Source organism: Cnephaeus nilssonii (genome assembly GCF_951640355.1).
Source record: "Cnephaeus nilssonii genome assembly, chromosome: 3".
NCBI lineage: Eukaryota > Metazoa > Chordata > Mammalia > Chiroptera > Vespertilionidae > Cnephaeus > Cnephaeus nilssonii.
In genome coordinates this window covers 28,713,922-28,858,100 of record NC_137074.1, presented here as the reverse complement: position 1 = coordinate 28,858,100, position 144,179 = coordinate 28,713,922, and the positions used below count along the sequence as shown (strand labels likewise).

Sequence of the window (144,179 nt, the reverse complement as noted above, 5' to 3'; positions counted from 1 at the left end):
TAAAATGCAGGGATTGAAATCCATAATAAAAGGAAACTCTGACCAGAGTATACAAATTGACACTCAGTACAGCATACATATCAGTACAAAAAACCACAATTTCCCTTTCATAATAAAATGCAAGGTTCAGTTCCTGACACAAAGATACCAGCTCTTTGGCAAGCCAATTGCTCTGTTGTTGTTGTTCCATCTATTTATGCATTTGTTGATTTATTCTTGCATGTGCCCTGTTACCATTGTAATTACTAGTAGCTAGTTTATTAATATTAATGATAGAAAGAAAGCAAAAGGGAGGCCAGACATTGTAAGCATGGTCACCTGGGACGCTTCCCCAGGAAGTTACAGCTTCACACAGCATTGTTCCTCCAAGGGGGTAAACACCCCTCCTTCCCCCACCTGGTACTGGATTGTTGGGGGGAAGAAGGGGTCGTTGGGTGTATGCCCAGTGAAGTTGGGAAGGTGTTTGCCTTTCAGTCTATCCTGGGAAACAATGGATTCGCTAGGGGGTGGACCCCATCAGAAGCACATGAAATCTTGGAGAGTTAATTGGTTAGTTTGAAAACACTCCTGTTTAAAATCCCCAAAGAGTTCCTTCTATTTCATTTGCTCTTGTTCTCTGTTGCTGCATGACCCACACTTGCCCCATGCACTCACCTGTTCTCTCTCCATAGCCATGTGGCCTTAAGCAGTCACATGGCCCATGACTCCACATGCAGGATGCTGGACTGGACTGGACTTTAATATGGAGCAGAAGTTCTGGGCAGTGGCCTTAATTCTGACCCTGCTGAAGACAAGATAGACAGAAATAGTACCTTGAAGGGCAATCCCCTTAATTTTACATCAACAATAAAGCTTTCCGCCGAAACCGGTTTGGCTCAGTGGATGGAGCGTCGGCCTGTGGACTGGAAGGTCCCGGGTTCGATTCTGGTCAGGGGCATATACCTTGGTTGCGGGCACATCCCCAGTGGGGGGTTTGCGGGAGGCAGCTGGTCGATGTTTCTCTCTCGTCGACGTTTCTAGCTCTCTATCCCTCTCCCTTCCTCCCTGTAAAAATCAATAAAATACATTTTTTTAAAAAAACAAAAAACAATAAAGCTTTCCACAAAACCCCATTCTCCTGTGCAGGCCTCAGGAAATTATTTTCTTCGTGGTCCCCCAAAAATTCCACTACCACCGATAACACCCTGACTGGGGATCAAACCCATGACTCTGATGTACGGGACTATGCTCTAACCCAGTGGTCAGCAAACTCATTAGTCAACAGAGCCAAATATCAACAGTACAATGATTGAGATTTCTTTTGAGAGCCAAATTTTTTAAACTTAAACTTCTTCTAACGCCACTTCTTCAAAATAGACTCACCCAGGCCATGGTATTTTGTGAAAGAGCCACACTCAAGGGGCCAAAGAGCCGCATGTGGCTCTCATTTTGCTGACCACGGCTCTAACCAATTGAGCAACCCAAGCAGGGCAAGCCAATTGCTTTTTAATGAGAAATATCAAACTCTTAGGAAGTTGTCAAAATGCAAGAAGGATTGTTCCAACCTAAAATAACTAAATAGCAAGCACAAGACTCAGTCACAGACAAGGAGGAAAAGATTGGAATCCTATCTAATAAAAGAGTAATATGCAAATCAACCATACCTCCACTATGCCCATAAGCCACGCCCACCAGCCAATCAGGAGCGAGTATGAAAATTAACCCAACCAAGATGGCTGTGGCCACAGAGCGAGCAGGAGGCTTGGGTTTCCCCGCAATGGAGGAAGCCAAGTTTTCCGCCTGCCCTGGCCTGCCCTGGCCTATGCTCAAGGCTACAAAGTTTCAATTATAGAAGATAAATAAATCCCAACAAAAATGGCTGCGGCCACAGAGCGAGCAGGAGGCTTGGGTTTCCCTGGCAATGGAGGAAGCCAAACTTCCTGCCCTGGCCTGCCCTGCACTCAAGGCTACAAAGTTTCAATTATAGAAGATAAATAAATCCCAGATACCAGGGCCTCCACTTGAGTCACCAGGGGGCGTGGCCTGCCTGCAAAAAACCACAGGCCCCTCGCCCAGGCCACCCCACACCCCAAGGAAACCCCCACCCTGATCCGGGACACCTTTCAGGGCAAACCAGCCAGTCCCTACCCGTGCATCAGGCCTCTATCTTATCTAATCCTATCTAATAAAAGAGTAATATGCAAATTGGCTGTCACTCCAACACACAAGATGGCTGCCCCCATGTGGTCAAAGATGGCTGCCCCCATGTGGACACAAGATGGCCAGCAGGGGAAGGTAGTTGGGAGGAATCAGGCCTGCAAGGGAGGGCAGTTGTGGGCAATCAGGCCAGCAGGGGAGGACAGTTGGGGGTGACCAGGCCTGCAGGGGAGGGCAGTTGGGAGGGACAAGGCCTGCAAAGGAGGGCAGTTGGGGGCAATCAAGCCCGCAGGGGAGGGCAGTTAGGGGTGACCAGGCTGGCAGAGGAGGGAAGTTTGGGGCGACCAGGCCTGCAGGGAAGGGCAGTTGGGGGGGACCCAGGCCTGCAGGGGAGGGCAGTTGGGGGTGACCAGGTTGGCAGGGGAGCGCAGTTAGGGGCAATCAGGCTGGCAGGGGAGCAGTTAGGCATCAATCAGGCTGGCAGGGGAGTTGTTAGGGGGTGATCAGGCTGGCAGGCAGAAGCAGTTAGGGGTAATCAGGAAGGCAGGCAGGTGAGCAGTTGGGAGCCAGCAGTCCTGGATTGTGAGAGTGATGTCTGACTGCCCGTTTAGGCCTGATCCTACCGGGATAGGGCCTAAATGGGCAGTTGGACATCCCTCGAGGGGTCCCAGATTGGAGAAGGTTCAGGCTGGGCTGAGGGACACACACCCCCGTGCACGAATTTCATGCACTGGGCCTCTAGTCAAAGAATAAAAAATAAACAAAGACAGAAAAATCTAAAATTATTAGGAGCCTTGTATTACCTTAAGAAGGAAAAGAAGAAAAGAAATAAAAAAGGCTCAGTACAATCACTGAGTCCTTACTATGTGCCGAGTGCTTTAAGTATATCCGAGTTTTAATCATCCAGTAACACTCTCTGGCGACAGCATTATGAACCTCATTTTATAGATGAGGAACCTGAGAGTAGGAGGGTTGGTCTACTTGCCAGACCTAGGTTAGACAGAGCTGGGATTGGAATCTACTATTAAAGACTTGATGACTCTATTCAATACCATCCTATATAATAAAAGCGTAATATGCAAATTGACCAAACAGCAGAATGACCAGTTGGCAGGGAGTGGAGCCGGTAAGCAGTAGGCACCAAGCCAGCCAAGGCATGTGCCAGCAGGATGGCGATGGGGTGGGGTGGTGGCAACCAGTGGCGGTGGAGGAGCAATGGGGGTTGGGGCTGGCCGCTCCCTGCCGGTGCCATCCCTGATCAGCCTGCTGGTCACCTCCCACAGAGGGAGTCCAGATTTCAGCTCAGTCCCACTCCCTGGGGGGAGCAGGCCTAAGCCATCAGTCGGACATCCCCTGAGGGCTCCTGGACTGTGAGAGGGTGCAGTCCGGACTGAGGGACCCTGCCCCTCCTCGGTGCATGAATTTTCATGCACCAGGCCTCTAGTCTCCTATAACAAACTTTGAAAGAACTTCCAGATCTGAGCTTTCTCAAATTTAAATCAGCTTTAGGGTCATATAACAAATAACAAGCCAGGAAAAAAATAAAGTAGAAATGAATACATAAAACAGCTGAAATTGTGCCAAAGTCACATTCCAACTTTTAATAGTTTTCATTGAAAGAGTAAATTCTGAGACTCAAACAAGTTAGTCGAGCTTGTTACCAGTCCTATATGGCTTACAATTTCCCCTGGATTCCTGCCAGGTGCAACATGGTGTGTACTGGCTGGCCCTTATTTTTTGCTGTAAGGTATATTTTAAGAAGGTCTGGCCTGCTGGGTGGTGCAAAGTGCAAAACACTCTCCAGTTGCTTGAATGCTGCCTCTGGCTTCTTGTATTGAAACTGAGGCTGCTTGAGTTGCCAGCCCTGCTTTGATTAGTGTAAATTCCATTGGGCCTCTTAGCCCTTGTTAAGGGTAGGACACTAACCTCACAGGGAAAAATGAATCCAGGGGCTTGAAAGATGGTTGGTTTAACACCCAGAATTTAGTTTATTCAAAGGTTGACCTGTTTACTTACTCATTTCTAAGCATGACACATAGCCAGCCTGGCCTATTGATTTAATCTATATCTCATGATGCTGCAAGATTCTTTTCAGGAGGAGACCCCGTGCAGTGATGCCAACGCCCCGGCGGAGAGGCTGAGATCATCATTGGATTGGAAATATTTAAAGTGGATATAAAACTGTTTCAGCAATGCAGACAAGTAAGTGCGTTGTTGTGGGCGATGGTGCTGTTGGTAAAACATCTCTTCTGATATCCTACACAACAAACAAATTTCTATCTGAGTATGTACCGGCTGTTTTTGACAACACGGCAGTCACAGTTATGATTGGTGGAGAGCCATATACTCTTGGACTTTTTGACACTGCAGGGCAAAAGGCTTATGACAGATTACGACTGCTGAGTTATCCACCAACAGATGTACTTCTAGTCTGTTTTTCAGTGGTCTCTCCATCCTCATTTGAAAATGTGAAAGAAAAGTGGGTGCCTGAGATAACTCACCACTGTCCAAAGACTCCTTTCTTGCTTTTTGAGACCCAAATTGATCTCAGAGATGACCCCTCTCCGATTGAGAAACTTGCCAAGAACAAACAGAAACCTATCACTCCAGAGACTGCTGGAAAGCTGGCCCGTGACCTGAAGGCTGTCAAGCATGTGGAGTGTTCTGCACTCACACAGCAAGGCCTAAAGAATGTATTTGACGAAGTGATATTGGCTGCCCTGGAGCCTCCAGAACTGAAGAAGAGCCGCAGGTGTGTGCTGCTATGAACATCTCTCCAGAGCCCTTTCTGCACAGCTGGTTTCGGCATCATACCAAAAGCAATGTATAAATCAAACTAAAGACTAAAAATTAAAATTCGTTTTTGCAATAATGACAAATGCCCTGCACCTACCCATATGCACTCGTGTGAAACAAGGCCCATAGATATGGTCCCTTTCCCCCTCTCAATACTAGTTAATTTTGAGTAATAGTGTATTGTCAGAAAAGTGATCAGTACTAGTTTTTTTTGGTTTTTGTTTTGTTTAAAAGCAAGGCATGCTTGTGATAACTCTGTAACAGACTAATTCGGGTTGTTAAAGCTGTTCCCGGGTTCCACTCTGGAGAGTGATCTGAGACATCTAGTTTGTTGTGTGTGTGTGTGTGTGTGTGTGTGTGTGTGTGTGTGTGTGTGTGTATGGTGGGAGGGGAGGGGTGTGTATGTGGAGTTTGTTTTTATTTAGTCATTTTTTAAAAATTCGTTAACCATTGGACAGCCCTTTAGGTGAGGAGGATGGAGTGATTCCACATTCCACTTCCTAGATCTAGTTTAGAAAACATGTTCCCCGATGGTGCTCTTAGGAAGGAGTACAGTAAATGCCTCATTTAATAACATACTCCTTTTTGAAAGTTGCCTTTTCTCTCCACCCTTGAGTAGGTTCAGTATTTGATGAAAGCGGATGGAACCTCTCTTGCCCCTCCTCTTTCTAGGATGCACTATATATGTGACTGACTTTCAAGGAAATTTGTTAGCCGTTTGCTGATTTTTTTTAAGTTCATGTCTAACTTCTTTCACTGAAAAATGAAGAAAAGTATTGCACCTTTTGAAATATACCAAATGGATTAAGTACATAATTAAAAACACACATTTTTTTCCTTGTCAGTCATTGTCTTATATGCTTAGCATAGATGTGCAGCTTAATAGTGTATGATATGGTGTTCCTAGAACACAGCTGAAGACCTGGTATATATGAGGGGTGCTAGAAGACAGATGTCTGTGGAATGATTCACATCCTCTTCAAGTTATGAGGATGGAGACCTGCTTCATTAAGAAGCTAGGGGTAGGGTGGGGGTGGGGAGAACATTTAACCTGGGGACCAGTCAGGGGAATCCCCTTATTTCTGTTTTGCATGAGTAACCCTAGAGCAGCCAGTTGAGGCTCTCTAGTTTAATAGAAATCATGGAGAGAGTCTTATGAAGACTCTTCATAAGTGTTAATAGGGATTTTATCAGCTTATTTTGGTTGGTTTCCAACATTTTTAAAAATGTTTAGGTAATATTGTTCACCTTCCCCAAATCCTAATTCTTGTGGTTTCATTAGTGTTGAACCAATGCTTTCTCATGTCTCAATTCTTCGTATATGCATTCTTTTCAGATGTATTAAACAAACAAAAAAACCCTTAAAAAAGATTATTTTAATATCTTGACTCATATACATCCACTGATTACATTACCTACTTTTAATGTTGAATCTAATATGTTTCACTTGGTTTGACTACAATGAAAAACAGCAACATCTTATACCTATTTAAATATTGATGTTTCTCTCTTCCTTCCTCTCTCTCTCTCAAATCAATTAAAATAATTTTCAGAGTGTCTATTTTTCACACTTTGAGAAGTCCAATTATTTCTTATCCTATATAATAAAAGCTTAATATGCTAAGTGTCCAGTCATCTGGTCATCTGTTCAACCAATCATATAGAGTAATATGATATGCTAATGATATGCTAAGGCCACTCAACCACTCACTATGACATGCACTGATCACCAGGAGGCAGATAGTTGACCAATCAACCAGTCGCTATGATGTGCATTGACCACCAGGAGGCATACGCTCCGACCGGTAGGTTAGCTTGCTGCTGGGGTCTGGCCAATCAGGAGTGAGCAAGATGGGCCGAACATGACCTGGAGCCCCCCCGCGGTCCCTCCCCAGTTGGCCAACCTCCCGTGTCCCTCCCCAGCCCTGATCATGCACCTGCGGGGTCCCTCGGCCTGGCCTACACCCTCTCGAAATCTGGGCTGAGGGACTGCCCCTCCGCCTGAATGCATGAATTTCGTGCACCAGGCCTCTAATTCAGTATAAGATCCCATGTTAGAGAAAAATCACTAACAATGAAACTATTAAAGGGATCAAATAACTTGGCAATGTTTCTTCATTTTGGTTGTTCTTAAACAGAAAACTATCTAAATCTTTTTTTATTTTTATTTTGTTTGCGACAGGATATATGAATAAAAGTAAAATCTATAATAATGTCAGAAATTTTCAACTTGCTGTAAAGAAGTACTTGAAGTGGAAAATTACCACAAATTTTAGGTTTTTAAACATAGCCTCTCAATATTAGAGGATTATTGTCTATATTGTATATTGATTAAATATTTTCAAAAACTTAGAATTTTTTAACAATGAAGTGACTTGGAAAATATAGTTTAATAGTTTTTGATAAATCGGAAGTTATTTAAAGTCTTATATATCCTCAAAGTCATCATCATAAACCGCAATTAACACAATTTAACTTGTTACTGCCAAAACATAAATGTCCTCAGTGTGTGTGTGTTTGTGTGTGCTCCAATAAAACTTTTTTACAAAAACAGGTAGTAGGCCACATTTGGCCCATGGACTATACTTTGCACAAATGTCATTATTAAGAGAAATGCTAGTTTAATAGAGTGGCCAATAAAGTCTATTTCATGGTAACAAATAATATTAGGTATCTTTGTATTTTCATTTAAAGCATATTATTAAAAAATAACTATGTTAGTGCTCATGAACCTCACACCCTATAGCTAATCAAAATGCAATTGCATGTGACTTCTTGCCCCCTGCATGCTGTCATTACAAAAGTGGGATTTGGCATGACAAACATATTCCTCACTGAAATCCTCTGTGGCATTAAGTGCTAAACAAGTTATAAGCCACATTTCAAATACACAAAAGCAAATCTAAGAGTTTCAATGTTTTCTCATAATTTTCAATGTTTTTAAGCAGAGGAAACCTCCCATTCAACTTTTAATTTTTAAGGAATTAACCAACATTTCTATATAAACTGGAAACAAAAATACAGAGTTTTAAGACTGTTTGAAGTCATTATGAGTCTTGAGAGAAATGTACTTTTGCTATATAAAAGGAACCTTAACTTTCTAATTTGAGAAAATTTGGAGGATTTATCTGGTAAGTAATATTGATATATTGACTACACAGCACAGGTATTTTGTAATGGATAGCACTCATGCAATCGGAGGCAATCATTGGATGCATTAAACACTCACCAAACTTTAAAATAGAAATATTGACTAGACCATGTGCATCCATTATGTTCACAAAAAAGCAGACATATTCTTAACATTTGAGTCATAGAGAGATTTCTAAATGTTAAATTCCTTTGTAATAAACAGTAACTGGATGGGAAGCTGATTTGGAGAATAATATGGACATTCTGCATATCAAATGGGTCAAAGGAAAAATTCTGAGAAACTAGAGCTTCTTAATAATAGAACAATGATGACAAAAATCAGAATTGGCACAGAATCATGAAAGAACTTCCTGAAACCAGTTATCTGAGAAGTAGTTCTATAACTGTGCTGTCAGCAAGGTCTTATATGTACGCTAATTATGATTCATCACCCCGTTGTCATATAAGCACATTATTTTTATCTTGGTTTTCTGAAGCCCACCTTTAAAATGCATCATTTATAAAGCATGTTTATAATTTCAAAAATCATCTTCTAAGAGTATAATGATGTTTATCAATTTGAAAAGATACATTAGTTAATCAAAAGTTAAAAATAAAATATATTAATATTACCATTTTCCTTATTTCCTGCTCATATTTTATTTTTGAACTAGAGGCCTGGCACACAGATCCATGCACTGGAGGAGTCTCTCGGCCTGGCCTGTGGGGATTGGGCCGAAACCAGCTCTCTGACATCCCCCAAGGGGCCCTGGATTGTGAGAGGGTGCAGGCCAGGCTGGGAGACCCCACCGGTGCATGATCGGGGCCGGGGAGGGATCTCAGGAGGGCTCCAGGGCATGTCTGGCCTGTCTCGCCCAGTCCTGATCGGCCGGACCCCAGCGGCAAGCTAACCTGCAGGTCGGAGCATCTGCCCACCTGGTGGTCAGTGCACGTCATAGCGACTGGTCCAACGGTCAAACTAACAGTTGGACATTTAGCATATTAGGCTTTTATTGTATAGGATAGGTAATTCATTCACTTAGTACAAAATTCGGAAGCTAATAATAATTTTAAAAACTTCTATATATGTTATTGAGAGACATGATTATGCCCCAAGAAAGTCCTAAAAATAGTAAACACTTATTAACCTTTTGCACTCGGATGTCGAGATTAAAATTACTCTTTGAATGTATCAATAATTTGAAATATATAAAAAAATCCAAATAAATAAGTTTGTATGAAAAGAAACTCCAGTTTTTTATTCTACTGCCGCGCTTTGTAAAATCTGGGGTATTTAAAAAATTAAATCCTGAGTAGAATAAAGGAATCGAGAAAAAAGCAAGCGAGTGCAAAGGGTTAATGTCATGTCTAGCTTCTCTTCCATGTCCTGTTACAAGATATTAGCCCTCTCATTTTAACTCTGTATATGCATCTTCATTATTATGAGGCATTGCTTTACAACATACAGAATTTCACTATGACATGCTTTATAAACTGTGTAGCACTTACATTTATACTTATTGTCTTATGCCATCTCTATATTCTAATGTGTTACCCTTCTAGGCACCAAAATGACTATTAAAATAAGTTACTTCTGCAACTCATATAAGGAATGTGAATAAGGAATGCAATAAAAATAGTGTAGTAGGGTTCATTAAAAAAGGTGTGATAATATTAAGAAACATGCCCAGATATAAAATTCTTATAACAAAAAGTTTGCCTTTAAAATTTTATAAGCAAAAAATTCATACTCTGAAGAAACAAATTAAAAACAAATTTACAAAGTACTAAATCCAGCATGTAGTCCAAACCCACCCTGTGATAAATGAGTGTATTTAGGCCCAGAGAAATTAAGCAGGTTGTTTAAGTTAATGTAGCTAATTAATTACAAATCTGAGATTAAAACCAAATCTCTGAACCCCCAATCCTGCTCTCATTTTTCTGTCAAACTTATTCCCTTTAATGCACATTGCCTTTGAATGTCCTTCAAAGGTGGTATATATTCAAGTTATGAATAGGGGGTTCTTTCAGATCTTTGTGGGGAAAAGTAAGCAAATAGGATTATGAAAGAACTAGAGGCCCAGTGCATGATTAAATCATGCACGTGTAGGGTCCCCTACACGCTTTCGCTTTCGATCACGGGGGAGCTGGGTGCCTGTCCGCTGGTGCCGGAGCAGACAGGCACCCAGCTCCCCCGCTTTTGATGGTCCATGGTGGGATGTGAGCTTGCTGCCCCAGAGGCCCCTTCTGTGCCTTAGCACAGCCATGGTGCAGACGCTGAGCTTGCGCCGCCGCTGGCAACGCGAGCTCAGCCTCCCGCCGGCCCAATCGGCCACCTCGGCCACCCTGAGTCCCGCCCCCCCCGTGCCTCCTGGCCAATTGTGGGCATAGCGAAGGTACGGTCAATTTGCATATTTGTCTATTATTAGGTAGGATTGGATAAATTCATGGATGATATACTTACAGTAACTTAAGGAAGGCAATTAGGTATCTTTGCAGAATATCTTCAAAATTTCCCCCTAGATATGGCTGCTCCATGTTGTTGAAAATGAACTCTTGAGTGATGGCCATGCCTTAGCGTTCACCTCAGACTGTCATTCGAAGCTCTAGGCCCTACCTTCTGCAACACTACCTTGTCTTAACCATCTTTGTGATTCCCTTTCTAGCCTCACTCTCTCTCTGTTTCTGTCATTATTGCCCTTCCTTAAGGCCCTCTGCTACTCACTTGAACTTCTCTTTCACTGTTATCCATTAATTTTTACTATATTTTTCTCTGTAGATGCTTTCCAGATCTCTTTCTCCAGTTCTGTTGACCTTCATCCTGGGGCATATTTCCAACTGCCCATGGAAAAATCTCCATTTGAATGTCCTGCTTGTACCTCAAATTCAAGGGAAAAGCCAGTGCCAGAGGGTTTGAGTAGAACAATAGGTACTCAGTCCTGGGGCACAAACAGTCTGATGGAAAACAAGCCACCTGCACAGAGGTTATGATAATACATTGTGTAAGGGTTAAAATAGAAATGAAAGCACAATACTGGGGTGGCTCCAACAGCTCTCTAACCCTCTCCTCAAACTTGTCCTCAGGTTTAGTATACATCTCTCCCACTTGCCCCATTAAGTTGTGCCCAAGGAAGAAAATGAGGTACTAGCCAAATAACTTAAACATTATTAAAAATGATAAATAGGAAAAGCAAAGGAGAAGAGTATTAAGGTGCTCATAACTAGAAAAAAAGCTCATCTAGAATGCCAATTAAATTTTAAGTGAGACCTGAAGGGAATGTAGGACAAAAGGAAACAGGGGAGAGAAGAAAGATCTAGACACAAAATAAAGAGCCTGTGCAAGGCCCTCAGGCAGGAAGCCATCAAGAAAAGGTCCTAATCTGAGAAACCAAGATGGCGGCATAGGTTAAACACCTAACCTGCAGCCGGGCACAACAATATCAAAAACACAACTAAAAGTCAAAACGGACATCATCCAGAACCACAGGAAAGCTGGCTGACTGAAATGCGCACAATTAGAAGGAAAAAGAAAACCACAAGGAAAATCAGAGAAGCCGTAAAAGCTTGAGGTATGGAGACACGGGCGGAGACACGAGCCCGCGCGCGTGCGGGGAAGCCGGAGCCGGAGAGGAAGGGGCGGCTGGCCGCCTGGCTGGCGTTCTCTGGCGGGATGGAGATAAAAGCGCCAGATTGTGCTGAACCCCAGCTCCGACTGCACTGAACCCCAGTGCCCGGCGAAACCCTGGGAAGCCGGGCTCATGCTGGGGGAGTCTGGGCTGTGGGACGGAGACACAGAGGAGCTGCGCCGGAGCCGCGCACGGGAATGTGCGCAGAGGAGAGTCTGTTGCCTGTGCCGCTGGATTGCCCTAGCGGGAAGGAGACAAAAGCTCCGGACTGTGCTGAACCCCCAGTTCCAACTGCACTGAACCCCAGTTCCGGGAAAGACCCGGGGAAGCCATGCTCATACTGGGGAAAGCTGGACTGTAAGGCAGAGATGCAGAGAGGCGGCGAAGAGCAGAGCACCGGAGGCGCACACAGGATTGTGCGCGGAGGATGGGCTGTTGACTGTGCCGCTGAGTCGCCCTGGAGGGAAGGAGACAAAAGCGCCAGACTGAGGTGAGCCCCAATTCTGACTACACGGAAACCCAGTTCCGGGAGAGAATCTGGGAATCCAGATTCATTGGGGGAGAAACTAGACTGTTTGGCAGCGCGCGAAACTCCAGGGCGCTTTTCTCTCAGAGGTGTTTGCTGGGAGTACAGAGGGACACTGAGACACAGGAACCTCATAGGGCGGGGCTGACGGGAAGCCAAGGCGGTAGGCTCCGCCCTGTAACTCCGCCCCATCCAAGCTGAACACAGAGGCTTTTACAATTTTGCAAGTCTAGTTGAATGGGGCTGTCTCCCGGCATAGACACAGCTGATCCACACAGCCAATTGGACTGGAGGTCACATCCTCCCAGTGTACCAACAGCAATCAAGGCTTAACAACACCAAGACTTTGCACTCAGCCCACAAAGGCGGGTATCAAGAGCGACCACCTAGGGAGATTGGGGAAGCTGAGCGATAGGGAGGCAGCCAAAAGGGGAAGACACCGAAACAGGTCACGAATATAAGGGATGCTGTAATTCCTGCTGAGGGGCCACAGGCAATAGCTGACCTACACTCCATTGGAGACCCAGAAACGAAGGCATCTAGTGGTCGGTGTGAGATGACATCAGATTTCGACCACTCCCATAAGGGACACATTCAAGAGGCAGACGCAGTGAGCGCCGAAGCCTTGCTGCACCAAGACCCGGCACATAGGCGTGTCTCCCGCACAGCAACTCTTCCTTTATAGACACAGAGGGTCCGCACGGCCAATAGGCCTGGAGGACAATTCCTCCCAGTGACACCAACAACAATCAAGACTTAACTATACAAACAAGGACCAAGATGGAGGCATAGGGCAGAAGCCTGATTGCTGCCTACCACAACGGTTTCGAGACTACAACGGGAGAGCGGAGCGGACACCATCCAGAACCACCGGAGGGCTAACTGAGCGGATGCTATACAACTAGAATAAAAGAGAGGGGTACGCGGGATGAAGCTGATGCCGGTGACCCAAAGACCACACTTTAAAAACTACGGCTCAGGCGACACAATGGCGGCCTGGAACGTGCTCGGCGCAGTTCCCCCAGCGGTCTCCGGCTGAGGGGAAGGCTTCACTCGCTGCCGAGCACGGACAGACGAGCCCCTGGGAGACATGGGGTGGGAGACTACGCGCTTGCTGACCTCCGAGTCCTTCAAGAATCTCAACGCCCCGGAAGCGGCCAGGTGCGCACGCTCGGCGACCGGCCACCGCTGCAGACCCAAGGGCCGACGCAGCCACCCCGGACCAGCCCGCCGCCGCGCACCGGGCACACCGGAGCTTCGCCGAGCCCGCCGCCCAACGAGTTCTGCGGTGGCTGCCCTGGAACTCTGAGAAAATGGCCGAAGGAATTGCTGAGAGGGAATTGACCAACAGGAATTGGGATCAAGAAGACGAAACCCCGCTGGGTCCCGGATCCGGGTGAAGCCGCGTGCCCCTGGGTCTGGGTGAGGCTGGGAACTGGGTCAGGGTGAGGCTGGGCCCCGGGTCCAGGTGAGGCCACGTGCCCCTGGGTCCGGGCGAGGCCATGCGCCCCTGGGTCCGGGTGAGGCTGAATCCTGGGTCCGGGCGAGGCCGTGCGCACCTGGGTCCGGGTGAGCCCTGGGCCCCGGGTCCGGGCGAGGCCGCCGGCCCCTGGAGCCGGGTGAGCCCTGGGCCCCGGGTCCGGGCGAGGCCGCCGGCCCCTGGAGCCGGGTGAGCCCTGGGCCCCGGGTCCGGGCGAGGCCGCCGGCCCCTGGAGCCGGGTGAGCCCTGGGCCCCGGGTCCGGGCGAGGCCGCCGGCCCCTGGAGCCGGGTGAGCCCTGGGCCCCGGGTCCGGGCGAGGCCGCCGGCCCCTGGAGCCGGGTGAGCCCTGGGCCCCGGGTCCGGGCGAGGCCGCGGGCCCCTGGAGCCGGGTGAGCCCTGGGCCCCGGGTCCGGGGGAGGCCGCGGGCCCCTGGAGCCGGGTGAGCCCTGGGCCCCGGGTCCGGGCGAGGCCGCGGGCCCCTGGAGCCGGGTGAGCCCTGGGCCCCGGGTCCGGGCGAGGCCGCGGGCCCCTGGAGCCGGGTGAGCCCTGGGCCCCGGGTCCGGGGGAGGCCGCGGGCCCCTGGAGCCGGGTGAGCCCTGGGCCCCGGGTCCGGGCGAGGCCGCGGGCCCCTGGAGCCGGGTGAGCCCTGGGCCCCGGGTCCGGGCGAGGCCGCGGGCCCCTGGAGCCGGGTGAGCCCTGGGCCCCGGGTCCGGGCGAGGCCGCGGGCCCCTGGAGCCGGGTGGGCCTGGGCCCCGGGTCCGGGCGAGGCCGCGGGCCCCTGGATCCGGGTGAGGCCGCGGGCCCCTGGATCCGGGTGAGCCTGGGTCCCGGGTCCGGGTGAGGCCGCGGGCCCCTGGATCCGGGTGAGCCTGGGTCCCGGGTCCGGGTGAGGCCGCGGGCCCCTGGATCCGGGTGAGCCTGGGTCCCGGGTCCGGGCGAGGCCGCGGGCCCCTGGAGCCGGGTGAGCCTGGGTCCCGGGTCCGGGCGAGGCCGCGGGCCCCTGGAGCCGGGTGAGCCTGGGTCCCGGGTCCGGGCGAGGCCGCGGGCCCCTGGAGCCGGGTGAGCCCTGGGCCCCGGGTCCGGGCGAGGCCGCGGGCCCCTGGAGCCGGGTGAGCCCTGGGCCCCGGGTCCGGGCGAGGCCGCGGGCCCCTGGAGCCGGGTGAGCCCTGGGCCCCGGGTCCGGGCGAGGCCGCGGGCCCCTGGAGCCGGGTGAGCCCTGGGCCCCGGGTCCGGGCGAGGCCGCGGGCCCCTGGAGCCGGGTGAGCCTGGGCCCCGGGTCCGGGTGAGGCCGCGGGCCCCTGGATCCGGGTGAGGCCGCGGGCCCCTGGATCCGGGTGAGCCTGGGTCCCGGGTCCGGGTGAGGCCGCGGGCCCCTGGAGCCGGGTGAGCCTGGCCCCGGGTCCGGGCGAGGCCGCGGGCCCCTGGAGCCGGGTGAGCCTGGGTCCCGGGTCCGGGCGAGGCCGCGGGCCCCTGGAGCCGGGTGAGCCTGGGTCCCGGGTCCGGGCGAGGCCGCGGGCCCCTGGAGCCGGGTGAGCCCTGGGCCCCGGGTCCGGGCGAGGCCGCGGGCCCCTGGAGCCGGGTGAGCCCTGGGCCCCGGGTCCGGGCGAGGCCGCGGGCCCCTGGAGCCGGGTGAGCCCTGGGCCCCGGGTCCGGGCGAGGCCGCGGGCCCCTGGAGCCGGGTGAGCCTGGGCCCCGGGTCCGGGCGAGGCCGCGGGCCCCTGGAGCCGGGTGAGCCTGGGCCCCGGGTCCGGGCGAGGCCGCGGGCCCCTGGAGCCGGGTGAGCCTGGGCCCCGGGTCCGGGCGAGGCCGCGGGCCCCTGGAGCCGGGTGAGCCTGGGCCCCGGGTCCGGGCGAGGCCGCGGGCCCCTGGAGCCGGGTGAGCCTGGGTCCCGGGTCCGGGTGAGGCCGCGGGCCCCTGGATCCGGGTGAGGCCGCGGGCCCCTGGATCCGGGTGAGCCTGGGTCCCGGGTCCGGGTGAGGCCGCGGGCCCCTGGATCCGGGTGAGCCTGGGTCCCGGGTCCGGGTGAGGCCGCGGGCCCCTGGATCCGGGTGAGCCTGGGTCCTGGATCCGGGTGAGCCTGGGTCCCGGGTCCGGGTGAGGCCGCGGGCCCCTGGATCCGGGTGAGCCTGGGTCCCGGGTCCGGGTGAGGCCGTGGGCCCCTGGATCCGGGTGAATCAGTGCCCCTGGGTCCGGCCGAGACCAAACCAGAGGGAGTCGGACCTGCATTACCACCATTTGTCCACCATCCAGAGCTGAGGGGTCAGTGCCGACATGTACTCATAGGGAACTGGTGGACATTGATATTGGGTCTCAAAAGAACTGTTGGTCCAGAAAGAAACTCACTACAGACTGATTCATTTGCCTGTCAGCATAACTATTATTGCTCGTCGCACATTCAATTCTTATAAGTATATCTCTAGTGACACATGATTTCGCTCATCTAGGGGAAATGATGAACAACATAGACTGATGAACAAGAACAGAACCAGAAACAAGGAGGCATCGATCGGACTATCGGGCCTCAGAGGGAGGATAGGGGAGGGTGGGGGGAGAAGGGAGAGATCAACCAAAGGTCTTGTGTGCATGCATATGAGCCTAACCAATGCTTAAGTTCAACAGAGGGTTGGGGCATCCAAGGGGAGGGGTGTGGGATGGGAATGGGGGGATGAGGACAAATATGTGACACCTTAATCAATAAAGAAATTAAAAAAAAAAAAAAAAAAAAAAAAAAAAAAAAAAAGAAAAGGTCCTGAGAAGTTTCCCAGGAGCCTGAGGCTGAGGGTGTCCCCAGCCCAATGCACAGGGGGCTCCAGTTAGAACCCGAAGGAAGTAAAAGTGAACCTTGTGCCCATCGAGGAATTCCTATCAGGCCACAGAGTCAGGGACCGAGGTTTGACAAAACTTCTGTTCCGTCTTAATGTGTTTTCAGGAGTTTTTATATTCTTTCCAATACCATAATCTTCAGGAGATATGACAGAGCTAAAAACTTCTCATTCTCTCCCTAAAAATAGGGTTTTATGAGCTGACATCTGAGGGAAAGTGAGATCAATCCACTTGATTCATGCTTGAGAAGTCAGAGGTGCTACGGAATTGTGTTTAATCATGAGCAGTTTCTTGATTAATTGCCTTGATATTAAGATTAAACACAGACACACACACACACACACACACACACACACACACACACCAACAACAACAACACAAAACTGAAGGAGAGTTAGTCCTCTCTCTCAGATCCACCAGGAAACCTAAGAATAGAGTGAAAGACAAATCAATAAATTTTCCCAACTTCTCATTAATTAAATGTGACAGAAAAAGTCGTGGCAATGATGCCACAGTTATTTACTTTTTAATTTGTATCTCCTGCGCTCACAAAATCAATGGGAAAGTCTCTCACGGCTGCACTGCTGTGAGCACAGCAAAAAGCAGTTCCTATTTTTGAGTTCCTGCTTCCTATTATTCAGACACACTTTGGGATTTTTTCCTCCACAATGGAAATGTTGGTGCTGCCCTGTTACTTAGCCAACACTGCACGATTTTAATTGAGTGTGGCTGTATCTAGGAGGGAAAGGGCACCAACTTTGTAAAGCAAATATCATACGAGCCTGGCTCAAGCCTCGCTGTTTGTTTTTCTGGCTGAATTAAGATTTCTACAGATGTTGGAAACGGAATCATTATGGAATCAAAGTCTCCATTAAAATGCTCTATTTGTCATGCTGAATCAATAGGATGCAGTCAGTTAATGCTGGTTTCTCAATGCAATGAGTCAATGGAATATTTTAAAGTTATATATTTAATTCCTTACTCAGTTGTATTGTGGGTTTGTCCAACGATTGCATAACCACTCAATTAATCTACTATTCTGGGTCCAGAACTCCTGGGACACCCTCCAACACCATTTTCTTCCCCATCAAGATAGTTTATTACTAATAGATTATATAACCTAGTAGCTTGAGTAATAATGGAAACAAATTTCTTCTCCATGGAATTTAAAATCTAGCAGTATTTAAGTTTTAAAATACTAATTTTTCTCTAAAGACCGTAAAGCGATGCTAGGCATAACTCCAATACAGTGAACAGTAAAATAGTAACAAACAAACATATAGGTGTCCCAGGAAAATGTATACACACACTTTGAATAATTATAAAGGCAATGCTTATTAAAATACATTTCATGCTCAAAATTGAGCTATCAGCTGTTAAAGCATGAACACATTTTTGGGACACCCTGTATCCTGTGCACAATTCCAGACCCTGCTACTTAAAAGCCTTTCTTTCTCTTATTCTTCTTTGCCAACAGAAACCTTTTGTGGGCGGGGCTTGACAATGAGCCTAAAAGTACACACCTTGTCAGACTCTCTTGCATTTGGGGGAAACGGTGTGACCCAATTCTAGGCAGTTAAATACAGGCTGAAATTCTTGGGGTGATTTCTAGGAAAGCTATTGTTTTCCTGAGGGGGTGGGGAGAGAGAGAGAGAGAGAGAGAGAGAGAGAGAGAGAGAGAGAGAGAGAGAGATAAAGAACAGGAGAAGGGAGAAGGGAGGGAGGGAGGGAAAAAAGACTTTCCCTTTGTGCCTGGAGCTCAGAAGTGGTGCGGGCTTGGCTGTGAAGCAGCCATTCTGCAATGGCAAGATGAAAACCTCCTATTACAGAGGTAGAGCAGAAAACAAGGCCATCTGCATTCTTGACGATTCCTTTTGAGCAGCTGTGCATCCGTTCTGGACTGTTTACTCTCAGATTTTCTTACAATCTGAGAAACAAGAAACCCCTCTGTGTTCAAAAAAGAGTGCTCAGGAGGGAGACATGTGGCTGCAAGAGGTCCTAACTGATCAAAAACCCCCTCTATGCGTCCAGTGCAGTTGTGTTACACACATCGAGGGAGCATCAGTTACCTGAGTACTGCAAAACCATGAGACCTGGAGCGTTGCAATGCTAAGAGATTTCCGGGGGCTCAAAAATGAGTGAAATGCCCAGCTGGTGTGGCTCAATGGTTGAGCCTCGACCCATGAACCAAGAAGTCACTGTTCGATTCCCAGTCAGGGCACATGCCCAGGTTGTGGGCTCAATCCCCGGTAGAGGGCGTGCAGGAGGCAGCTGGTCAGTGATTCTGATCATTGTTGTTTTAGTCTCTCCACCCCTCTCCCTTCCTCTCTCTAAAATCAATAAAAACATTTTTAAAAGTTTTTTTTTAAATGAGTAAACTATGGATTCTGCCTTTTAGGAGCTTACAACCTAATGAGAAATTTGTAAACTAATAGTTACAATGTAATTTACATCTGTGAAGTTCAGGGTTTCACAACGTGTGTTCTCTGGGATAGCACTCAAGTTAAAACATTGTCTGCCATCATACGTTTGGGAAGCTTACTTATTACAACCTCACGATGCACTTTGGCACATTCAAGCCTCTGAGGAGTCCTGTAACAACAAAAAAAGGCTATTTAACTTTTAAAAAAGTATTTGTCTTTAAGAATGCTATTAATTTACTACTTTATTTTATATCCTAGCACTTCTGTACAGTCCACAATCCTCAGTGCTGTTGTTTGCATTCAAATACCAGTTAAAATCTGAACCTTTATCCTCTGTCCCTAGTTGGACATAGCAACTGGTATAAGATGTTATTGGGAAAAGGTACTTTTGTGATAATTTTAAATTCTCAATGAATTTTTAAAAACATGACTTACTTAACAGTTACCTGTTCAATGTTTAGAAACATTGGGCATTGGAGTAACAGGAGCCAGGCTACCACTATATTCAATAGAGATAGCTTAGGATTTATTCTGTAGAAGCTGTCTTATCCAGCTTTCTTTCTTTTCCTTAAGAGACAACTTGACATTAGAAATCATAAAAGGTGAGTTTTTAAAACTAGGAAATCCTATCTAATAAAAGAGTAATATGCAAATTGACCGTACCTCCGCTACACCCCCAAGCCATGCCAACAAGCTGGCCCACCAGCCAACCAGGAGCAAATAAACCCAACCAAGATGGCTGTGGCCACAGAGAGCAGGAGGGAGGCTTGGGTTTCCCCGGCAATGGAGGAAGCCAAGCTTTCCGCCTGCCCTTGTGGGCCTAGACCTCCACTAAATGCTACAAAGTTTCCTCAGTGCTGTTGTTTGCATTCAAATACCAGTTAAAATCTGAACCAGAAGGTAAATAAATAAATTATAGAAGGTAAATAAATAAAATTATAGAAGGTAAGTAAATCCCAACAGAAATGGCAGCAGCCACAGAGCTGGAAGAGCAGGAGGCCAGGGTTGCCCCTGGCAATGGAGGAAGCCAAGCTTCTGCAGCCCTGGCTGGCCTAGGCCTCCACTTAAGGCTACAAAGTTTCAATTATAGAAGATACATAAATCTCAACAGAAATGGCTGCCGCCACAGATCAAGCAGGAGGCTTGGCTCTGCTCCAGGCTACAAAGTTTCAATTGTAGAAGATACATAAATTCCAGATACCAGGGCCTCCACTTGGGTCGCTGGGGGGTGTGGCTGGCCTGAAAGCCACCACAGGACCCTTGCCCAGGCCGCCCCACACCCCAAGGGATCCCCCACCCTAATCCGGGACACCCTTCAGGGCAAACCAGCTGGCCTCCACCCATGCACCAGGCTTCTATCCTATTTAATAAAAGAGTAATATGCAGATTGACCATTATTCCAACACACAAGATGGCTGCCCTCAGGTGGTCAAAGATCCTGCCCCCATGTGGACACAAGATGGCCACCACAAGATGGCCAGCAGGGGAGGGCAGTTGGGAGGGACCAGGCCTGCAGGGGAGAGCAGTTGGGGGGGACCAGGCCTGCAGGGGAGGGCAGTTAGGGGTGACCAGGCCTGAAGGGGAGGGAAGTTAGGGGCAAACAGGCTGGCAGGGGAGCAGTTAGACATCAATCAGGCTGGCAGGAGAGTGGTTAGGGGGTGATCAGGCTGGCAGGCAGAAGTGTTTAGGGGCAATCAGGAAGGCAGGCAGGCGAGCAGTTGGGAGCCAGCAGTCCTGGATTGTGAGAGGGATGTCCGACTGCCCTCAATGGTCCCAGATTGGAGAGGGTGCAGGCTGGGCTGAGGAACACCCCCCTCACCCCTGTGCACGAATTTTGTGCACCGGGCCTCTAGTATAAATATAAAATCATTTATATTTATGTCTAATTTTTTTAACCTACTATTTCATAAAACTATACTAATAAAAGGGTAATATGCTAATTAATGTAGACCTCAAAAAAAGGTATTATTATCAACAGGATCAGATGGATTTATGGGAGCCAATGTCTCTGTTACCTCTGGTTAACCTGGTAATTATTAGGTTAAAAACAATTGTTGGTGGGGTTTCAGAAGACTAATAGGGTAAACTGTTGGAGGATCATTAGAGGGAATAGAAAGCTATGAGCGGTTTGTAAATTTATTCACAAGTATTCAACAACGTAAACTTGATCATGCCCCTCACAAAGGCCATGCATCATGTATTGTAATTGGCTAAACTATGTTTATAATGTTCTTTTCTCACTCCAAAAGGAGATAAAATGGATGTTTCTGTTGACTCATTAAATGATACATAAAGGAAATGTCAGAATATCAATAACAGGAAGGCAAAGTAGCTATTGGCGTTATATTGGCAAAATATGTACTAAAACAGAAGAGAATGAATTACCTTACATTAAATATCTCTCAAGTCATGCAGATGTCATAACTTGAAAGTTCAAGTCACTGGTACCTGCATGATGAAGGTGCAAAATAATCCTCCTCAATAAATCTGCCGGGGGGAGGGGGGGGGTCATCATCTGATTTCTATGGAAACCACGCAGCCTTTGGAAAGACCCTTTCCTCGGCATTCAGAAGACTTGACTTTTCCACTCCCATAAAGTAAGCATCCACGAATTTTTCGTGCAAGGACCAGTACTGTCCTATTAAAATTTTATGAAGTGACCTAGAGTCCTCTTCTTTCAGAGACCAGTCATGCAGCTACTCTACATTAAAATCCCAACACAGAGGTTCATCCTCTACCTAAAGACTGTACTGGATTTCAGAAAGAGTCAGAGAGAGGGAGATCTGGAGTCAATGAACAGTCGATCTACAGCCCAACTCTTCTACTTTCTGGTTTCATGAGTCCATAACTTTTCTCTCACTTTTTCCTCCCAAAGTAAAAAGCAATTGACACAAAAATAAATACTGAAGTAATGATAATGTGTGTTTGTGTAAATAAATACACAAAAGCATATATGTCTGCCTATTACAAAAATGTTTGGGGGCTACTTTTTAAAATATTGTTTATAATATAAAACAGACATTCTGCTATTACAGGGCTTATATCAAGTCCTATAATATATTGCATGTTTTATTAAGTATATTACATTTTTAATATCATACATTAAGGTTTTAATGTCAAAACTAATGTTTTTTCATGGTAGGAATTTATTTTTATAAAACCAACCCAGACTGGATTTCTTTCATCTATTCAAGATTCAAAGAATTATTGCCCCAGACTCTGCCAGCGGTAGTTCCAAATAAATTACCTAATAAGCAAGAGGAGATTTGCTTCATGGACTCCAAGGTAATTCTGACCAACAAGCCTCACATTTAATGAGCATAAAAAATTGTGAGGAAAATATAGTGGCATAAATAGTAGTTGATTTATAATTATATTTACCTAGAACCATCTCAATTATATTCATTAATTATAAAATCAACCACATTTTCAAAGCTTTCCTGCTATCGTATCCTGATCTTTAAATTCCTTTGATGCTCCATGGCAGTTCTCACAGGGTTGATTTGTCCAGCTAAAACTGGAGTGGGTCCATGTGGTTTGCATATGATTGAACAATAAGAGACAATTTGAGGGCTATAGTTTACTCAGAGATGGCAAATGTATATGGACATTGAGAGAAACCATAAAGAATCACAACAGGATCTAGGAGAAACCAGACACATATGCATATTCACATACACACACGTATGTCCATGCACTTAAGAAGAGATGTAAATATCACATCAAATTATTTGTTCCAAACACCTAACTTCAATTATAAAATGTTCGTGTTGAAAAAGGCATCAAAGGGCATCCATCTCATTTTTCTTATTCTATAGTCATCTTAGTAATTTCTGGCTGACTTGATAAACTACCAGAAATTGGGTAGTTGCCTAAACAACCCATGTTTCTCACAGTCATAGCAGCTGGAAGTCCAAGATCAAGGTGCCGGCAGATTTCAGTTCTGGTGAAAGTGTGTTCATCTATCTGGTTTGCAGTCTATATCCTCACTGTGTCCTCACGTGGCAGAGTGGGAAGGCTCTCGGGTCTCTATCTGTCCTTATAACGGCACCAGCATGATTGGATTAGGGCCTCACCCTTCTGAAATATTTCATCTCCACAAAGCACTATCTCCAGATATAGTTACAAGGAGGGTTAGGACTTCAACATATGAACTTATGGGGACACAAACATTCACTCCATAACAACAGGTATGAAACCAAAGGCAGGAAAGGAAAATTTGCTTATTCAAGGTCACAGCGTGTGCAGAGTCCGTTGGAGATGGGCAAGCCAGAACCTGAAGAGACCATGGTCAGGAGAGAATCCTGGACGTGGGTGAGCTTGCAGAGGAGGAACCTGGCCTGGGAAGATTATGCTCCTGGAGAAAACCCTCCCCCTTTTCTCTTCTTTCAGTGCTCTAGGTCCTCATCAGCCTGTACATCGCCAGTCACCTAGGGGCACCTCACAGTGCTCTCACTGACTGTCCAAGGGTTCACGTTTGCTTCTTTTCATTGGAAACCAGCAAATCAATGAACAGAAATTCCCAGCAATTCTTTACACATCGGTGTACCTCCCACAGTTGTGAAGACATGCTTATTTTACTTATTTGATTGCATGATGAGAATGCAGAGTTTTTTTTTCATTATTTTGATTACTTTTTTCTCTTGTGCCTTAAAATGCTGCATTCTTCAAGGGGAAATGTAATTGAAAATGTATATAAATAAACTAAAGTTTTAATTTAAATGCCACCATGAAGGATTTTTTCTATCCTCTACTCAGCACCATTTTCTGTGTTGTTGTTGTTGTTGTTTTTAACTCAGTATCAATATAATAAAATAAAGGCAGAGGGCTGGCATGTTTGGGGACCCTTTGGCCTGAAAGGTGTCTTGTCTCACTACTTTTCCTCCTGAGGCCTGGGGCTTTGCAGAGAACAAAGTAGATCTGGAGTTTCTCTTCCTTCCCTAGAGTCATTATTATCCAAGGAGTAAAGAAAATCAAGCAGAATATTGCTTCGCCACAGCACTTCTCAATCTTTCATGCTTGTTTCATCTTGTGGCAGTGGTGGCATCGTTCCAGGCTGTGGGGAAAATAGGCTCTTACCTGGAGCGCTTAAGTAAAGAGTAACTTATGGATACCAACACAGATGAGTGCATAGGAACCAAAAATAAATAAATAAATAAATCCTATATAATAATCCTATATAATAAAAGGCCAATACGCAAATCAACTGAATGGCAGAATGACCAGTCACTATGACATGCACTGACCACCAGGGGGCAGATGCTCAATGTAGGAGCTGCCCCCTGATCGTCAGTGCGCTTCCATGCGGGGGGGCGGGGAGGGGGGGGGAAGGTAGGTACTGCTCAGCCAAAAGCCGGGCACATAGATGACAACAGCAGTGGCAGTGGCAGGAGCGGGCCTAAGCCATCAGTTGGACATCCCCTGAGGGCCCCTGGACTGCGAGAGGGTACAGGCTGGGCTGAGGGACCCTCCTCCACCCCAACTGCATGAATTTCATGCACTGGGCCTCTAGTAAACAAACAAACTAAAGGAAAAAGCCCTTTAGGTGTGCTCCCAACAATAAAGTTATCCCCTTCAAGGCCACCCTAGGAAACATCTCTCTCAGGTGCTTGTCTCTGAAATCCCACACCTTCTACTGCTACTTCTCCCAGCCCCAGGTTACTCCTCCACAAAGCAGCCTGTCTCTGGTCAGCCACCACAGAAGATTAGAATCAGAAGCACAGAAGATGTGTTATTTCATGAACTCACATCAGACATAATTGCTCCCTGAAGATGATCAAATCTGAAACTGGTTTAGCTTCAGGCTGGCCATACAAAGTCAATATAAAAATGCCTGTCTGGTGACTTGTTTCCGGTCAGTCACAAGGGGAAAGAATGAGCCCAGCTATTTTATTTTTTTCTCAGATGTCAGACAATTACCCTTTTCACATTTTTAAAGATTTGAATACATTTTAAGTGGAAATCTTTCTAGAGTGCATAACAAGGTTTCATGACTCTACCGATAGGACAAACAAAGGATAATTTAATTTGTTACTGATCTCAGGATATCAAAGTGGGCCCTGGTCTTCCAGATGAAGACTTTTTAATTTTTTTTTTTTTTGTCAAAGAGCAACGTGGCTTCTCCTCAGTGAACTGTGGCAAGCCAGGCAGTTCCTAGGTGGAAAGGGCTCCTCTAAATCTGGGCCAGTAGTCATCAGACACTTGGCACCAGAATCTTCAACTCAGGTCCTGACATGACTGTTCTCAGAAGTTCTGGGAAAGAGTTCTGTTTAACTGCTGCAGAGTAAAGACTTGGCATGCACCACAGCTCCACCCAGAATTACAGATGGGGCTGTCTTGTGATTGTGTAGGAAGTTTGCTTCTTTCCTTGGCTTGTGCTGCACAGTGTGTCATTTTCTGCCCACAACTCGATGAAAGAGAACCTCTCTGAGCTCCTCTCTGAGCAGGTGTGTGCCATATAAAAGCAAGCCTTCTCAGTGCCAAGTATAACTGGATAAAAGGACAGAGAATAAGATGATCTTTTTTTCTAAGTATATTTTGAGTAAGACAATCCAAAGACTGCATTCTACCTTCAGGCCTATAGCTATTTCAAGTAAATGTAATCATCACTATCCTTGAATAAAATGGATAATTATAGGTTATAAACATATTTTAAAATACTAAAGACTAATTTCAACTCAATCATAGTACTGACTGTTCTATGATTTGTGCAAAGGGTTAACATTTGAAGAATACAGATACCATAAACAATGAAAATCTAAGAAAATTACCAATTAAAACCCCTTCACATACCCCTTCATATAATTGGCTAGAAATATGTTTTGTTGACAAATAATGATATTTGAGGAAACATTATGAACAAGAGATTTGCAAAGGTGTCTGCATTATATACTAGCGTCAATTTTCTTTTTAAAATACTCGGAGTATTTTACAATACTTTGATCCACTTCAAAATCCTGTTATGGCTCCCTTTCCCTAATGAAGACCGTATGTATTATTTTAGTATTTTTAAATTTATCCACTCTTCAGCCCCAATTTGTCTTTTGAATTTAGTTTCTAATCCTCAGTATACAAAAATCAATACTCTAATATTATTAGACAGCTCATCATTCCTTGAGAAAGCCTTGCACTGTCCTTGGGCCATTTATAATGTCCCTTCTCCATGAAACCTCTGAGAGCCCTCCAAACAAAAGAGATGGGCCCTTAATCTGAACTTGTGCAATCCTTTGTGCTTCCCATGTGGCATTCATCATGTATTATATTATTATCTGTGTACATCTTATCTCTCTTATTAGACTTTCATGTGAGTTGAGGGCAGACTGCATCATCTGCCCATATGGGCATCACCTACAATACCAAACACAGTGACTTGCTTACTAGTATCCTATCTAATAAAATAGTAATATGCAAATTAACCATCACTCTGCTATACCAACAAGCCACACCCACCAGCCAATTGGGAGTGAGTATGCAAATTAACCCAACCAAGATGGCTGCGGCCACAGAGAGAGCAAGAGGCTTGGGTTTCCCCGGCAATGGAGGAAGCCAAGCTTTCCGCACACCCTGGCAGTCCCAGGCCTCCACTCAAGGCTACAAAGTTTGAATTATAGAAGATAAATAAATCCCAACAAAAATGGCTGTGGCCACAGAGCAGCAGGAGGCTTGGCTCTGCTCAAGGTTACAAAGTTTCAATTAAAGAAGATAAATAAATTCCAGATACCAGGCCTCCACTTGGGTCGCTGGGGGGTGTGGCTGGCCTGCAAACCACCACAGGTCCCTTGCCCAGGCCACCCCATGCCCCAAGAGAACCCCCACCCTGATCCAGGACACCCTTCAGGGCAAACCAGCTGGCCCCCACCCGTGTACCAGGTCTCTATCCTATCTAATAAAAGAGTAATATGCAAATTGACCATCACTCCAACACACAAGATGGCTGCCCCCATGTGGTCAAAGGTGACTGCTCCCATGTGGACACAAGATGGCCACCACAAGATGGCCAGCAGTGGAGGACAGTTGGGAGGGACCACGCCTGCAAGGGAGGACAGTTGTGGGCGATCAGGCCAGCAGGGGAGGGCAGTTGGGGGGGACCCAGGCCTGCAGGGGAGGGCAGTTAGGGGCAAACAGGCTGGCAGGAGAGTAGTTAGGCATCAATCAGGCTGGCAGGGGAGTGGTTAGGGGGTGATCAGGCTGGCAGGCAGAAGCGGTTAGGGGCAATCAGGAAGGCAGGCAGGCGAGCAGTCCTGGATTGTGAGAGGGATGTCCGACTGCCTGTTTAGGCCTGATCCCTGGTAGGATCGGGCCTAAACAGGCAGTCAGACATCCCTCGAGGTGTCCCAGATTGGAGAGGGTGCTGGCTGGGCTGAGGGACACACACCCCTGTGCACAAATTTTGTGCACCGGGCCTCTAGTACAAAATATATGATAATCAAATGATATTACATATATATATATATATATGATTCAGGTCTCTTTCAGGAGCCAAATAACAGAAACCCAGTTCAAACTAGCTTAGCTACTAAAAGGGAAATGTATAGACTCATATAATTGGTCTAATCAGGGATGCAGCTTACCTCAAGTGTAAAAGGATTGAGGAACTCAAAGAATGTTATTAAAGTTCTCTCTCTTCATCTCTCTGCTCTTTCTACACCTTTTTGCCTTCATTTCTCAGGAAGATATTTCTCACATGGTGGTCAAGGAAGGCACCAGCAGCCTCAGGTCACATGTTCAGGGGAGACAACCATTGGTTCTGCTTGGATTTCATAAAATCATACCAGATATAGAATGAAAACATAGTTTCCTAATGAAACTCAAAAGTGAACTATAAAAGTGCTTCATAGTAAACACAACTACAAAATTACACTATGAATTATAAATTAACTTAAGAATCTTACATATTAATATAAGGGTTAGCTTTATCATTTTCAAATTTTAGTGAAAATACCAAATCAAAAAGCATTTATTATACTAGTGGCCTGGTGCATGAAATTTGTGCATGGGGGGGGCGGGGGGGGTTGTCCCTCAGCCCAGCTTGCATCCTCTCCAATCTGGGACCCCTCGGGGAATGTCCAACTGCCGGTTTAGGCCCGATCCCTGTGGCAGTCGGACATCCCTCTCGCAATCCGAGACTGCTGGCTCCTAACTGCTCAACTTCCTGCCTGCCTGATCGCTCCTATCTACTCTGCCTGCCAGCCTGCTCACCCCCAACTGTGCTCCCCCCCACCCCACTGGCCTTCTTGCCCCCAACTGCCCCCCCACCAGACTGATCACCCCCAACTGCCCTCCTCTCCTGGCCTGATTGCCCCTAACCACCTCTGACTCGGCCCTGCCACCATGACTTTGTCCGGAAGGACGTCCAGAAGGTCTCCTGGAAGTTCTCCTGGTCTAATTAGCATATTACCCTTTTATTAGTATAGATGACTGTGTATTGCTCAAGTAATACAAATGATATAAATAGAGCCAAAGTATTAATCACTGAGGAATCATAGTCTAATTGGTGGTTGATAAAATTTGATGCATGGCAAATGAATGAATATAAGACATGATGTTAACCAAGAGTTAAATATTGCTGCATAGATTATAAACTTAGTAATAACTCAGGACAGAAAGGATGATTGTGCAGTAAAAGAATCATTGAAGGTTTTTTGGAGGTGGTGAAACTGTTTTGTTTAATGAGTGATGAATAGGTTTTGAATTGTTGGAAGACAGTACAGAGGAATGAAGGTGAAAGAAAAAAGAACAAAATGGTGCAGAGGTCGACATTCTATTTATAGAGGTATAATTGTAGACAGTAGCTCACAAGCAGCAATCAGAGTGGTCTGATTCACATAAACCTATGGCATTGGCTGCTTGAAATAGATAAGAAGCCTACTCAAATCTTACACACTTTGTACCAGCAGAAAACATGTGGGTCAAGTGGACAAAATCCTAACCTGAATCATAAAAACAGAGTCATGGCCTTTCAACCAATTCCCAAACTTGAATCAGTTTTCGGGTACAGAACTCCTTAAATAGAGAGGAGACTGGGACCCCTTGAGCATAGAACCCTGAATACTGCCAAGAACTATACTGTTAATATTTGTCCAAGACGTTGCCAAAAGATCAATAGCATTTTCCCAGGGTAAGGAGACCCAAACTGTCACTTTGGTCCACCAGTCAGGGAAGGGGCTTATGCAAGTCAGGGAGTCTGGAAATTTTAGCTCAGGTCCCTCTCACAGTGAGCCCAGAGGTTCCTTGAATACATCTGTGGTTACTAGTATTTTTCCAGTTCTTGGAATGCATAATTGGAGTTGATATAAGCAACAGTAAGCAGAATACACACATTGGCTCCTTAACCTGTGGAATGAGCACTATTATGGGTGGTAAAGGCCAGGTGGAAGCCACAATAACTGCCTCAAACAGGAAAGTAGTAAACCCAAAGCAATACCATATTCCTGGAGGGATTGCAGACATCAGTGTCGCCATCAGGACCTGAAAGATGCAGGAGTGGTGAGTCCCTACCACATCCATGTCCAAATCACCTATTTGTTCAGAAGACAGATAGATCTTGGAGAATAGAAGTGTTGTTGTTTTTTAGCTTAACTAGGTGGTGACACTAGCTGTGACTTTTGTACCAGATGTGGTTTCACTGCTTGAGCAAATTAACACATCCCCTGGTATCTGGTATGCAGCTATTGACCTGGCAAATGAGTGTTCTTGATATTCACTAGTGAAAACCACTGGAACCAGTTGGCTCTGCTGGAAAGGCCAGAAATACATCTTCACTGTCCTACTTCAGGGATGTATCAGCTCTCCAGCCCTATGTCCTGATTTAGTTTGTAGGGAACTTGACATCTTCCCCTTCCACAATATATCATACTGGTCCCTTACATTGATGACAATATGCTGACTGGACCTAGGAACCAAAGGTAGCAAGTATTCCAGACTTATTGGTAAGACATTTGTGTATCAGGGGATTGAAAAACAAATCTGAGAAAAAGTCAGAAGGCTTCTATCTTAGTGAAATGTCTAGAGGTTCAGTGGTGTGGGGCATGAAAAGGTAAGCATTCTAAGATGAGGCTAAGTTGCTGCATCTGGCCTCTCTTACAAACAAAAAAGAGGCACAGTGTCTAGTGGGTCACTGGATTTTGAGGCCACATAGTCCTCATTTGGGTGTGTTATTCTGGCTCATTAACTGAGCAACCCCCAAAGCTTCTAGTTTTAAGTGGAGCCCAGAACAAGAGAAGGCTTTGCAACAGGTCCAGGCCACTGTATAAGCTGATCTGCCACTGGGGCCATGTGACCCAGCAGACCCAGGTGCTTGAAGTGTTAACAGCAGAGAGGAATGCTGTTTGGAGCTTTCAGGGCATCCTATAGGTGAATCCTGGTGTAGACCCTTAGGATCTTGGAGTAAAGCTCTGCCACCCTCTGCCAATAACTACTCTATTTTGAGAAAAGCTCTTAGCCTTCTACTGGGCCTTAGTAAAAAATGAATGGTTAACCACGGACCACCACGTTACCATGCAACCTGAGCTGCTCATCCTGAACTGGATGTTATCTGACCTACCAAGCCATAAAGTTGCCATGCACAGCAGCACTGCCTCATCAAATAGACGTGGTAATATATGTAGTATGGCTTAAATTTATTGACTCATTTATAGCTCAGAATACGGTTCATCTTGGTAAATGGTTCATGTGTAATTTTTTAAAAAATGATTCTATTGTTAGGTGGAACCTAACGTTCTGAAAATATCAATTACATAATGCTGTTTGATAGTATTGCTCATGTCTTTTATATCCTTACAGATTTTCTGGCTACTTGTTTTATCAGATTCTGAGAGGAGAGTGTTGAAGGCTCCAACTGTAATTGTGGATTTGTCTACTTCTTGTTCAATTTGTTTTTGCTTCATGCATTTAGAAGAGCTGCTGTTAGGTGCATAAACACTTAGGATTATTATGTTTCTGATAAATTGACCCTTTTATCATTATGAAATGTTCTTCTCTATTCCTGATAGTGTTTTTTTCTAAAATCTACTTTGATGTTAATATAGCCATTCCATCTTTCTTTTGATTAGTGCTCTCATGATGTGTTTTTTCTTTCTTTCGTGTGTGTGTGTGTGTGTGTTTTGGCTATTTTGACCTTTTTATTTGGAGGTAATTTTAGACTTACAGAAAAGTTGCAAAAATAGTTCTTGTATACCCTTCATTCTGCTTCCCCTAATGCAAACTGTCTGTCCAGCCTGACAGTGTTGTCTCCTCCATTACGGAGATGCCCACTCTACCTAGAGTCCTCCCCTGTGCTGCAGCCTTCTCTCCCGCAGTAGCTAGAGCAATCATTAGCTTTATCACTTTGGTTTCCTCTCTTTCTAGGATTACTTTTGCCTGATGTCTTAAGTCTGAATCATTGTTTCAAATATTCTGTAGAGGTTTTTAGATATTCCAGGCTATCCTGTAAATCTGGTCCTCTTATATATTACTAGAGGCTTGGTGCATGAAATTCGTGTACCAGGGGGAGGGTTTTCCCATAGCCCAGTCTGCACCCTCTCCAATTTGGGACCCCAGATCGGGCCTAAATGGGCAGTTGGACATCCCTCTCACAATCCAGGACTGCTGGCTCCCAACCGCTCACCTGCCTGCTTGATTGCCCCTAACTGCTTCTGCCTGCCAGCCTGATCACCCCCTAACCACTCCCCTGCCAGACTGATTGACGCCTAACTGCTCTCCTACCAGCCCGATTGCCCCCAACTGCCCTCCCCTGCAGGCCTGGTCCCCTCTAACTGCCCTCCCCTGCAGGCCTGGTCCCCTCCAACTGCCCTCCCCTATAGGCCTGGTCACCCCAAACTGCCCTCGCCTGCTGGCCTGGTCCCCCCCAACTGCCCCCCCCCTGCAGGCCTGGTCACCCCAAACTGCCCTCGCCTGCTGGCCTGGTCCCCCCCAACTGCTTTCCCCTGCTAGCCATCTTGTGGCGGCCATCTTGTGTCCACATGGGGGTGGCCATCTTTGACCACATGGGGGCAGCCATCTTGTGTTGGAGTGATGGTCAATTTGCATATTACTCTTTTATTAGATAGGATTTTGACACTTGTTTTTGGTATTTTTCTCACTTAGCATTCATCATATCATGAAGTACTCTTCAAGAACACCAGTTTGGCAGATATGTCAGTGGTCCACCCATATTTGCTTGGATCCCTTTACCATTCCCTCCCCACAGGCTTGCACTGGCCCTGCACTCCCATAACAGGTACCTGGACCTGCTAGGGCCACAAAGGGCAGGGGAATTCCTGGGAATTTACTTGCCTCACCCTAGCCTTTAATTAATGATTTCATGAAGTAGAAATAGAAATATGCCAGCTCCCTCACTCCTGATGGGAACTCTGAGGTTTGCCCTACCAGCTCTTAGAGAGACTGTGCAAAAGTTACTATGTATGGGACTGCTTGTTTGCCCTTTTTTTGCTACTATTCTGATTTCCACAAGAATTCTTCCTAAATATCTCTTTAACACAAATCCTTTTTTTTAGGGTCCCTTTCTGAGGATCGCAAGCTAGAACAACCAGTTGTAATGACCTTTAAAATATTCTACTTTAGCCACTTATATCAGCTTATTTAATGTTTCCCAGTAGTTCAGCTTGTACATTTTTAGTTGTTTGTATATATTTTTACAATAACAAGCTTTGTAATGATTATCTTTGGATGCAGAATGTTTTCTTGAGTTCTAGATTACTTTCTATGTATAGATTCCTAGAAGAGAAATTACTAAATCAAAAGGCATGAATATTTTATGGTGCTCATTTTGTAATGCCAATTTGCTTTTCAGAAATATGTATCAATTCCTAGTTCTCTTTGTTGCGAATTTAAAAATTTTTTGTATCATATTAAGCCAAATTTAATGAAAACTGTAAAAACCCTGCTAATTTTATTAGTTATGAGATTATTAGTATTGTTTTCATTTATTTAATTATTGAGATTCAATGCTTTCTCACATATACGCTGGTTGTTTATCTTTTGTGAATTATGTTTATGAAATTTACAACTTTTAAAAATTATGTTTTTCTAACAATTTACATACAACTATAAAACTTAAAGTTGTTAAATCTATGTAATTTATGCAATGTAATCTATACAAATATTCTCTGTGTATGTTTGCTTTTAAATTTTTTAGTTTTTAAAATGATTTTAAAGTAATTCAGTCTAATTATTTGTTTTCCTTTGTGATTTCTTCTAATGCTTCCTTACTTAGAAAGTTGTACTACATTTAAAATCAGATAAATTTTATCTTACATTTTCCTCTAGAATTTTTTCTTACTTTTCTCTCTTTAACATTTATCTTGTAAATTCCCTTGTTATTTACTTTGATATGGCATAGATCAAAATCAGATTTCATCTGTGTGCCAAGTTTATTCTCTCACTCAATAAAAATGTATTTGGTGTTTACTATGTACCAGGCACAGTACTAGACAGGATTGGCAGAATCAAATGTTGAGAGGATTCAGAAGTCACATCTGACATCAGAATGCACTCAATTGATTTCCAATGAGATGGTAGAGGAAGAGGGGAGGAGGAGATGTGTGGAATGGCAGCCCAATGTTGGGAATATTGCCCTCCTTTTTCATAATGTGATATCAACTCACTCCTTATAGAAAAACAGATCTTATGGTAAGAGATATGTTCAACAATGTTAAAAACTGCAAATGTACAAAAAGCACCATTATTAAAGAGAAAAAACAGATTTGCGTGAGTTATTTAAAATATCCCTTTTTCCTTTTCATCTAATTAATTAAAGTAATAAGCTATAATATTTTTTCTATAAATATTTAACATGATTGTAATCATATTGTCTGTATGATTTTACATTCTACTTTTGCCATTTAATATTCTAAAACATTTGCATGTCATAAACCAGTAAACATCTTCCTAATAATTACATATAAAAGGTTTTTAAATGCACCAATTACTCTTTTCAAAGCACAGTTAGTTTTTATTCTTAAGTAGATATTGCTTTTTGACTCATTATAATACAATCATGCCCATTTTTCTAGTGTACACATTTAATCAAAGTGAATTATTACATGCACATATTACCTTAGGCCCTCAAACAAATGTCTTTATCAATTAGCCTGGCATTCTTTTCAATTTTTTTCTCTTTAGTAACTCTTAAGATCATTCACTCAATAATTTATTGATCCTCTAAAACAGAAAATAAACTGTAATATGGCATTGTCTTAAAATATAATGTTCCGTACATTCTAATGACTGAGGCAGACTGTCAGAGCACAGCCAGAGCACTGCTGCTCTGTGCCCGCATTTTCTTCCGAATTCTGCTTGACTATGCCAACTGTCAGTGCTAACTTAGTGGAGTTAGTTAGTTCCTTCCTGAACCCTGTGTGCTACACTAACTGTTGGGTCTGAGCCCCTCTGCTAGGGTCTGGCCCTTCTTGGACGAGGGTCTTAGACGAAGAAGCCATGAGAAGTTGTGGGTGTACAAGAATGAGTGTTTATTGTAGGAGCCAATGGCCATATAGTCATCAGACAAAAGAGTTCTTCACAGCAAAGTCCTCAATAGGCAGCTACACACTGGCTAGTTAACAACTACATCTTCCCCACAAAGCAGCAGTTGCCTCTGTACCTACAGCTATCACTGAGCAGCTGCACACTGCCTCTGTACTCACAGCCTCACATAGCAGCAGCACCTGAGCTCTCTGCTCTCGCCTCTGCCCTCTACCCTCTCTCCAGCCTTTTCCTGCACACACAGTAGCTACATCCTCTGAGCCTGCCTTTTCTCCCCAGCTTCTCTAGCACACTCTAGCTGGTCAGTACCACGTATTATACATTTAGACAAAATGTATTATACATTTTGGCTACAGAAAGGCACACGTGTGCAGTATACCATGAGATTGTTATCCTTGCACCTGCATGTGGTATCTTAGCCTTGAACATTCTGATTAAGATTCTCATGTTCACAGTGGCCTTGGCTGTCCAGCGTACTATCAACAAGGCCTTTCACACTCTGAGTTACCTTGGCTATCTGGTGACTCTGACATGGTTCCCACACAGACCCTACTTTGTTCCTTAGAATCTCTGTTTAAATGGAGCACTTTATATCTGTAACTTATCCCTCTCTACTAGCTCCTTTCCAAAAATTCTTAAGTCTATGCTAACCTAAAGATAGAAACTAAAACAAAATCCTAAAACCAAACTTTCTCTCAATCTAGAGTCTTCCTCAAGCTACACTCAATCTATTGTATTTCTCAGCCAAATATATTAAAAGCAGAGTCCACCTTTCTCCTCCTCTTCCCTTATTTGCCTGTTATTTATTTATTCCCCAGTCTACTGCATTCTTCCACTTCAGTCCTAATCAGTTAATCATTCAGTCTTGTTTTAGGCTTTATTTTTACTTGCCATCTCTGAAGTTCTATCAATAATACTCGCCTCTCTATTCAAAGGACTCTCTTCCCCCTACCTTTGATTTCCCTGTTACTTCTTTCACACACCTTTTATTGATCACATACTTTTCTTTTACCTCTCTATTGGTTTGAATGTATGGTAGAAACCCTTAACTCCAGTTAACCAACTCAGTGAAGTTAGTTCCTCTCTTTGTAAATCAGTCCTTCCCACCACACTCAGTGTGAAAACCCACGACACATAAATGAACCTCTAACTGGCCTGGGCATGCCTACTGAACTGTATGCTTTAGTAGAGACAGGTGATGTGTTCTAAAAATTGTTTTGCAATTGCACTTGATATTTTAATTATGTAATTTTAAAAATAAAATAGTGTGTAAATAGATTAACTATGAAGGTGGAAAAAGGAGTTATTTCCATAAAAATTCAGATAAGTACTATGGAAATGCTCCATATTGGCTGGTAGTCTTAAAAAATAATAGCAGCCAAATTAGGTGAACAACAAGGCCAGGAAAAAACGTTCCTCAAATCTAGACCTATTTTTACATTGAATTATCTTTCCATGCAAGTGTCTTTAAGTTCTTGCACCATTCAACCAAGCTGAAACAGGAATCTGAATGATGCTCCTGGTACAAAAAAAAAAAAAAAAGCTGAGCTCCAACTAGGAACAGATCCACACACAAAGCAAAGACCTTGTCCTGACATCAAAAGAAAATTCAAGGAAAGTACGTTTATATGGTTTTTTAAAAATATGTTTTATTGATTTTTTACAGAGAGGAAGGGAGAGGGATAGAGAGTTAGAAACATCTATGAGAGAGAAACATCGATCAGCTGCCTCCTGCACGCCCCCTACTGGGGATGTGCCCGCAACCAAGGTACATGCCCTGGACCACAATCGAACCTGGGACCCTTGAGTCTGCAGGCCAACTCTCTATCCACTGAGCCAAACCAGTTAGGGCTATTTGTTTGTTTGTTTGTTTTAAGTGTATTTCTTTATTGATTTCAGAGAGGAAGGAAGAAGGAGAGAGAGATAGAAACATCAATGATGAGAGAGAATCATTAGTTGGCTGCCTCCTGCACGCCCTCTACTGGGGATCAAACCCGAAACCCAGTCATGTGCCCTTGGCCGGAATCAAACCTGGGACCCTTCAGTCGGAAGGCTAATTCTCTATCCACTGAGCCAAGCCAGCTAGGGCACGTTTATATGTTTTAAGGTGTCTATGCATTGCTTTTATTGTTTGCAGCCTTAACTGATGCCACAGATGAACCAGTCCCAATTGCCTTGTCTATAAAGCCTCCTTCTCTAGAAGTATTTTGATTATATCATAGAGCTTCTTTCCTTGCTCTGCTCTCTCTTTGAGGAAATTAATTTCCAACCAGAGCTTTAATTTAGTAAACAAATAAGGATCAAATCTTCAAGGTCTTTGCAGGGAGGGTCATGGTTCATTCATCACCACCTCCCCCACTTCCTCTTTCCTCCTTGCATTGTGCCTTGCACACAAGTAACTACTTTAAAAAATTGTTGAGATTTAAAGCATAATAAAAACATTAGTCCATAAATTACAACCCAAGAATTAGGAATCTGGCTTGAGCAAGAGTATTACAAGAAAATTCTTTTGTTTTGAAGTCGTAATTTACCCCTTCCCAACAACTAAAGGAAAAAAGCTCAATTAAAATTTATGGTTGGAAAGTTACCATTTTAAATTGGGTAGCTGAAGCAAATTTAAAAACAGCAACTGTAGTTTTCCAGAAGCATACAGACAGGTTTAGGTGGACAACAACAAGTACCACTATATAACATTCGGTTTTATCTACATGAAGTCTGCAGTTTTGCGTCTCTCTCAGATCCTGTGGGCTTATTTTCTCTGAGCTAGGCAGGACAGATGTGATTATCTCTTCCATTTACAGGTGAGAGAACCAATGGTCCTAATAGTTGCGTACTTACTTTGGAACTTAGAGTTTATGACGTCAGTGGGTGCTAGGTATCTTGTGTCACCTTTTAAATGTTCCTAAGCCCCTTTACTATCAGGCAGGAATAAAAAGTCAGACCCCCGCTACACACAATTATCACTCATCTGTTCACTAGGTTGTCTAATATTATGCCATTAGAGTTCAGTTTGATTTAACACATTTTGCCACAACATTCTTAGGAAGAATAATGTTGATAACTCATTCTTTAATATCTTCCTATTAATTAATATATCTACAGAATTTGCTTTTCTTTGATTAAGTGGTTACTTGAAGAAAAGAGCAGCAATTGATGTTTTGAGGTAGAATTACTTATATTATCTTACTTTGTCTTCAAGAAGGAAAGCCCAATGTGTATGCACGCTTGTGGCTGATGGACAGTGGGGGGCAGAATCATAGATGAGGATTCTGGAAAACCAAAGAAAATTATTAGGATATTGGATGCCAGGAGTTGAAGAGTTGAACTGGAAAATCCAATGAGAAGGAGCAGAGTAACCCCAAACAAATGTTTCTATGTAACCATTTTAATTTGAGATGAATTTAATGGTGAGGTAACTTGATTCTTCTTATTTTTTATTTGAAAGTTTTCTCCAGTTTATTTCTAAGTAGAAATATTGATAGTCCCTTTGTTTTAACTCGAAACGTTCCGAAAACCAGAGTATAAAGAATGTTTATGAAGCAGATTATGAGATCCCTTAGGAATAGTTCTGAAATTGAATACTGAATTTCTGACCCAGGAGTTAACATTTGTTACATCATAAATATGACTAGTCATGCCTCATGACAATTAAGTCATTATTATAAGTACCTATCATATAACCTATTAAAGTTATAATACCAATTCTATAAAATGGTTATGGATAAACCAAGCACATCTTTTATATAAAGGAATCCAATAAACTCTACATTTGGAGGGAGGGCGGGGGCGGGAACCATTAAAAATGTCATGTTTCATTGGCTGCTGATCTTTTCCATGGTCTCCCTGAAGGCAGGGAGCAAGGAGCAAGTAAAAAGCTGCCTGAATGAGCCAACAGACGATTTGGGAAGTTTGTTTCACTTCTGAGTTTCACATATGGTCCTTTTCCATTCATTCTAAAATTCTAGGAAACTATTTTCTAAAATTAATATGCTAGTTATTTCATTACATGCTAGCATAATAAAGGTTAAGCGACAAATTCAAAATAGTTTCTTGTGCCACCTTACAATTTAGAAGCGTTTCAGAATGTGCTAGATGGGCCTGTTTTAGAAGGTGGTTAAAGAAGTTTAACAAATGATAGATCCTGTTTCTTTTGTCTAGCTGGACATCTTATGGTTAGTGGGGCCTTCTAAATCATTTCTCCATTGCCAAAGTAGTTCCCATTCAAAAGGTATTTATTAGTGATGTCGAAGGTAAGGTTTTTCTTATTGAAAAGCATTTTACAAATAAGGGCTAAACATCAACTTTCCCCTTTACTCTCTAACTCCTTAATAGTTCAGTTACACAGATGACAGTTTAGAGACGGACCCAAGCAAGGTACCAAGACACATAGAGTGGGGTTCAATTACTTGTTGTTCATTTAGCCAAAGGCCTACTTTTCACTTTGTTAATCTGCTAACAATTACCACCAGATTATTAGCAAAATCTTGTGAAAAGGGGGTTTCAAAACACTTTACCCAGAATCCTCAAAAAGAGAATACTTTAATGTAGCTTCCTTTTGTGAGAAATGCTCACCTGTCCGAATTCGAATTCCGGACTCGGAGACAGAAGTATGACCAAAACAAGACTTTTAATACGTTCTCGAAAGCGGTGTCTGTCGGGTTGTACAGGCACATCTGGAGCAGCGAACACAGCCTATGTAGTCAGTCCCTCCTCCTGTTCCTCATTGGCTGAGTACTATGGGGTCACCTGTTTCCTCAGACGTGGACTAGGTCTTGCTGTCTCCCATTGGGCCATTTAAAAAAACTGGGCTGAGGCCTTTTCTAATTGCCTCCACCTCCCCTCCACCCACTCCCCCTCTTGTTGAGGCAGGTGCCTCTGGGTTTCCACCCTGATGCTGGCACGCGTGCACAGTTCCTTGCTCTTCCCTCCTCCCTACATTCTGTTTGCTCTGGGGAAATTCAGCAACCGTTTCCATCAGAAGCCAACCTTGCTGGAGATGGATCACAGAGGCCCACTTCCTACACTTTACCAATCAACGCAGGTCAGGCAAACCTGGCAAGGAGAAGCTTGTGTGTCCATTAAGTGATAGGCAAGGGAGAAGTGGCAAAAAGGCAGAGATAAAGAGTGACGTTTCCTGAAGAGAAAAGGGGAGTTGGTTTCAGCAGTTTTCACATGAAAAGGTTAAAACTGCTTTATTAATACTGAAACACCATTTAAAATTTCATTGACTTACTTTTAATTGAGATATAATCAACATATGACGTTATATTAGTTTCAGGTGTACAACATAATGATGCGATATATGTGTTTATTGCAAAATGATCACCAAAATAAGTCTACTTAACATCCATCACCAGACATACTTACACATTTTGCAAAAAATTTAATTAACATTTATCACCTTTTCTTAGATGTTGACTTCTCTTACAAATTAAAAAAAATATTGAATTTAATTTGTAGTAGAGTTGAGAAGTTTCAGAAAATGACAATTATTTACTCTAGGGTCTTAAATATTATTAATTTAAAATCACTCATTTTTACAAATTAGGTACTGCCTATATCCTTTAACCATACTTTTCTTGCTTTCCCCTATTTGAAAATAAACAAGTTTTACCAGAATGACAAATTTACTGAAACTGAAGAGAATGCTGAGGTTCCCTAATGTTACCTTAGCCCTTCTCAAATGTAAGACCTTGAATCTCTTTCATTTCTGCCTACCTTAGAAATAAAATATCAAATTGGTGATATTCTTCAGGACTTACAAATTTTAAATTATATATATTATTAAATATATGGCAAATAGAAATAGAATTACATGATATTTTGTTTCTTAAAATAATAAAGAAACAAAAATAAAATAGAAATAACAATGGATGTGGCAAGACTAGTATAACTAGCCCATTTATTACAAGCTCTACCCAAAAGCAATCTTATGTAAATTCAATTTATAGGCCCTGGATAGCTTCCCCATGTTGGTTTCCCAAAAGCTCTCTATTGATATTTTCAAGAAACTAGCAGCATACTTCACCTTGGAAAAGTAATATAAAGACACTGCCATTAGTGATTTTATGTATTTCTACATATCCTTCTTGAATTTGAAATAATGGGTAAGTTCAGGTAATAATTTTTTGTTCTCTTTCAAATTTTATGACTAAATATTGAGTTGTGTTTTATGGCCCACATTTATTATTTTCTGTACAGCCAGCCAGCAGCTTTAGGCAAAAAATACCTATGGAGCCTGGAATCAGATGCAAAGAAATCAGAGGTTTAAAATGAGTAATCACGCATTCCGGAAGCATAAGGATTGTCCAAAGTTTCTGAAATACAACTAAATACTACAAATTGTGTAATATATAAAAATAATTTCTCAACCCTCTGTACAATTTCTTCTTCTTTTATGACTAGGATAATTTTCTATTTAAGTGTGGTCTAGGATTGTAACTATAAAACTTTATTTTCTCCAGAGTAGTTTTGGGAGGTTTTTTTGTTTTTTTGTTGTTTTTTTTTCCGAGGGAAGAGTTTAGCAAATTGTACTCTGGTAATGGTAAGGAAATTTTAGTTATGAGGAATTTAACAAGGTCACAGGAAGGATCCAGTCTTGGTTTCTAAGAGTCAAACTAAAAGAGGGAAATGTAAAGCAGTAAATTCAATAACAAGTAAGGCTGGTACTGTAGTCATTAGCTAGCTAATATTAATAACTAGAGGCCCAGTGCATGAAAATTCTTGCACTGGATGGGGGTCCCTCAGCCCGGCCTGCCCCCTCTCACAGTCTGGAAGCCCTCAGGGCCAGGAGGCGACCCGGCGATCAGGGGAAGGCGACGCTTCCATCACACCTCTGCTGCTGCCACTGCTGGCAGCACAAGCCTCAGCCAGCCCTGATTACCAGAGCCTCGGGCGGCCCTGGGCGCTGGGCAGCCACCATCTATCTGAGGCTTGCCTGTGCCTCGGGCTGGCCCTATGCGGCTGGGAGGCTGAGGAAACTGGGGGACTCTGGAGGCAGGCACCCTGGAGGGGATGAGGGGACTGAGTGCTGCCATCTTGTGGCTGTGGGTGCCACCATCTTTGAGGGTGTGACAGTCAATTAGCATATTCCCTTCGTATTGGCTGTGGGTGCTGCCATCTTTGTGAGGGTGTGGCAGTCAATTAGCATATTCCCTCTTTATTAGATAGGCTAGGGAGGAAACGAAGGGAAGGCCAGACATTATAAGCATGGTCATCTGGGCAGCTTCACCAGGAAACAGCCTTTTCACACTCCCCAGAGAACCACTTGTCCATTCCAATCACAGTGTGTGTGTTTGTGTCATGGGGGGGGGGGGGTTAAGCGGGTGTGAGGGGGGGTCAACAAAGAGGAAGATGGGCACATTCGTAGTGAAGTCAGGGTGATGCAGGGAAGATGCTTGCTTGTCAGTGTAACCTGGGAACAAAGATCATTGGCTAGGAGGGTGGACCCCAATAGAAGCTTGAGAAAATTTAGGGATACATAATCCAAAGACAAGGGCATGCTCTCTCTCTTGTTCCTTTTGCTTTGCTCTTGCTTCCTTGCACTCCCTTGTTCGATGGCCCATGCTAGCCTGCCATGTGGCCCTAGAAGCCACATGGCCCAGGGCCATGCAGACCCCACACACAATGGACTGCAGCTGGGAACATAAGCTAACCTAGCCAGATGCCGGGCTGGACTGGACTCTGGCGATGGCTTTGACCTTAGCCTTGCTGAAGACAAAAGGGGACATTTTCCATGGTGGAACAGAGGGAGATGGGACTTTGGAAACCCAGGGGTTTAATTCCAAAGAATACAGCTTTCCATGAGACCTCATCCTTCCATGAAGGTCTCAGGAAAATCTTATTTCTGTGGCACCCCAAGAAGTCTACTTCCACCAGCAACAGGGGAACATAGAGAGCACTCCGAGGCTATATTATATTTACGTGACAGAACAAAACTCTAGAACTTTTTTAGAACTTTTTCTTTTTAATTTTGGTACTCCTTTTAATGGCCCAGATACAAGTTGTTAATATAACTTGTTTAAAATGAATGAGAACCTGGCTTCTATAGGAGAAAGAAAGGGGAAAGGCAGGATTCTGACCTGGGTTCGAATCCTATGAGCTCCTAATTCTCTGCATGACCTAGAAGGTGCTAGAGCTATCACAGTCACTTTGATAAACTTTGGCTTTTTTATTTACCAAAATGTGAACCTTAATACATATGGTCCTTGACTTACAATAGCCCTTGACTTACAAAGTTTTTCAACTTAAAATCGTCTGACTTAGACTTAAGATTTTTTGACTTTACGATGCTGTGAAAACCATATGCATAAATTACATGAGATATTTATACTATTATAAAATAGACTTGGTGTTAGATAATTTTGCCCAATTTATCTGCGATCTTTAGGCTAATGTAAGTGTTGTAAGCACATTTAAGTTAGGCTAAGCTATGATAGTCTGTAGGGGAGGTGTATTAAATGCATTTTCGACTTAAGATCATTTCAATTTATGATAGGTTTATCAGGACATAATCCCAACGTAAGTTGAGGAACATCTGCATTTAATGCGTCTGTGACAAGTGAGATAATGTATGTGTACATGAAAGCATTGTGAACAATATTCTGTAAGTTATTTATTAGGGAAAAGCACATGCCACGTACACTTAGTTTTCATGGTAGTTTAAATTTATGTCACAGTCTAGTTAGGTTGTAAATTCAGTTTATTTTTATGGTTTGTAGCATCCTCTAACTTCAGAGCCAACCTAAAATCCTGCACCAGGGACTGTCTTTGTGTTGTATTTGGCTAAACAAATCTACCTTTTTTTTTTTTTAAGCACTCACTGGCCATTACTGATGACTAAAATCTGGTTAGAATATCATTAAAATTATGCAGTAGGTAATAAATTCCACGACACCACTGAGGCGTTCGAGAAATAATTTACTTTCTTAGAATTCAGGTCAAGAGCCGAAACAAAATTATTTATGCATAACCTCAATTTCCCCCCTCTCCAAGTACACAGAAAGAACAAATGCACTATGGATTTTCTTTGGAGAGGTTTGTGCTTATTATGTTTGTTTTACTTGTTTTTACATTGGGAACCTTTGTTGGCCTTTAAAATGTAATTTAACAGTGTAACTGATGTGGTGGGTTTCTTTTTTTTGCCACCAATAAAACACATACACATGACAAAATGAATGTGTACTCATTTCAGCCTGTAAGATTTGTTTTTAAATTATTCTATTTGCAGTCATGAGGGGGGAAAAAAAAATGAGATCATTTCTTTCCCGTCTGCCAAAGACAAGCTGTTTTCCCCAACCCACGTGGACAGTTGAGCAGTAAGTCTAGCGCGCTAGAGTGCTAGTCTACCCACTAGTGCCCTGCCATCTGCGGGCACAAGTGCATTCACACTAGCAGCACTGGATGGGGCAAGACTCAGCTTGGCACCGCCTGTTCCACCAAGAAGACTGTGCGGACACTGTGGCTATCCCTTGTGTCTATCGCATCTGCCCACTGGATGGGGAGAGAAAGAAAGGACACTCGCTGGAGTGTAGTTGCTCTCATCCACCCTCTCCATTTGTATACTTTGAGCGCTGGATCACACACGCACTCACATGCACACTCACATGCACACTCACACACGTGCGCACCGTGCCTCGCCCAGTTTCAGGCCGGGACACGTCCGCGGCGCACCCCAACCATCCAGCCCCAGGCCCCGCCGCCTCTCCGCACCCGCCCGCACTCCACGTGGGCGCACCCCGGCGCCCAGCGGCCTCGCTGCCCACCAGCCCCTCGCTGCCCCGCCGCGGGAGGGAAGGCGCGGCCCTGGGGTCGGACGGACAAAGCGGGCGTCCAATCGAGCCCGGCACTGCCTTCCCGAAGGGAGGGAGGTGCAGCTCGGACGGGCCCAATGAGCGGGGAGCCCGAGTGGGACTTCCTCCGGGAATCCCGTTGGCCAGGCTAGCGGGGCTGTGGGTGACACGTAAGTTGGGTGGGAGGAGGCGGCGGCGGCGGCCGAGGCTCCGCAGCCCCGTCAGTGACAGCGGCCCGCCCTCCCCCAAACCCGGGCGATCCCCCCCAGCCCCCCGCTGGTCACCCAGACCCCGCGGGCCGCGCGCGGAGGCGCCGCCTGGAGCCCGGGTCCTTTTGTTGGGCGCGCACCCCCTCCTTTTGGTGGCAACGAAGTCGCGCAGTGGGCACCGCCGCGAGGGGGCGGGGAGCGGCCAGGGCGGGACTGCGAGTGCCGCCGGGGGGCAGTCGGGCCAAAAAGTGGGGAGCAGGAAGCCGGGCAGGCGCGTCCGGGGATCGGCCAGGACACCCCGCTCAGAAGTATGCGGAGGGCCCCCTCGCGGGCCCCGGCACTCGCGGAGAGCCAGCCTCGCAAAAGTTTGGCGGCGGCCGCCCCGGCTGCGTCGATGGCTGCGCGCCCCGCGGCGCGTGGGGGCTGAGCGGGCGCCACTTCCCCCCTCGGCCCCGCTTTTGTGTCTCGCGTCTCCTCCCCATGCTGCGCCCGGCCACCTCCTGCAGCGGCCGCTGCTGAGGCGCTCGCTCGGGCGGCGGGAGGAAGGGCCGGCGGCGGCGGGCACGGCCGCGGCGCGCGGTCCGGTCCGGCGGGGACTATGGGCAACGGGATGTGCTCCCGAAAGCAGAAGCGGATCTTGCAGACGCTGCTGCTGCTGAGCGTGGTCTTCGGCTTTCTCTATGGCGCGATGCTCTACTACGAGCTGCAGACGCAGCTGCGGAAAGCCGAGGCGGTGGCGCAAAAGTACCAGCAGCACCAGGAGTCCCTTTCCGCCCAGTTGCAAGGTACGGTTCACGGGGCGCACGCGGCCGGCGGCCAGCTCTGCCCCGCGCCCCGCGCCCTGGCTGGGAAAGTGGCTTTGGTGAGCAGTTGGCATTGCGGGCGCCACCTCTGACCTTCAGGGACAAGGGAGGCGAGCCCCGCAGGGTCGCTGAGCCCCAAGTGTCAGGGGGAGAGGACATCCCCGTCGTCCGGGTGGGTTCCAAAGGCGGTTCCCTTTGAAATGGGTAGCGCCAGCCCCTGGACCCGCTGGGCACAGGATGGGCGGGCGCACGCCGACTCCTGTCTTCCAGCACTCACCAAAGGCCCGGCGCCGTCGGGGCAGGCGAGCCAGCAGCCCTGGCTCCCCTTCTGCCAGCCCATCCCAGAGGGGCATGGTTCCCTGGTTCCAGCCACTTGCTTTTCGTTTGTGACGTTGTCAGTAGCCCAAGAAATGGGGAGTTTGGCAGAGATTTCTCAAACTGTGCTATTTTTTTTTTCAAGGGAAACTAAGCCATAACCTAGCAGCCCAAACTAATGGCCTACTAGTCCCATGGAAGGCTAGTTTCTGTTAACTTAGTAGGGTGGACTTTAGAGGTATTGGAAAAGTCCATACTATCACTATTTACCATCCTGCAGGTGTGTTTTTGCCGGGAAAAAATGTCTGTTTTCCTGAGTAACATTTAGTTTATCACAGAGGTAGGGGTGTGTGTGTGTGTGTGTGTGTGTGTGTTTTACAGTTAGCTTTGAGAAGTCCAAGAAGAGAAATACCGTGTTTTCACTTTACCAGACATAGCAGACACAACTTGAGCAAGACCTGCAGAAAGACTTAAAGTTCCATCCTTCTCTTTTCAAATCTCACTTAATGTAAACGTCAGAAACATAAATGATGCATGACTGTACAGTAACCACCAAGTTGTCTTCTTAAGAGCATACTCATCCTGTACATACATTTTGAAAGCTTTTACTGGTACTTGTGTTAGTTTTCAACACTTACGCAGCCTTCTCTCCAACCAAAATAATAACGAAAAGCTGTGAGCAGTGAAATGTTGACAGTCTTTGCTGATAAGGCACATATAGCTTATTTCATAGTACTGTGAGGATACGAGCCGAATACATGTATCTGTCAGTGTGTCTGTATACAAATACAAAACAGATGCCTTTTCGTTACTTCAGCTATTTTGAGTGTTTTCTAGTAAAAAAAAAAAAATTAAGATGAGTGAAAATGACACAGGGCCGATTGCTTGGTCTTTTTTGCTCTTCCCAACTTAGCAGAAAGGAAAGTATTTTTAGCTTCCTGAAGCTACCCAGCCACAGACAGTGAAAATATGTGAGCTGGGCTTACTTCAAAAGGAAAACCTATTTTGGTACAGTCTTAACTTAAACATTTTTTTTTTAACTTGTGGACATTTATCCATGAATAATATTGTTGGTATTCAGAGTACGGATATATATATATATTTATTTATACTTATTTATTTAGATGATGCCAGCGGCTTCCCTGTGAAGTTCAGTGCAGTTGGACCGAGGGCACATTTTTCTGTCTAATAGTGCACAGGCAGGGCTGGATTTGTACACTCATGGCTGGAAGGGGCTTGTGTGGTGAACTCTGGGAAGTTGTCGCCTTGGTCTCTTGCTTGAGGAGACCCATGAGAGCAGGTGCTCTCATGTTCCTCAGTACATGCTCAGCACTGCACAGTGCCTGACACTCGGGAGGGGATCAATATATATTCATTCAGGCAACCAATAAAATTATCCTAAGCCGTGGTGAGAACCTTAATCCCAAGCACGTTAGTCTGCTTTCTCGGGCTTCCCTTTCCAGTCTCTGCTTCGGAAAAAAACCCAAACACATAACAGGAACAAAATATTTTGCCCCAAGTAGCGCATTTGCCTCAACTGCCAATGTTGAAACTCATTGACCAAGCCCCTGCTTTCTGAGACATGGCCTTTATTTGCAGCATTCCATTTTGAAAATCAATGTCAATGTCTTTTCTTCTTTTATATGCCTTCTTTCGGTGGTAGTGGCGGGAGTGGTCGTAAGTGGTAACACAAGACAGTTAAACTGCACAACATTGGCTTTGCTGCAGAAGAAAAGATGTGGCTAGTTTGAATGACTTGCCTTAAAGTCCATTTCTTAATTTTACTCTTTTGCCATTTCTTCCTGAGTTGTGGTGCAACTATTATAACATGATGAAGCATGAAGAATTGTTTCCCAAGCAGGCTACAGTGTATTCTCTTTTAAAATGGATTCCCGATTGACTTCGGTAGCATTTATTTTGGATTTCACATCTGCAGGCCATGGAATGAAGCTTTTCTGACGGTATGCAGGTTTGCTTCCCTTTTCCAATGACAAATGACATTTTACTCAGCGGTGCTGTGTACCACCTGCGTTTGTTTTTAGGGCATTAAACTCTCTATTCTTAAGACTTGTTTAGTTCCCTGAGATCTCTTGATCTGTCTTGGATTAAGATCAGCGCTAATTATGAGTGGCCTTCTATAAAAAGCATGACTCTTGAGCCCAGCTGGAATGGCTCAGTGGTTGAGCGTCGACCTATGAAACAAGCACATGTCTGGGTTGCGGGCTCGATCCCCTGGTCGGGGCGTGCAGGAGGCAGCCAATCGATTCTCTCTCATCATGGATGTTTCTGTCTCTCCCGTCCTCTCTGAAATCAATAAAAATACATTAAAAAATATATGACTCTTAAAATGTTTCCGTAGTTTGGCCCTATAATCTGAAGGTACACGTTTGTTAAGTGAGCCTATTTAGGATGCCTTCCCTTTAAGAATGGGTTGTACTCCAGAGTTTACTTTGAAAGGCGGTTACCTCTAACACCTAGTGTATTTTATAGTAGAACAGTTCCATAAGTAGGAGATGGTAGGGTGACATGGAGGAAGTTCCAAGCCTAGGCAACCCTCTCCCCACTAAATGGAAATATATCTATGTACTGATCTGTCTGCCATCCATACTGCACCTTAACGGTGCTGAGGAGTGGGGCAGAGGTTACATATTGTTGGCCGAGGCAGCACTAACAACTTTTGACCAGCACAGTGTTTCCTTAACCTTTTTAAACGTTTTTAAACTCCTTTCAAGTGGGCCGTGCACCGTTCTCTCTGTCTACACACAGTGGCTCTCAGTTTTGACTGGCCATGAGAATTACCTGGGCAGCTCCCAGACCAATCAAATCACAATCGCTGGGGGTGGAGCCCCCCCTGGCAATCTCCCCAGCTTATTACAACGTGCTGCCAAGTTGAGAGCCACAGCTCCATAATCTTAACACTGAGCCACTTCACACAGTTACTGTACCTGCTTGGCCACAAAGACACTTAAACCTTTTTTTTTCTTTTTCTTCTTTTTCTTGAGCATGCGATGCAAATTCTAGTCCTGCAACTTTTTATGTGAACGTGGGCCTCTTATATACTGGAGATTAGAATGACCTATTTCATAGGGGTATTGTGAGGGTAAAATACTTAATCCCTATTGAACTGGTAGCATACCTAGCACATAGTAGGTACTGCTCATTGAAGATAGGTTGTTACTATAGTCACTGTCCCTGTTAGATGTAAGATATTTTATCTCTTTCTCTTCCCAAGGTTTGTCATGGGTAAAATTTTTTTTTTTGGAAATTCACAAAATTTGTTTTCATAGTGAGCCACCTCCTTTTATTGTACGTAAATGAATGAACATCGAAGAAAACAGGTGAACTGTCATAAACCTGAGTACTTTACTCTGGAAAAGGGGCTTTCCTTGACAATGTAAACTTGGAATATGGTTACTGATTAACTCTCCTCTGTGTCATTTCAGATTGGGAGAGGGTGTAATTGCTAGAGGTAGGCAATAACCTTGTGCAATAAGATCTGGGAGTGAGATAGAAGTTCAAATGTTTTAAAAGTAGGAGCAGCCCTGGTCTATGTTGGTTGGAGTGTTGTCCCATACACCCAAAAGTGGCAGGTTCCATTCCTGATCAGGGCGCATACCCAGCTTTCAGATTCGATCCCTGGTTGGGGTGTGTATGGAAGGCAACTGATTGATGTTTGTCACTCTCACATCGATGTTTCTCTCTCCCCCTCTCCGTCTCCCTCCCTTCCTCTCTCTCAAAATCAACAACAAAAAAAGTAGGAGCAAAGTGTCCTCCATTCCTAAAACAGTGTATGACATTATTGTAGTGCTCTTGGTCTTCCCAGTGATGACCTGAAACCATCAAGGAAAGGTTTAGATAATGTTTTCTATGCTTCTGTTACAGAGAAGTCCAGGTAAGTGTATGGCAACAATTTAAAATAAAAAACCTTTAGAGTTTCTAAGGTTATATTGTGTTTTTTTTCCAGTTAGTTGCCCTTTGCATTGTGTTCTCCTAACAGGCAGGATGGTTTGCTAGCCAGAGCCTGAACACATTTTATTGTAACTGGTTACTTTGTTTTCACCCTACCCTGAATCTGCTTAAAAAAGGAAAAAAAAGAAAAGAAAAGAAAAGAAAAAGTCTCCTTCAGCTGAGAGCCAGGCTTTTTTTATTCTTCCATCTCCAGTGCCTGGTGCTTGGCAATATAGCAGGTGCTCAATAAATAGAAAGTCTGTGACCTTGTGGTATTTTCTCTCTGCCAATGAGTGGGCTTTATATATGGTGGGCAGTTAAGTGTAGTGGATAAGAGCTGAGGAGTCAGCGCTTGAATTTGATGTCTTGCTCCCATTCCCAATAGCTGTGCCATCGTCTGCAAGTTACTTAACTTCGCTGTGACTCGCTTTCATTGTATGTAGTAATCAGGATAATAGTGCTTATAATAGGTTATCGCAAGGGTCAGTCGTGTTAGCCAGTATAAAATGCTTAGAAGGCTGTAGTCTGTCCTTTGGACTATTGGGGAACCTCACGTACCTTAGAATGGTTCACAGACCTCCGTAATTTAAACCCACAGGGGTGGGCAGAGTGTTGTAGGTTTACTCATTTTCAAGTGCAAAGTTAGATAGTATCTAGTAAGTAAACATTTCCACTGAAGTACATCTTGCAGTTAAAAGGAGTTATTTATCAAGCTGTTTTTGTTTAATTCTGTTGTGTTTTAAAAAATAGAACAGATACTCTCTCTCTCCCATTTTTGCGGGGGAGGCAACCTAATTTTTTCAGCCTTGCTTCGGCAAGGCTGAAAAAAAAAAAAAAAGAACAGAAATAATTTCTGGGCTCAGTAGTTTTTATTTGTATGTAAAACCCTGCCTTAAAATCCATTTCCTGAATAAAAGAGAAAAACTTCTAGACACTTTTTGGAAAATGTCCTCAAATACGCATTCTGTTGAATATATGTAACTTGCAGAAATACTTGATTCCACACATTTCGTCTGCCTTAGTCATCCCCGTAAATGGGAACATGCCACTATTGGTTGACATGTAAGATAATGTAAGAAAATTGCTCATTATCTGTGAGCCTTTAGCTTAAGTACCAGGTGGGCTGAAAACCTTACCTTGAAATTAAAAAAAAAAATCTCCTGCATTTCCAAATGCAGTTTCTTATAGGCACAAGGCCACAGGTTTCAGTGACTTTAGGAATGAGTGAACTGGAGTTGAGGAAATGAGGACTAAAGCTGCTGGGGACCAAAATACAAAGGCTTTGAGAGAAATCAGAAGAGGGGAGAGGAAAAAAGGGGACTAACATCAGTGTATGATTTTCCAAGCATTGAGACATTCTTGCTCACATCTCTATGTCCTGAAAAAAAACAGGGATTAATGAAAGGAGAGTGGGTTTGGCATCAGAATACAGTGTGAATGCATTTCTCGTGTTAGCTGGCAGAATGACCTTGACCTCTCTGAACTTCAGTTTCTTCATATTTCATTGGGGATAACAATGACTACCTTGCACGCTTGTATGGGTTAGAAATAATACACTTAAAGTGCACAACATGAATGCTGGAGCGAATAGCAACGACAATTTTTTGGGTGACCGGGACTACTGTTGCTGGATTAGTATCACGCTGGTTATTTGGCCATCGTTTGCTATATCGAGTACAGCTGTTTTCAACCTTTTTCATCTCATGGCACATATAAACTGATCACTGGAATTCTGCCGCACACCAAAAAAATACTATATTTTTTGTCAGTCTGACAAAAAAATAGGTACAATTTTGATTTTCACACTGGGAGGCTATTATTGTGTTGGCTGTTGTCAGTTTTTTATTTGACAATCTAAGGGAAAAGAGGTCTGTGCCCCTGACTAAATAATAGTGAGGTATTGTATGTTTATTTTTAAGTATTAGTATTACTTTTTAGAGAAGGAGGAAGGGAAAGAGAGAGAAACATTGATTGGCTGCCTCCCACAAGTTCCCTACCAGGGATTGAGCTCGCACCTGGGGCATGTGCCCTCCCCTGGGATTGAACTGGCAACCTTTTGGTGCAAGGGACACGCCCAACCAACTAAGCCACAGGTATTGCATGTTTTAAAAATTCTTGCGGCACACCGGTTGAAAATCATTCTGTCTTTTCTATTGTTTTGACCCTTTTGGGGGGGGAAGAAAAAGATCTGAAAACGCTTTACATGGTTGAAGGTAAGAGTTGCTGTTTTCATTTTGACCACTAAATGTTGTTAAAAAGAACAAAATGTTTTTACTTCTTTTGCCAGTCAGTGGTTTGTGGGTTTTTGGCTTTGTTAGGAGTGAAAGTTTTATATGTAATGTAACTTCATTTTTATTTTTTAAAAATATATTTTATTGATTTTTTTACAGAGAGGAAGGGAGAAGGATAGAGAGTTAGAAATATTGATGAGAGAGAAACATCGATCAGCTGCCTCCTACACACCCCCTACAGGGGATGTGTCCGAAACCAAGGTACATGCCCTTGACTGGAATCGACCTCGGGACCCTTCAGTCCGAAGGCTGATGCTCTAACCACTGAGCAAAACCGGTTAGGGCTGTAATGTAACTTTATTATAAAGTGGCAAACTATATTGTCCTCCTGAGCTGCTGTTACTTGAAGTGACTTTATTAAGATAAAATTTTATTTGAAGGAATTAAATTATTTTAAGTACATAGCATTTATTGATTGTCTACTGTGTTCAGGTACAGGCTTTTTCTCATTTAACAGTGACACAAACACTTTAATGTGAATGAGCTATCTGAGGCTCAGAGAGGTTAACTTGCCAGTATCAAGGTCAAATCCAACGAAACAGCTTAGAACGCTAATGTGACTTCCTAGCTCATATTCTTTCCTCCGTTCTCCATTGACCTCAAAAATTATCTTAGTGTCTCATGACAGTATTGCTGGTTTTGAGAAAGTAGGTTAGGTGAGTCATATGAGGATTCAAGATAAAATTTAGATCAGAAGTAACAGGTGTGATTATTTGATTTCCAGAGTGTAGGACTTTTGCTTCTGTTATGAAAGATGGTTTTGGATGATACTGAGTTGGTTTACAGATGCCACATAAAATAACATCAAATCATACAATAAAAAACCGCCCTTTTGAATTCCCTTCCAGTGTGTTCTTGACAAATCAAGTAGAAACTCTCAATTTGATTCTAGAACCCCTCCCCTAGATAGAGTTGCTCATTTGTGTTTTTTTTTTCAAAGAGAACAGATTTCAGGGAGTCAACAGCCTGATAGCTAGAATTTAATAATTGTTTCATTGCACGTAACTTTTACAGGTACCATCCATGAATGCCATGTAAGTCAGATTTTTCATGTATAATGTACTACCATAAAGTTTCCTGTTTAGAAGTTTATTGTAGGGGGGGAAATACAGGTTTTGTGTGCCTGAAGTAAGAACTCATGTTGGGAGTACCTGCATGAAGGTTAGGAATGCATCAGCTGTTCAAGTCTGATATGAACACTGCATCTTACAGTTAAGAAAACAGTCCTGAAGCTGATGAGTCACTTACCATGTGTCTCAAGTACCCTGACTTCCAGTACAACGTGGCACTCCGCACTGTGCTCTGCTCTCTCTGGACAGACCAGCAGCACCCAGGCAGTCAGGACAGAAGTGGGAGTTGCTATTTTTAACAATGCTGTGTCTCTCTGAATGGCGTATTTGTGCTCTTTGCTTTTATTGGCCTGGGAGTGCTTATCCAGAGGACATGTCAGTCATTGCCCTTCACTAATAAGCCTCACTAAATAGGCTCATAGCCTGGAGGGATGTAGGCAGGAAATAAATTGCTCTGTATAACAGTGTGACATTTAAAAATATATATATTGCTTTAACAACTTTTCGTATATAAAATGTCACAATATGATAGTGAATAGAAAAGTAACAGATACACTGTCATTCTGCAGAGTAAGGCATAATGGAACATTTGAATGACACCATTTCTTTTCCTTTGAGAGTAAGCGAATTTAAGAAAAATCTATAATTATTTTAAGAGAGATAAACATTGCTTTTTCCCATTTTGCATCCCATTTAAGCCCCTTTATGTAGAGTTTTTGTTACAAACAAACAAAAATCTACAAATTAAGATATTTCAGAGAGCTTTGACATTGCTTGGATGCTCTGGACAACAGCTTGATGCTATAATATCAATATCCTAAACATGCATTAAAATTGAGTAGCTGATAATTACTTGATTATCTAGTTTGGTTAGTGTAGAACAGTTTATCAAGTTTTACATTGTTAAGATTTAATAATACGAATCTATAATTTCTATTATATCAATCTCCAGTGGTCGGCAAACTGCGGCTCTCGAGCCACATGCGGCTCTTTGGCCTCTTGAGTGTGGCTCTTCCACAAAATCCCACGTGCGGGCGTGCACGTACAGTGTGATTGAAACTTCGTGGCCCATGCACAGAAGTCGGTTTTCGGCTCTCAAAAGAAATTTCAATCGTTGTACTGTTGATATTTGGCTCTGTTGACTAATGAGTTTGCCGACCACTGTCTTAACCTATTAACAAACATTTCAAGGGGATTTTTAAAAGGACTTTATATCCTTTTTAAAGGTTTGAAGCTATTAAAACATGTTAAATTGTACTGATGTCACACATCACTTTTATTAGAAGGTGAAAAATAAATTCTCTTTGCTTTATAGGTGAGCATCAGCTCAAAATCCAGAAGTCATCTAAGTTTGATCTGGGTGTGGGTGAAGCTCCTTGGGTTTAATTTCTCCAGCACAGTTCCTCTTCATCTGCAGGCCTGTGAAACTAAGGTGTCAAGGATTCTGACCTTGAAACAACCAACATACAACGGGGGCGGGGGGGGGGGGGGGCAGGCGTAAGATGCCGCCATATTCTTGTTCATCAGAGCAGAAAATCCAAGGTATGTAGGACTCACTGGTTCATCGCAATTCCGAAATCCAGCTGGGCAAATACATGGTCCTTGCGTAGGTTTTCAGGCCTGGGAATACTTTTCCATGACTGTTTATTCTTCTGTTTGGCTATTGGTTCCACTCTCTGAATCATCCTTCCTTTTTGCATTGGAAGGTATGATGTGCCTGTTTGTGAGTTTTCTCAGCCTGCTTCCTGCCAGTAGAACTTTCGGGATCTGTGGCCCTTTTGCATCCAGTGCTATCTCTGTCCCTCTCAGTCCAAACTGGCAGTTTCTGCTGATAAAATGCTCTCAAAACTTTTGTGGGTCTTCTGTGAAACTCCTTGGTGCTTACTCTGTTAGACAAAAACCACACCCACATATTTGCTGAAGGTAAATTCTTCTCTACCTTGGGCTTCTGCTGAGACTAGAGAGACCACACCCTTTATCTTCCCAAAGGCCTATTGAAAAGACCTGCAAGTCACAGCCTTAAACTTTTCCTGTGGTCTGGCTGAATCATTCTCGGAGACACCACATTTCCAAGCTCTTAACAAGGATTTCAAAAGCCACACTCTCCATCTCATCATCTTTAGATCATGTTCTTTATTTTCTGACAGTTCCCTGGATTTGATCTTTGCTTGGAAGCTATTTCTTAATTGTAGCCTTGTTTGTAGTCAAGGGAGGTTGAGAAAGCTCAAAACCATCAAGTCCTGCCTCCTTTCTGTTTAGTAGTCCTTCCTCCTCACAGTTGACTGTAAGTAACAAGAAGAAACCAGGTAGCATCTTCAACATTTTGCTGGGAAATCTTAGGTAAACCACCCAGTTCATGTTTTACTTCTCATATACCTGCAAGCGACTGCTGGTCATGTACCTATATGGAAGTGTGGGTATTGGGAAGCCTTTTGCCACTACATCATTTCCAGCTTCCAATAAAATTTTCTTCACTTTCATTTGCGTCTTTACTAGCAATCCTTTCAGAGCCAGAATTCTGTGGACACTGTGATTAAGGCACCTTATGCTCTACTTGCACCCCTCGTAAGGCCCACGACACCGTCCCAGTCCCACCTCTGAGATACTGGTTACAGCAGCACTTCACTTTCAAAATCTGTATTAGCTACCCTGTTGCACAGCAACAGAAAAGGAAGCTCTTTTCTGTTAAAACTGTCCAAAGAAGCAGCAAATCATCCCCAAACTAAATTTCCTTAAAACAACAAATGTTATCTTACAATCTCTATGGGAAAGGAAATTGGGCTTAGCTGGGTGATTCTCCCAAGATCTGTCATGAATGTCACATGATGAAGCTGCTGATTAGCTTTGAAATCTTCTCAAAACTCAACTGGGATTGAAGAATCTTTCAGAATTCACAATGTGGTTGGCAGGCCTCAGAAAGTCTGCTTTCAATCCTGCTCATCGGGGCCTTTTCGAAGGACTTTCCCTAGCACCAACATGGAACTTACAACATGAGAACCCAAGATGAAAGGGAAAGTATTTTAATAACCTAATCATCTTGAAAGTGATAAAGCATCACCGTTTTATCATTGCCAAAGTCCTCACAAGCTAGCATTTATTGGACACTTTCTGTGTACCAGGCAACTGTTCTAAATCGTTGTCTTGGATTATGCAACCTAATGCTTTTGAAAAAATGTTTTGCTACATATTAAAATGTGATTTACCACCATTTAATTTGGAGTAGGAAGTGGCATTTGAAATCATGGCCTCCAGAAGGAAATTGTCTGGTGTCTAAAGCGTCTTATCTGGAGGAATTAAGATTCAAAGAGAGGTCTAGGTAACTTTCTGAAGTACAACCCCAACTTGTAGGCTGTCGAGAGAAATCCCAAAGTGGAAGGTGTCATGTCCTTGGGGAGTTTCAAAATCCATTGACAAAATATGAAAATGTCCCACTGCTACAAAGGCCGGTATTTCATTGGCAAGTAGACGGGAATGCAGTGGAGTGTGTTAGTTCATACAGTATTTTCACATGCTTCTGGATATTCCTTCTGACTTTATAGACTGCGGTCCTTGGTGAAGACCTTGCTATTTAATAGTCAGAAGATAATTTTTTGTAGAGTTTTACTGGTCTTAGATAACAAAATCTTTTATTTAAAGAAAGTGTAAATGGAATGACAATTTCAAGTTGTTCATTTATCCCTACTTTGAAAGTCAAGTTTAAAATATTGCAGTATATGAGTATTCTTTTGTGATATTGATAAAATAAAAATAGAGCATAAAAGCATATTATGAAAAAGTCATTACATGTTTTCTGAACAATTGTAATTTCAAATTCATGGTATGATCTCACTCTTCTAAACGTATTTTAGTAATTAGAAATACATGAAATAAATATTTCTATTTTCCTTTTGACTGGGCCAGTGGTCAGCAAACTGCAGCTCACGAGCCACATGTGGCTCTTTGGCCCCTTGAGTGTGGCTCTTCCACAAAATACCACGGCCTGGGCGAGTCTATTTTGAAGAAGTGGCGTTAGAAGAAGTTTAAGTTTAAAAAATTTGGCTCTCAAAAGAAATCTCAATCGTTGTACTGTTGATATTTGGCTCTGTTGACTAATGAGTTTGCCGACCACTGGACTGGGCTAAACATATTTCTACTCTTAGAGGCCCAATGTGCGAAGATTCGTGCAAGAATGGGCCTTCCTTCCCCTGGCTGCTGTCACTGCCTTTGCTCTGGCCGGAGCTGCCTTTTCGCCTTTTCCCTTTTCCCTCCGGCCCGGCTGCCTTTCCGCCTTCCCACACTGCCCAGAGGCCCACCCCGCCCATGGCCACTCTGCGCCTACATATGCACATTAACCTGCCATCTTTGTTGGGTTAATTTGCATAATCACTCCTGATTGGCTGGTGGGTGTCACAAAGGTATGGTCAATTAGCATGTTACTCTTTTATTAGTATAGATAAGAGATTGGGAATTGGATAGAGAATATTTTGTCAAAATGTTTGAGGCCATATTCCATTCAACAATTAGGGAGAGTTCTGTTCTTGTCAGTGAGAAGTGACTGTTGAATTTCTGTTGAATCAGTGATTGTCTCTCTGCCCCACACCTATCTGTGTGGGTACCAGGTGACTGCCATGATATTCATGGTTACTTTATGTTACTGTGGACTTCTCTCGGTGATAATCATGTGGATATCATAAGTATCCTGTGACATGTGGTCTCTGCTCTCCGTCCCCAAAACCAAAAGGGCAAAAATTTCCTCCATGTTCCATGCTGTAGTGCTAATGTGCAGTGTGATTCTTAGGGAGATTTACAGGTTAAAATTTTGTTTTTTAATGTCTTTTATTCCCTGGATTGATTAGGGTCCAAATGGACTGAGCTTAAGGAAGCTTTTTCCTGTTGAAACTGTCCAAGGAAACAAAAACTAGGAGTTAGCTAGAATGATGGTATGTGTGAGTACACCCTAAGAAATCTTCATCTGTGGTCCCACAGTAGCAACACTTTGAGTACAGGCTGCACCTTTAAAGAAAGACTGCTTTGTTGTATTTCTGGCCTCCAGCAGTTCTTACAACTCATTCCTGAGACCACATTGTGGGTCTTGTCTCTGACCTTCTCTTCCTTTAGGGTGGCATTTTCTATGTGGGATCCATGGAGGTCCATGAACTTCCTGAAAATATGTCACTTTTGTATATGTGCCATCTTCTAAGACAGAAGCCATAGCTTTTATCAGATTTTCAAAGCCTCAGTGACCTGAAAAAGGTTAAGAACCACTGCTTTAGGGAATTTGACCTCCCCTGGTCCTATCCCATGAACCCTTTAGAAAGTAGTTGGGTTTGTAATGGGGTAGCAATAGTCACTAACCCTTAAAGCTCTAACCCACGCCACCCCTCAAATTTAAGAAGAATCCTAATTAGGGACCTAAATGGCATTTAATAGTTGCATTTCTTAGAATCCATTAGTAATTGCTTCATAAATACTAAAAAGTGCCTTGCAATTACATGAGAAATTTATACTTTTCAAATTGCTTTATATTCATGATATCATCCCCCCCTCCCCGCTGAAAACAACACTGTGTTATAGAATAAAGCAAAACATGCCATATTGTGACCAGTTTAAATTTGGGGAAACGGAAGTCCCACAGCCAGCCAGTGCCACACTTGGTATTGATGCTCACATTGCTTGAATCCTAACTCAGGGCCCTGACTAATCCTCAGTTTCCAGGGCTCCCTTGCCTGGAACTCACTATAATGAGGTCTTAACAGTAATCACAAAACAATTTCTTTCTGACTTTGCCTCTTGGAGATAACTCAATCCTTTACGGATTCTGTCAAACAGTCAATATTCCCAGATGGCGACTCACCTGGATTAGAGAACTGGTCTCCTGGGAGTCTACCTGCCAGCCCCCACCTCTTCCCATCTCTGTGACTAAGGAAGGTGCTAATGGCTGCTCAAGGTACTCCTTCCTGCTTCACCTCTATAGCTTTTTATGTCAGTAGCATGTTTACCTTGTTCCTTTTTGGATTGCACACACCCTGGAGGATCCTGGAAGGCTCCGCGGAGATTGGGTTCCAATTATTAAGACTAGTAGTCACAGTGGTGAACTTGGCTTCCCCACCCTTTCCATCTATCTCTCTGGCCCATTGTCCTTGATCCAAAAGTAGGGGCTTGGGTGGTTCTTTACCTTGGGGTGATTTTTTTTTTTTTTTTTTTTTTACTCTTCTGCATGCTGGGGTGTAGACAGGGCATAAGCTCCTGCTACTTTCACCACAGGCTGTCACCTCCTGATAGCAACTGTGGCTTCATCCTGACTCTAGAGGGGACTTTGAAGCTCACCACTCAACTGATTCTCCAGCTGTGATTTTTAGTTTCCAGATGTAGAAGTCAGATCACTCCTAAATTAATCATAGATTGGTGGAGCGGGAGAGAATGTTTGTAGAACCCAGGTTGCAAAGAGCAGCATATGGTTATGTTTTGGTTTGGCCTACGCAGCACTCTGAAAAATTTCACAGTAGTTGTCTACAAGGAAAACGATATTTTATGTAAACATCCGATTCCCGACTTTGAAGTCATAAGATCCCTGGACACTGAGCTGCATTCCTGCATCGTGAATGGCTCACATTTGGAACGGAACATGTGGGCCTCAGTTGGCAAAAATTCTAACGGGATTCTTTATCTTGATTAGCTTCTTTGGTTTATCAATGAAGAAAGCGAGCCTCAGAAAGATAGAATGACTCGACATCTGTGCTTCCCAGTGTGGCCTTGGCCATGTGTGGCAAAAGCACTCACAATGCAGCTAGTGTGATTGAGGGACTGAATTTTAAATTTTAATTAATTTAAATTTAAAAATTAAAGCAGAAGTATTGTAAAATATTTTTTCTGTCCAACACAACTTTATTGTTTTGGTGACACGACATTTCCGTTAACTGTCGTCTTGCAATAGATCTAATTAGTGGATTACAGTGTACAGATACTTTCTACTTTTTTAAAATTTGCGACTGCTAGAAATTTAAAAATTACACAGGTGATTCACGGTGTGCTTCTGTTGGACAGTGCTGACCTGGCAGAGCCCACAGATGGCTGGTGGCAGGTGTGATGTGTGTCGGCAGATAACCACAGTTATAACCATATTTTTTCTCCATGACTAAAAGTGTTACTCAGCTTTTCTTCTAATCCTCAAAACATTTTCATTATAATATACAATCTCACAAACTCCTGTAGGAATTTAGTTTTCCTCATTTTTTATGTGGCATATGATACAGAAGTGATTTGATGTAAAAGAAAATTCAGCTTTGTGTATTATCAACTACTATATAATACAGGTAGTTTTTAAAATAAAATTAATATTCATGATACATATGACTACTTTTAATTTTTAATACCATTAAAATAAAATTGTATTTGATTTTGGCACAGATGTATAAGATATGTAGTCTAAAATTAGTTACATATTGTAGCTTTAAAACTAGACAAAATTACTTTTACACCTAATATATTGTGTTCTTATATTTGACAAGATAAGAAGGAATTAAAAACTTCACAAATAAAACACTGGGTATGAGACTAGCCCAGTCAACTCTAACATTTCCTTTTTTCTTTTTGTTTCTGACATTTTAGTTATTGAACTCTGAATTGTAACATATATACATAAAAGTGCACAAATTGTAATCATACAGCTTGATGATTTTTAAAAACATTTGTGGACCAGCAACCTGATCAAAACACATAACAATACCAGCACCCTGAAGTTCCCTCGAACCACTTCAGTCACTGCCCCCACCTCCTAAAAACAATCACCATTGATTAACTTTGCCTGTTTTTTCACTTTACATAAAGGAAATCAAATAATATATACTCTTGTGTCTGGCTTCTTTTGCTTAACATTGTTTGTGAGATTCACCCGAGCTGTTACATGCATCGTTTGTTCGTTTCTATTAGTATGCCATTGTGTAAGTCCATCACAATTTATCCATTCTACTATTGACAGACATTTGGGTAATGTCAATGCCTGTTGTTTTGTTCTGTTGTGTGTGTGTGTGTGTGTGTGTGTTTCAAGGATTAGCAGTTTCTTAATGAACTTGATGACTATTTTGAGTAAGATAATACAATTTAAGGACTGTTTTGAGAGCTCTTGCAAAATTGTTACCTTATTATTACCCCTCTCCTAGTACTAATTTAATATCCTTATCCTGTCTGTATGTGTATTATTAGTATAAATTTAAAAATATGATCCAAAATAAAAATAACTAAAACTTAATGTTCAAAACACAAGCACTGGTATTGTTCAGCCAGTGATAAGCTTCCCTAGTCCTGCCCAGATATGAGCTGACTTTTCTCTCCACCATCAGTTGTGCTCATTTGGTACATTCTTTTTCCATTTGTATTGTGTAAAGCGGTAATTTTTAAAGTAATCCATTTATCTATTTTAAAAGAAATTACAATAGGTCCAGTTACTGCCTTTTGTTAAATTTATTTCCTGAAACATGTTCACAATCCCCCTCGTTTGGGAACACTGCCTGTCACTGGAAGGATCTCGAGTATAACTGAGTACTCAGGAGGAAAATTATGGAGTGAACGCAGCACCTGGTGGTGCTTAAGCTAGCCTTGAGAGCCCTTCTAAGTTACAATTTTGTGAGTTTAAATTCTGAGCTGCTAGCTTAAATGAACAATAGTGAAAATAAGAATTACCTGTGGTGACTCATGCTCAGCAATTTGTTGATACACAGTAAATTTCACAGCATAGTTTTGTTTATTGTATGTAAGTGGCGAAAAGGGCAAAATGTCCTTGGAATTGATCCATGAAAAGCTCCTAAATATCGCCTTCATAACCTGTGATAATTGAACTTGTGTTAGGCTACAGTTTATCTTCATACAAATTATGCTAGAAAATACTAACTTATAAAATGTTTGTGTAAGTGAAAATCTATCCCTTTTTAAATGAACAGATTTCTAAATATTTAGGAACATAAGAAGGAAAGATAGCCTCCTAGCCAAAGAATTAATGGATGATTCTTATCTATAGATTCAGGCAGGCCCTAAAAGCATTAGTACTCAAAAGCGATATAGAGAACAGACTGACAGCTGTCAGAGGGAAGGGGGATGTGGGAATGGGTAAAAGGGTGAACGAATTAAGCCAGAAAAAAAAAAAAAAAAGATAGATAGAAAGAAAATCTCACAGAATAGACAATACCATGATGATTACCAAAAGGAAAGCAGGGGTTGGCGGAGGTAGAAGAGGGTATGGGGGATAAATAGTGATGGAAGGAAACTTGACTTGAAGAGGTGAACACACAATCTATATATCTATACTAATAGAGGAATATGCAAATTGTCCGAGATGCCATCACAGTAACAGTAACGACCCAACAGCAGGCTGGCAGGCTGTGTTGGGCGACCAGGCCGGCAGGGGGGTTAGTGAGGGATGACCAAACAACTGAACAGCAGGCTGTGTGGGGTGACCAGGCCAGCAGGGGGGACAGTTAGGGGCGACCAGGCTGGCAGAGGGGGGCAGTTGGAGGTGACCAGGCCGGCAGGGGGGGCAGTTAGGGGTGATCAGGCCGGCAGGCAGAGGCAGTTAAGAGTGATCAGGCTGGTAGGGGGAGCAATTAGGGGTGATCAGGCAGAAAGGGAGGTGAGCAGTTAGGAGCCAGCGGTCCCGGATTGTAAGAGGGATGTCTGACTGCCTGGGATCAGGCCTAAACCGGCAGTCAGACATCCCCCAAGGGGTCCCGGATTGGAGAGGGTGCAGGCTAGGCTGAGGGGAACCCCCCCCCCCCCCGTGCATGAATTTCATGCACCGGGCCTCTAGTATATATATATATATATATATATATATATATAAAATGAGGTAATATGCAAATTAGGCCAGGACTCCGTAATGGGTCACGACCAGACAGGAGGAGGTTGCACGTGTAGGTGAGGCCTGGAGTGGAGACGGAGACAGAGGTAGGGGGGCCTGCCCGAGCCAGGGGGGCTCATTGACTCTGAAAGTCAGGTGCGGGTCCCGGCCCCCCACGGGGTGCCTCCTCACATGGCGGGAGGCGGGGTGCCTCCTTGCGTGATTTCAATCGCGCCCTGGGCCTCTAGTATAATATACAGAGGATGTATTACAGAATTGTATGCCTGAAGCCTATGTAATTTTATTACCAGTGTCACTCCAATAAATCAATTAAAATTATACTTATTGAACTCTTCCTTAATTCAAGAATTTTATTAATTCATTCTGACTCCCCCTCCCAGCACTAGTTAGTTCACATCTGTGAAGTTTTGAAGGGAAGCTATTTAGAAACTGCTCAAAAAACAAGACAAGTGGCTTTGCATTTATATCAGATATTTAAGGAGGTGCTTTACTTTTAGTTCACTTGGAGGACTGGTAGGTAAATTGTAGAAACATCTGAGGTTACAAAATTATAACTTGGGTTTCTTTAAATATGGCTTATTCAATATTATAGTTTATTTCTGGAGATTAGACTTTATAGTTTTTTTTTCTGTGACTTTTCTTAAAAAAAAAACCTTTATTGGAAAGATTTCTGATTCTGTTTTCTAAAATAGAAGATAGCTAAGGAAATTACTATTAGTTTAGGACAGGTAAATCAAGAAGATGTGATTTGATGCAATTAATGTTACATGAGTAGCCTTATAAAGGTACAGAGCATCAACATATTAGTTATTGCCTTGTAATGATTTTCAAAATTTCAGTGGCTTACAGTAATAAACATATTCATGTTCACAGTCTGCAGTTGGCTGTGTCTTGGCCATTATGGACTGGGCTAGTCTGGGCTTAACTTGTCTGGACCGAGGTATAGACAACAGGTTTGCAGTCTCAGGCAGACTTCAAATGACTCCTTTCTATGACCAGTGCCAAAAGGATTTCATCTATCTGAGGGTGCCCTTTTCAGAGTCCTTTTCAGAGGTATCAAGCGCTACCTCGTAAAGCCTTGCCTTGGAACTGGCTCACTGTCATTTTTGTCTACATCCCATTGGCCTAGCAGTCTTGTGGTAAGTCCTAACATTAATGGATTGGGATGCAGAAGGATACTCTGCCCACAACAGGAAACACAATAGCATGAGTGACAGGGTGTGGGTATGTGAGGCGTGAAGAATTTGGAAGTTTAGCCCCATCTATCTTAGTCACTTTCAAAATTAGTACAGTGTGAGATAAAAGAAGAAAGCTAATTTTATTTGAAGAATCATTTTACAGTGATTTGATATAGACCTTTAAAAAGATTGACATAAGATGTTAGCCATATTTGTATTGTCTTGGCAAAGGGTATCCTATCTAATAGAAGAGTAATATGCAAATTAACCACCACTCTGCTACACCCACAAGCCACGCCCACCAGCCACACTCACCAGCCAATCAGAGCGAGTATGCAAATTAACCCCAACCAAGATGGCTGTAGCCACAGAGAGCAGGAGGGAGGCTTAGGTTTCCCTGGCAATGCAGGAAGCCAAGCTTTCCACACACCCTGGTGGGCCCAGGCCTCCACTCAAGGGTACAAAGTTTCAATTATAGAAGGTAAATAAATTCCAGCAGAAATGGCGGCAGCCATGGAGCTGGAAGAGCAGGAGGCTAGGGTTGCCCCGGGCGATGGAGGAAGCCAAGCTTCTGCAGCCCTGGCCTGCTCAGGCCTTCACTCCAGGCTACAAAGTTTCAATTATAGAAGATACATAAATTCCAACAGAAATGGCTGCCGCCACGGAGCAAGCAGAAGGCTTGGCTCCGCTCCAGGCTACAAAGTTTCAATTGTAGAAGATAAATAAATTCCAGATACCAGGGCCTCCACTTGGGTCACTGGGGGGCGTGGCCGGACTGCAAACCACCACAGGCCCCTTGCCCAGGCCACCCCACGCCCCAAGGGAACCCCCACCTTGATCCGGGACACCCTTCAGGGCAAACCAGCTGGCCCCCAATGCACCAGGCCTCTATCCTATCTAATAAAAGAGTAATATGCAGATTGACCATCACTCCAACACACAAGATGGCTGCCCCCTTGTGGTCAAAGATCCTGCCCCCATGTGGACCCAAGATGGCCACCACAAGATGGCCAGCAGGGGAGGGCAGTTGGGAGGCACCAGGCCAGCAGGGGAGGGCAGTTGAGAGGGACCAGGCCTGCAAGGGAGGGCAGATGGGGGCGATCACCCCTGCAGGGGAGGGCAGTTAGGGGTGACCAGGTCGGCAGAGGAGGGAAGTTGGGGGCAAACAGGCTGGCAGGGGAGCAGTTAGATATCAATCAGGCTGGCATGGGAGTGGTTAGGGGGTGATTAGGCTGGCAGGCAGAAGCCATTAGGGACAATCAGGAAGGCAGGCAGGCGAGCAGTTGGGAGCCAGCAGTCCTGGATTGTGAGAGGGATGTCTGACTGCTCGTTTAGACTTAACGGGCAGTCGGACATCCCTTGAGGGGTCCCAAATTGGAGAGGGTGCAGGCTGGGCTGAAGGACACCCCCCTCCCCCGTGCACAAATTTCATTCACCGGGCCTCTAGTGAGTTTATAATGAACAAGCATTTAGCATAAATTGTAAATAAAGGGCAATAAGTAAACATGTTCTTTTGTTCAACAGACTTTTCCTGGAGCACCTACTGTCCAGAGACTTTGTTGGGATATAAATTTTATTATATAGGTGCTGGTATCAAGAGATAGAATTATGACTCTGCTCTCTGAGTAACAGAATAAGTAGAACTTCTCTATCAAAGTATTTCAGTGTTCATTGTGCTGATGTTAGCAGCAAAAATAGATGTGACATAATATAGGATTTATTTTTATATAATAACTTATGTGGGTAAAAAACAAAACAAAACTAAAACAACTTAGAACATGGACCCATGGATGGATTTAGGCATTTAAAATTTTGGGTAGACTTCTTGTGGACATATGTAATACTTTGCTTTTAAAAAAACTTGTTGTATAGTCACTGAGATTATTTTGTAAAAAAATTAAATGAAAAAAAATTTTTCCATTAGTATTTATTTGAAAGCTAAAGTACTTACTATGGCAACTATATATGTTTATACTCAAAGCCGGGGGTGGGGGAAGGGGGAGACTGGAAAATTGGTAGAGGCAGATATCCTGCCTATCTTTTTACCAGTCTGTTTTTTTTTTTGAAACTTATCTGATTTTAGGCATTTCTTTAAAACACCCTTACTTTTCAAGTTGTACATTTATTAATTCCTTCCTTTTAATGTGAGATTGTGTGTTTGTATGTATGTTTGTATATATATGTGTGTGTGTGTGTGTGTGTGTGTGTGTGTGTGTGTGTGTGGCTTCTTTAATAAGATAGTAAGTTATTATGAGCCTTCTCTAGTAAGAGAATCCTAATAGTAATTTGTTTCTATTTTCACCTTTTCAAGTATGATGCTTCATGGCTTAACTTGAGAATATCAGACATTTCTGCTAAACATGGGAAGCTGAAGGCGGGTCCCTAGGTACACAAGTCTGGCTTTGATTTGGAATTGGATCTTTCCTGTGAGTTGTCCTGGCCTGCTTTTGGTGCATAGAATAGAAGAAGCAGTGGGAAGAGGTAGTTTCATTTTTTGTTTTTCTCTGCCAAGTTCATTTCTGTACTTTTTGTGAACAATGCCTGCTCAGAAAATTTTCAGAGTGGGAACATGTAGATTCTTGTTAAGACCTCATAGGTGAAACCAGTGAAGTCAGCCAGCTACCAGTGTAGTTGTTTGCTCTCTAGCTTAAGTAAATACTTCTTCTCATTAGCTTGTTCCTTTGGAAATATGTTGATGTGGAAAGAAAATCTGGCTTTGGTTTCCTTGTCTCTGTTTTATTACTTATTTACTGAATTTATTTATTTTACTTTGCTAGTTCATTACTTAAACACTTTTTTTAAAAAAACAGTCTGGTTGGCAACAATCAGAACAGACACCAAGTAGAATATTTCTCCTGCTTAATTCTTTTATAAAGAAAAAAGCCTTTTTTTCTAGCGCCCTCCCCGCCCCCCCAGCACTTAACTATAAGAGTTTATGATTTGTAGCTACCACACCTAATATTATTTTTTGAATTTTGAGTTATGTCTCAGTAGATCATATCTAATTTCCCCTCTTTCTTGGTCTATTCTGATGTTATTCTGGTCACTCAAAAACCGGAATCTATTGGCATGCAGTAGGCTACACAGCTATTTTTTTCATATACTAATAGTTGTGTTGACTCTACTTTCAAGATGTATATCCTGAATCTTACCAATCTACACATATTTCTATTTCTAGCATCCTAGCCTGACGTACCGGAATCTCTTGACCAATGGCAGTAGGCTTCCACCTGGTTTTCCTGCTTCCACCCTTACTTCCCACAGAGTAGCCAAGCACTATTCAAAGATTATTCTTTGTAGAATATTAATTGGGTAATGTTATTTCTCATCCTCTTTGGAGGAAATTTTAACTCACTTGTTTTAATTCACCAAGAAGATTCCAGCTGCGTGGGCCTTTTAGCTGTCTCCGTGGCACCCCAAGCTCACTCCTGTCTCAGAGTCTATACCTGCTGTGCTCTCTTCTCTGTCAGGAAAGTTCTTCCCTGAGATTTCATCACCGGCTCCCTTTTATTCCTGCCTCAGCTCAGATTTCAACTCCTAGAAAGGCAGCTGCATAACAAATGACCCCAAAACTTAGCACTTTCAAGCAGCCAGCCTATAAACATTAACTACTAGAGGCACGGTGCACACATTTGTGCACGGGTGGGGTCCATCTGACCTGGCCAGATCAGGGCCGATCAGACTGGGCCAGCTGGGGGGAGGGGCTGCAGGTGGTAGTCCTGCCTGCCTAGCACCTTTTTCAAACTCCCGGTTGAACTCCCAGTCCAGGGGACGATTTGAATATTATTTTATTATTATTATTCTTTTATTATATAGGATTTTTCACAGTTTTCTGAGGATGATGAATCCAGGAGCAGCTAAGCTGTATAGTTCTGGCTCAGGGTCTCTCAGGAGGCTGTAACCAAGTAACCAAGTGGTTGGTTGGGCTTCTGTTTGGAAGAATGGAGTGTGGGGGGGAGGCGGTTTGCGGTGGTGGTGGGGGGGAATCACTTCTGAGCTCAACTCATTCTCCGTGGTTGTTGGCTGGCTCTGGCTTCAGTTCCTCACTATTGGCCCAGTACCTCAGTTTCTCACTATAGAACACCCCTCCACAGATTGCCTGAGTGTCCTTATGACATGGCATCCAGCTCCCCATAGGAAGAGCCCAACACAGAAGACACAATCTTTTATAATATAATCTCGGGAGTGGATAGCATCAGTTGTGCTGGATGCTATTAGTCACAAAGACCAGCCCTGGCGCAGTGTAGGAGTATGAATCCCAGGAGGTGGGGATTATAGGGAACGATCTGGAAAGCTGTCCTCTTGATGTCTTAGGATCAGTACAGTTATTTGGTGCTGTAATATTGTGTTCCTCGTAGCATGTTCAGAATGTAAGAAGGAAAGGAACCATATTTTGTGATATATATTTCACAACAACAACAAAAATCAGAAAACCATGTCTCTGTAAGCAGAAATGGCAAATTACTTAGTATATTTTTAAAGATCACATTGCTAAAATATATATGAAATTGTGTTTCGTTATATGTGGTCTGTGTATTTAGAGGAGTTTGCCTACACATTAAATAGCCCTCAATCAGTGAATCTTTGAAATTAGTTCTCTGAATAGTGATTATTTTTTCAAAGCATTCTTCACTGTTATCAGCTTCTTACTAAAGACATTCTGTCTCCCTCTTATTAAAGCTGTTTCATCCAGTTTTTCTGTGGACTTGAAAGCCCAGTAAACAAACTTTATAGAACTATGTGCAATAAAAATAAACATTATTCTGTACAAAGTTTTCTTTTTGAGTAATTAAGTTTTAAGAGAGGTTTTATTTTTAGTTTAGCTCTTTGTGGCCCATTTGTGCCTCTTTCTGGTACTCACCTATGTTTTAACAACTCTTAATAGACAGGATGTTAGGTTTTTCTATTGAACTTTTGTCTCGGTTGAATATGTCATGGTTGGCTTTGAAGTCAGTCTGACTCACACGTCTGCCAGATTCTCACGTTATGTCTTGAAACAAGTTGTTGAATCTTTCTGAGCCTGATTTAAAAAAAAAATATCTTCCTTACAGAGTTGGTGTAAAGAATAAATTAATATGTTAAGGGCCCAGAATGTTACCTAGCATTTTCTTTCCTACCTTCCTCCTTCCCCAGTTGTTTCCAGCAGGTGGAATGGACTTCACACTCTATCATTTAGTGCCTCGTGACAAATGCCATGGACGCCCTGGCTTGTCTCCAGTGATGTAGGGTGCTGGGAATACCAGGCCTACCTACCAAGCTTGGGTTTCACTGCAGACTGGTGCCAGTAACTTAGCCCTCTGGAAAACCCAGCGTCCAAAACTATGCATAAAAATACACCTACTTTCTAAGTATCCTTCAGAGATTTGATGCCCACAAGCAGGTTTAACTGCTACGTGCTATTTCACTCACTGCCTGGGGTTGGCAACAGCAGAACTCAGTCAGAGGCACCTTGGAAAAGAATTAGGCTGTGGGGGTTTGGTGGGGTGGGGGTGGGGGAGGATGTTTCAGTCACTGTCGATACTCTAAGTTAACAAAACATTCAGAGCAAGGAATTTTTTAATTAGAGTAAGGTCTACAACATCCATGTAATTACATTTTTCCACGCCCTAACATTCTTTTTTTTTCTCAGCTTACCCACCCTTGTGACTCATTCAGTAGCAAAACCAGCAAAATCGGCATTCTCTTGTCACCAAGTAAAAATGGGTCATCCCGTGCTCTCCTGGCTTCTCTGGTATGCTACTCCTGTGAACCTCATTTCAGTTTGTACCTCTTCCTGCTGCCCTGTGCCCTTGTTTTCCCCGTGGTCTGGTTTCTCCTGACCATTAGGAACCTCTCACCGTGGCCAGTTCCTTTCACGGACTCAGGCTGCTTTCTTTGGAATTTTGCATTTCTTGTATTCAGTCATCATCCATGCCTTGAGAGTACTAAGATTCTGCCTGTTTCTTGCTTGAAATTCAAATGAAATTCACCAAGAATCTATTATGTGCTCTACATTGAAGTAGGCCCTGATACTTACATTATGGGTTAGAAGAATGAGGCTCAAAAAGATTGTGTCCAGAATGACAAACATATTAAACTAGAGGCCTGGTGCATGAAATTCGTGCAATTGTAGGCCTTCCTTCCCCCAGCTGCCGGCACTGGCTTCCCTCCGGCACCTGGGACCTGGGCTTCCCTTGCAGCCCTGGCTTCATCCAGAAGGTTGTCCGGAAGGATGTCTGTTCTAATTAGCATATTATGCTTTTATTATTACAGATGATAGAAGGAATTTAATGCAAATCTGCCAACTCCAAATTTAGCTGTTTTTCCAATTTATCACAACTCCCCTTTCCTCCAGGTATGCCAAGACATTGAAAAACATTAATGATGTCAGCTGGAAGGCTTCATTGGTTAATGCTTGAGTCTATGCCACTGGCCATCACCCCTCCTCCAGCTAGGGGGGCTGCTGAAAGCAATGTGTGGCAGATATGCCCCAGGTACAAGTTTCTGGCTCCACTTTGAGTCTATAATGCCCCTGGCTTGTAGGATAGAGAGAAAGCTGTCATCTTCAACATTGATAAAAAAGATTAGAAAAAAAGATTGGTCTTAAAAGTTGATTTAGCAAGTTAGAGTAGGAAACCTCCACTCACTAAGAAGACTGAAATTATTATTAAATATAACAAAGTGTGGGGAACTCCCCCACTTCATTAATTTAGAATATGGATTTAATACTAAATCAGAAATGTGTTACATTAGAGGAGCTATCCCTTTGACATGATAAAGTCTTATGCTTCTGTCTAGAAAGGTCACATACATGTTTTCTGTTTTTGAAAACTTTTTTAATAACCTTCATGAAAATGAAGGTAGTTCCCATTAGTTGAAAATCTGGCATTTATTGATTAATTACATTACTGGAAAAGGATATTAAAAATAATTCATCTTGGGTTTCATAATGTGTTTTAAGAGTTTACCTTTGAAATTATATTTCATGAGATTGAAGATTACTTTGGAGACTTTAACAAAGCAATAGTGTGAATACCCAAGGCAGGAAGATGGAGAAACTATGCACTTCCTTAAAATATGAAGTGACTGCAGACCTGGGTTTAAATATGGACTCCAGACCCATGCTGGTAGCTCAGTTGGTTAGAGCATTGTCTTATACTTGCTTTCTGGATTTATGAGTCTAATGAGAGTATCTATACTGTGTCTAGTACCTGGTAGGCATTTTTAAAAAGTCAACCACACCTACCATTTTCATTAGTTAATAAATTTTAACTTCTAGAAAAAGAAAGTATTTATCATACTAATGGTGAGTTAGTAACTTCATCTTTCTGTACAAAAGCTTTGTAGTTGTAAACTAGCTACATTACATAATTGTCTTACATAACCCTAACTTAGAAAATAAAAATAGAGATGACATAAAGCTCTAACGATACCCTTTTAAGATCTCCATTAAGGGAAGTTTAGCATATTATAAGACATGATGTTTTTAACAGGCATTTTTTATTTCTCTCATGAAGTATATTTTGGAATGATCTTTGAGAGGCTGCTGTTTGAACTGTTAATTCATTTTACTCAAAGACTGTGAACATCAAAGCAGCAAACTCAATTAAGTGAAATAGTCAGGAAATGGAATATTCTCGTGAATTTAGTTGTTAATATTAAATAGAAAACTTATTACTTTCTCCAACCATATGATTTCTGGTCTCTACTTAAGTCATTCCATTGAGTTAGAGTTTGTATGGAAAGCTCTGTGCCAAGTGTTTTTCTAGAAAATGGAAGGGAAATAAAAACATTCTTAAAATTCTTTTTGCTTCAAGTTATATTACTGAAAAGCATTCCAAATTGTATTAATTGCTTTAGCTCATTGGTAAGAATGTCAGTGAGAATGTCAATTTTTCTTCCTGTTCTGAAAATGGAGATTAGATCTGAAGAAGATTCAAGGAAGTGTATAGGGTGGGGCAAAAGTGGGTTTACAGCTGTGAGTATATGAAACAGTTTATTTTTGTATTATTATTTATTAATTATTGTATTATTTTCCATACAAACAACTGTAAATCTACTTTTGCCACACCCTGTATACAGTTCTATTTTTAACCTCTTTAAAATTTTCTAAACCTGTTTAAGTTGGTATTTTGCATTGTATTCTTATTCCATTTTGAGTTTTGGACAAATTATATAAAAAAGTAGATTAAGAAAACAGAAACGAAGTTTTCTTTTTGGGTTTAAAAAATCTGTCCCTTATTATCAGCATTGCAGTATCTTATTGTGTATACAGAAAACCTAACAGAACTTTTTAAAACTTTTTTATTCTACAAGGATTTCATATGTAAATGGTAAATCACATACCTGTTTTCAGAATTCAGGAAAAAATGCTCTGAAAAATAGAACCATTCAGAAGCCAAATTTTAAGTTTTCTTTCCTGTTTATTTTCTTACTCAGTGTTGAATAATGAGCAGTTTGAATCACAGTAATTTTTTTGTTGGGTTGCTTTCAGTTTTTTTCACCACAGTCAGGAATGTAAGCCTAACAGGAAAATGCATTCATGGATAACCAATATTTGTTTTATCTTACGTAAATTCCTGATCACTGGCTTTGTAAGGAACATCTTGTGAAAGTTATTTAACTCTGTACTGAAATATTATCAGATATATATTTTCATCACATATAGATCATATATATATAACAGCATTTTAAAATACTGTGAGATAAGCGGATGGCTAAAGAAAGGTTGCTAGATTTTCTAAAATTACATTTCACACCCTGCACCCCTGCAAACGTAGTGCCCAGTACCTCAAAGCAGAGGGTATTCCTGCTTAGAGCCACATGGGTTCTTCTGAACAGACCATCAGGACAGTATTCATTTTCTATAGCAAATATGAGGAAAGGAAAGAACACTGTTTACTCTTAGTGCAAAGAAGAGCTTAAAATGCCCAAGAAGTGCAAAGAGGATGCAGGATATCACTAAGCATGCCCATCAAACTGGTGAAGAAGGTTTTAGACATCAGAGTTGACTTTGTCCCCACAGTTTGTCATCTCTTTCACTCCCCTCAGTGGTAACTGGAAGGAGGTAAGCTGTTTGGGGGTGGAAGGACAGAAAATGTCAGGGGAGTAAGCAGTGGTGGTGGAGGGTCGGCTGGGATTTAGGTTTTAGACCCGTAAATGATGGTGAAATAGACCTTCCCAGCAGTAACCTTCTAGCTACCAGCCACTTGGGTATTGCTTAGATTACTCTTTACTCTTCTCTGCTATGCATACATCTCTATCACACTTTAAACATGTCCCACACGAGAGGCATAATGGGCTCCTCACCCCATCCTCCTTGGTCCTGCGTCCACCTTTTTCACACAGCAGCCTACGCCAGAAATATTTGCACCATCCTTGGATCCACTTTCATAGTGCACATGGGACCAGTCACTCAGGCCTTTTGACTTTATTTCCTTAAATGTATTTGCTTCGGTGCATTCCTCTCCCTCTGTCAATGATGACTGCATGTGCTTAAATATTATAGGGCAAGGTTCTCTTCACGCTGCACAGTCACCCCCCCAGAACAGAGGAGGCCTCGTCGTATTGGAGTCAGTACAAAGCCTGTGCTATTACTGGGTGCTTTCCCAACTGCTTCGTTTTAAACAGCAGAGCACTGTGTGAGGAAGACACATGAGCCCCAATTGACCTCACTTACTGTGGTTAGGTATTTATGGAGGCCTCCTGACAAAATCCTTTTATTTTTAAAGGATGCAGTCACATTTAAAATTGCATGGGCATTTTGTCCCTGGAATGTGTCCTCACAATTGCAAATGCAAAATGACTTTATTAAAAAATCTTTTTACAAAAACAAACAAAAAAACCCCCACAAAACAAAAACACGCCCATACAATTAGCAATTAGGGATATAGGAAGCATTAATTAATGTGCACCTACAAGGACAAGTGAAAAGTAAGCTATCGTAACTTTTACCAAATATCTGTGGTTTAGGACATTTGCAGTGATGGTAGCAGTGAGAATGGGCATGCCGCAGACATCTGTCAGAGGAGGGACTGAACACACGACCTGAGGTGACCTGCACACAGAGGTCGGACAGGCAGGGGAAGAGTTTGAATCAAATTGTTTGGGGAGATGTCGATGGAGAGAAAACATCTAAATATATTCTATATACTTTTCACTTATGCAACTGGAAATAACAAATATCATGACCTCATGACACAAGTGTACATACAGAAAAGTATGTGCATCATACGTATATGGCTCCGTGAACTTGCACAAACAGACCCGTGTAGACCGAGAATCAGAACATCACCAGCACCCAAAATGCTCCCTCGTGCTGTCTTCCTGTCCTCGCTCGCCTGCCTGCCACTGCCACGTGCTCTGGGAACCATGCCCTGTCTCCTAGCACTGCCCATTAGTTCTACTTGTGTTGAACTTTTATAAGTGGAACCATTCAGTAATTACCATTTTGCTCTCTGGCTCCTTTCCTCATCATTATGTTGGTGAAACTCACCTATGTTGTTACATCTAGTTTGTTCACATTGTTGAGTGGTACTTTATTTTTTGAACAACCACTACTTACCCATTCTGCTACGGTAGATGTTCGTCTTTCCAATTTGGGACTATTATGGATAATGCTGTTCTTAAGATTCTCCTGTGTGACTTTAGGTGACTAAATGTTAGGCGTTTGGTTGGTACATACCTAGGCCACAAGGCATTTCTTCCTCAGCTCTGGCAGACACTGTCAAACAGTTTTTCTAATGTGGTTTTACTAATTTATACATGCATCAGCAAAGAGGAGAGTTCTTCCCCCACATTCTTGTCAACTCTTGGTATTTTCTGTCTTTTTAAATTTTAGCCATATTGATGGAAGCTTAGGTACTGCATTATGATTTTAATTTGATTTCCCTGATGACTAATTTTGATGACCACTTTTTCATATATTTAATTTCCATTAGGATATCTTTAAGTGCCTACTCATACTATATATATATATATATATATATATATATATATATATATATATATATATAAATTTTTATTGATTTTTTAACAGAGAGGAAGGGAGAGGGATAGAGAGTTAGAAACATCGATGAGAGAGAAACATCGATTAGCTGCCTCCTGCACACCCCGCACTGGGGATATGCCTGCCACAGAGGTACATGCCCTTGACCGGAATCAAACCTGGGACCCTTCAGTCCACAGGCCGACACTCTGTCTACTGAGCCAAACCGGTTAGGGCGCTACTCATACTTTTTTCACCTCCTACTCTTTTTCACTTCCCTAAATTTTGTATATTCCAATCAGAAAAAATAACTTTTTTATTGGATTGTCTTATTGGCAAAATCGATATTTTCTTATATCTAGTCAATATGGAAGTTTAACTTTCAAGTTATTTTATTTTAGGTTATTCCAGTGACCTCCTGGCTAATTCATCAACTTCTACTCACTCTCAGACTCTCTACCCTGTCTTCTACTCGACCCATCAAGTTATTTTTTACAGCCATTGATCTGATCAAGTCAATTGCAGTTCTGCCATTCTCTCCCGACCCTGATTTCTCACATTCCTATCATCCCAGGCTAAACATAGTGTTTCCAGAACTTTCCTATAAAAGTTCACGGGAGTGTGTACAGCACACTTGCTAAATATTCAGATGATCAAGTCTCTTCCCTGGAAATTCTGGCTGAGTAGATTCTGGTTGGACCCCAGGAATCTGATGGGAACAAGTACTCCAGGTTATTCTTATCTTCAGGGAGGTGTCAGGACCACCATAAACAGGTCCTTTCTGCTGCCTCAGGGCTCTTACCTGTTGTCTCTCCCCTATATGGATTTTCTCTGTCCTTCCTCCATTGTCCTCATCTTTTAACATCCATGGCAAATGTCACCTCTGTAGCTTCTGCAGGCTGAGTACCAGTAAAATTGCCATCAGCAACTACTTATTCCTGATCTTTCTCACAAACCTGTTCCGCTGTGGCCTTCCCTATCTCAGCTGCCAAGAGGCACTGGTGTATCTTCAGTATAAATGCAGAAGGCCCTGTCCTGTCATGACTTCAGGCCTGGATTTCTGCAGAAGCCTGCTACTAACTAGTTTCCCTGCTGGCATCTTGTACCAGTCTGTCCCAGTGATGATTATTTTAAATGCCGAGTCCAGGTCACGTGTTCCTTCTCAGAACACTCCAGTGGCTCCCCATTTCTCCAGAGGAAAAGCCAGTCTTCACTAGGTTCTAGGAGGCCTATTGCTATCTGACCTCTTCACCCTTTTACCCTTCCTGGCTCACTCTCCCTCAGCAACCCTGGTCTCTTGCTGTTCTTAGCACACCCCAGATATACCTGCATTTCAGGGCTTTTGCATTACCTGTACCTTCTAGCTGGACCGGTTCCCCCAGATGTTTGTAGCACTAACACTTTCACTTTCTTCAAGTCTTCGCAGTGCATCCTGCCTTGACCACACTATTTAAAAATGAATTCTGACCCTTCCTTCCCACACCTCCAATTTCTTATACCCTGCTCTTCCCCCTCCCACCATGACCCTCACTGGTTTCTAATATACTATTAATTAAGTATATTATCATTTATATCTGTCTGCCAGAATATGAGCTCTCCAGAGAAGATATTTCTTACTGTTGTGCTCATGATGTATAAAGTGAGTGATGAATATTTATTTTATTCATTGAATAAAATATTCAGGATGTGATATGTAAGAGAGCTTCCATAGTATCTCTTTACAAGCCAGATTTCTGTGGAACCTTTTATAAGATACTAGAGGCCCGGTGCATGAAAATTCTTGCACTGGAGGAGGGGGCCCTCAGCCCGACCTGCCCCCTCTCACAGTCCAGGAGCCTTCAGGGGCGGAAGGCGACCCGGCAATCAGGGGAAGGTGACGCCCCATCACACCTCTGCTGCTGCCATTGCCGGCAGCACAAGCCTCGGCCGGCCCTGGTTACCTGAGCCTTGGGAGACCCTGAGCGGTTGGGCAGCTGCCATCCAAGGCTTGCCTGCACCTCAGGCCGGCCCTGGGTGGCTGGGGGGGCTGAGGGGACTGGGGGACTCTGGAGGCAGGCGCGCGGAGCGGCCAGGCCTGCCTGGGGGTGGGCCCGGCCTTGCCACGCACCTGCCGCCGTGGCAGGGCTGAGGGGACTGGGTGCCACCATCTTGTGGCTGTGGAGTGCCACCATCTTTGAGGGCGTGGCAGTTAATTAACATATTTCCTCCTTATTGGCTGTGGACGCCGCCACCTTTGAGGGCAGGGCAGTCAATTAGCATATTCCCTCCTTATTGGCTGTGGCCGCCGCTATCTTTGAGGACACCAATTAGCATATTCCCTCCTTATTGGCTGTGGGTGCCGCCATCTTTGAGGGCGGGGCAGTCAATTAGCATATTTTCTCCTTATTGGCTGTGAGTGCCGCCATCTTTGAGACAGCGTGAGGGTCAATAGCATATTCCCTCTTTATTAGATAGGATGTTGCCTGTTTTCATATCCTATCTAATAAAAGAGTAATATGCAAATTGACCATCATACCAAGACACAAGATGGCTGCCACAAGATGGCCAGCAGGGGAGGGCAGTTGTGGGCAGTTAGGGGGGACCAGGCCAGCAGAGGAGGGCAGTTGGGGGAGACCAAGCCTGCAGGGGAGGGCAGTTGGGGGGGACCAGGCCTGCAGGGGAGGGCAGTTAGGGGGGGGCCAGGCCTGCAGGGGAGGGCAGTTGGGGGTACCAGGCCTGCAGGGGAGGGCAGTTGGGGGGGACCAGGCCTGCAGGGGAGGATAGTTTAGGGGGACCCAGCCTGCAGGGGAGGGCAGTTGGGGGAGGGGGACCAGGCCAGCAGGTGAGGGCAGTTGGGAGCCAGCAGTCCTGGATTGTGAGAAGGATGTCCGACCGCCCGTTTAGGCCTGATCTCAGTGGGATCAGGCCTAAACGGGCGGTCGGACATCCCTCAAGGGGTCCCAGATTGGAGAGGGTGCAGGCTGGGCTGAGGGACACCCCCCCTCCCATGCACAAATTTTGTGCACCGGGCCTCTAGTTTTGAAATAAAAAGTTGTCTTTGGGAGTTTGGATGAAGCTGGGATTGCTGGGCTGGTTTGAAGGAGAAGCCAGTGGTAGTTCAGCTCCCTCTGCCCCGGTCATGGGTGTTCTCTGGGTTCAGGTTTATTCAATATAAAAACCTCTTAGGGATTGCTACTGAAGTACTAGATTTTAGGTTGTTTCATCTTTGCTGGCATTCCTAGATAACTTATGAAAATTAAATATCTTTTATGTTTGCTTCAAGCACATACATTATGAAAAGTATGTGCATAAATTCATAGTCCCATTATAAAACTGTGTGCTTTTGCATATTTTAGCCCTTCTCAAGGGCATTCTTGTACATCCTTGCATTAATTCTGGGTGACCAGAAACCTAACCCTCTTTCTCTCTCATGCTTTATTCCCTGAAATACTGTGATGCTGTTCAGCTGAAATTTGACTACTAGATAAGAAGAATAATACTGTACAGGGTCTATTTATATACATCCAATTTTAGAATAATTTTTGCTTCTATTACTGTGAGTCCTTAAGTTTCTAATATATATATATATAATTTTATATGTATTTTTTGCTTTATGGAGTGCAGCATTTTTATGGGACCAGAGGGTATTGTTTCCTCTCAGCTTACAAAGAGATTATGTTTAAAAATCTGTTGACTCAGCATGTCATTATGCCACCCCAGCTTCCCTAACCTTTGGTGATCTCTAATGGTCTTCTTACTGTTTTACCTGTTTTAGCCTCTTCCTACAACCTGAATTTATTGATTGTAAGCTTTTCCTAATAGTAAATCCTACACTTCAGTGTCTCCCAAGGTGCCTGGAACACTACTGGGTTGTAATCTGGGCTGTAATATAATAGCTATGAGCAGCTAAGAGAAGAATCCTTTCATGAGGAGTGAATAGATTTCATCTCATAATAATGATTATTAGTGGCTCACCACTTGAAAGCATGCCAGAAAGGAGCTAAATGAAGCTATATGGAGAAATATAGCTTAAGTCAGCTAATATAATACTTGTTCAAAAAGCCAAATCTCAATTAGATTGTGTCACGAGCGAAAGCCTGGGTATAGTTTTATCCAAAATAGAAAAGGCAGTTAAGCACCAATTCAAATCATAGTTAAAATTTACATTTAAATGACTTTGTCAACTGTATGCATAGCAAACTTAAAAATAACACTGGTGCGAACTATTATAGGAACTTTATTGTACAATAAAAAAAATACTTCAATTGCCACCTTGTAGAAAAATACCTAATCAGACCGATCTTTGGTCTCTCAGCATTCTGAGAGCTATATTTCAGGACTACTCTTTAACTACGGCTAATCTTATGAGCCTATACATCAACAGATAAATTTATGTTTAATCTCTATTCTTTTATTGTTTATTCTCTGGGTTATGTGATACTAATTAGTTAGCAAGTGTGCAAATTCAGCTGAAAAATGCTGGGACATAAAGGATGGCAGGCAAATGAGGAAAAGAATGAAATATTTTCTTTCTTTAAAAAAAATCTTTGTTGTTGAAAGTATTACATATGTCTCCCTTTTTCCCCATTGACCCCTTCTAGCCCAGCCTTGCCCCCCGCCCCAGACCTTCACCACCCTATTGTCTGTGTCCATGGGTTATGCATATATGCACACAAGTCCTTTGGTAGATCTCTTCCCACCCAGCCACCCTCACCCTGCCTTCCCTCTGAGATTCCACAGTCTGCTCCATGCTCCTATGCCTCTGGATCTATTTTGTTCATCAGTTTATTTTGTTTATTAGATTCCACATGTGAGTGAGATCATGCGATACTTCTTTTTCTCTGACTGGCTTACTTTGCTTAGCACAATACTCTCCAGGTCCCTCCATGCTGTCTCAAAAGGTAAGAGATCCTTCCTTTTTACTGCTGCAAAGTATTCCGGGGGTGTGTATATAGCCCACAGCCTTTTTTATTCACTCATCTACTGATGGGCACTTGGGTTGTTTCCAGATATTAGCTATTGTAAATTGTGCTGCTATGAACACAGGGGTATTTCTGATTTCTTAGGCTATATAGTCCTAGAAGTGGGATCACTAGGTCAAATGGCAGTTCCATATGTAATTTTCTGAGGAAACTTCATACTGTTTTTCACAATGGCTGCTCCACTCTGAAATATTTTCTAAATGCCCTCATTCATTTAACAAGATTATTGAATACTACTGGGGAATTAGGAACTGGGGGATTGGGACTGACGTGGTAGTGAGGTTTTGGGATATAGGAGAAAAGGAAAAAAGAGATAACCAATCCCATCCTTCAAGGCATATATAGTGTTCGTTCGTTCGTTCATTCATCCATCCATTATCTATTGAATGCTTACAATTTGCTGGGGATACAGTGGTGAAATAAACCAGAAGTTCTTGCCCTCACTGAGCTTATATTCTAGTGGGATAGAAGGGCAATAAGTAAGACAGATCAGTAAAAAAATATTCCAGAGTGTTAAGTGCTAAGGAGATAAATAAAATAGGAAGGGAGATTGGACGTGTTGAGGGTGGGAATCAGGTTGCAGTTTTAGATAGGTTGTCCAGGAGGAACTTGGTGAGAAGGTAAAGACCTGAAGGAGAGGTGGGGGAGATAAGAGATCAATCAAAGGACTTGTATGCATGCATATAAGCATAACCAATGGATGCAAAACTCTGGGGGGTGAGGGCATATATGGGAGTGGGGTGGGGGGGCAATGGTAAGATATGTACACATATAATACCTTAATAAAAAAATTGAAAAAAAAAAAAAAAGACCTGAAGGAGGCGGGGAGGCCAGCTGCACAGGTATCTGGAGCAGGAGCAGTGGAAGCCCCTGGAAGAGGCAGTCCGAGGTGCTGAGGCGAAAGCGGGCCTGGCTTCTGGCAGGACCAGGGAGGCTGCTGGGGCTGGAGCAGGATGAACACTCGGGCGAAGCCCTGAGAGGGCTAGGTCACTGGTTAATGAGAGCCATTGGAAGGTTCTGCCCCCGGGCTTGGAACGTGACTATGTAATTTAGTAAAGGGAGTGAACCATAAAAAGCCTTAATTAATAATTAAATTCAGCTATAAATTGTCAAGCCGACTGGAAAGGTGGAGTTGTTCTGGGAGATGTACAGCTGGGATTGAGTGAGAAGTAAAAGCTGAATTTAAGGGTCTAGGAGTGGTGTGTGAGGGGTTATGGAGACGGATGCAGCTTATGTGAGATGTTAGGAAGATGGACTCAGAAATCAGGGAGATTTTATGGGAAGAGTCTGGTGGGGAGACACTGAAGACAGCCCTGGCCAATCACAGGGCTGGAGGCAGGATCCAGGGAGGTCCTCAAAACGGTATTAGCCGTCTCCCTTCTTTTGTCTTTCACTTATTTTATGTCGGTTGTTTTCTAAGGAGATCTGTATTCCTTCTTAGACTTCTTATGAGGCAAATACGAAAGAAAGAAGAAAGGATAATTGGAAAACTCTGTGATGTTGTCTTCATGCTAATGACCAACTCATTCTAGAGGGAAGGGGGGTGGATAGGTGGCCGGCCTTCCCCTCACTTCTGGAAGTTAGAACACAACCCAAAACTGGTTCTGGACTGGAATAAATAGCTACGATTTTAGGCCTGCAGAACAAGACCTCAAAGTACTATATTGATTTCAGTTTATTTTCCTTTCTATCATCTCTCTTGCTATCCTCCTTAAAAATCTCACCCACAGTGACCAAAAGCACAAATTCGTTCATTATAATTTTTATTATATGTCAAATGATAAAGTTACTTGCAGATCTTAATATTTTCACAAGTTGAATTGTGTGACTTTCATATCAAGCCTCAGTTGTTGTTTTTTAAAAATAAAGATAAAACCGTACGTTATTGTCAGGACTGAAAGCAAAATTCCGTGGGCTGTTGCTTCTCCCAGAGAAACATGGCTCTTTCTCTGGCTTAAGGTGTTAAAACACTTAGCGGTGTTTCCTGTCTAATTTGAGTGTTGCTTTCTAATTCTGATTTGGAGCAGTTTACCCGAAATGTCACGGATATGTATTTTACCCGTACGTGGATGTATACTAAGCTAATTTCTCTGTGACTTGCAGAGGGAAGTCAAAGTTAAAATGGAAAATTGCTGTAGGAAGCTGATATGTTTTCACACTCTTGAAGGCTTTACAATGGAATAAAACCTCTTTCCATTCTCAGCTGCCCGGAAAATATTAACCTCCTTTTCAGTAAGCAGGTGATGAGTAGTATGGACTTTCCTCTTTTTCCCTCGAGTTCTCATGATTCAAATCCTGTCCCTGTTACAGTGTTATTCTGCACTAAGGTCTTCAGTGCCCAGATGGAACGCTGGTGTTTTTATACTTAGTTTTCCTTAAACTTGTTTGGTGCTGTGAGAATATTCACTATATACCATTTTTGTTACAAAGGTTCTAGCAGTATTAGTTCATCTTGACGGATGTCCTTGACTTCAGAGTATAAATAGAAAAATAGAGATAGGTGACAAGGATTGATTAGCGATCCTCCTTCTAAGCGAAACTATAAACCTGTCTGGATAAATCACTAGCTCGAAAGCCTGGAGAATGCATTTTAAAAGAAATAAGGGTAGTGTGTGTTTATATGTGTGTGTGTGTTTAATTGATAGGGAAATTTTCTAGAAGAGCTGCAAGGGCACAAAGATTCTGTCTGGTTTTACTGTCCTTCAATTTTTATTTAAAATATTGGTTTGTGCCCTAACCGGTTTGGCTCAGTGGATAGAGCGTCGGCCTGCGAACTGAAGGGTCCCAGGTTCGATTCCGGTCAAGGGCATGTACCTTGGTTGCGGGCACATCCCCAGTGAGGGGTGTGCAGGAGGCAGGTGATCGATGTTTCTCTCTCATCTATGTTTCTAGCTCTATCCCTCTCCCTTCCTCTCTCTCTACAAAATCAATAAAATATATTTAAAATAAATAAATAATAAATAATTGGTTTGTGAGTTTTACTAAGCTATTAGAATGATTATTTACTTTATCTTTCTTTTAAGTGGAATTAAAAAATTTGTTTAAGAAAACTAAAATCAAGATCTTTTCAAATATATATATATATATATATATATATATATATATGTATATATGTATATATTTATTTTATTTTACTTTGTTATTATTAGACTTTAATTTTAGTATTGAGAGGACCCATTTGATTTCCTCTCAGGCACTTTTAAGTCATCATAGCAGATAAGTGAAAAAATATTTTAGTATTTTTTGGTATTTACCCCATGCTTGGGCAGTGTTCTAAGCACTTGACATATATTAACTCATTTAATCCTGACATCCGTCCAAAGAGACAGGTACTGTTATTACCACCACACACCATATAAAGAAACTGAAGTACAAAGCTCAGTAACTTGCCCCTTAAGGAATGGATCTGGGGTCTGAATTCAGACTCCAGAGTCTATGCTCTCAACCATTATATTACCGCCTGCCTCTTTCCCTCTCCCCTTCTTTCTAGAATTCCAATTCCAAGGATTAATTTTCACTCTCACTGCCTTTTACCTCATGTGGATTCCTCGGCTCCCAATTTGGGGTTCCTTTTCGGCCTGTTTTTCTTTCTCTGGCCTGATGAAGAACCCGCGCTTCAACTTCCCACCAGCCACTACTGCTTTCTCACCTTCTTCCTTGGGGATTGTCTCCAACTCTCAAACCATTTTTGCATTCTTAAGTCATATTACATCAGGACTAGAAGCTGGTGCTACAATAATGGCTTGACCAGTTCTGAGTAAGATAATATTAATTAATAGTTAATTACCGCATGGTTTCTATGTATATCCTCTATTCCTGTTTAGCACATCCTTTTTTTCTACTACATTTACAAAAACACATTCTCTTGCCTTAGTTCTTGTTGTGACGCCATTTTTTAATTTATTTTTTTGTATTTATGAATATGTCTTAGATGTCCCAAGACCTTTGTCTTTGGACTGAAATCCACAAACATGGTCTCCTCTTTGTGGACATCATAGAGCATCTCTTCAGGTGATTTATGCAAGTTCATAACTGTGTATCCTAGGATCTTCTGGCTCTTGAGACACACGGCTGTTCATATGTTGAGTGTATAAATTCCCATTGAGCGTAAAGCTGTCAGAGACAGTTGTGTGATTCAGGATGACAAATGGGTACTGTGGATCAGCTCTTGGCACGTTATCTTCCTGACTGCGTTGCAGGGAAGAGGATAAAGAAAAGAATGGAGCCCCATCTCCCACCGCCCCACACCCAGTGCCCTCACCCCATCCCCCACACTCCCTCTCTGTTTAATGTAATCTACTCCTCTCTTATTGAAGATGAAATCATACCCATGAGTTTTCTGCTTCCCAAGACAAAGATAATGATTACCGAGTCCCATACAGCATTGAGTTTGCAATAGTGAGTTTATAGTAATCGCTGCTGTATATTAAACAAAGAAGGATTTCTCAGGATTGAAATTTATGAATGCAGCTTCCCCCCCTCTGTCCTTCCTCTTCCGTGATATTTACTATATAGAGTCTGAGATGGCTGGGGATGGGTGGTGAGCAGTCCCCTCATATATGTGTTCTTGACAATACTGCAGGTTGGTTTTGTTTTGTTTTGTTTTTTAATTATGGGTGTTTCTAAGCTGAAATTGTTAGCCCCTAAGGGACCTGGCACCCTCAGGAGCCCCTGGGCCAGAAACCCCGGCTGCCTCTTCAGTTCCATTGGAGCAAGGTCTTGACTACTTTGCCTGTTTCTTTCTTTGAAAGGAGTGCACATGCTTGCTGAAATCGTCTGTAATATGTCCAATTAGTGCACCAAAATTCCCTTTTCACCGGCCCATTTATGTTCTTGGGACCTTCTACCCAGAAGGAACTTTGGCCAGTGGACTGGAGTTGAGGGTGTGTTTTCCTTCTGGCTGGGGAGCTTAGGTATTCCCGTGGCATCCCATCCTTGCCTCTGTCATGTTATATCATGACAGCACTGTAATCCGTCTCTTTCCCTGTAAGTTTCCCCGACCTGACTGAAATGTTCCAAGGCTATGAGCCTGCAGTTCAGGGCTTGGCTTTAGTTGTTGTTATAAAATAGCACTGATCTTTGTTCCCCCTGCTTCATCCCAAACATCATGCAAGATGGTACTGTTGGTATCGATCCAAGGAAACGCTTGTTAATAGGATCCTAGAAATCGATGAGAGATTTAAATACAGATATGTCTGAACAAACGTGATTTCTCAACAATGGACTTGCAGCCAAGCATTTTGGAGTGCAACTACCTTTAGTCTGATTTCATACCTCTGTGCCTTTCTCCCTGTGGTGTCTTCCAGAAGTGCCTTTGACCTGGGCTGCTTCGTCTCTCTCTTCACTCTCAAAGCAGCCAAGAGATCACCTCCTCTGAGAAGCCTCCCCTCACCCTTCACCCCTCTCCCATCCAGAGCTCATCCCTGTCTTCCTCTGGGTGTAAATTTACTTTTATCATGCCACATGTATTTAGCTCTAATTATTTACAAATTACCCGACCCATTTCCCATGTTAGACTGCGCATCTTGGGGCCAAGGCCCATGTCTATTCATTTTGCGTTTCTACTGATAACGTGGTTTCAGGTACATAGTAGGGGCTAAGTAAATGCGGAGTTGTGTTAGATTCCTTTATAAGAGCACAGGAGTCGGGTGGTGAATAGAATAGGAACTCGGATGGAGAAAAGGATTGCCACAGGGGTTATTGTAATGACCAGTGGAGGGCTGAGGGTGAGGAGAAAGACGAGATTGGGGCAGGCATGCTATCAGAGATGACACCATACAGGTTTGGGTGGTGTGGACAGAGGTGTTAGCAGAGGTGTGAGTAGAAGTAGGGGCTGTGGTAGTTGTAGATGGACCCCTGGGAATTGGACGTTAATATGAGATGACAAGACGGGATACGTGGTATGGAGAGAAGGTGGAGGACCCAGGAGCTGATGGCCATGTTGGAGGTTGGACAGCAGTAGCTGGTAACTGGCAGCTGTGACAGTGGGGAAAGGGTGGGAAGAGACAGGAAATTCCTCCAGCGGCAAGAGATTGTAGCAGGTGTGTGTGGGGGCGTTGCTGTGACCCTGGCAGCTTCGGACGGCCAGTTGTGTTGGACAGGTGTATAAGCTGTTCCTGGTCGGTCAGCGATTAATGATTAAATTGTATCTTAGGTATTTGTGGGGAGCTGGGGCTGGTAAAAGAACCAACTGACAGGCTTGGCTTCGCTTGCCAGGGGATGAGATCACTTGTGACCATAATGCTGAACAAACAGGAATCAAATGGTAAATCCGAAATTTCATTTATCCTCTCCTTCCCGTCATTGCCTGTTCAAACCACTCTGTGGGGTTGCATTTCAATCCCCAGATGAAATCTGTGCCTGACTTAGTTTCTTCTTAGCTTCTTTCAGATTAAAAAAAAATCTTTCTTATGTTATAATTATGTAGTGTAATAAGTATTGCTACATCAGTAATCACATTACAATCTATAAATGTATCAGGGTAACACTGCTGTCTACCTAGAACTTAACCAGTGTGACACATCACATTTATTCAATAAAAATAAACTTTCAGTAACTTTTATCCATAGACACAGTCTAGGCTTAGTAAGTATCTGGTCTAGTCCCGTGTGACACCGTATGACATTCATGCAGAGGTAAACCCTCTCCCTCTCTAGCAGCTCCGTTTTGCTGGAGTGTGAAGCCCGTATCTGGGAAGAAAGTTCTGATGGATGTCTTCTCCCCGGTTGTCCTCTAACACCTCTGCTCTTCCTCTCCTACTCACCAGGCAAACCCTGGTGTAGGCAGGGGTGAGAGAGTGCAGGAAGGTCACAGCATGACATTGCTCTGCCATTCATTTCTTCTGGCCAAGGCAGCTCTGAGCCTGACTTGTTCTTTTGTGGGCAGTTCTGTAGGTTCTTTGGAATGTCCGTCCCTCTTTCATTTCTGCGGCTCTTTCACCTATGTTTTCCCTGATGTGGGGACGTACACCTTCTTTCTCATTCCACGGGTGTGCTGCTGAGGTTTTCTCACCTGCACACAGCAACCTGAATTCGAATTCAGATCACGTTGGCTTGGTAGTGCTGATGGGATATCTATGTGGAAACACCCTATTAGGAAATACTCAAGTGCTTAAGAGAGAGGCAGGAGTTAGAAGTACACATGTGCGGTGAATGCTATGCAGATGGTGGTTGAAGTCATGAGAGTGGACATGGTTGCCCAGGAAGAGACATGGAACTTCACAGAGATGCTCATTTTAGAAGCAGGACAAGGAAAAGGAGCTGGCAGAGGTGGCCACAGCCCCTTCGGAGTACTGGTTCTATAACGGGGCACACTATACAGGGGTCAGCCCAGAATTATGTTGATTATTGCATCTATTTTTTACCCAAAATGTGGAAATTATACATACATACATTTTTATTTTCATGTTTCCTGCTATCTTAAAAAATGATATTAATTTTACTTTAGAATTCTTTTTCTTTGAAAATAAAATTTAACTCTTTTTCCCCCCAGTTGTGTATGAACACAGATCAAGATTAGAAAAATCCTTGCAAAAGGAAAGACTTGAACATAAGAAAGCAAAGGAAGGTAAATAATGAAACGTCATGTATTTGCTTTACTATTTTTTTTGCTAAGAAATTGATATTAACTCAAAGTCAGTTTTATAGGTAGACAGAGATGTCAAGCAATTTGCTGTGCCTTGTACACTAAAATAATTTCTGCTCAAGACTGGATTTAGAATCTTTCAGTGTGTGCCACCTTGAGGTAGTTCATATATTGGTTATATATACCATTTCAGAAATAAACAGCTTTCTATTTGAATATTATACACATAGGTTACTAATACCTGGAACTTTTATCTACAAACATCCGGAAAATAACAGTATGTATTGTCCAGAATATAACAAATTTTATATATACATAGACGCGCGCATATATATATATATATATATATGTATATAAAAATTTATAACATAATAAATTGATCACATTGTATGATATCTTTTCAGTTATGAACCTGTTTTTATCTTGTGAGGGCTTTTATTGGACAGCTGATTGGTTCATTTAGAAAAAAAATAACACTTAGCACAGATATTAGGCAAATGCTATGATTTTTATCATAATTTTGGTATAAAGCATAGGCTTTATACAGCTTGTGATTTAAAGTTACCTGCTTTTTTATGTTTATTCACATTTTGTGATAAATCTTGAGATTGAAATTAGGCGTCCTGTATAATTAACTCCGTGGGTAGAAGGAGGGAGAACACCGGAGGGCAGTATTGATTAGGATGTTTTGGTGACCCTTGGATTAAGCCTGTGTGAAGAATAGGAGTTTAACAGCATTCAGATGCTTTGATCGGATTTGGATTTTTCTTGTCTTCAAATGCAGAGTGATTTTACAGGGCCATCTAGTGGATAATATGCTTTAGGAGCTTGAAAGATGGTATTCTCTTCAGGGCCTGAGTGATTTCAGTGCCATCTAGTGGGTAGCAGTAAATCACCTCTGTCTTTAGGTGTGCTGCTTGTTTTTTTCCACTTTAATTTAAAGGCTGGTTAATTACAGAGTGTGCATTTTAAATGCACTTTTAATCAGTTGGTTATAATGCAGATATTGTTGGTGCTAGATTTACAGCTTTAAGGTGAAGAGGAAAAATATGTAATAGTTTTTTAACTTTTTCTAAAGTATGGAGAGGCAAAATAAAGTATATATAACTCACCAAGTAGATTGTTTTAAACCTAGAACTTTTTTTTGTAAGCCTGAGTAAAGTTTGCCTTTATTCTTTTAGATGTTTAAAAATTTCACAAAGAATGAACTTACTCTCTATTTCTTCCATTTTGTATTTTCTAGATTTTCTTGTTTATAAGTTAGAAGCACAAGAAACACTAAATAAAGGAAGGGTAAGTTGTCTTTTTAGTTTTCATTTCATGAAATTTAGGAGAGGAAATTGTTGCAAAAGCTTTTTCTCTGTTGATCATTAGTATTGTAGGGCTGAAATATATATATATATATTTTTTTGGCCACCAAACATATTTAAGAGGGAGACTTTAAAAATTGTTCTTTTAAAACCTATCTTTGCTTGTCGCAATATTTATGATAGCAATGCATTGGGAATAGCTTAATCTTCAATAATAAAAAATTATTTTTATTCATTTATTTGTTCATTTGTTTCGCATCTTTCTTTCCTATAGAATGTAATATTTATTTTGGTTTGCATTTGCACAGACATTACTGTGCAATGTCTAACACGGACTGTGGTGCTCCTGTGTACCCACGTGCTCTTCACTCTCAAAGCTAACCCGGAGATCACCACCTCCGAGAAGTCTTCCCTCGCCTCTCTCCCATCCAGAGCTCATCCACACACATTTGTCGAATGCATAAATGAATACAAATGATATTGGCCTTAAAAAGTTTTCAAGTCCAAATTAACTGGAAAAAAACTAGCCTTTCTTTTACTCTAAAAGAAAAAAGTAAGCTTTAGTTGAGTAAAACATTCGTGTTTTGAGGTCTTAAAACTGAGAAGAGTCAGTTCGTTGGGTAGCTGGGAGGCTATTACTTGCTTTAAAAGCTCTGACCCAAACTGTGTGCATTCTGTTTTGCATTTTATACTGTAACTAGAGGCCCGGTGCACAAAATTTGTGCACTTGGGGGGGGGGGTCCTCATCCCGGTCTGTGCCCTCTCACAGTTTGGGACCCCTTGGGGGATGTTCGTCTGCTGGCTTAGGCCCAATCCCCAAGCCAGCAGGCGGACACCCCTCTCGCAGTCTGGGGCTCTTGCAATCCAGGACCCCTCACTCCTTACTGCCCACCTACAGTGGAGGCAGGAGAGGTTCCCACTACCACCGCTGCACTCGCCAGCTGTGAGCCCGGCTTCTGGCTGAGCGGTGCTCCCCCTGTGGGAGCGCACTGACCACCAGGGGCCAGTTCCTGCATTTAGCGTCTGCCCCCTGGTGGTCAGTGTGCGTCATAGCGACCGGTCCTTCTGCCTGTTGTTCTGCCGTTCAGTCGATTTGCATATTAGGGTTTTATTATATAGGATGTCACTGTAACTTAAAATAAAGTAGTAAAGCAATGAAATAAAATGAGAAAGCAAAAATGCAGTTTATTTTAGAAGCTGTACAAACTATGAGCTGGGAAATGATTGAGAGCATGTCCTTGTACGGGCCATGCCGTAAGCCAGGAGTGTGGCGTGTGAGGTATGACACAACATGGGAGAGAAAACCCTCAGATGTCTTGTGTACTGGCTGGTCATGGCTCCCAGGACAGTGGACGTGTGTGAGACCCGCATGTGAAGGTGTCCCACTGGGATCCAGTGATCTGCTCCTGGAACATGGACCCGCTGTAGGCTCAGGCTCAGGTTTCAGCCCTGGCTCTGCTCCTGAAGGAAACGTTGGCCCTTGGTCTGCTCCTTATCCTTTCTAATTCTCACTCTGTGCAATGGAGTCTCACTGGGATAAAGCAGTGGATGCAGAACTTCTTGCCCACTGAAGCTCAGGGAAGGAAAGCAGGTTGTCTCTCCCCTCCCGTGAGCCAAGCTAAGCTTGTGAGACCTGGTCCTTGCTGGTTCAGCCCCACCTGCCCCTGGAGCCCCGGCACAATGTATGATTATCTGTCTTGGGACAAGCTCCTCCGTGCACCTGGGCCTGAGCTCTTCTGGATGAGAGAGTGGAAGTCTTCTCCAAGCTGCTATTTTATGATTCCATGTCCTCTTGTCATTACTATAACCTAGCAAACTTGTGGAATGTTAAAACGTTATTTCTGCTATTATATTAAGGAGATGGCCTCAGAGACATCCTGGTTCAAGTGTAAATTCATTTTAGCTTACACAAGCGAAATAAAGGCAATTCTTCCGTTAAGACTTTTAAGCTGTGTTTAGTAAAAGAGCCAGATTTTTTAAATCTTTGTGTTAACTATTTTCTTTTCAATTTACAGCAAGATTCCAATAGTAGATACAGTGCATTGAATGTGCAGCATCAGATGTTGAAAGTGAGTAATTTAATGTTGTTCTTTGGGAATGAGTGGAAGGATTAATTAAGTAACTTAAGTGATTAAGGGCAGTTACAGAAAGTTGATTTCTAATATAATATGGTATATTAAAGTTATATTTGGCTCAAAATGATATGTAAGTATAATGCCCCATCATATTTTCACCTTTTTACAAAGAACATATTTAATTTATTATACATTTTCTTACAAATCAGACTCTCTGGTCAACTACTATTTTTGTTTTTCTCTTTATTCTTCAAGTCTTTTTGTTTGTTTAATTTTTCATGGTGGTTTCTCTTAGATATTTTCTTTATTTAGACACACTGCAGGCAGTAAACTATTCAAATGCCTCATTTGTGCCACTAATATTTAAAAAGTCTTTTTACCGACCTCTTTGAGAGAGAGAAACATCGATTGGCTGCCACCCATATGCACCCGGACCAGGGATTGAACTGCAAACTAGGTATGTGTTCTAACCGGGAGTTGAACCCACAGCCTTTTTGGTGTATGGGACTTTGCTCCAACCACCTGAGCCACCCAGCCAGGGCAGTAGGGCAAGTACTTTTTTTGAAACCAGAATCTTTTCTATTATCAAGAAAGCAGTTCCTGAATTACAGCAGATAACCTTTCACATGAAGCATTTGGAGACTGTAGAATTTATGTGGATTGTCATTATAGCGTAGTATTATAATGAGGGGTAAGATAAATAAGAATAATTCAGTATATAATCAATTAATGCTTCCCCAAAAGGGAAGAATCTTTTTTTCTCCCTTCTTTAAACTGGCTTACCAGGAAGGCTGAAAATCAAAGAAGGGAAATAAAAAATGGTTTTAGGAAAAGAACAGATTGAAAGAGGAAGTCTAGAATATCCACAGAGGGTTAGTTTTTCCATTAGCTTTACCTTGTTTCCAGAGTAATTTGAGTGTCTGGGAATTTCCCCATATCCCTCCCTTCTCCATCTCTCATGCTAACTTCTAAGTTCTTATTGTTTCCATTGATGTTAAAAATTAGGAAGAATATTATTTTTGGCCATGATCCCAAACTCATTATTTGAAATGTAAGGGAAACGGAGGTGAGCTGCTCAAATTAAAAGCAACCTGAGGAACATGAAACCTTCATTCGTTCTTACTTTCTTGCAAGAGAAAGACTATGTTGTTGGGAAATAGACTCTTTTTATAATTTAGACAATCTACATTTTTACTCCAAGTCTCATTTTTGCAGAGTCAGCACGAGGAGCTAAAGAAACAGCACAGCGACTTGGAAGAGGAACACCGCAAGCAGGGAGAAGACTTCAGCAGGACGTTTAATGACCATAAGCAGAAATACCTGCAGCTGCAGCAGGAGAAAGAGCAGGAACTTTCTAAGCTGAAAGGTATTTGGAAATCTGCTTCGCCAGTTCATATGGAAATAAGTGCTCATAGCAGTGTTGCAATAGAACAACAGACTTTTGATTTATTTCTTGTTTGCATGGTGGTTGGTTTATCTGTATTAAGTGGTCCTTTCCTAGCCACTTGCTTCTTTGTAACATTCCACATTTATCCTTATCTCTTTGGTTTGTTGAGGGAAGCAGAGAATAGTTAGTGTTTTTCAGTGGGCACCTTGGCCAAATTGGGTAAGACAGTTCTTGCGCGTATGTGTTGCAAGACATTTGGCATCTCTGACCTCAACCCACAAACTGCCATCCATCCGTGCTCCCCAGTCCTTGCAATGATCAAAAGTTGTGATGGTGAAGCATTTCTTAAAATCTTCAAGGGGAAGAAAGACTTATGAGTGGTGGCTCATAGTAGCTTGCCATAGCTCAGGCTCTTAGAGTCCGCCTGCCCCGGTGAACTTGGCCCCTTCAGTCACTAGCTGTGTGACCAGGGCCAGTTGAGAAATCACCACCAGCTTCATTGTCCTCATCTGTAAAACCGGGATGCTCATACACAGTATCAGCCTCGTAGGGTTGATGTGAGGATTAAATAATTTATGAAAAGCTCCTAGAACAGGTATTGGTCTGTGGTAAACCTTCAGTACAAATAATTGCCATCAACATCAGCATCAGGTATTTTCGTAGTAATATGGACAAAATGTGTCACTTCTCCAAGTACTTGTGAGTTTTGGAAATGAGAAGTAGCACATTCAGTGATTAATAAATATTAAATAATATTAAATTTAAGTAAACTACTTAAATAAGTTCAAAGTGTGAACAATGGTTTAAAAAATACATGGTATCTCCAAAAACAGTGGTGAAATCTGCGTAAGGTGTATAGTCTAGTTCAGTGGTCGGCAAACTCATTAGTCAACAGAGCCAAATATCAACAGTCCAACGATTGAAATTTCTTTTGAGAGCCAAATTTTTTAAACTTAAACTTCTTCTAATGCCACTTCTTCAAAATAGACTTGCCCAGGCCGTGGTATTTTGTGAAAGAGCCACACTCAAGAGGCCAAAGAGCCGCATGTGGCTCGCGAGCCGCAGTTTGCCGACCACTGGTCTAGTTAATTGTACTTGTGCCAAACAATTTCTTGGTGTTTGGAGTAGTACACTACATTTATATACAGTGTGATCATTGAGAGAGGTGGGTGATGGATACCTTGGACCTCTCTGTGTTTTTTTTCTTTTAATATTTTTTATTGATTTTAGAGAGGAAGGGAGAGGGCAAGAGAGAGATAGAAACATCAATGATCAGAGAGAATCAATGATCAGAGAGAATCAATGATCAGAGAGAATCATTGATTGATTGATTGACTGTCTCGTGCACGCCCCACACTGGGGATCAAACCTACAAGCCAGGCATGTGCCCTGACCGGGAATTGAACCATGACCTCCTGGTTCATAGGTCAATGCTCAACCACTGAGCCATGCCGGCCGGGCAGACCTCTCTGTGCTTTTTTATGCAACATTTTGTCTATAAGTATTTCAAAATAATGTTTCAAAAAAAGGCTCGTAGGAGGAATTAAGTAGCCACTGAGGCAAATTACAAAGGTTCAAGGTGGTCTTATAGTTGGGCTGGGTGTCAGCAGATGATTCCCTCGAGGTGTAGACATGTAGGAGCTTTGGCTTGTTGGTGATGCAGCTGGTGGTGAGGGGTCATTAAGATAACAAAACAGCAATGCATCTATTTGACAGACCTGGAGCAGTTACTATCTGTTGCTACGGTTACAGTGCAGATGCAAGAAAAAAGGGTCCTCGCGCTTTCTGTCTGTCTGATTGTGGCAGCCAAGATTGAATGGGGGAATACAAAATAATAATAATGATGATAATAATAATCCTATATAATAAAAGCCTAATATGCAAATCGACTGAATGGTGGAAAGACCAGCAGAACAACCAGTCACTATGATGCACATTGACCACCAGGAGGCAGATGCTCAATGCAGGAGCTGCCCCCTGGTGGTCAGTGTGCTCCCACAGGGGAAGCGCCAGTCAGCCAGAAGCTGGGCTCACGGCTGGTGAGCACAGCAGCGGTGGCGGGAGCCTCTCCCGCTTCCATGGCAGTGCTAAAGAGCAGCGAGCCAAGCAGTAAGGAGCAGCGAGCAGGCAGGCGGTAAGGAGCGAGTGTTCCCGGACTGAAAGAGAGTGCAGGCCAGGCTAAGGAACTCACACACTACCACCCCCACCCCACAGTGCACAAATTTCATGCACCGGGCCTCTAGTGTCTCTCTCTCTCTCTATATATATATATATGTGTGTGTGTGTGTGTGTGTGTGTGTGTGTGTATATATTTCTATATATATATATATACATATATATACACACACATATATATATACATATATATAAAAGGCTAATATGCAAAGTGTCCCCACTGGAGTTCGACCGGGAGACTGGGAGTTCTATCACTCGCTATGATGTGTGCTGACCACCAGAGTGTGGTGCGGAACGAAGGAAGGCTCTGGCCAGCAGCCGGCAGCAGGGGAAGGGAGGCCCCGACCGGGAAACAGGAATGCCCCGATCAGCCCTGATCACCGGCCAGGCCTAGGGACCCTACCGGAGCATGAATTTCATGCACCGGGCCTCTAGTAATCTTATATAATAAAGAGGTAATATGCAAATTAACCCTCACACCCTCACAAGATGGCTGCCTTTGACCAGGCCAGAAGGGGGGTTAGTGAGAGATGACCAAACGACTGAATAAGCAGGCTGCGTGGGGCGACCAGGCCCGTAGGGGGTTAGTGAGAGATGACCAAACGACTGAATAAGCAGCCTGTGTGGGGCGGGCCGTGAGGGGCGACCAGGATGGCAGAGGGGGACAGTTGAGGGCAACCAAGCCGGTGGGAAGGGCAGTTGGGGGCAACCTGGCCGGCAGCGGGGGCAGTTAAGGGCGACCAGGCAAGCGGGGGGGGGGGGGGCAGTTAGGGGCGATCAGCCGGCACACAGAGACAGTGAGGGGCGATCAGGCCAGCTGGGACGGGGACAGTTAGGGGCAACCATGCAGGCAGGCAGGCGAGTGGTTAGGAGCCAGCGGTCCAAGATTGTGAGAGGGATGTCCGACTGCCGGTTTAGGCCCAATCCCCGGGATCAGGCCTAAACCGGCAGTCGGACATCCCCCAAGGGTGCAGGAGAGGGTGCAGGCTGGGCGGAGGGGACCCCCCTCCCTGTGCACAAATTTCATGCACCGGGCCTCTAGTAATAATAATAACCAATCAAATGAAGGAAGAAAGATTGAGTACAAAAGCCCTCATAGAAATAGTGTAAAGCAAGCATGTCAAACTCAAAGGCTAACAGGGCCAAATAAACAAGGTTTAAGTTTATGTGGGCCGCAAAAAACAAAAGCTTCAATTTTCATAGAAACATAGGTTTATTTCAGTAGAGACATGCTGAATACAAAGGGCTGAAATAAATGAATAACAATTAACATAAAATAATAGAACATTTTAATAAAAATTAATATTTTTTCTTGAACATTAACTTACCAGACACTGAATAACTGCACAAATTAATAAGCGTAACGCAAATAAACCTATTTTTCTTGTTCTCCGAAAGTGAAATATTTCCTGTTGCGTGTACCCAACAAGTCAGTCCAAGACTAATGACGTGGCAATCGGCTGCTAAAATATTCGCTGCTGGTATTAGTGGAGAGAAATGGTGCGCCTACGCGTAAGGCGCATAAGGGAAATGAATGCAACACGATTATAGTAATCAGTCATTAGCAAATGTTGTAGTTCGTTATTAATAATTATGTATAACAGGATATTGTAAAAATTAAGTTACAAAATTTTTATTAAAATGTTTTTTACATACCATTATATTGGCTGGGCTGCAAAAATATTCGTTGTGGGCCACATGTGGCCTGCGGGTCGCGGGGTTGACATGCTCCTACAGTAAAGGAAGAGAGAACCAGAGGACTCCCTGTCAGAAAGCACTTGCCCCGCCCTGGGAAGCCACACCTTTCAGTGTTAGGGGAAGAGACTTTGGCATAGTGGACACACTGTTTAGTGTAGTGGATACACTGAGCTAAGCTGAGTAAATATATTAAATTACACTGATAATAAATAAATAGATTCTTTAAGGAAAAAGAAATACATTTCATAGGTGCCTGACCTGTGCTTTGCACACTTTACATACCTAGATCATATATATTTTAGCAGTATCCCTAAGGGCAGGTTTTCTTATGTCTACACTGTATTTACCCCTTTCTTTGAAACAAAATCCATGTGTAGTAGTTTTAACAAATTATATATAGAAGTAAGAAATAAGAACCATGGAACATAGGAGGACACATATGTGAGTTCTGCATACTAAGATAATTGAAGCCTGAACTTCCTGGCACCCAGGACAATAGGGAAATACGGAAAGTTATAGAGGCTCTTGTTATTAGAAAGAGAGACTATCCTGATACCTTATGGGGGTGGGGAGCAACAGAGACAAAGTGAGAGCACTAGAGAGAGAGAGAGAGAGAGAGAGAGAGAGAGAGAGAGAGAGAGAACACTCTGCTACCAATTAATTTTTGGGAAAAATTTCTCAAAGAGACCTTAACCAACAGAGTGTGACAACACCCTGATGACACTGTTGTACGTAATTTTCACACCAGCAGTTTTGTTTGATTATGATCTTTGATAAAGCTTGGGATAGTAAGTTAAAGGGATAGATGCAGCTCAGTAGTGGCAAACTAAGGTGTGTAGTCCAAGTGGCCTTTGTAATCTAGAGGAGAGAATTTGGAATTCCTTGGGAGATGAGCATATAAGCTTAGATAATTATTCTTTTCATTTGCATCATCATAATAGCTGTCACTCAACAGATGTTTACCATGTGCCGGAACTAGGTGAGACTCTTCATACAATTATCTTATTTAATTCTCATAACAACCTGTGAGGCAGGCGTCGTGTTGAGCCTAATTTAACAAATGAAGAAATTGAGTCTGGCTAATACGGCAGAAGCATGGGCGCCCCTGCCATTGAGTTTATAGTCTGTAAGTGCTTTAAAAGCTAGCAAAGTGTGGGTACTTCAAGTGTGTGTAGACTGAAGTCCCATCCAGCCAGGGACATATTTACGGTCCCCTTGGATCACCAGTGATCCTGTTTTGACCTTGAGAAAATCCGTTATTCCATGTAGATGGACAAACCAATCACTGGCCACATTTCCCACCTTGTTGATCTCTTCCCCCGAACCCAGTCACAAATCCAATGCCCAGGAGATGGCAGGGACGCCTAAGGAGTGAAGATGGACAGAAAAGATGTTGAATGCTGGCGACTGGCACTTTCCTTCAGCGCCGAGTGCCACATGGGAGAGTCTGGGTTTGTCTGCAAGGGGGTGGCTGCCACTGAGGGGCAGTTCGCTCAGCATAGTCTAGTTGGCGTCTGCTGGCCCAGTATCTCCTCTTGGAACATGAATTATATGGTCAGCCTGCCACTGCCCAGCTTTCACTGAGCATTGCACATGAGAATCAGCCTAGTGTTGCCAGAGTCTTGATTTTGTAAATAGTGATGACTATTCAAATGTGGGAGATATATAAGCCAACATTGCAGTGGCAAAAAAAAATAATAGTCATTGTTGGCTGCCAATTTATAACATCTAATGTCCAGATACAGGATGTGAGAGAATTGCCAAGGAGGTAAGAGCAGTAGGTCTAGACTCTGAACGTTGCTAAGGCTGTATCCTGAATAGTAGGGCATAAGATTGGGGATGTTTTAGGACTTCACTATGATTGCTATTGTCTTATCCTGGAAAAACTTCCCTAGAACAGAGAATTTGGATCAGTCAAGTACTCAATGGTAGGAGAACAAAAATGTATTTAGAATTTTCAACAGGTAAGTGAGATTTCTCTCTGTCTCTTATTGCTTGAGTTGCCTTTATGTTGAAATACCTTTTGGGGCAGTAGAAATGATTCATGCTCTGAGAAATAGGGTTTGTGCTTTTTGATAACTGTGTCCTAAATTTCTAAAGAGACTCATGTCTTAGACCACCCCTGCTCATCACATTTTATTCCTAAGGGCTTGCTTATTAACAGAAATATTTCATTTTTAACTCCCGAGTAATTAAGCATTCTTTACTTCTACAGTGTATAACCTGTTTACACATATTTAAATTACTGAATCAGATTGTATTGGGATATCCAACTGAATCCATGCCCTAACAGTATAATTTCTGTTGACTTGGAATATTATATTGTTAAAGTTCAAAATAAATCTTAAAACAAGTTGTGTGAAGCTTCAGATATGAAAATATTAGAATCAAAAGCCTAAAAATTCTCAGGCTTCATGCATGATTTTTCTTTTTCTACAATAGAGACCGTGTACAATTTGAGAGAAGAGAACAGACAACTAAGGAAAGCACACCAAGACATACATACACAGCTTCAAGATGTCAAGGTAAAAATCTAACCATGCATTTGACAGTTTAGTGTCTGCCTGATTTACTTGTGGAATGATTTAAAAGTCATTCCATGATTGACCTGCTCTACAAATCCACACTGTTTAATTAGGGCTTTGCATAAACTGCAGTGTGCCCAATACGTTCCTCACTACCGCATCGTAAGCTAAAAAAAAAAAGATGGTCTGAAAATCCAAACATTTTCATCAGTATTGAAATGATTCTTTTGCTAGATGGTTGCATTTTCATACGCTTTTTTTATCAACAAAGGTTTATTAATATTGAAAGATTTGTTCCTTCGGTTTTGATTTCCTTGTAAATGATTATGATATTTGGGTAGCACATCCTAGATTTTGGAATACTGCCTTAATCATAGTCGTCTCTCTACAGCGATTTTGAGACTTAACAAATGCTGCGACAACAAACAAAGAAATAAACAAATAAGCAAGCAAGCAGTGTTTGGGTGGTCATACCACTGTCATCCAAAAAAGAATTTGCCTTAGAATGTTAAAACTCAACATGTAAAATTCTTTTTTGTGTAGCAGCAGCATAAGAATTTACTCACCGAGCATGAACATCTTGTAGTGACTTTGGAAGACCACAAGAGTGCACTAGCGGCTGCACAGGTTAGAAGAGTAGCAGCCTCTTTCGGTTCTTTTTTTACAAGTCTTAACATTTCTGAATTCCTCTGTGCATGTAGTCTCCTAAAAGCCAATCTTCAGCGAGTTCCTTAGGGCCAAGCTATCCTAACCCTGAAGATCATGCATGCTTTCAAAATTCAATCAAGAGCATATTAAATAAACCTTTGGCTATTTTTTTGGCACTGATTGTGTAGCTCACATGACTGTTTCTATCTACCCTGCGTCAGCCCTTCCATGCAGCATTCTCGTTGTTTAAATCATAGAAGCTATTCTGTACATATGGTCTCTTGCCACTGATTGACCTGTGTCGACTCCTGCTTTAGAATTCATAGGATTTTTAGAATGTGAGCTACCTAAATGAATGATTGTCAGACTATTTCATTCCTCCCTTCCTTGCTGCCAGCATATCAGCCTACACACACTCCTTTTGGGACTAGGCTGATGTGTTGTTGGTGAAATGACAGAAATAAGAGATCTCATGTCAATAGAGAAGGAAAAAACAAGAGTTGTAAGTTGCATTTGTTCAGAGCCTAGAGCCGTCCCCGGCACACGGCAGGCCCTCACAGATGTTACTCAGTGAACAAACAGACAAGCACTGGTGTTGGACAGCTGATTAAGGCAATGCCATACGGAGCGGTTCACTAGCAGAAGTGAAGAATGGGGTTGGCTGGCTCAGTCATCATGGCTTTTCAATCATTAGGTCTTCGCTTTTCTTCTCCTGGAAGAATTAAGAGGAAAGGGCAAAGAAAAACCAACCCTCTCCCACTTATTAGGAGACCGTGTATTATTTTTTCTCTTTATAAAATGATTACAAGTGTAGTATGGTGTGTCCTGGAGCCTGCACTTTTAACCTGACCCTCCCATGAGCCCTAATGCACATTAATGTTTGAGAACCACAGCACTAGCGCCATCAAAAATTACATATTTAGGAGGAAGAGAAAGAAGAAAGGCTAGAATGAAGGTTTGTGTATTCCTCCATATTTACCTTAAAATATTAAAAGTATCTCTACATGGATGTCACTTGTTTTTTACTTTGACCTCCAAAGTTGTTTGGCGAGTGTTGTGATAGATTTTTGGCCTAAGGGCCACTGTTAGCCAAATGGCACACCTTTGTACAAATTATAAAGACGCACTCGGTGAGACAGACTTAGGAGGCAGACTTCTTCACCTTATTTTAATTTATTGTATTTTCCCCATCACCCTTTGCCCCTCTGTGCCCCCCCCCACTTTGTGTGAATTAGAGAGAGGCAGAAAGGCGCCTCCTCCCTGGGGTGGGAAGCGCCATGCAGATGCTTTGGCAACAGGAGCACCAGCGGGTTCTCGTCTCCAGCGCCCGCTCTGCTGTGCACCCCGAGCGAGGCGGCCCCGTCCAGGAGGCTTGTTCAGAAAAAGATGTCTGTGTTTGTGTGTCTGTAAGTGTGTTTGTATGAACAGCCTTTCTGTTTTAGGGTCACAGTGTTGGTGCATAGGATGAGCTACGTATAAATAGTGTCTATTCGTTTTCTTAGTTAAGATGTGATTTTTTTTCTACCTTTTTAGCTCCTTATATTAAAAATAATTGCACATACATACCCCACCACATACATACACAAATATATCTAAAAGGTATACTCTTTTTTCTACCTACATTAGTGCATTCATCACTTTATTTAAAAGAAAAGTACATTCAGAATTGAGAAATAAAAATCCAGCCTCACTTCGTATTTGTGCTGTTTCTTTCCAAAAACCGCAGAGCACAATACACAATACTGGAAATGTTTTGGAGAGTAAGGAACCCTATTTGAGCAAAAAGAGGGTAGCTTGAGTGATTTTATATATATATATATATATATATATATATATATATATATTCAGTTACTTATCTTAAACTTACTCTTTTCCACTGAAAAATGTTACTTGGAAAATATATCTGCACCAGTATTTATAATTATGTGAATTTTTAATAGATTTTTAGATGCTATAAAACTGATTGCATAGGTGTCTTCTAATAATGATATTTATACTAGGAAATTATTTATAAAAATTCTGACTTTGTTCAATGTAGCATGGGAAACTAACATCTATCTTTGATTTTTTTTTCTCTGTTCCCTGTAACTCTGATTCTAATTTGCATGTGCTTTAAAAAGGTTAAGCATGTCCAAGTAAGAATAGCTAATGCATGGAAACAACCTTCATATTTTCTCCAGCTTGTATTTAGGTATACTATTTTTGGCGAGTCTTCCAGTGAACCCTAATGCCCATCCACGAGTGATATCTTTTTCCTCTCTTCCAATTGTGCAATTGCTATGCAGACTCAAGTTGCAGAATATAAACAGCTGAAGGACACTCTGAATAGGATTCCCAGCTTTCGAAGAGCAGAACCGGCAGAGCAGCCAAGTGTTACTCAGGCGGCACATTCCCCACAAGGCGACACCACAGCACGGGAGAATCCAGCCCGGGAGCCGCAGGAGGTGAGGCTGGTAACCCGAGGTCAGGCCCCGGTCCCGTCAGGCTGTCACCAGGTGAACTGCGCTTCCTGCACAACAGTGGTTCCCAGATCGCAGTGTCTGTCAGAGCCCCCAGCAGGGCTGTTAATACACAGGTGGCGGGGCCCAGCCCAGGGTTCAGATTCAGATAATTGAGAATGAGGCCTGGGGATTTTCGTTTCTTCTTCTTCTCCTTCTCTTTCATCCTCCTCCTCTTTCTCCTCCTTCTTTTTTTTTTTTTTTTTTTTTTTTTTTTGGTGTTGATTTCAGAGAGGAAGGGAGAGGGAGAGAAAGATAGAAGCATCAATGATGAGAGGGAATCATTGATTGGCTGCCCCCTGCACGCCCCACACTGGGGATCTAGCCTGCAACCTGGGCACATGCCCTAACCAGGAATGAACCGTGACCTCCTGGCTCATAGCTGGACGCTCAACCACTGAGCCACGCTGAGGATTTGCGTTTCTGATTCAGCTGGGCTGGGAGCAGACTTTGAGAACAACTGCAATGCTTTCTGGGAAAGACACAGTGGCTCTGCCTTTCTTCATGTGGGTTTATTTGTTTGAAAGGAGCTGCCATGGCCTGAGATTTGAAGGTTTCTTGTTTTTGGAAATGACCAAGGGTATGAGTGCTAGCGTCAGGATTGACTTTTTTGTCTTCTGGTTCTTCACGAAAACGAAGCCTTGCTTAAAACGATCTTCCAAGCAGGACCTCAAAAGTAGTGGCACCCTAATCGTTAAATCTTACACGCTGACTTTGCAGTCACAGGTGTGACAAGAAGGGACAGGGTGGTGACCTTTCCCCCGAACAAGCTGTTAACAGTGAGTGTTTGAGAAGGCTCGCCCGCGTTCCCATCATAGAGGAGTAATTGAGTGATGGGTCTGCAGTCCCTGTGTCCTCCTGGACCCTTGTTCTCTGTCTGCGTCTCAGGTTACTACTAATTTATGAAAACACGACCAGATCCCTGGCCTGGGAATCGGTTTTATTCTCGACCCTAGTTTGGCCAACAGTCTATCAGATGAATCTTTTAACGACTCAGAGCTGACGTGTTCCCACCTGTGGATTGAAGACAGCTGTTTTCTGCCCAAACCTTTCTCACAGGGGCAGTGCGGAGATAGATGACTAAGTGTTTGAGAGCACGTAGTGTTCTTTAGAGAAATGAAACTGGGGCAGTAGTACATCACCCTTGTCAGATGTGTTGGTAAAATGTACGTCTCCAGATGTTGTCCTCAGATGTCCAAGAAAGGACTTTTCTCCCAGGTTTGTTTATTTATTTATTTATACAACCCAGTTTTCCACTTATATTCCTGCTACTTTATGAGGAGGCCTTCACATTTATTTCAATCATGGGAGAGCAATCTCACTAGAGAAGTTATTTTTTCTGGTAAAGAAAGAGGTGGGGAGAGGAGTGACAGTTGCTTCTATTGATGTTACATCATCTCCGTTTTGCCCTCTGCTCTAAGTAATGAAGGTCATACAGAAATTTCTGAAACTTGCAGGGAAAACAGATTTAAGTAAATTCCTTTTAGAAGAGGGGTACTATTTAGACTTTTTGTTGTTGTTACTCAGAGTTTTCTGTATTAACAGTGCAAAATACAAAAGCCTTCCTCTGGTTTACAAAGAAACACCACTTAATACATTAGAAAGGGCTATATTGTTTCTGGTGTAATGGGCACTGTTTTTAGCTAACAAGGATGCCCATGAGTAAAGGCATTCTCTTTTTTTATTAGCTAATACCAAATAAACCCAACTCATCCTCTGCTTGATCTTATCCTTTCTTTTGAAATCCTTACTTAAGACAAAATTTACATGGAAGAGAAGTACGTCAACATTTCATTCCTTGAAGGTGGTTTTTATATTTTGTTGATTTTTTTACAGAGAGGAAGGGAGAGGGACAGAGAGTTAGAAAGGTCGATGAGAGAGAAACACCTATCAGTTGCCTCCTGCACACTCCCACTGGGGATGTGCCCGCAACCAAGGTACATGCCCTTGACCAGAATCGAACCTGGGACCCTTCAGTCCGCAGGCCTACACTCTGTCCATTGAGCCAAGCCAGTCAGGGCTGAAGGTGTTTTTGTTTTCCCCCCTTTTTATTTTAAGGGAAAACGGAGGTTAGATTGCCACTGAGATGCGGTCACTGACAGACTACTTTCAGGTTATCTGCTCTGTTCTTCCCCAGATGAAGTTTGCTTCTGCTCTCTCTATTTTATAGGTGAGCTTACGCAGTGAGAAGAGTTCACTGCAGCCATACTTTTGAGTCAGGACTCTATACGTTTAGACTCCAGGACTGTGCCCATGCTGTAACCCCATAGACATGGTTTTAAAGACAGGGTTGTGCTTGGCCTAGGTGTCTCGAAACAGTGATGCGTGGCAGAATCATGGAGCCGTGGCTGGAAGAACAGAGGAAACAAAACATGATCCTCCCACTCAGAAGGAGGCCGAACTTCAGGCAGCAGAGCTCAACCAGCCACAGGCGGAATCCAGAGAGCCCGAGGGGCACCAGGTGGAAGAGGAACAAAGAAAGGCCCTGGAGGAGGAGGCGATGGAGCAGGTGGGGCAGGCGGAACGTCTGGAGGAGGAACACGACCCATCGCCAGAGGAGCAGGACCGGGAGTGGAAGGCACAGCGGGAACAGAGAGAGGACGGCAGGGAAGGGCACGCTCACGCGGAGGTAGGAGCGCCTCCACAGCAGGTGGGCTCCCATTCGGTTTCCCTGCCTGGGATGGGGGCGTGGCTTTGATTTTAAAGAAAAAAGCTTCCATATATGGCAGTCTCTAAAATAAAAATGTGACTTCACCCAGGGCTACTTGCACAGACTTAACTTTTCCTTTGTAATGTTAAAGCAGAGCTACTTACACAGCTAAGAAAACTCTTTGGAGAAAAGAGAGAGAGCGGCTGGTCTGTGTCTGTGCTGTGTGTCCACAGTACAGGAGGCGTGTGCTCATGTCCCTTTTACAGAGCCTCAGAGATGAGCACCTGCCTGGGCACCTTCCCAGTATGTGCTCAGGTCCTGTGCTCATCTTGATTTTCTGTGATCAAAGGTCTCTTCTCCCTGCTCACCTACTCCCGGGTGTATGCTGGCTTTAGCCCATTCACCTTAAGTTATCAAAACACTTAAGGATACTCCACTAGGTGAGCATCTTTAACCTCAGCTCAGACTCCCACTCCCCTCTCCCATAAGTGAGATTTAGACACATCATTCATTATTTGTATAAATAGTACTTTAAACGAACTTTAAAGCAACACTGGATGCAGCTAGGTACGGTACCTTTCTTCCGCTGTCTCAGCTGATCCTCAGCAATAGGCTACCTGGTCTTAGCATAGACACCAGCCACCTTTGATTTCTAAGTGAAGCGGGCTTGGCCTTGACCTTTCCAAGACTTCAGCTGCTGGAGACGTTGGGCTGAGTAGGTGTGCCAGCCTCTGTGGCTGGGCTCTGGTGATGCTGCCAACTTAGCCGCAAGAACACTCCCAGTTTGGTGTCCTTCGTGGCTTGCTTGCAAAGCAGTTCCCCTCTGTGTATGGTGTCCTTGGGGATGGAGGGGAGAGGTGGAGCCTTCAGTGGGAGTAGAGTTTAAGGATCCCTGCCTGCCTTGTTCCTTTGATCAGAAGGTACTGTCTTCTCACCCATTCTTTGTTTCTTGGAATAAAATTGGTTCTCTGCTCTTGCACCCTAATCTGAAATTTCACTTTTTGGCTGCTGCTAAGCCTGCGATTGGTATAGACATTGCTAGAGTTAATTAGCATCCCTAGGTCTTTAGCCTCAAGCTCACAAATTGCCCCAATTAGTGTGAGGTCGCCAAGTTTCCGCTTATAGCAGAGCCTTTGAACATAAGTTTAATTAAGGTTCAACACTGGTTTCTGCTGGTTGTCCTCTCCCATTTGAGAGGGAGCACGCTGAAAATTGGCCTTACTGTCAGTAAGTCGGGCGGAGCAGTGGCTAAGAAGCCAAGGGTGACTCACAGGGAGTTGGGAAATAGAGGAGTCCTGGCGCTGAGTGACCTTGGATGTCATGTGTAGTCACTGTTCACCTGACAGAGAGGTATTAAGGCACCAACCTGCCTCCTGAGTTTGTCATGAGAAACAAATGAAGGGAGAATTCAGAGGACCTGACGGCTTTTGCTCAACTCCAACTCGTTTTCCCCAGGTGCATCCTTCAGCAGAGCCCGTCACCAAATTCCGATCTCCGTATGAGGAGCAGCTGGAACAGCAGAGGCTGGCGGTGAGGCGCGCAGAGGAGGCCCAGCGGCTGAGACAGCACCAGGAGGCCCTGCACCAGCAGAGGCTGCAGGGACACTTGCTGAGGCAGCAGCAGCAGCAGCAGCAGCAGCAGCAGCAGCAGCAGCAGCAGCTTCTGGCCCAAGAGATGGCCCGGCAGAGGCAGGCCCGGCACAAGGAGGGGCGGCCGCAGCGCCCCGAGCAGCTACGGTAGCTTCCGATGGGTGTGGATAAGCCCTCCTCTAGGTTTCAGAAGCAGATTGAAAACAGCTTCGTGCATTTGTTATCCGTGCACTTGAGGGGCTCCTATTGCTCCTGTAGCTGAGGCAGAATTAAATTCCAAATATTTAATTTTAAAAGTAACTAACATTTTGTTTTTCTGCTTAAAGATGACAGTTTAGGTCTCAGAATAATCTGGCAGGTTTTGTGCCAGATTTATTTTATCACTTGAAAGGTAGTTTAGCTTTTTTAAGGTAAGGTATCCCCTGAAAGTGTATCTGGCATCTTTATTAAACCTAAATGCATAAGCTTTTTAAAGAAATTTGTATGGCTTCTTTAAAAAGTTGAAAAATTAGTGTATTACTGTGCTTAAAGATAAATGACTTAAGTCAAACTGTGCTACTTAATTTGTGTTGCTGAGTTCATAATGTTTGTGCCCTTGCAGGCAGCAAGCTCATTATGATGCTATGGATAATGATATTGTTCAGGGAGCAGAGGACCAGGGCATCCAAGAAGAAGAAGGAGGTGGTAAGACTTCTTAGATGATGAATGTTTTAATAAAAGCGCTTGGTAATACATATCAACTCAGAGTTCTGTGCATCTCTGAGTACATGCAAAGGAGACTTGTGTTCCGTGTATCTTTTTTTTAATCCTTCCTGTATTTTTCGTAATCCTTCCTGAGTTTTTCTTAATCCTTCCAAACAGTGCACATTTGTAGCCAAAATTGCCCAAGATAATGCTTCCTCTGCAACATTTTAGAGTGGGAAATAAATAGTACTTTGAGCTTTTGTATACTAGTTATTTCTGACACATTATCGTAAGACCATTATGCTCTGGGAAACGTCTTCATTTTCTCCTTACCTTGGAGGCTTTTGGATCATGGCCTGAAAAGTTTTCAAAAATTAAGTCAATAGTAGCTTTCCTTTATAGTGTGCCCCTAGTATGTAATTTATCCAATATTTCTCTCCCCGACAATAGAACTGGAAAGTAACTCTCTCTCTGACAACACTAGCACTTAGATATGTATTCTTTCTAAAGTCTAAAGGAAGGTGATTACCCAAACTCCCTCTATAGCCTGTTCTCATAGTTTATAGCCCTTATAGTCAGGAAATTGTTTTCCTTATGTCAGCACTTTAAGCTTTTTTTGTGCTATTATCAGTAAGACTAGAGAATGGTTTGTTCACTTCTTTATTTAATGAGTCCTTGGGTGTACTTGACACCCGATGGCAAGTTATCCTGCATCTTTATATCCTATAGGTCAAATACTCTTCGTATTCTTAACCTTTCCTCTTATAGCTTACTTAAAAAGTTACTTGTGCCCTAGCGGGTTTGGCTCAGTGGACAGAGCGTCAGCCTGCAGACTGAAGGGTCCTGGGTTCGATTCCAGTCAAGGGCACATGCCTGGGTTGCAGGCTCAATCCCTAGTAGGGGGCATGCAGGAGGCAGCCAGTCAGTGATTCTCTCTCATCATTGATGTTTCTATCTCTCTCTCCCTCTCCCTTCCTCTCTGAAATCAATTTAAAAAAAATCCTATCTAATAAAGAGGGAATATGCTAGTTGACTGCCCTACCCTCAAAGATGGCAGCACCCACAGCCAGTAAGAAGGGAATATGCTAGTTGACTGCCCTGCCCTCAAAGATGGTGACGCCCACAGCCACAATATGGCGGTGCTCAGTCCCCTCAGCCCCGCCAGGGCAGCAGGTGCACGGCAAGGCTGGGCCCGCCCCCAGGCACATCTGCCTCTGGAATCCCCCCAGTCCCCTCAGCCCCCCAGCCACTCAGGGCCGGCCCAAGGTGCAGGCAAGCCTCGGATGGCAGCTGCCCAGCTGCCCAGGGCCACCCAAGGCTCAGGTAACGAGGGCCAGCTGAGGCTAGCGCTGCCGGCAGTGGCAACAGCAGAGGTGTGATGGGGGTATTGTCTTCCCCTGATCGCCAGGTTGCCTCCCGCCCCCTGAGGGCTCCCGCACGGTGAGAGGGAGCAGGCCGGGCTGAGGGACGCCCCCCCCCCCCCTCCAGTGCATGAATTTTCTTGCACTGGGCCTCTAGTAAATAAATAAAAAACTTACTTGTTCTCTTTGTGCTCTTATCTAAATTCTCTTTATCAAAACATTTTCTTCCAAAGCAGCAAGTAAATGTCTGTGAGGATAATGTGGATGTATCTGTGTTATGGCGTGGTGTCAGAAAGCACAGGATGGGGAGTGTTTGTTTTTTCGTTCGACACATGGGTTGTGTTTTCCTTTGCTTCCTGAAACAGTGTCAATTTTTACTTTTGGTACCTTGACATTTCCCCTGATATTAACCAAAAATTAGTTGGTAATTTTAGCAATGTCCAGTTGATTGGGCTTTCTGTGAGAGAGTTTTGATTATTGATTTGTTTTGCAAAATGAAATGGGGGTGAGAAATTGCAGTTTCTGTTATAAACATTTGTTTCAGAGACTTAGAATGGTGCCACTCACCCACATGACCTGCTTAGACACACAGCCTGAGAAAAGGTCATGGCGTTATTCAGAAAAGCTGGGAAGTACGTCTTCGTGTGGTTTTTTTAAAAATGTATTTTTATTGATTTCAGAGAGGAAGGGAGAGAGAGAAAGAGATAGAAACATCAGTGATGAGAGAGAATCATTGCTCGGCTGCCTCCTGCACGCCCCACACTGGGGATCGAACCCATAACCTGGGCATGTGCCCTGACCGGGAATCGAACCATCATAGGTTCATAGGTCGATGCTCAACCACGGAGCCAGGCCAGCGACAAGTACCCCTTACTTTGAATTAAACTCACAGGAGGAAGAGATTGGGTGAAATGGTCTCTGGAAAAGCCTCCTAGTGGCTTTTGTTTAGTGAAAGGAAAGCGTCCTGTCTGATTCGTCTTGGCTCATGTCAGTTCCTTCGATTTGCCAGCCTATGAGAGAGACAACCAGCACCAAGATGAGGCCGAGGAGGACCCAGGGAACGGCCACGCGCCTCGAGGACAGGGCCTCCGGGAAGCGGAGCCAGACTCCGAGGCAGATGTAAGTGTCCTCTCTTCTGGGCGTGGCTCTTGGGAACTCCCAGGCAGAAAGGGAGCTGGCAGGTTTGCCGCACACCCGGCCTCTGGCTCCAGGTACGCCTGTCATTCCATCTATCATATGATAGAGCAAAGTTGTTATCTATACACCATGGAGGGGCTGTGTGTGATGAGAATAGGTTAAAGTTTGCTCTGGGAAACCACCAAAGGATTCTTTCCCTGATGAATAAATGTACATTTAAAAAATATGTATAAAATAAAAGCAAAATTGAAAGGCGTTGAAAGATGTGGTAATCTGGAAAGATAGGGGGAAAAGTCAAGTGTGGGAGCTGGAGAGGGAACCAGAGAAAGGAAATGAGCTATCATTGAGCTTGGGGAGCATCTGCTAGGGTGGTGTGTATGTCAGTGACCCATTTTCATAAATACATGGATAAGCAGGTGTGATTGGAGAAGTGAAAAACGTTGCGCAAGTACCGTGGTGCTATACTGCGTTTACCAAGAGAGGACCAAGACTGCCAGTTCAGCTGGGTTGTTGTCTGGGGCCTTGGCCTTGCCTGTGAGTACAGAGAACAAATGCTGGAGGGGCGTGTTCTCGTGCTTATGTGTCAGTGCTTTTGGCAACTTACTGTAGCTCTCCTGTCCTCTTTTGCTAGGAAACCAACCACCGTGTTTATAAAATTTAGTCTGTGCTGTCCCATGGGCCCTGTTTATATTGACCCTGTGGATTGAAAAAAGGCTCCCCGTGCTTCCTTGATTATCGTAGAGAACGTCCTCCTCCTGATGGCTGCCTAAAGCCACCGTGGTGGAAACGGCTTTCACACTCGACTTGCACGGAGAGATGGCGAAACACATTTGCCTGCCAGCCCTGGAATTAGCATTTTGAAAGAATGCCCCAGGAAACCCTAGCCCTGAAGTATTTTCAGGAAAGAGCAGGAGCTGGAGAGAGCAGAGAGTCTGAGAGAGCGGGAGAGTCTGAGAGAGCTGGAATGTGAACGAGCAAGGGAGTGAGTGTGCGAAAGCCGAGAGTGTGCCTGAGAGGGATGAGGGGGAAGGGAGGGGCGGAGTATCCAGTCAGTGGCATCCGGAGGATGTTGAGTGCTTTGGTGACTTACAGTCTTTTGCTCTGTTGTCATCAGTTTGTTTGATCTGGAGAACACACAGGAAACATTGGCCTCTCTTCACCATGCCTTCTTTGAATTAGAAATTGTTAGCCTGCTTGTCCCTCTCTTTGTCTTATCTATTTCATTTATTTTTTTTCTTTAATGCTTTTTTAAAATTACATTATATTACTATTATATTAGTTTCAGGTGTACAACATAGTGATTAGACATTTACATAACGTATGAAGTTGATCACCCTGATAAATCCAGTACCCATCTGACACGATACATAGTTATTACAATATTATTAACTATCTTCCCCATGCTGTACTTTACATCCCCACTACTATTCTGTAACTACCAATTTGTACTTCTTAATTCCTTCACCTTTTTCCATCTTTAGGGAGGTGTAATTGATTATCTAGTTATTTTATTAGGATCCTAGAGGCCCAATTCATGAAATTCATGCAAGAATAGGCCTTCCTTCCCCCGGCTGCTGGCACCTGCTTCTCTCTGGCACCCGGGACCCAGGCTTCTCTCCAGCCACCAGCAGGTACCCGGGACCTGGGCTTCCCTCTCATCCTGGCTTCATTCGGAAGGTCATCTGGAAGGATGTCTGGTCTAATTAGCATATTACGCTTTTATTATTATAGATAACAACCAGGCCTGCTCAACCTTACTCATTACTTGAGCAGAGTTGGAGCTAGTGTGTATTTTTTATTAACTTTTGCAAAAGGTTTGCTATTTTTTTCTGAAGAGAATGACATTTTTTTTCTGTTTCCACATGAATTATTGATCATGCACAAAAAGAAACCCATATGACAAGAGATGGTGGAGTACCTGGGGTTTAGTGTGCAGGCGGTGATCTCTCGGTCTCTCTCTTCCCAAGACGAGTGTCATTTGCACTTGAATGAAGTGTATAGCTGGGATATACCGATGACAGTGCAGCGGAGACTGCAGTGAGCTCTCCAGCATGCCCAGGGCTCTGAAGTGGATTGAAGTAGAGTCTGTCTGGAGAACGCCACTAGAGAGGAAATCCTCCTGTGAGGCACCTCCATCTCCAGAGCATTTGCTGCTTCAGTCAAGTGTCCAATTGATGACACTGGAGTGATGGGGAAGCCGTGCACGCACCGCCTTTCTGCCCAGCTCAGGCTCTAAAATCAGAACCTTTATGAGGCTGTGTATTATTTTGAAAGGCGCTTTGGGAACTTAAGTGGAAAACCGAGATAATGTTAAAGTTGGTAATATGAAGGCAATTTGTTGAACACAGGAACTGAGAACTACTTGGGAGGCAGGGTGGGTTGGGGGAGATATTTTCCAAAACATGTTGCCAAGGATGGCTTAGCTCGGTTCTCATTGTCCTGTCTCTGGCCAGTGCAACGTCTCTCAGGATCCTGACAGTGTTTGTTGTAAAGAAATGTCATCTGTACTGGAAACTGATCATTGACTTTAAAATATATATATATATATATATATATATATATATTTTTTTTTTTTTTTTTAAATCTTTATTGTTGAAAGTATTACAGATATCCCCTTTTTTTCCTCATTGACCTCTTCCAGCCTGCCCCTACCCCCCACCCCAGGCCTTTATCACACGATTGTCTGTGTCCATGGGTTATGCATGTATGCATACAAGTTCTTTGGTTGATCCCTTTGATCATACTAGGGGTGATCATTTACTTTTGACCTAGCCCCCTTCCTGCCTTCTTTGTAGCCTCTTCTTGGGTCCTTTCCGGTGTGTGCCTTCTTTCTCTTCAGCTGCTTTTTCACCCACTTACCTGGACAAAGTTGCTTTGAAGCAAAGCTTGTCTGTATCAAAATCAGCACACCAGTGAATGAAATTACCATTTGCCCATCTAAACCTTCCCTGTTAATTATTTCTCCTACTTGGTCTTTTGGTTTTTATTGACTGTTTTTCTGGTGTCTATTTTGTGATGCTCCCATTACTTGTGAGAGTGAAGTGTTGAGGACCCATTTGGAATCCCTTAGAGAAGAGAAGTGCCAATCATATTTAATTCTGATTCCTCAGCCTCTGACAGACAACGCAGGAGTTTTATCTTCTGACGGTGGGGTGTGTACTTGTGTGTCTTGGCACGGTTAGATCTGAGCAATCCTCTGAAGGACCATTTCATTTTCTGCCCGCGTGTGGCCTTTCAAATGAAATTAAACTTGATCCCGGGTTTTGAAGTGGTGGTTGCCTTTCATTAAAATTTTACAGAGGGCAGCTGTGGAGGACATCAACCCCGCGGATGACCCTAACAATCAAGGCGAAGACGAATTTGAGGAGGCCGAGCAAGCGAGAGAAGAAAATCTGCCAGATGAAAATGAAGAGCAAAAGCAAAGGCATCAAAAGCAAGGGAACGCGGAAATGGAGGAGCATTTGGTGGTAAGCAGAGGCCATTCTGGGGGGTGGTGGCTCCTGGGTATTTGAATAAATGGCTCGTGTATGCAACAGATGAGTCATGACCTATGTTGACAGAAGGTTCGTCTCTTTGGCTGGTTTTCAGGCCGCTGTATGAAATGATGTGTCTGCACTCAGAGAGAGGGGGTGACGGATGGCCTGGGCTTTGTGTTGGGAACGATTACTCATTATTTCCTGGCCGCTGATGCAGGGAAAGCCCGCTGTTCATGGCAGCGTGCTTGTTCTTTGTCCCAGAGTGTGTAAAGCACATCCCTGACTTTCAGTGACCCGAGCCTCCCCTTTGTGTCACAGATGGCGGGAAATCCAGATCAGCAGGAGGACAATGTGGACGAGCAGTACCAGGAGGAGGGCGAGGAGGAGGTAGGAAGGCGGAATGCCGGGGACTGACTGCACTCACCCTCACCAAACCTCAGCAGCATTGGTTTTGATACGCCTTTTTCCAGAAATGTTTGTGGAAAGACTTGGGCAGGATAAGAAAGGGGGTTTCAAGAGGAAATGGCCCATGGCAGTGGACACACTGGTTAGAAGGTAACGATAGCAGGAGAATAGAATCCCTTCTCCTTCTCCCTGGTTCTCAAGAAGACGTCTGGCCTTCCAGGAACAATGGACTTGGGTATAGATGGCCTCTGTAAGGTTATTTCCTGCTGTATCTGTCCCTCATGAAAGAGAAGAGCAGCGTTCCGCACACTGAGGAGGGAGTCTGCACGAACCCCGCAGCTTTCTCTATAGACATTGCATACTGCCTGCTACCCGGGTGCCCCATAGGGTCTGTCGGAATAGGCTTCACACCCTGCAGGTATTTACAATAAATGTATGGGCTCGGGCTCTCCTTTTAGCTTTTCCCTCCCAAGAATTCGGTATCTTAATTACATTTTACAGTAAAGAAAAGGAAAATTATGTAAGGAACTCAGTTGAGTAAAATGCACTTGGGTAGAAATTCTTCACCATTCATTTCAGTTTGCTTTTTTATTGTAAATTTCTGGCATATTCTTGTCAGGTTTAGAGCATCGTGGGGCCACATTTGTGTAAGTGACTGCTGAGTGCTGCTGGTGTAGCCACTTTGTCACAGCACTTCACTGTCTGGACACCTGACGCTCTGTACTTGGGAACATGGTATGGAGGAGGCCAAAGCCCCATGATCAGTCTCTCCCTGGACCAGTGAAGGTGTCTCTCAGCCAGGTGCCTAGCTACTGTGTGGCTTTGGCCGAAAGGAGATGAGAGGATGGACAAGTGGCAGCCTGAACAACCCATTCCCCCAACCCCACCCATGGACGTGCTGAGAACACCTCTGCTGCTGCCCTCATTGCACAGTTACCCCGAGACCCTGCTCAGAACATCTGTCCTGCTGCCCTCAGTGCACAGTTACCCCCCGAGACCCTGCTCAGAACATCTGTCCTGCTGCCCTCAGTGCACAGTTACCCCTAAGACCCTGCTCAGAACATCTGTCCTGCTGCCCTCAGTGCACAGTTACCCCGAGATCCTGCTCAGAACATCTGTCCTGCTGCCCTCAGTGCACAGTTATTACCCCTGAGACCCTGCTCAGAACATCTGTCCTGCTACCCTCAGTGCACAGTTATTACCCCTGAGACCCTGCTCAGAACATCTGTCCTGCTGCGCTCAGTGCACAGTTACCCCCGAGACCCTGCTCAGAACATCTGTCCTGCTGCCCTCAGTGCACAGTTACCCCCGAGACCCTGCTCAGAACATCTGTCCTGCTGCCCTCAGTGCACAGTTACCCCCGAGACCCTGCTCAGAACATCTGTGCTGCTGCCCTCACTGCACAGTTACCCCCGAGACCCTGCTCAGAACATCTGTCCTGCTGCCCTCAGTGCACAGTTACCCCCGAGACCCTGCTCAGAACATCTGTGCTGCTGCCCTCACTGCACAGTTACCCCCGAGACCCTGCTCAGAACACCTGTCCTGCTGCCCTCACTGCACAATTACCCCTGAGACCTTTCTCAGAACATCTGTCCTGCTGCCCTCAGTGCACAGTTACCCCCGAGACCCTGCTCAGAACATCTGTCCTGCTGCCCTCAGTGCACAGTTACCCCCGAGACCCTGCTCAGAACATCTGTCCTGCTGCCCTCAGTGCACAGTTACCCCCGAGACCCTGCTCAGAACATCTGTCCTGCTGCCCTCAGTGCACAGTTATTACCCCTGAGACCCTGCTCAGAACATCTGTCCTGCTGCCCTCAGTGCACAGTTACCCCCGAGACCCTGCTCAGAACATCTGTCCTGCTGCGCTCAGTGCACAGTTATTACCCCTGAAACCCTGCTCAGAACATCTGTCCTGCTGCCCTCAGTGCACAGTTATTACCCCCGAGACCCTGCTCAGAACACCTGTCCTGCTGCCCTCACTGCAGTTACCCCCGAGACCCTGCTCAGAACATCTGTCCTGCTGCCCTCAGTGCACAGTTACCCCCGAGACCCTGCTCAGAACATCTGTCCTGCTGCCCTCAGTGCACAGTTACCCCCGAGACCCTGCTCAGAACATCTGTCCTGCTGCCCTCAGTGCACAGTTACCCCTGAGACCCTGCTCAGAACATCTGTGCTGCTGCCCTCACTGCACAGTTACCCCTGAGACCCTGCTAGGAACATCTGTCCTGCTGCCCTCAGTGCACAGTTACCCCCGAGACCCTGCTCAGAACATCTGTCCTGCTGCCCTCAGTGCACAGTTATTACCCCTGAAACCCTGCTCAGAACACCTATCCTGCTGCCCTCACTGCACAGTTACCCCTGAAACCCTGCTCAGAACACCTGTCCTGCTGCCCTCACTGCACAATTACCCCCGAGACCCTGCTCAGAACATCTGTCCTGCTGCCCTCAGTGCACAGTTATTACCCCCGAGACCCTGCTCAGAACACCTGTCCTGCTGCCCTCAGTGCACAGTTATTACCCCTGAGATCCTGCTCAGAACATCTGTCCTGCTGCCCTCAGTGCACAGTTATTACCCCTGAAACCCTGCTCAGAACACCTGTCCTGCTGCCTTCACATACACAGTTCCCTTGACTAAGTCTACTTTGTCATGTTTGTTCCATTTGTCAGCTTTTAGAGCTAATGCTGAAATTTGAGCTTATGCCAGGAAAACAAAAGGATGTCGCTCTTTATAGCTGTTGGCAACATACATCTCTAGTCACATGCACTCGAACTGGCTTGATCTTTTCATTTTCTCTTTTCTCACCCTGCTGTTCCTCCTGATGTGTCTTATCAGAAAAGAGCATTAAAGAAACTCGCAGCCTTGAATATTAAGGCATTTGGCAAGATAGATACTATCTGGACTTCTCTTGTAACAGGATGTCTAGACTAATATTACTTTATTTCATTATGGCAGATTCCTGGAATCTTTGAGGGATTAAAAGAGAAGCAATTCACCTTGGCTTTTTAAAAAAAAATTCAGAGGGTAAACATAAAATTTTAATCAGTATTTGGTGATGATTTTTTGCTTCGTTATTATGTCAGTGAAGGTGGAGAGAGAATCCTGTGATCCAAGAAGGATCAAGGTTAGAAAGAGAAGACTGACAGACACAAGGAGGTGGGGGAGGGGGGAGGAGGGGGACCAGGCAGAGGTCAGTGCCTCACCCTGGGCAGCCCCTCCCTCAGGCCCAGACTCTTTCCTCCGGGTGCAGAGCTGCCAGCGCCCTTTTCCTCGCTGCGCCGAGCCAGGTCCTGCTTCTCATTGGCCAGTTCCTTGCCCAGGTCTCCTGTGTTTGGCATCTGCATCCCCACTTTCTAACCCCCTCTTGCATAGGCTCCAGGTTGCCACACCCTCTCCTTTAGGATGTTGCCTCGTGAACCCTGAGGAAGCCCAGTGTGCCTTTCTTCTTCCCTGGGTAACTTTCCTCCCTGCCCCTGAGCGCCCCTTGTCCAGGCTGTGTTGTCTTTTTCTCGTGGTTCCTGAGCTGATGATTATTGGATCTTCCACTTCCTCCAATTGGTCCCTGTTCTTCCCTTGAGGGAGGGCAGAGAACGGTGGTTCCCAAATACCTTCAAGGACGAGTAACAGTCAGAGACAAAGATCTCAGCAGGCAGGAGCAAAGTGAGAAAAATAAAAGAGGATTGCAGAATGAGAGAATGCATATTGTGTTGCTTATAAGTGACTGTGTATGTGACACTGTTTGTGGGGCACAAGGGAAACCATAGGACACTGGGTAGTGTACTTTGCTGTTGTCACCATCTAGCCTCAGGGTCTCCTAGCTGCCCCACCGACCTCTGGGATGTGCGGCTCACTGCTCTCGTGGGATTCCTCCTTCCGGAGGAAGTGCATCTTGCTAGGGCAATACCTGTTCAGAGGTGCAGTTTATGTCAGATTTGTGCCTTGACCTCTGAGAGTAGAGAACCCCAAACCAGTGTGATTTTAGGAAATTTGCACCGTCCCTGCCTTGTTTTGTCTGAATGCAGCGATGTCAGTCACCCTTCAAAGACAGAAAAATGATGGTTATTGACAGAATTCATTGTTTATTGTTTAGGATTAAGTGGAAGACATTTACATGGTGATCCCATCCTCTTGTTGCTTACTTCCCAGATTTTTTTTATCTATTTATGAGAAACGACAAATTATGACATTGCCCAAAAACATACTCGGGGTGCTTTAAAATTAAGTGCTCAAAAAAAAAAAAGTAGATTGAATGACTGCTTGACACTCTGAGTGCTCAGTTTCCCAATGTAACTGGAAATGGATTGATCTGAACACTCACAAGAGAGTAAGCACAAGGTTATGTGGCGCCGTTAGCGGTGGGCTGTGAGCCACCACATCAAGCAGCTGCCCATCCGGCAGGAATGCTTCTGTTGAGTATACTCAGCACTCAGCAAGCAGTGGTGCCCATCACTGTGGCTGACATTGCTCAAGGCCTTTCCTCGGTCACATTCCATCCACCTGTTTGGATCCTAGCATTCTCGACTGCTTACAGTTCAGCCTTCTGATTCCTTGCTCATCCCATTACATCTTCGATGTGTGAAAGAAAGGTGTTAATCCATCCAGGGACAGGGTCAGCGTAGCTAACCAAAACCCACTTCAGACTCTGTAGACTTGCTTTTTAAAAAAATTTAGTTTTTTTAAAAGTTTTTTTTAAATTGATTTTTAGAGAGGGAGAGAGAGAGAAACATCGATCAGCTGACTCCCACACGCCTCCTACCAGGGATCAAGGCCTCCACCCGAGAATGGAACCGGCCACCTTTTGGTTCACAGAACAACACCCAACCAACTGAGCCCCACCGGCCAGGGCACTCGACCTGTTTGTTTTGGCTATTGATTAAACTTTGCCACATCACATAGGGACCGTTTCTAAAAGGCTTAAAACACCAGAGTTCAGTGAACAAAAATGAGGAATGAGGAGCAGCGTTGGGAAATCTCTAACAAAACGTTTGCATCAGCTTTAACAGGATGCTAAAGAGGGCCTAATGTGGAAGACATAATTGGTGTGTCTACATGTAAAAGGGTACTAACATTTGGCTTCTGAACTAGATTCATTGATTTAGACTAATGCTTATTAGTCTAAGCGTATTTTAAAATTAGAAACTCTATATCATTTTTTTTTCTTTTTCAGTAATGCCTCTAAGATGAATTTGAATTACTTATGCCCCAAACATGAAGAATATATTATTAGGATAATAGGGTATATCTATAAATCTGAAAAATTAGAACATTTTCATTTGTGGGCTCCCTAAATTAAAGATTAATTTCATTCCGTACTTCCCTCCTCATATTATATTGACATCTGGTAAACAGCCTACATTTCTACAACATCTCAAGAGAAGAGAAGAAAGAACTCATAAAAAGGGTGTTTATCATTCTAGCTGGAGACATTCTAGCCAGTATTCATGTCACTCGAACGAGTGGCTCTTAGTCTTTGCTGTGGCTAAGAATTACCTTGGCGAGTGTGTGAAAAATACAAATACTGGGTCAGACCTTACCCTTGGAGATTTTGATCTTATCTATGGTACACCCTAGAAGGCAGAGTTGTACACGAGCACCCGGCTGATGCTGATTCAGCGGCACGCTATTTAGAGCCACAGTCCTAGGACAGATGGTAGCAGGTAGACTGTGGGAAGTCTGAACCTCCTGAAACTCCTGTGTAAAATGATGTGTATCTATACCCATTTGCTAACACCTTTCTTACCAAAGTCTTAAAAGGATCCATGACTTCCCTTCTCCCCCCCTCCCCCCACAAAAAAATGACAAAGATTTTATCCAACCTTTTTATTTTACAGATAAGAAATTTGAGCTGCAGAGAGGGTAGCTAAAATATTGAAGGTCACACAGTTTGTTATTGTTAGAACCATGATTAGAACACACTGAGGTCTGCTTTTAAAGGATGCCATAATTAAGTATATACAGCATGCAATTACGCAGGTAACTAAAATTGATATGGTCAAGTTCTTCTTTATAGAAGTCAGTGAATACAGAATGAATGATAGAATTATAAAGTCACCATTTCTGTAAGCCCTAATTAAAACAATTGATTTAAGACTAATCATCAATGGTTGATATCACTAGGTGAATGAAAGTCCTGGAATTTTACCATGAAGGGATCAGGCTGTCACCATCGGGCTCACTGAACAATCTTAGCCTCACTGAAAGTGGGACAGGCATTATGTACCTCCCGATGTGATGCAAATAGGAATTCTACAGCATCCCTCTGAAAAACCCTTGCTTTGCAAATTGAGTCTGAATTCATCCAAGCCTTAAGCTAACTTGCTTTTATAAGAAATGTCAGGGCTAAAGGAATGAGTTAAGTATTGCCTTAAAAAAGCAAATAAGTCCAGAAAATGGGTCTTTCTATAGAACAACGAATCAGTAACATTGATTCATTGAGGAAAAAAGAGAGGAATAGCATCTAAGTGACCTGAGGCCTTTGTTTGGATGATGACTAGAACAAACCAACTGTTAATAGACATTTGTAAGACAATCAGGAAGATGTAAGTAATGACTAGACACTAGATGATACCATACACTCATTTACGGGGGGGGGGGGGGGGGGGGGGGGGAAGGGTTGTTTATCAGGTGAGGGTATTTTCCCATTGATTTTTAGAGAAAGTGGAAGGGAGGGGGAGAGATACAGAGAAAGATTGATGTAAGAGAGACACACCTTGACCATAATCAAACCCGGGACTCTTCAGTCCGCAAGCCGACACTCTATCCACTGAGCCAAACGGGCTAGCAGGTGTTTTAAAGGCATTATGGTTATATAAGAGAAGTCCATTGTTTTTAAAGAGATATATACTGAGATGTGTAGGGGTGAAATTATATGATGTATAAAAATGTTGAAGAATAATTCATCACAAAATAAAGAAAAGCAATAGGTGATGCAGGTGTGGCAATGTTGAGATGATTTTTGAAACTTGCTGATGACTATTAAGAGTTCATGAAACTTTCTTTGTGTGTGCTTGAAAATTTTTATAATAAAAACAAATGGCCTCATTGTTTATACAGCCAGGAGAGTTTCAGAAACAAGGTTTTTGTCCAGGTTTGTCTGACTCCACAGTCTGTGTTAGGGGTTGGCAAACTACTGGCCTCAGCCTGTTTTGTAAATGAGGTCTTAGGGGAACACAGCCATGATTTTTTATTTGCTTATTGTTAGAGGCTGCCTCTGCACTACAGTGGTGGAGCTGGGTAGTTGCTACACGGTACGGCCGAGAAAGCTGAATATTGACTATCTGGACCTTTACAGAAAAAGTGTGCCCACCCTGATTTACATATTCTTTCCACCATAGTGTAGTTTCCTCCCAGTCCCAACTAAGCCATGTTATTTTTCACTAGTATATTTTCATTATTATGGCTATAGAAGACATATATCTAATCACTGAAATTGACCAGGACATTTTAGCAATTTAACGATGTTTCAATTAGTGAGACCTTAATGTAATCTGAAATAAGTGCTTCATCGTTTTCATCCCATTGTCCTGGGGAATGTTGTTAATGAGGTTCTGTGACTAAGGGCAGAACAATGTCAGGGACCACAGCTAGAACCTGCTGGTGCAACGTGTATCTAGCTCACCCCACCAAGACATGTGACTGTAAAAGATGTTCTATGCCTCTGTCCACATAATGAATTTATTTTGTGCCAGTGTGAATCCAGATGGTGTTAGGCTGGTAAGAAAGGTCCATGAAGGCTGAACTCTGTCTAGGGCATCCTTGAAGGGTCATCTTTGTAGGCTCCTAACAGACCAGGTTCACTCCAAAGCTTGTCTGGTAGGGTGGGCTTTATTCCTGTTACACCTGGGCTAAGCACCTTGGGACAGCCCTTATCTTCTTGCTCCTTAATTAGAACACCTGCCTACTTCCTTCCCTTGCCCATTTCTGGGATTTTTAACCTTTTGCACTCGGATGTCGAGTGTGACTCGACACGGTTAGCATCGGTAGCAGGAATCGAGAAAAAAGCAAGCGAGTACAAAGTTAACACACCCCCCCCCTCCCCCCCCCGGCACCAAAAGAAATATTTTTTAAAAATCAGGTCATTTTATGTGTTATTCTAGAAGACTCACTCTATAACACTGCCTTGGAGAGAATGGGTTTTGTTTTGGTACCAGGACAGAACATGATGTTTAATGGATGATCAGCAATTTTTTGAAATGTATTCAAATGATTCATACCTTTTGGCATACACATGGTTTTTGAAACAGTTAAGTTAGAAAATATTTTCTAAGATATTTCCAACTCCTATATTTTGTGGAATGTGATCACTAAATAGATACTATTTAGCAAAAATATTTGGATGATTTCTTTGATGTGCATTTTGAAAAAATAATTGGGATCAATGACATGACATAGTAGTGATAGTATACATAATAGAAAACTATTTAAAACATAAGTGTCATGTTAGAACACTGAAGAGATATAGGGATTTGAGGCAGTTTAATAGCTATTTTATGAAGAAATTGAAATTATTATGTTCTGTGTTCTAGATATTTTAGACAGAAAAATTTGTTCTTAATTATAGAAAATTTTCTCCTATCTTATATGTAAGTCATAAGGTCTGTTTTCTTTGCCTGTGCAGAGCAGATATTTTTGCATTGATTCATTTATTCATTCATTCAACAGCATTTATTAAGCGATTGCAGTGAGCCAGGTATGCATCTAGGTACAGAAGACAGTTGAGTAAGATTTTTTTTATAGTAGCTGTATTATCCACTTCTTCATAGGTAATAGACAAATCAAATCTTTGACTTACCTTTTTTTCAAATTTAGTTTTAGTTTAATTTTGTTGCTGCTCTTTAAATGAACTCTTTAGAAATTATAATGTGTTGTTTCAAGTGCTTAAATGATAAAAGCATCACCCAGTATCTTTGATTTGTTTTAGGTTCAGGAAGATTTGACTGAAGAGAAAAAAAGAGAATTGGAACATAATGCTGAAGAGACCTATGGTGAAAATGATGAAAATGTACGTTTAGGATGTGTATTTCTATTGCGCATGTTTGCGCATGTGTAGGAGATACCTCTATATATAGTTGGATAGATACCAGTCAGTACATCTAAGGTGCCACAGAGTTTAACAGGCTAACCTGGACCCAGGAAAATTTGTGACAATATGAAGATTAAGAAAGACTGTAGCACTGTTGCTTCTTGGAACATTTTTCTTCACTTATTTCTTTCTTCCAAAAATGAGTAACTTTTCATAATTTTAAAATTTATTTATTAATCCTCATCTAAGGATATTTTTCTCATTGATTTTTAGACAGAGTGGAAGGGAAGGGGAGAAACATTGATGTGAGAGAGACACATCGATTGGTTGCTTCCTGTTACATGCCCTGACCTGGGCGGGGATGGAGCCTGCAAACAAGGTACATGCCCTTGACCAGAATTGAACCCAGACCCTACAGTCTGCAGGCTGATGCTCTATCCACTGAGCCAAACCGGCTAAGGCATCACCTTTTGTTTTTAAAGAGGGAATTATTTATTTCACTTACTCTATGCCCTATCTCTTAGGTGATGTTTGTTTCTTTTAATTTTAAGGCTGATGAGAAAAACAATGATGGAGAGGAACAAGAAGTTCGAGATGACAACCACCCCAAAGGCCGAGAGGAACACTATGAGGAGGAGGAGGAGGAGGAGGAGGACGGGGCAGCTGGTGCTGAGAAATCACAGCAAAGAGCTGAAATGTAGCTGCCCCCCGCCCCCCAAGTTCTCAGACAGCACTCGGCGGACAGATTCCTTACAAGCTGCTCAGAAATAAACCTGCCTACTGAACTCTAGGATATTTAATTACAAAAATTAAGAATTTAGACTTTTTTAAAACTTTTATATTAGAAATGCAAATACATTTATATAAATATATTTTAATAACCTAGGTTAGAGCTTCTTTTATATTCAAGCTAAACCCAAGCAAGAAAGAGAAATTTAGGCTCTGAATCTCTTTTTTTTCCCAATGATTATGTGATGTTGGAAAGGACATCGATTTTGTATATGCTTCAACTTGTTACTTTTCTATCTTCTAGTTTCCAGGTGTTATACATTGTTTGCCTTTGATAAAACACAGGATTTCAAAATAAGAAATACTGCAAAAAAAAAAAAAAAAACGCTGTTCGGAATTTACGGAGAATGGCCCGTTTACTAACTGCTCCCTTTTCGAGGTTCTAGTGTATATATATAATCTGATAGACTTTTCACGCGTCTGTGTTGCTGGGATGAGATTCATGTACAGAGTGACATTGTTTCCCAGACTTGTCACATCAGTTAGAAAAATATTTGGCTTTACTTAAAATCACAGCCCTTCTTCTTGAAATGAATTAAATTTAAAAGTGAGGTAGTACTAAATTCATATGACAGTGTTCTGGACTTAGATATTTCAGTATTCAAACAAGGTATGGCACTTCAGTGTAGTAACCTTTTTGAAGGACTGACATGTTGTTTAATAACTAATTGACTGTGGATGGGTAGTGTTTTCTACATGAGCACCCATTCTATTATTTTCCCACAGCGACCTAGCAAAATTCTTGTTTCATTATCTAGTTCCCTACAGTAATAGACATTTCCCCTGTAAGCTCTATGCCTCAGTAAGTAATCTCTGATGACAAGTATTTATAAAGGCATACCAAAATGTATAATTGAATAGGATTATTTTTTAAAAACTACATGGTGAGGTACACATGGTGGTAGGATAGACCCTGATGACTTTTCTGCTCGCTGAGGTTGGGTCTCCATTATGCCCACAGAGAGGCATTTTAATGATAAGTTATAAAAATTCCTTAAAATAAAGAAGTTAAAAATAAAAATTCCCTTGGGATAGAAACATTTCAATCTTAAGCATAAAGATTTTTAGATATATAAAATCAGGTTATATAATTCATGTGTGTGGTTTTGTAATAATAATAATAAAAAAACATTTCAATTTCTACTGTTGTATGAATGTAAATTTCTTTTTTAGTAACCACACTCATGTATGGTTCTGATTGTCCCAATTGAGTGATTGCGTATATATGCATAGGAATGTTTGTTCAGCTGTATTTTGGATTTTCAATAATCATAAATCAAATTTTACCTTTATGTATAAAAACCCTTTATGTAATGTAAAATGTATAATATTGTACATAATATTCAAAATACAATTATTTTGGTAAATTAGTTTGTATTTTTAATGTCCCAGTTGCAGTATTTAATTATTTGAAACATTGAAACTTGGTAATAGTCAATAAAACTATAAAAAGAAAGTGATCAATCTTTTAAAGTATGTGAGTTTTTAATAGTATTTTATTTTAAACATTCTTTTTCCTAAAAGGAAAAATTTAAGTGGAACCAATATACATTAATGAATTATACAATGCCTAACCTGTTATATTCTGTATCTCTTCCTCTACTTAATTGGTGTGTGATTTTTCCCTTCCTCTATCCTAAAGAAAAAGCTAAGAATTTTTATTTTATTTGAGTTAGTTCTGGGGAAGAAAAAAGAAACAGAGAAACATATGAGTGTCATGTGTGCATGCACACACACATAATAAACAGCAACAAAACCCTGTCATATGTATCCCCACTAAGAAGCAATAATCACAAACCATACTACTTAGGATGGCACAAGTTATAGGGCCATTTTAGCTAATGTTTGGAAGAGAACTAATCAGCCGGAGTTAATCTACATTAATGAGATGAGCAGAAATAGTCACTTGTATTTATCTTGCCAATTAATCTGTGACTTCTGGTGCAACCAATAAGTCAAAGGACTTGGTACCAGTAATCTAATAAGAAGCGGGGGAGGCACGTTTATTAGGGGCAAGTACAGTGCAGCACAAAAAAGCTACATTAGTACAAATATAATGACTGGATAGCTGTAAGAGTGATCAAAAAAGATCTAGGAGTAAGAGTATGACCTGGCCACATGCAAGTTACAATGACTCGATTTATAAAGAAAAATTACTGACACTGAATGTCATAGAACCAGGAGTGTGATAATAAGACCACTGTAACCCACAGTGCTCCTTTAAGGTTGATGGAGTTCCTCCCTCCCCACTCAACTGAAGAAGTTTGTTCTGTAGGATTTGACGTTTGTCCTTGAGTCTGCCTTCTCTCCCTATAGATGCCACCAAAATATTTTTAAGTTTGCCCATTTCTCTCCACTCCGCTAACCCGATTCAGGCCTCTGTTATCTTTTACCTAGACTATTGTAATAGTCCCTAACTTCTCTCCTCATTTACTTTCTCCTACCAACCTCTACAATCTGTCCTAGTGTGACCTTTCTAAAGTTACCACTAACACTACCCCATTATTGAATGATATAATAAAATTGCTATTGCATATAGAAAAAATTCCAAACTCCTTAATATAACCTACATAATTCTTCATGATCTGGCCCTATCTTATCTCTTCAGCCTTACAATTTACCATCCAAACTGAATCATAATAAATGTAACTCATCTTTGCCAAGCACATTTCTCTCTTAATATCTTAGTAAGTGACCTTGACCCCTGTCTCTGGGTGGGAAGTCAACTTGAGCAGAGCCAAAAATACTAACCACCTCCTTGGACAAAGTACTGTACTTGATCCAAGATGGACACATGACTTAATTTCTTCCCTGGGATTTTTTGTTGGAGGGGAATTCTCCATGGAGTTTCTATACATCTGTGACAGCTTTTCTGCTGGGCTATCTTTTCAAGGATACTTGCCTAGCAAGCATCCAGAAGTCAAAGCTACTATCTCTTTCTGGGTTGGAGGACATATTTGTTCCCTGACGAGGATAATAAAGATAATATCTCCCTTGGGGGCAAGTGGGGACAGGTTTGCTAGCAGTCCTTTTATTAGAGGGTTTCCTAAGATTAGCGATCCTAGTTGGAACACAAGCTTAATGTGTGTGCAACATCCACCTTGAGTTCCTCACATTGTTCCCATGACACTTGGGGGCCAAGGGAAACTGATATGAACATGAAACTCGCATTGCCTGCTGTGCCATGAGAAATATTTGTCTCAGAGCCAGCAGTTGAGTGTCTTCTATCAGCACCTATGGGACTGTGGCAGGCTTAACTTGTTAGTTTGTTAATTGGGTAAAAATCTCAGACTCTGAACAATTATTTCCATTTTTTTCAGGCTGGAGCACATGGAAAATAGCAGGCATCTCTCTTCTCTCTCCAATGGCAAAGCCATTGCATGCCAAGCACTAATACTTTGAGTAAATATGTACTAAATGAATATCTTACAATCCACATTTGTAAAATGAGAATGCTGATTATTTATAGATCATACAATTTTGAGTAAGTGGCAGAGCTAAAATTTCTTCCCAAGTGAATCTGATTCCAATGTTAATTGTAAATATAGCCATAATTATATGGATCATTATTCAGTGCTACATTCTGAGTTTCATACATTAAGAAGGTGTGCTTTAAATTTTACAACAAAACACACAAATTCAATTGAAGTGTAAAAAAAAAAAAAAAAGAAAAGAAAAGAAAAGCGAAGTCTCAGTCATAGGGTTTTGAGGAGAAACTAAGAAATTGGAATTATTTGACCCAAGAAATATATGGTTAGAGGAAGATGTAACAGTGTATGTCTATCTTCTTTGAAGTGTCAATTGTAACATCAGGAATAAAAAAGTTTTTGAGAAAAAGGTGAAAGGAGCTGTGAAATCTAGAACATGAAACAGGATATCTCTCTATATAAAAGCCTAAGCAACCTGAATGACCGGTCACTATGATGCACACTGACCACCAGGGGGCAGACGCTCAATGCAAGAACCACCCCCTGATGGTCCTCAGCTGACCTACTCACTCCCTCAGTAGTCCTGCAGGTCCCATCTCCAGAGAACAGGCCAGGCACTGATGGACCAGTGCCTCCGGCCTGATCCTGACAGTGCTGCTGGCCTCCTGGAAGTCAGCCTCGGGCACCGCAGCTGCTTCCCCTCCCTAGACGCTCTGCAAGGAAGAAACAATATAAAAATGGCCGCCAGGTGGCTCCCAATAACCAGTGCGAATGTCAGCAGGACAGATCAGGATCCTGGGCTGGCAAGGGCATCCCACCGCCTGCCGGGAGGGCCGATCGCATCCCGCTCCCTCACCCCCAACCCTCCCTTGGGACCCCATCCATGTATGAATTCGTGCACCGGACCTCTAGTATTAAATAATCCGTTCCCATTTACAAGAGGCCTGCCTAAACAGAGGAATAGATGCAATATTCTCTTCCAATTTCCTTGGATAGTGTGACCATGTGGGAGGGCCAGTTGTTATGGTGAATGAACATGGTTAGGCTACGTGCTTATCCACTGATTGTCCTCTTGTCCTAGAACCATTTCCTCTTTAGTTCTTCATGTGTAGAAAGGGCCTAACCTTGTAAACACAGGGGTGACCTCCAAACCAATCATTGTACTCTGTCTTCTGGGATTTCTATGCTGAGACTGGACAAGAAATATGTTTTCTGGCTGCTCTGGGGAGGACAGGAAATGTACACCTGGAGCTGCCAGGGGTCATGCTCCCCATGACATGGGGAAAACCCAGTTGCTACAGGAAGGAATGAAGCGGTACAAAAAGAAGGACTGCATTGCAGTCTCGGTAGAGAGGGAAAGCGGGGGAGACAGAGAGGGCCATAAAGAAAGAGAATGCTGTTGAAATGCCCAGGTTCTGCTTTCCTTTTATTTTATTTGCCAAAAAAACGCCCTCCTTTTTTTTTTTCTTAAGCAAGTTTGAGGTTCTTTGCTATCACATACAACCTAAAGAATACTGACTGACTTTATTATATTTTTCTTTATGTGGCAGAACAGTAGAGTGGGAGGAAATACTTTTCATTAACTATTAGTCATTTCAACCTAAATGTAGCAATTTTTTTTTAATCCTCACCTGAGGATATTATTCCATTGATTTTCAGAGAGAGTGGAAGAAAAAGGGAAAGACAGAAAGAAATATCCACGTGAGAGAAACACATTGATGGATTGCCTCCTGCACATGCCCTGACCAGGGCCCGGGCCGGGGAGGAGGCTGCAAGCGAGGTAAGTGCCCTTGACCTGTATCGAACCTGGGACCCTTTGGTTTGCAGGCTGACAGTTTATCCATGAGCCAAACTGGCTAGGGCTGTAGCAACTTTTAATAAATAATGACATGCTGTTTGCCAGTCTCTTGATTGCCGTTTTCTCTTGGACCTGGCTTTTAGGCCCCAATAATCTGTGATAAGAGTTTAGGGATTATTGTAATAAAGTTAAAAATACTTGCATATCCCCATTTTTTAGTCTACACCAAAGATTGACAAACTTTTCTTTTCTGTTCAGATAGCAAATCTTTTAGTCCTTGTGGGCCATAGAGACTCTTTTGAAACTATTCACTCTGCTGTTGACTGTGAAAGTAGCCAGAGACACTACATGCAGGAATGAGCATAGCTGTGTTTCAATAAAACTTGATTTACACAAACAGAAAGCATGCTGGATTTGGCCTGAAGACTGTAGACACCTGTTCTATAGGATGCAAATGCTTTCTATAAAAGCAAGGATTTCAACAGAAAATGGAGCATTTTGAGATCTTCAGGTATCAGTGCTTTCTGGTTCTCTCCCATAAACCTTTCCATTTTAAGTTGGCAAGTGCACAACATTATCTTAGCTGCTGCATTAATACACTATTTTAAGTAATTGGAAATGAAATACTTTTGTCCTTTACCATCTTGGCTGACCTTGTTCTCACCATTCCCTCTGTGGTACTAATGGAGCTTGAAATTAAATGTCATTTCTGTTTATCTGTTAACACATAACACAGCATTCCCCAGAAAGTGAATATCTTTTAAAGAACTGATTCATTGGAAAACATGGATTTGAGCAAGATGAGATGACTTCTTTTGGTCTGGTATGTTTTTCCTCTTTTTAAGACTTAAGGTATGGGAACCCACAATGATGCCTGCTGGATAATATGTGAACAGTAATCCAATTTGTTATCTCAACTCAGAGTTTTTGGGGTTCCGTAAGTATCTGATTCCTGTTAACTTTATGCATCTCTGTGGAATTAGACTATTTTTTTTTTCCATAAAGGCAATGAAAGCACCTTTTATATTCTCTTAACCTTGGCCAATTATCTTCTGTGGTGGTTTTAAGATTTGTTCACGAAATCTTTGAGAGTCTTCTTTTCAAGAGGTGAAGTCTAGTCTCCCTTCCCTTGAGCATGAGCTAGACTTAGGTACTGGCTTCTGACAAATAAAATTAAAGGGAATCGAGGGTGCATGACTCAGAGATCCTATCTAATAAAAGAGAAACATGCAAATTGACTGCACCTCCACTACACCCACAAGTCACGCCCACCAACCAATCAGGAACAAGTATGCAAATTAACCCAACCAAGATGGCAGTTAATTTGCATATCCAGATGCAGAGCGAAGACTGAAGACAGCGTAGAAGGAAGCCAAGCACTGCAGAAGGGAGTGATGCTGCGGAGACGCAAGCAGGGTGACGGAGAAGGGAGGGAAGCAGGCGGGGCGGTGGAGAAGGAAGGGAAACAGGCGGGGTGGTGGAGAATGGAGGGAAGCAGGCGGGGCAGCAGAGACAGCTGCAGGAAGCCCTATTCTTGCAGGAATCTTCCTGCAATGGGCCTCTAGTTAGGTCATAAAAGACAATGCAGCTTCCTCCATGCTCTCCTGGAAGCCAGCTACCATGTCTTGAGGATAGTCAATCAGTCTTATGTCGAAACCTACATCTACGTGGCACAAAATCAAGGCTTCTGGCCAACAGCCTGTGAGGACCTGAGGACTCCTGCCAAGAGCCACATGAGCGAGATTGGAGCGGACCCTCCAGCCCCAATCAAGCCATCAACTACAACTTGATCGTAACCCTGAGCCAGAACCACCCAGATAAGTCATCCTCAGATTCCTGGCTCTCACAAACTTTAGATAATAAGTGTTCATCCTTTTAGGTTTTGAAGTAATTGGTTCCACAGCAGTAGATGCTAATGCATCTTCTAAGGACTGTTTATGGCTCAAAGTGGAGAGGCCAGTGGTGAGGATGATGTGCAGCTGCACGGTGTACCCGGGCATCTAGCCAGCTGCTCTGCTGGGAGCCAGGCCCAGATGTGTTGGTGAGGGGAGGTGGGGTTCAACTTCATGATTTGAATACATTTAAGCCAATTTATTTGTTCAAAAGTATTAGATTCTTTGGGACAGATATTAGTGGCCTCCAATATAGTAGTTCACACACCTGGAGAATTTCTAAAGCAGTGATACCTGGGTCCCATTCCCCCAGACTCGGAATAAACTGCAGCAGGGTGTCTGCTGGGCATCAGGATTTTAAAATTTCACCAGGTGCTTCTTATGTGCAGCTAAGATTGAACTACTGTTTTCGAAATTAGAAGCTGGAAAGAGTAATGTTCCCTCCCCCACATCTCTCAACCAAATGGTAAATCACAATGAAAGCAAGTCTCAGACCAAATTTGCAAAACGAATATTCACAGGCAAACCCGATATTAAACTTCTCTGAGTCTCCATGAGTCACAGACCCCTCTGCTTTTAGGCATTCTTACGGGCACGGGGCATGATGGATTTGCTCAGGACAGAGCTCATAATACTGCAGGATCAGAATTCAGCCAAACTGCCCGTCAGGTCCTGCAGTCTTCCCTCAGGAGTCCCAAGTCCTTCTGCAGTGGGTGCTGGACTCACCAGGTGCTCAGTCCTCTTTGGGGGAGGGTAGAGGTACCTGTACAGGACTGTCCTTCAGCTCATCCATATAATTTAAACATCATTCACTTATAGGATGAAAAAGATGTCTATAATGGCCACCATCCTACCTAACAAAACAGTGCTGAATTTGTGTTTCACAACGAAACCCCTCTTATCTTTCTAGGTTCTGCATCTCAATTCACTAAGTTTTCCAAAACAAAAGACAAAGTTTGTCCTTGAGTCTGTCTTCTCTCCCTATCGATGCCACCAACATATTCTTAAGTTTGCCCATTTCTCTCCAACCCCGCTAACCTGATTCAGGCCCCTGTTAACTTTTACCTAGACTATTGTAACAGTCCCTAACCTAACTTCTCTCCTACCAACCCCCACAATCTGTCCTAGTGTGATCTTTCTAAAGTTACCATTAGCACTACCCCATCATAGAATGATTTAATAAAAATTGCTATTGCACATAGGAAAATTCCAAACTCCTTAATATGCTGATTTGGGCTGCAGAAAGCAGAAGAACTTGTGATAGCAGCCTCTGAAGTGTAGGCCCTGCTGAGCGCACCCATTTCACAGCCCTGGATGCACAAAGGAAGCCCCGTCCCCAGTCTAATTAAATCAGAAACTGAGGGCAGAGCCTGGCCATTGGTATGTTTTACAAGCCCTTCAACAAATCATGATTGACAGGGGTTAGGGTGGTGAGGAGGGGTGACCCTAAAGGGACAGTACATATGAGGGCGTTTTTTAGGTAGTTGTGAGAGTGTCATGCAAATTTATACATGTATTCACACTCATAACTCTGTACAACCAAAGGAAAAAGGGTCAGTGTTATTGTATGATAATTAAAAAAAATAAAATATCATATAACTATTACATTCTTTTTAAAAGCTTCAGATAATTCTAATATACAGCCAGGGCTGGGAGTCACTGGGTTAGGTTGTTACAAGGGCTGATTCACTATCTGTGGGATGTGCATTCATGGTTAGGGCACCACCATCGTTAACCTCCTAAGTTAGCAAACCTCCTCTAACCACACATATGCACACACCCACGTATATAAGCACACATTTTACAGCAATTTATAAATACCATAATAGTGAGATATGGCTGTCTTACCAGATTCACACTGGAGAATTTCAGAACATTGCAGTGGTAAATTGCACGAGTCAATAGTTCTATTAATCTCTGTTCTTGGAGGAAAAAAACTCATAATGCAAAGGCTTTGCTTCAAAATGATGTTTCTCAAACTCATAAACTGTGGTTTTTATAGAATAACAGAGAATCCCAAAAGGAGGAGAGTTTGGCAGTTTAATTAGTTTCATTTCTGTGTAGGTTTACAGGAAGAAATAAATGCATTTTATATCACAAAAGCATGTGCATGAATATGTGCGTATAATATAAATGAAGTAAAAGCTTCAAAAAACAATTCATGCCTTTTCCTCTTTTATTCTACTTCATGGAAGTGTTGATCATGACTCAGGATCTTGACATCACAATGTGCTAATGTTGAGAAAAAAATCACAGTTAAAACACTTTGGGAGCATACAACCAGGTGTCTATGCATCTTCCTACTGAGAGGCAAGGAAACAGACAGGTCTTTAATGCCTCGCGGCACCCTTCTTTAGCTTTCTGAAGTTAGACACGTTTCTTGATCTTTGTGTGCCTGCATTTGCTCACTTGTACAATGAGGAAAAATGGCAGCAGCCTTCAGGTTGGGGTTGGGATCACTGGACCCTCATCTGACACGCCTAGCTCCTACCTTTCCTGCCTCTCTACATTTAAACGAAGACTCACTGAGAGACTGGACATGAAGACCTGAACTATTTCTTAGCTTAGAGGCCAGTAGACTGGACCTGCATTTATTGTCTTTTTCCTTTAAATGATGTTATGTGGAAGATAGGTCTTATCAGAGCTTTTATAGGAAATAGTCAAAGAGCTTAAAAACAGTATAAATACTTGTCCTAGCCAAGTTGGGCTCAGTGGATAGAGTGTCAGCATGCGGACTGAAGGGTCCTGAGTTTGATTCCATTCAAGGGCACAAACCTTGGTTGCAGGCTCCTCCCCGGCCAGGGCATGTGAAGGAGGCAACTAATCAATGTGTTTCTCTCACGTTGATATTTCTCTCTGTTTTTCCTCCTCTCTTCCACTCTCTCTAAAAATCAATGGAAAAATATCCTTGGGTGAGGATTAAAAAAACCCACAGCAGAATAAATTCTTTACTCCCCCAATGACTTGGGAAACTCTGGTTAAAGGCAGAAGAAGAAATTAAGCAGTTCTGGCCAAAGAGGATTGAGATCCAAGCTTATCTGTCCCATGCACATCCCTACTTTAAAATAACCAGGAAAGTTTCACTTACAGATTTATCTTACGGAAAATCAGTAGTAGTAAATGAGGGGAAAATTTGATGGTTATTCTGGTTAAGAAACAAGATTGTACAATGGAAGGGGTGACCACAGGAGCAAGCATATGTTGTTTTCCTTGCCACTGGTTGGATTCCTCACCATTCACTCACCTTCAAGTCATCCCAGGGCATCTGAGGACCTGGCAAGCTAGGCAGTTTATTCACATACTCACTAGGGCACGTTCTAAAACTTTGGAGACATGGAAAAATATGCTACGTGTACTGGAAGGTAAATCATGCAAACGCAAGTGAATGCCAAGAAGTAAAATCACAAGCCCAAGCAGCTACTTCATTCAGCCTCTGGTTTCTGTTCTTTGGGGTAGGAGCAGGGATGGGTGTTGTCTCATGGCAGTCAGTCCTGCTACTTGGTCACATCATGGACAGTCATCCAAATTCATGAACATGTGCTGTTTACCTAGTGTCTACTCAAACCAAGACCAGGGACTTTTCCAAGACATGGAAGATAGGGACCCTACAAATTCTGCAGTTAAATTGGGGTAGTTCAATGTATTTAAATCTCCAAACTGTCTTTTAGATGACAACAGCTATCGAAAAGGCTAATCCTGAAAGAAAATCTGGTGTTGGTTTGCAAACTCAGGATTTCCTGTATGAGATATGAAACGGGCCTGGTACATGAGGGCAAGGAGAGGCAGACGAAAGAGGCAGGTTTAATAAGCAAGGGAACTTACATAGGAGGCCCGTCTTGTGTGGCCAAAAAACCAGTAGATGTCTGCGCCGGCCCTCCAGAATCTTAAAAGTTTATAGAGAAACCTTAACTGCATTCAGTCAAGTATGCCATCCAGATGGTCTCAACTACACATTGCTGTTTCAAGGCTGCGTCCTTGAAAAGTCTCCAGCTCTGAAAATGGCAGGAGGAACATCCATTCCAAGGACAGGGAAGGTGGGGGGAGGAGCCTCCGATTGCCTGGTCCAGCTCATGGGTCAACCAGCAGTCATATCCGCTCCACGACCTCCTCCAACAACAGGAGAATGTGTCATTTGACGTGCGACAAAATTACTAATATGGCTAAAGAGCACGTACATGTTTAATAAGAGAGAAATTTGTATTGGGAGGAAAATGAGCTATAACACACATTTAGAAAGGGAGAAAATGTTAATGTTGAACTTGAAAATGATAGGTTTAATCTGCCTGGGGCCGTGCAGGAGGGAACTGCAAAATGAAATCTTGGCTTCTCACTTTGAAATGCACTTGAATGTAATGTGCACACTTTGCAGTTTTGACTTTGCATACTACTATTCATTACACCACGGGACAGCCTGGTTCAGGAACATCTCCGTCTGAATGCCCTGGGAAACTTCTCCCAGTCTTGGAGCCTTCCAGGGGCAATGTGTCCCAGGGTTGCCCGTCTTCCTTCTTGTTGTGCCCCCCACACAACTCCCCCCACCCCCGCACGCATGCACACGCACACACACTCACGCACGCACACGCACACACTTTTTTTTCTGATCAGCTTACTAATTTTTGAAATGTCTTTAACTAAACACTAAAGACTTGAAGTCCTCAATCAAGAATGAGCGATTTAGCACAGGATTCTGTCTGGATGCGGTAGGTGACCCACCTCCCCAGAATCTGAGGGTTACTAAAATGTAGATCACTGAATCCTGGTGATTTGGGGTTGGGATGCTGCTGGGTAAAGAGCCAGAGGATGCTGGCTTCCTTGAGGATGGAGAATAAAGAAGGAGGGCTGCAGACCGATTGACTGAAAGCCTGCCCATCTTCACTTTTAATTGTGAATAAAGTAATAAAAATATTTTGCATTGAAGTTCAAAGACTATGACCTCTTGCAAACCCTAGGAGGGGTCATAATCTTTTATCCTAATAGATTGCGGACCTTGATATCTTAAATGGGTTAGTAACTTTATTCTGCACCCTGACTTGAGAGCAAGTTTTAACATCCCCTGGGAACCTCTTCTGTCCTCCCTCTTCATGGCATCGTGGCTCTCATTGCCGCAGAGCTGTGGGAAGGCACATGCGCACCACCAAGGCTCACAGGATGGAGACTATGATTCTAATTCCTCTCCTCTGCTTTTCCTGCCTTCAGCTTCATATCTATAAATGCTCTTGTTTTTTGAGGACAGAAGAGCTGAATTAATAAATATCTAGGCACATGGCATAACAGGGGTATATATGGCTTTCATTCTTTTGGCATTCCCCTGTGGTCGGTTCTCAGCCTTTGAATTATTGTGTGTTCCCTGTTTATAGGCAAATTTGGCCGTGGCCCCTTACTTTCCACCCCACCCCACATTCTTCTTACACTAATAGGCTGATAAAGTCAATAGCTGTGAGTCAAAACTCTGTGCGAAGGACCAGCTGGCCCCTGGCCAACATCGATGGTTTTCTGACCTTTCTAAAACAAAATTCATATCGTAAGAGCAAGAAATAAGACAAAGTTTACACTAAGCTAGGAACTGGCTTCTGGAAGGAATGTCAATTTATGCCTTTTGTTTTCAAATAGTTTAGAAAAGCAAACATTCCATGGCTGGATATCAGTATTAATTTTTATGTAATGTCTCTATTCCAGAGAGTTCTCCCATTTCATATAGAACTCTCAGTAGCCACTTAACAGGACCATAAACATTAGTAAATATATTCCATGAAAATTGCATGGTATAATGTTAATTTGATGTGTATCTTAGAGAATGATATAAGCATATTACCTATTTTAATGAAGAGGTAACTCAGCAGCCTCATCATATATAGAATTGATGAATTAAGAGGTAATATAACATTTACTTGTCTATATATATATCAGCCCACAATTTGAAGGAAAATGATTTAATTATTATACTGCCTCTCCAATACTATTTTCTGCTTAGAAACTATAATCATGAATTTACCTTATATAAAAAAAATTAATTAACTGTAATTTGTATTTTGTTGGCTAGAATAAAGATGTAGTCAGCACCTTCATCTCACATTCATATCTTCCTCTATTTCCCCAGGGATACAGTTCCAGTATAGCTTTAAATCTAAAGGTGATGCCAACAGCAAGTAAAATTTTCTAGTGATTCATACACACTTAAATCTCAATTTGAAAAAAAAATCCCACTGTAATTATTACTTTTGTACCAATTAAAAACCATGTATTTCTCCTTGTGGCTCAGAAATGCACTTAACTTCTTAAGGGATAATTCTTAGAAAGCCAGGAAATTGTTAAAATAAAAGAATTAGTCATCCTAGGTTCCATTTAACATGGTGATTATTTTTAAGTTTATTTGAGCTGTATTTTCAAATTTTAATTGCCAAATGATAATCAGAAGCAAAAATCTCAATACAAATAATTTTTCTTTGTCCGTATTTCAAAGTGAAAATATTACTGTGATAAAAAGGGAGGAACTTGTGTGAGCAAAGAAAACAAATGGTGAGTGTTTTTGTATAATTACAAAATGGCTTCATATAGTCAGACTTTATCAATTGTTTTTCTTTTGTCACCTAGTAAAATAATTGCCAGATTCATTATTCAATAACTTAACATTTCATTAATGAATGGGTTATATGGAGCATTTGAAATTATTTCCAAAGCTATCATCTTATCTTTATGAACAACCGAGAAGGAAAGGTCATCTCTTTGAAAAGACTATAGGAGTCGATCTGTCTTGCCTTTCACTGAAAGTTCTATCAAGTTAATTATATCAGTGCAATATGAGAAGCCTAAAGCACCATCTGTCAGGCAGAAATGAAATAATTTATTATTGTTAATGTTAATGGACAAAATATAATATTAGTTTCATATCACTGTATAGCAACCAATAATTAACCGGCAGAGCTTGAGCTTATTCAAAAGCTTAAGATATTTAATATTGCTTTGAAAAGTAATCATTTTAGATAAATTAAGACCATGTATATTTATAATAGAAATAAAAATACTGATATTTATAAAATAGCTTTTTTTTTACTAATGTCTAAACAATTGAGGCATCTGTGAACTTCTAACAATAAACAAATATTAAAATTTGACATTAGTGTCTATATTACTTTCCTAAGGCTGTCATAACAAATCCCCACAAACTAGATGGCTTAAAATAATAGACATTTATTCTGGAGCTTCTGAGGGAGAACCGGTTCCATTCCTCTCTCCAGCTTCTGGTGGTTGCTGGCAATTCTTGGCGATCATTGACTATAGATGCATCACTCCAGTCTCTACATGTCATCACATGGTGTTCGCCCTGTCTGCCTGTCTTCCTCTGTGTCTCTGTGTCAGTCCATTACATTCTTCTAAGGATACCAGTTATTACATTTAGGACCCAATTAATCCAATATAACTTCTTAATTAAGGTTATATTCAGAGACCCTTTTTCAAAATAAATTTACATTCTGAGGTCTGGGAAGACATAAATTTGGAAAATAGAATATTCAACCCTTTCTCATATTCTTAATATTAAAAAGAAAAATATTAATAGTTAAAAAATGTCTCAGAATATGTTTTTGGTATTCATGTGCTTGAACTGGCAGTTAAACAATTTTATTTGGAAACTATGCTGTTTCATTTTCATTAAATTTTATCTGACTAAAGAATTAGAGAACAACTTAATACTTACTATTTTTAGAAAATGTTGGTATAGTCTCCATTACTTAATCAGAAACTATCAACAAATATTTATTGAACCTTTACTATGCCCAAGGCACATCTTTAGTGACTATTGGTCTTTCATTTATCTGAAACATGATTACTATTGATTAAAATATTTATTACATTCATTCTTGGTTGTTTGCAATACATATAAAGGGCAGGGGATATTGGAAATAGGAAAGAAATACATAGTACTTTCCTCAAAAGCTTTTCAAATAAAGATATGCTATGTTATAAAGAGGGAGGGGCAGTTTGGTAGGTGAGGGCATGCCAGGCTGCTACTTGTTAGCCAGGTAATCATGGGCAGGTTAGCAGACCTCATCTGTAAATGGAGGATGTAGTATTTGTATCTATCTCAAAAGATTATTAGGAAGATTAAGTGAATAGAAGCATGAAGAGTGTTTAGAGGCATTCATAAACACAGGAAGTTTTGTATAAGTGTTAACTATTGTTACAAGGAAAATTAGCACATATAAATATTTAAGATTGATGTGGGACAATATTGTAAATGCCAAAGTATTTTCCAGAAAATGGATTCCAGTGAATACTGGGTAACTTGGTAGCTATAAACAAATCATTTGCAATGTTAATTGATTTTCTTAATCAAATCTGTAGGAATTGTCTATTTCAAAGTAATGAGTGGTTTCTGCTTGGATAATGGAATGATTTATTCTGGAGTTGAGTTTGCTTTTAAAAGTAACTGAGATTGAAAAACTTAAAATATTTGAATAATTTGATTGTACTGGGTTTTTTTGTTTGTTTGTTTTGCAGCCACGCCAAGTTGTTTATCATTCTTCATTACCCAACATTCTTGTTCCCTGATGAATTTGAAGCTCAATTGTACCAACTATTAAGTAGTCTAAACCCAATCTTAAAGACTAGTTAACAAAAAAATAAAAATAAAAATAAATTATAAACAGTCCCCTATGGAAATCCTCATCAACCTTTTGATGGGGAAAAAATAAACTCTTCTTTCTCTAATGCTCTAACTTAGGAGAACACAGGGCGACAAAGGAGAAGGGAAGTACACTGGCCAGTATGCTGAAACTGACTGCTTGGGTAATCTGTGGCCCAGAGAGGATTCCCCCAAAGACTGATGTGATTCATTACCAACTAAAACTAATAATGACAGCATTATAATCACACAGGGCCTCCTTTCAAGAAGTTCGTGATTCACCTGCACATCCTGAATTCTCATGCCATCTCCCATCAAGGCAGAGAATGGGGGCAACAAGGTGTTTTTTATATCATGTGGGATTAATTGCCTCCTCCTCTGAGGAACTGTGACAACTGTCATAATAGAAGTCTGGACTTCCCCTCTTTTACATCATAAAAAAAAGGCACTGGCTGGAGCAAAGTTAGATCGTCACCTTGAGCATGGTGGTCATGGGTTTCTGTCTCCAAAGAGAATCCGCTACTGGGTCGACTTCTCAGACCTACTGGGCTTCCTGGGACATCTACTGCCACAGACAGAAATGGACTGCCCTGAAGCAGCTGAATTACCCTGATTTAAATGTTTTCTTTTCCCAGCCCAGCCAACCTATTGTATGTCATATTAAAACCTTTTGGGTGATGATAACCTTTTCCTTAGGAAGTAAATAGTATATGGTATTTTCAAAAAATATGTTTGGAATAAGTTGAGGGTCTGGGTAAAACAGTATTTGTAAAAGTTTGGACCTAAATGTATACTTAGAAATAATAGATTCTGCATCCCCATCTTCAGTTTCAAATTTAAAAGTAAGTAAAAACCAAAGGAGGACATTATTTCTATGTAAATTTAAGTGCCTATAGATGATATTAAATTCTTTAATGAGGAACTTAATTCTATAATATAAATCCTTGGGATTAAAGGTTTATAAGCATGGCTGATAGCCCATTAACTTTTTAATAATGTTATAATACCCCAGGAGGAAATTAGCACTGTCCTTAAAGATCATTAGCACAGTCTGCCTGTTTTCCCGACATTTTTGTCATGGTGACTTTTGATTCTAAGAGTCTTTTACGGTTGTTTCAGGAAAATGCTTTATTGTAATTCCCATTCATTTCTGAGCATAAGATCACTTAAGTACAGATTCCTCTGTTGCTGGAACTATCCCTCTTATAATTACAAGCAAATGTTTCCAACTTTATAAAATTATAATGAGGGTTTAATGGCTCTCTTCACTCTCAAGAAAAAAAAAATTTTTAGAACATTAGAGATATAGGGACTTTGCTTTCTCTGGAAAGACGAAAACAAAATTGACCTCAGTCCTCAAGCTTTAATCTTTCAATGGTTAATTGGATATTTTCCTTACTTATTTCTATCTGTTTTCAAGGGTCCTCAAATTTACTGATTATAAATTAGCAAAAAGAAAGAAGGAACAGAGTCATGACTTGAAGCATGAAGAAATTAGGACATCATAGCTCAAGAGAAAGTTCGAGTTATGAATAAACATGTGTTGTGTGCTATACCTAGAGCACCAGCTTGAACCAGCTTGAAAAGGTCAAGAGGGTGGTGAGAGGCAAGAGTATGCAAGAGTATAGGAAAACAATGGTTAGGCAGAGTAAAAGTTACAAAGAAAACTCAGCTTGCTTTAGAATAACAGTTGGAACATTATAGGCACTCAACAAACTGGTCAATATTTGTTGAATGAATGAATGACTGAATGAATGAATGAATGAATGTCTCACACTAATTAGCTCTTCTCTCAGTGTTTTGGTAATCATAACACATTGATTAGGAAATGCTTTTTGAATATAGAGATAAAGTAATAATGCAAAATCGTTTTTCTGATTTTTTTTGAGATCATACAATAGAGAAGAAAAAAACGTGCACATCCTTCCTTGTTCCTTGAGTAAATCATTAAGATTCAGATTCTTTCCAACTTCAGAAATGATAATATTTGCTTTACCTTCCTCACCTGAGTATGTAAGAATCAAATGAGATAGTTCATAAGAATGTATCATAAAAGCATTTTGGGTTATTACTCTTTGAGCAAATATCTACAATTTCCTTTAGAGCACTTTTCCTCATCCAGCAAGTGATCAAATCTCTACATATGGATAAGGAGTTGCAAAGCAGAGATGCATGTGTATATGGTGCATAGTGGAGTAGCATGGATCAGTGATCCTGAACTTATAGTGTGCATTAGATTCACCTGGACAGATTTCACCACATATCTGAGTCTGCATCTTTCTCTAAGAAATTCTGATTGAATTAGTCTAGATAAGGCCCAGGTATTGATATGTTTTTAAAGCTCCTGAGATGATTCCGTATGTAGCTAGAGTTGAAAATTACTATTGTAGACTAAGGTTAGGGGTGGGGAGAGATAGAAGGAGGAGGAAGATAGAGCTTACAATTTTTTCTATATAAATTCAGTAAGTATTTACTGAATATCTATTATGTGCCAGACACTGTTCAAGGCATTGGGCACATATTGATAACTAACATAGACAAAATCTTTACCTCCTCTTGAGTTTACATTCTTATTGGGAAAGAAAGATAATAAATCAATACAAATTTCATTGATTTTAAGACACAATCATTTTGCACAATTTAATACCTCTAAAATCATTAAGCAGTTTACAGCAGATGTAATAGGAAAGTGTTGCAACACGTATTTATTAGACAATTTTTTCTTAGTGGTAAATAGAGTAATGATACATCTTATAATCTTTGAGGTCTTAAATTCAATGGAATATAATATAATTTTAGATAGAGTCAAAGAAACAATTTCTCCATAATCAATAAAATGTCATCACATAATCCAAAAGTTAAATATCTCAATTAACAAAAAGTTAAATATCTCATTAATAAATTGCTCACCTAGATCAACACCATGATTCCATCATGAGGGTTTGCTTCCCTGGATTGACACTGTAACTTCTATATATTTTACTGAACAAATATTATGAAATTTTAAAATGTATAGTACCAGATTTGGGACACAATTTTCAATGAGTGTCTCATGTTTCTCCACATCTTGAAAAGAGAGTCCTAAATGTGCTTTGTTTCAACTATCTTTTCAACGTTATTTATCTAGTAAGTAGCCTTGTAAGACAGAGATAGTGTTCCCCTCCAGAGCAAAGGGCTGGCATGCTTGCTGTCTGTATAATAAAAGGTAATGTCTCCCCCTGAAACAAAGCACATGCATCTTATTGGCCATTATAAAAGTTTCAGGTTCTCTAAGCTCAGAGTTCTTCTCGTATAGCACATCTTGCTGCATGTTCAGTTATCATCTGACCCCCTTTGCAATGCCCTTTGGGAATTGGTGTTTAGGGAACCAACACAAAAGATGTTAATACTCTGGCTATCACAGGCATACATCAGAGTTATTGTGAATTTGGTTCCAGACCATCATATTGTGAATATAAATATTCATAATATATATAAAGTGAATACTGCAATAAAGCAAGTCACTCAATTTTTTTGATTTCCCAGAGTATATAAAAGTCATGTTTATACTTTACTCTCATCTATTAAGTGTTTAATAACATTATGTCTAAAAAACAACGAATGTATTTAATTAGCAACACTTTATTGCTAAAAAATGCTAACCATCATCTGAGGCTTCAGTAAATCATAATCATTATTCTGGTTGAGGGTCTTGGGTTGATATTGATGGATGATGGCTAATCAGAGTGGTGGCTGCTGAAAATTGACTGTGACAATTTCTTAAAATAAAACAATGAAGTTTGCCATGTCAGTTGACTCTTCTTTTATGAACAATTTCTTATAGTATATAATGTTGCTTGATAGCTTTTTACCCACAGTAGAACTTCTTTCAAAATTAAAGTCAATCCCCTCAAACTCTGCCACTGATTTTTCAACTAAGTTTATGTTAATGATCCAAATCCTTTGTTGTCATTTCAACAATCTTCACCAGGAGATTTCATCTCAAGAAACCAGTTTCTTTGCTCATCCAGGCAAAGCAATTCCTCATTCGTTAAAGTCTCATCATGAGATTGCAGTAATCAGTCACACCTTCGGGCTAAGCTTCTAATTCTAGTTCTCTTGCTATTTCCACCGTATCTGCAGTTACTTCATTCTCTGAAGTCTTGAACCTCTCAAAGTCATCCATGAAAGTTGGAATCAACTTCTTCCAAACTCACGCAAGAAGAGTCTAGCATCTTTGCCTGGGAGTGAAACTCCCAAGAAGGCTGGTGTGAGGTTACTTAAAGAGATAGAGAAGTGGTATTCCTGACCACCACAGAACGTGCACGCTTGACAGAAATCAGTCTGAGCCTTTCCCTCAGGGCTACAGATTCCCTGGCAGCAAGGTAGCCAGAGAGGCACCCTGATTAATGTAGATCACCCATATTCGACAAATAGGACCTGACAATTATGAAGACACATATTCGCTTAAGGTCAGCTCACAATAGACAAACATCACTATTATCTTCATTTATAGATGAAAAACCTAAGGCTGAAAGAAATAAGTGATTTGTCAAGGTGACAAAAACAAGTCAGAGGCAGAGCTGGGGTAGAAATTTGAATACCTTTTTGACATCCCTTTCCTTGCACTTAAAGCTGGTGAAAAAAAGATATGCCAAATTGTATTATTCTAATCATGGGAGAAAATAACACCAAACCAAAAATTATGCATTACCCCCCCCCAAAAGAAATTATACTGAAAATATTACTAATAATTGATGGGATCGTGGCAATTGTTTTATTTTCCACTTTTCTGTAGTTATTATAATTTCTACAGCTGGCATTTTTACACATATAAAGAGGTTTTTTCTAAACTTTATTTGATTTTTTAAAAAATATTTCTGGCTGAAGCAAACTGTTTTATCAGTGTTCCTGAAAATAGCATATGTAGAGATAAAAATACACTCATAAGTAAAATAAAAATTCTGCTTGTGTCATAGTTCTGAAACTTATTATGTTGGTGACAGAATTTTTGAAATACTCAAAACCTTAGCCAATGTATTATTTATTCTATTATTGGAGTATTTTAATTTTTTATACAGTAATTCATTTTTAAAGAACAGAATATTGGTTTTATTGACTAAAATATAGTGTTGCTTACTATTTTAAAGCCACATCAGAAGAAATGTTTAAAAGCAATAGAAATAAATCTAACCTCTGTGTTCTACTTTAAATTTCCTTTTGCATAGTTTATGTGCATTGCAAATCTTGCTAAGGATACCTTGGATGAAAGAGGGGGTTATATTTATGTTTCCGGTTGTTAATAATGGGAGAGCTCTTCAGTTATATGCTCTCTGGGTTATTTTAAGCTGATGAAGTGGAACATTGTAAATATGTATATGACTGACACTCTGGATGAATAATGCCAGTATAGTGACAATCGTTATCCAAAATTGTTTTAAGTAGAGCAGTTGCTCACTGAGTTTTGTATTGTTACTTTACCATTTGCAAGATATTTTAAAATGTAGCTTTATAGTGATGCTAAGAAAAAAAGAAGTCAGGCAATATAATTGTAGAATTTTGTTTGTGAAGGGGGAGAGGATGAAATGACAACCTCTCTATTTCTCTGATTCTTGTCTCTCCACTTATACATATGCATAATTATTTATGTTTATATATGTGTGTTCAA

The 144,179-nt window shown here is 42.6% G+C and overlaps 2 protein-coding genes across 3 annotated transcripts; both read left to right on the top strand.

The window, feature by feature from the left end:
* Positions 1-4,279: 4,279 nt before the first annotated feature.
* On the top strand, positions 4,280-4,937 carry LOC307094667 (cell division control protein 42 homolog). Its single transcript, XM_079763720.1, has one exon. It carries the CDS (start codon positions 4,329-4,331, stop codon positions 4,902-4,904), a length of 576 nt encoding a protein of 191 aa, XP_079619846.1. The 5' UTR covers positions 4,280-4,328; the 3' UTR covers positions 4,905-4,937.
* Positions 4,938-44,359: 39,422 nt separating this feature from the next.
* GOLIM4 (golgi integral membrane protein 4) lies at positions 44,360-124,250 on the top strand. 2 transcript variants are annotated; one of them, XM_079766425.1, is made up of 16 exons: positions 44,360-45,207; positions 87,275-87,349; positions 88,611-88,660; positions 90,693-90,746; positions 91,968-92,118; positions 98,455-98,537; positions 99,081-99,164; positions 101,471-101,629; positions 103,989-104,312; positions 105,789-106,069; positions 106,524-106,603; positions 108,977-109,086; positions 112,404-112,571; positions 112,899-112,967; positions 121,904-121,984; positions 122,557-124,250. In XM_079766425.1, exons 1-16 carry the CDS (start codon positions 45,021-45,023, stop codon positions 122,704-122,706), a joined length of 2,106 nt encoding a protein of 701 aa, XP_079622551.1. In that variant the 5' UTR covers positions 44,360-45,020; the 3' UTR covers positions 122,707-124,250. The 2 variants fall into 2 exon arrangements, with proteins under 2 accessions (XP_079622551.1, XP_079622550.1); XM_079766424.1 differs by having other exon boundaries at positions 44,362-45,207; positions 106,524-106,606.
* Positions 124,251-144,179: the final 19,929 nt, after the last annotated feature.

Coding starts and splice junctions, on each gene's coding strand:
- GOLIM4 (XM_079766424.1), top strand. CDS start 45,021: ATGGGCAACGGGATGTGCTCCCGAAAGCAGAAGCGGATCTTGCAGACG. Junction 106,070..106,523: donor CAGCGCCCCGAGCAGCTACG/GTAGCTTCCGAT, acceptor GTGCCCTTGCAG/GCAGCAAGCTCATTATGATG. Junction 109,087..112,403: donor AGCCAGACTCCGAGGCAGAT/GTAAGTGTCCTC, acceptor AAAATTTTACAG/AGGGCAGCTGTGGAGGACAT.
- LOC307094667 (XM_079763720.1), top strand. CDS start 4,329: ATGCAGACAAGTAAGTGCGTTGTTGTGGGCGATGGTGCTGTTGGTAAA.